The sequence below is a fragment of the Amblyomma mixtum genome, chromosome 2 (genome assembly GCF_055824585.1).
Source record: "Amblyomma mixtum isolate Tamu chromosome 2, ASM5582458v1, whole genome shotgun sequence".
NCBI classification, from domain to species: Eukaryota; Metazoa; Arthropoda; class Arachnida; order Ixodida; family Ixodidae; genus Amblyomma; species Amblyomma mixtum.
Window position 1 is genome coordinate 184,034,464 of NC_143013.1, and position 128,365 is coordinate 184,162,828.

The 128,365-nt window shown below is 45.1% G+C and overlaps 3 protein-coding genes across 7 annotated transcripts; all 3 read left to right on the forward strand.

Annotated features, from left to right (window-relative positions):
• Positions 1 to 4,838: 4,838 nt before the first annotated feature.
• Positions 4,839 to 28,056, forward strand: LOC149361787 (monocarboxylate transporter 12-like). The gene is made up of 5 exons (XM_089568154.1): positions 4,839 to 5,016; positions 20,307 to 20,450; positions 24,790 to 25,097; positions 25,398 to 25,914; positions 27,935 to 28,056. Exons 1-5 carry the CDS (start codon positions 4,839 to 4,841, stop codon positions 28,054 to 28,056), a joined length of 1,269 nt encoding a protein of 422 aa, XP_089424280.1.
• On the forward strand, positions 9,681 to 10,975 carry LOC149361788 (uncharacterized). The gene is made up of 2 exons (XM_089567469.1): positions 9,681 to 10,887; positions 10,965 to 10,975. The coding sequence occupies exons 1-2, from the start codon at positions 9,912 to 9,914 to the stop codon at positions 10,973 to 10,975; spliced, it is 987 nt and encodes a 328-aa protein (XP_089423595.1). The 5' UTR covers positions 9,681 to 9,911.
• A 14,328-nt stretch (positions 28,057 to 42,384) lies between the features above and the next one.
• On the forward strand, positions 42,385 to 109,953 carry LOC149361789 (monocarboxylate transporter 12-like). 5 transcript variants are annotated; one of them, XM_089572822.1, is made up of 7 exons: positions 42,391 to 42,524; positions 90,311 to 90,447; positions 95,499 to 95,693; positions 96,973 to 97,116; positions 99,528 to 99,858; positions 106,007 to 106,533; positions 108,024 to 109,953. In XM_089572822.1, exons 2-7 carry the CDS (start codon positions 90,381 to 90,383, stop codon positions 108,188 to 108,190), a joined length of 1,431 nt encoding a protein of 476 aa, XP_089428948.1. In that variant the 5' UTR covers positions 42,391 to 42,524; positions 90,311 to 90,380; the 3' UTR covers positions 108,191 to 109,953. The 5 variants fall into 5 exon arrangements, with proteins under 5 accessions (XP_089428950.1, XP_089428948.1, XP_089428947.1 ...); XM_089572821.1 differs by lacking the exon at positions 42,391 to 42,524 and adding an exon at positions 52,415 to 52,463; XM_089572820.1 differs by lacking the exon at positions 42,391 to 42,524 and adding an exon at positions 63,513 to 63,663.
• Positions 109,954 to 128,365: the final 18,412 nt, after the last annotated feature.

Here is a 128,365-nt window from a genome sequence, read left to right on the forward strand (position 1 = left end):
GGCTTGGGCAGGTTCGTAATTCATTGCAGCACAGTAATCATACCGCGTGAACAAGGCAGGCGTTCTCGTCCCGTCTCGTCTTTGTCCTGCGTTGTTCCTGTGGTCATATGATTAGTGTTGCAACGAAAGGACGACAGGAAAGGGAGAGTTTGCACTGTTCCCTGAAACGTCATTTCGAGCTCTAGATTGTTGCACGGTAGCTTGATGTGTAATGCAAATATATTTACGCGGACTGCCCATTTGTTAGAATTTAAGTATATCTAGACGGATTACGAAAGTACACTTTAAAAACATTGCCAACACCAAAATGCAATTTCCCCAAACTAGATTTCGATCATTAGGTTGTTCAACGGCAGCTTGAAGTGTGCTGCAAATATGCTAAGGCGAACTGCCAATTTGCTAGAATTGAAGTATTCTTTGGACGAATTAATTGCGTATTTACGGAAGTACACTTCAAATACGTTGACGACATGCAAGTGCCATTTCCCGAAACCCGATTTCGAGCACTCGACTGTTCGACGGCAGCTGGAAGTGTGCGCAAATACGTTTAAAAGGGTTGCCCGTTTGTTAGAATTGAAGCATATTTCAGGTGAATTAATTTCATAATTACGAAACTACAATTTTAATACACTGACAAGATGCTAAAATTGCATACATATACGTTTACAAGGACCGCCCGTTTTGTAGAATTGAAGTATACTTTGGATGAACTAATTTCTTATTTCCGAAAATACACTTTTATACACTGACAAGATGCTAAAACTGCATCATATTTTTTCATGTATATTAAAAGTGCTCGAAGTATGCTTTAAGTGAGGTATTTTTGGCATATTTTAAGAATATATTTTGAATACCGAGCATGAAATTTCAGGAACGTATTTCCTACATATTTTTATAGTGCATTCATGAATACAAAATATGTTTAAAATGCAATCTAAATAGCCCACCGTATATTCCAAACGTATTAGTTTTTGCTAAGGGTCCTTTTGTAGGAAGGGTTCGTTGTTCCAAGAAATAAAAGTATTTTTCAGGTAAAACTGCAAAAGTTCAAGAAAGCCGCTACACGAAACCCCGGCATCATTTTGGAAGGGGACAAAACCGAAGTGGTCGATGCCTTCTTGAGCATATTCTAGTAAAGAAGCATGCGGCCGTGAGTAGTACAAGTCTTTAACATCGATTGAAAAGGCCTGAAGGTTCTTGTCGGGATGGATGAAACATCCCATCCCGACAAGAGCCTTCAGAAGGAGTGAACGATGGGGTGCTAGTTGGTAATCCATGAACTAAGAACGAAAACCACGCAAAGGACGATACACAGGGAAGAAGTAGACAGGACGAGCGCGGACTTGCAACTGTTTATTGAAACACATCTTCCTTCCATCACCAACCCTACGCATGCGCAACAAGCAATCTCTATCTAATCGAGTTCAGGAACTTCAGTTCCTTCTTGTACAGATGGACCGAAGCCTCGCTTACACACTTTTCGGGCCCATATCTATCAATCTGCCAGGTTTCGATGACCTCACGTGTTTTCTGGTCTTTGGTCCTTCCGATTATCTTTGTGCGCTCAAATGTGTATCGTCCCTGTGTATCGTCCTTTTCGTGGTTTTCGTTCTTAGTTCAAGAGCCTTCAGGCCTTTTCATCGAGTATTCATCGAGCACATCGGGCTGTGGCAGATCAGTTGGACAGCCGCAGTCCGTCAAACCGCGGCTGGGTGAAGTAACGAGTCTTGTTTTTGGTTGTCCTTTTATATTGCCCTCATGCTAGATGTTCCTTCTAATCCCCTGCATCCACCATAGCCAGATTTTAGGCAACGCGGTCCAAGACGCCGCATTGGCAACCACCGTGACGGTCGCTTTTTCACGCCAGTGAGATAACTTCTCTGCGGGCACTGCTTCTCTTTCGAAGCTGTCGTATTAGCACTGTCTTCGCAATAAGCTTGATATTCTGTTCAGCAAAACATCTGTAATTTTCTTTTAATTTGGGTCTGCGATACGCAGTTTTTGACAATAATTTCTTTACAATAGTTCAGTCCCGAAGAGGTTCTTAGGAAGACAAATCACAAAAATTATTGTCAGTGATGAAATTTATTTGCGAAAGCAGATTAAATATCTCATTAGCATTCTTCAGAGTGACCTTAGTGAGACGAAAAGTTGCCGTCAGCCGCGATGACTCGACTTGGCCGTCTTGGCATAGAGTCATATAGTGCCGCCACTACGTCTGGACGTCGGCGCACGGCTTCCCATTCCTCTTTGACGGCATGCCAGAGCTGGTCAGCTGTGCCACCACAAAGGCGCCGTGAGGAAAGTTCCTTCTTCATGACTCCCCAGATGTTTTCGATGGGGTTGAGGTCAGCCCCGTTAGCCAGCCACGGGAGCTGACGCACGGCGCAGCGCTCAAGAAGGTCGCTTACAGCACGTGCCATGTGCACGGGGCTGCGGTCGTGCTGGAACACGTAGCAGCCATCCGGGAACGGTCCGTCTAGGACGTAGGGAATCATGTGACCGGTAAGGATCTCGCAGTACCTCGGCCCGATGAAAGTGCCCTCTATCCGCACGTGTGGGCCGAGGCCTTCCCTACTGATGGCGCCCCAGACGCTGACTGAACACCGGGCACTGCTGAGCACCTTGTGGGTGTAGTCAGGGAGATACCTCTGCAAAGAACAGCAAAGATGTTCCAACAAACATTAGCATATGTCGGCTCCCAAAATTAAATCAAGTAGCGCTAACATAACAAATCCAACACTCTGACGAAGTTTCTGTACTTCGTATTCGATACTGAATCTACGTTAAATCAAACAAAAGGGAAAAACGAGGCTCCGCTATATTCTCAATACTACGATGCGTTGCAAAGCATACTTCATCAGCTGTAGGAATGACAGGTCATACCTGCCGTTGAGCGGGCGCCACACACGAGCGGGCGCCACACACGTCCCAGCGCGTGCAGAATGTGGACTCATCCGAGAAAATTCCTTCCCGCCACTCCTCTGGAGACCACTGCTGGAAGGCTCTGGCGAAGCTGAATCTCTCTCCTCTCTGGTTTCTTGTGAGGTGTGGCTTTTGAACTGCAACGCAGTTCATTAGACCTGCTTCTCGCCCCTGGATCTAATGGTGTCGCAGGAGCAGCTCATCCCAAGTTCGTCACGAACCTCCCTGGCGTTCAAAAAGGGGTCTACACCAACTTCAGCAACGATGAACTCATCTTCTTCAAGCGTAGTACTCCTTGGCCGTCCACTGCGCTCAGCATCGGAAATTCTGCCGTGTTGGTCCCTGTATGCTCTAAGAATACGGCTCACCGCTGTTCTTGTCCTTCCGGTACGGCGACAGATTTCACGCTGAGGGACGCCTTCGATGCCCAGTCACACGATCCGCCTTCTTTCTTCGATTGGAATCCTTGGTTCCAATCTTGTGAAGTACCAAAGCGTGGAAGCGTCAGAAAGGGAACTTCGTGAATGTCGGCGCAAGTGCGAGCGCAAGTGACAATGATGGGAATGTTTTTGAGAATCATGCCTATGAAGCGAGCGAAAGCGTCAATTACAACAGGGTCCGGACATGTGAGTAAACGGACATGTGCGTAAACAGCAGGTGTGAGCCCCTGAAGCACAAGCCTCCAGACACAGTAGCTTGGCAAGCCAAAATTTCGCGGCTTCGAGGAAAGTTCAATTCTAACTCGGTTGAACTTACGCATCCAGTCTTACAAAGATGTTGACAGACTGACAGACTGACAAAGATGCTGCGAATTACGTTAGTAGCTGTGCGCTCAAGAGCCACACTAATAGCCACGTGAAAAAGAGGCAGGGTTAAAGACCTATCCTTGCGATGGTACGGGCCTTGCGCGAAGAAGTCACCAGGTTATTAAGGCGCCAACCATCCGGCAGTAGCTGCTTGCGCACAGGGCGGAACACGAGAGCAGGCGTCAGAGCGGATCGCCCAAAAAATTCTCGAAACCACAGTCCTCCCCGCACTCCTTAACCTTCCGTCGCCGCGTCTCTCGAGCAGTGAGACAGACACCACACTCCTCATCTGCACGAGGACAAAGGAAATCGGCAGGCGACGGCCTAACGCTAATCTCACTGTTTCGTTGATGGGGTTTGGCTTTTTTGCACTGACCGCAAAAAAAGAAACAAAAATACCAAAGTTACCCCACGCATTAGCTGTACTTCTCGAAACACAGCAGACAGCAGCCAGAAACCTGAACGGAAAATAAACTCAGCGTTTTTTTTTCCACCTACGAAGCCTGCACCGTATTCCTGCGAGGCCGCGATTTCGTCGGTCCATTGAAAGGGACTTAGGCGTCCGCTAGAGCTCATTGGTGTTCGCATAATTACTGTGTACCCTGAAAGTCCAAATATGCAGTGATCATTCTCGCCGAATTGCTGTTGTTAGCGGCCACTGCATTTTCCCAGATTCATCTCTACTACCTGCTACCGGGCTAAATTGTACATTCCAGGCTGCTGTCTTGGACAGGGTGTTGACCATGAGTTCAGACTAATGGTCACTTGACTGCGCCTTCTTACCTACAATAATTTGTATTCACTGCTTACGTTAATGATGTACAGGCGCGGACAAAAGTAAACGTAGTACACAATTGTTTTCGAATATTTTTAACGCGTCACCTAATCGAAATTTCCAGCAGTGGTACGCGCATGCTGGTAGAGTAGGTTGGTGGGCTTTCTTGTAGACTAACAACGGTTCTTCATTACCAGTGGAGAAAGCGTGATTGCACTTCGAATGCAATAGCGTGCTCCATTTACTTATGGCCGCGCCTGTACTCTGTATGGCAGAAGCTGCTGATGTTTTGTTATTGATATCTGTGCTTTGTCCTCCAGGTGGCTGATGACATGACCATGGACAGCTGCTGGAGCATTCCCATCTTGGCGTCAGCATCTACTCTAATGTTGACGATGCCGTCCAGCTGCTTCGGTCTCCTCTTTGTATACATCATAGAAAATTACGCAACGACCCGCACCGAGGCCGCATGGGTGCAGAGCTTATTTGTTATGACTGGGAACTTCTCAGGTACTTATTGAGACCGAAAAAAGAAAACCAGAACAAAAAGCCTGGGTGTTTGGAAGCAGCAGTCAATAAGCTTCCTGAAAAAAAAAAATGGTCTTGAACACTATAGAACGGTGAAACAAACTTTTACGCTTTCCTGTTTTCACTGGGAATATACAAATGTACTGCTCCATTATGTATGACTTCGTAAAATTGTAGCATGTAGCGCCGCCGCGGTGGCTCAGTGGCTATGGTGCTCGGCTGCTGTCCCGAAAGACGCGGGTTCGATCCCGGCCCTGGCGGTTGAATTTCTTTGGAGGAGAAATTCGAGGCCCGTGTACTGTGCGATGTCAGTGCACGTTAAAGTACCCCAGGTGGTCGAAATTTCCGGAGCCCTCCACTACGGCGTCTCTCATAGCCTTAGTCCCTTTGGGACGTTAAACCCCATAAACCAACCAACCGTAGCATGTAGCTGTAGCGTGCCATCGTGGCCCGGCAGCCGAAGACGACGACTGTCCCAGTACGCCTGCCAAGCACGCGCAGACTGGATTTTCATGGCTGCTTAACTGCAAGGCCGGCGCAGCGCTGTTCCATCCCAGCCTGGCTGAGCGCGTCCAGCCGAATATATTTGTGGAGGCCTGACGATGACTGGTGCCCACGATTCGTCTCTACATAGCCATTGCTTATATGCGTCGATTTGGAGGAATACAGTTTTCAATGCAATAAAAAGTATTCAATCCATGTATGCCTAACACAGATGTATAGATTAGTTGGACTAACAAATCGTTTCGCTTTCCCTCATAAAGACTATATATTGTAGGGGGCGGAAATTTCCTATGAATTTAAAGCTCGGTATATAAGGTGTGTAAGTACCCCAAAACAGTCAGGAACTAAAGTGAAACCGAACAACAGCGTCGCAGACTTTTAACGGGATCAGAACTGAAAAAATGGCGATATGAACTTCGTGCTAGAAGTGACTTTTTCCTTTTTATTTTTTTCAACGTTAATTACGTCAACTTATTTACTGCACATATTTATTGCTTTTTTAGATTTCGCTAAACCACTACAGAATTGGTAGCAATGATTACCGTACGAACATCTCTTTTCTTTTCAAAAGAAATAGAACGTACTGCACATTGATTTGAACTCCTTCCTTCAGTCTTTATTCATCGAAAATAATGCAATTTATTCGGGTTGATTACATGCGCAAAACAGTCTTTATACAGCTTAGAATGAAACATGAAAATATCGACCATTCTACATGCTTTTTCCACAATATGTCCCCCCCCCCCCCGCTTTTCCGAAGTTAATTTGCCGGTGATACAAAGAAAAAGTTTGTTTACGCCAGAAACAAGCTGCGAGAACGAATAATGCTTTGACACAGTGCATTATGATTGGTGGAGGTAGCCTGCGGGCTTTAACGTCCTGAAGCGATGCATTGGTTGTAAAGGAATTCGTATTGAAGGGCTGTTGATTACTTTAAACCACCTGAGGTTTCTGAACTTCTGTTTACATCGCACAGTGCATGGTTGTTCAATTCAATTCAATTCAGTTTATGTACCAGGTTTACTGAACGGTCTTCTGGGCTAAAAACTCGCAGCTTGACTGGGCCCTGGAGCCATTTACAAGGGAGCAGCAGCTATTCATTGCAGAATACGGTAACATCAATTACAACACTCTGTAGTAGAAGGCATCAGAAAATACGGACGTGCTGCATGATTAATCTCAAAAATCGATTCTGCTCATTGAGAAAACTGAGAAATTGAGAAAAGTGTACTCGTAGCTCTTTTTGGAATTTGAAGGCGATTTGTTTCTGTTTATTTAATCAGACCGGCAGATTGTGTTTTAATGATTGCAGTTTGTACAGAGTGCGAAAGTATGGGACTAACCCGGGTTGGGAAATTCGAGTTAAGGAAGGAGTAGCTTTAGGTTGCAGTAATGCCATCGAAGGAAGGAAACTTTCGCTTTGAAGCTGAAAAAAATATATATAAAGCATGTAACAAGCGGTGTTCATAAAGTGATGGTCAAAACTAATAATAGTGTATTCAGCAAAGAGTTGTCTTGTCGTAGACTGACGATTAATATTAGCTACGAGGTCTGTTAGAAAAGTATCCGACTTTATTTTTTTTTGCGAACACCTGATGGATATGAAACAAGCGCGCTTGCATCACGTGACCTTGAACCTTCGTGCGCATGCACGAATTTTTTCCCGCCTGCCGATAGCGTCAGTCGCTGGGACGCAGCATTTGAGTGAGGCGGTGCGCAGTGCTCTCGTCGGTTTTTTATTCAAAGGAAAATGGCGGTGCGACAGGAGCAGCGCTACTGCATCAAATTTTGCCATAAACTGGGCGACAACCAAGTGGAAACCATTCGGAATATTCAGTACGGCTTTCGGTGAAGATGTTATGAGCAGCACACAAATTAAACAGTGGTACAATTGGTTTAAAGACGGCCGCACATCGGGGGAGAGCGAGCCACGCTCCGGTCGGCCATCAACATGCCGAAATGACCAGGTAATTGCCGAAGTGAACGCTGTGGTGATGCGGGACCGTCGCGTGACTATCCGAGAAATTGAGGAAGAGGTGCACATGAGCAATTTTTCCGCACATTCCATTATCACCGAAGATTTGGCCATGGAGAGAGTTGCGGCGAAATTCGTGCCGAAGCTGCTCACGGTGGAGCAAAAGCAGCTTCGTGTTGAAGTCTCACAGGACATGCTGGATTCCGCAGTGACCCCGACTTCATCAACATCATAATAACTGGTGACGAGTCTTGGGTGTACAGGTACGACCCGGAAACCAGGTCTCAGTCGTCACAGTGGAAGCATTCCACGTCACCAAGACTTCAGAAGGCCCGCCAAGTGCGCAGCAAGGTGAAAGTGATGCTGACTGCTTTCTTTGACACCCTCTGTGTGGCAGACCGCGAGTACGCACTCCACAGGGTCAAACAATGACCAAATAGTGCTACAGGGATGTCCTTTGTTGCCTACGTGATGCTGTGCGGAGCAAGAACCGGAGTTCAGGTCAACAGGAAAGTGGCGCATCCATCACGACAATGCTCCTGCACATTTCTCGCACTTGATTCAGACTTTTTTGGCGAAAAACCTGACTCCTGTCGTTCAACAGACTCCTTACTCTCCTGATATGGCCCCTGCGATTTCTGGCTGGTTCCCAAAATCAAAAGGCCGTTGAAAGGAGCGCGATTTCAGACAAGGAAGAACATTATGGCTGCAACGACAGCTGAGCTAAACTCCATTCCGAAAGGGGCCTTTTCGGAATACTTCCCAAAATGGCAGCACTACTGGGAGAAGTGTGTGTAGTCCCAAGTAGCTACTTTGAAGGTGACTAGGTTTGGAACGCTCCAGTTATGCAATTTTTTTTTCTACGGCCAAAGGTCGGATTCTTTTCCAACAGACCTCGTATGTAGCGAATGTACCTATTTTTCCCAACTACTATATTTTCAATATTTGTTCTCGTGGTGCTTGCCCACATCAAACTGCAGTAGTTGCTCATGTGCGGGGCAAAAAATTCGTTGTACAAGTTAAGTTTAACTTTTTCCGGCAGTACATTATGACATCGCGATATAGCTCCAGTCACTGAAGATATTTTTTTTGCAACATAGTTGACATGAGTGTCCCAACTAAAATGGCAAGAAAGATAGATACCGAGAATTTTGTGAGTTTCCACAAGGTCAGTATTTTGATCTTGAATCATTAGAGAATTTTCTAGATTGAATTTCTTATTTCTGGCTCGAAATAAAATGGTTTTTGTTTTCTTGTTGTTTTTTTTATGTGATTTAATTGGGACCAGACAGACAATTTTTCAAGTACATCATTACTATGCAATACAAGGGCTTTGGGATCATTACCAGAAGTAAACACACTGCTGTCATCAGCATATTGGATGAACTGAACATTGTTGTCAATATGAACGATGTCGTTTATGTATAAGTTGAAGAGAAGCGGGCCTAATATACTTCCCTGTGGTATACCACAATATATTTAAAGTACGGATCACTTTCTGCTGTTAATACAGACACACTGGCTTCTATTGCTTAGATACGAGTTAAGGAAGCCATGAGGTTTTCCTCGGATGCCGTATGAAATGAGCATCTTCTCGTATTTAGCCTCCATCGAAATGCACCCGCCATGGCAAGGATTCCATGCTGCGCCCTTCGAATCAGCACACTGATTGTCTGATTGTTTCTGTCTTCTACTTGATTCCATCAGACAGGCATTGGTGATATACGTTTCTCGGGAAGGTAATGTTTACCCGCGTGGACACTGGTCATTTTAGAAGGAGGCTTTTTAACTTTTCCGAAAATTTTCTCAGGACACTGATATGAACTCCAAATGGTGGCAGTGGCGTTTGCAGATTGCTGGATGTGCATGCGTGCGTAATGGCTTGGAGATATTAGTTGAGGCAACTGTGCCTGACGCGTTGTTATATAATTACAACTCATGTGTGACCGCAATGGCGCAATTTGCAGCAGAATGTCGTATGGAAAAAGTCACTACAACAACCTCTAGGTCTCTAAAAACTATGAAGCACTTTAGACCTCCTATGTACAGATATGCAAAAGTTTTAGACTTTGTATATACAGGTATGCGAAAGCTGTGCGCGGTCGGCCATTTTAATTTGCGTCTTGGGGCATTGCTACAGTGTACTAGAATAGAGGCAGTGTGTTCAGGCGGCGGAGCGCGCCACGCACCGTCGTGAAGCCGGCAGCGTAGACAGGTCCCGGATGTATGTGGTGGCGCTGCAGTCGCACCGGCTGTACGGACGCGTTCTCCGTGTGTTGCGGCGGGTTGCAGCGTGCTTCTTGAGCTCCACCTTGCTTGTGAAGAAACGGGGTGTTTCGGCCGCACGGGCAGTGCTAGCAGTGTGATGTTTTGCTGCGGTGTTCGCGAGTGAGAGCCAATGCCTAATCGCCGACGGCAACGTCATTGCTTTGCGCCGGGGTGCGACACCGGCTACAAGTGGGCCCAAGGCGAGCAGCCTTCCCTCTTCGCCGTGCCGAAAGATGAAGGAAAAAGAAAGGTTTGGGAACGAAACCTGCATCGAAAAGATAAGGTCCTTGATGAAAGTTGCTCGGTCTGCGAGCGTCATTTCGATCCTTCTTGTATCCTACGGGATTACGTCCACATTATAGAGGGGAAAGAGGTACGCATTCCGCGAGGAAAGCCAGAGTTGCTGCCGGATGCCGTACCTACGCTCCTACCAAACACGCCGGGCTATTTATCGAAGAAGACGCCGACGCCTCGGGCGCCAAGAAAGCGGAAGAGCCCTACGGTGTGTTCTGCTGATCCCAAGAGGCCTTGTACTGAACAAAACAGTCACAATGACGCTGTAAAGGAACTCGCTTCACTTGACACGCCATATTTGCAAGGCGACGCACTTGAACCGCAGCTGTTTGAGGCAACCTCTGTGTTAGGCCTTCGCTCTCTCGATGTGCCTTCGGTGTACTGGAGTTCACACAACGTGCCGGGCCATAATGGATTTGTATACTGCAAGCTCATAATGTGCAAGTCCGAAGAAGTTGTCTGTGAAAGGGCGGTTATATTTACAGAGCACGACGGGCCTGAAGTCAAGTACACGGCGCATCTCTACGGCAGCATCGTCGAAAAGGGAACCATTCTGAGTCGTGAACAAGCAGCGGACGTTCTTTTTAGAACTGATTCGCATCGTGTCTGCCTTGGTGCCTTGCCAACGAGCCAGATGCCCAAGTCCAACTTAACAGAAGGCCTAGAGCAGCAGGTCACCATCCGTAATGGGGCATACTACAGCAAAAAATGCGCAGGAAAGGAACAATCTGAAGGTATGATTTTTTGTGTTCTGTGCGTAAAGAATATAAATGCACGCAAGCACATGATAATTTACAAAGTCATTCACTATGGTGTGTGCCATACTTTTTATAAAGTCAGACTAATTTCAATTCCCGGAATAAAGTTTTGTTTCACTTGCTCTTTGCAGGACAAGCATGAATCTCCTGCCGGTACACCAGAAAGGCACTTCAGTCACGAAAATCAAGGCTGAAGGGATTGATAAGAAAGCGCACCCGGACCACTGCTGCTAGACTCCGAGCAGCAGCACAAAAAAAATAGGAGACTGTTTTCTCGCTGTGCGCGGTTAAAAGACCGGTTGAAGCAAATGCAGGAGGAGAACTCCCTAAAGCCTGAAGAAGTTTTACAGGAACAGATTGCATCCCTGCCTTTGAAACAGCAAGATTGTGTCCGACAGTGCTTTTCAGCTGCCAAGAAGAAAAGTGCGAAGGGTAATGTGTACTCAAAAGATTGGATCTTAGAATGTATCCTTATGAAGATGAAGAGTGCCAAACTCTACGAGCATTTGCGTAAGCACAATATTCTCTCACTTCCGAGCAAGAGCACACTGAAGCGTTACTTGAAGCTGTACAAGAGTGGCTTTGGCTTCAGCACTAAAATACTGAGACAACTGAAGCAGAAAACAAGACACATGAGCACATTTAGCAGGCGTGGAGGGCTCTTGGTCGATGAACTCAAACTGTCGGAGCACCTGAACGTGACGTCGTCCGGGCATATTGAGGGATTTGTCGACATGGGCTCTTTTACCCAAGGAGGAGAGAGCGTTCCCTGCGACCACGGGATGGTGGTAATGTTCATCCCCTTTACTGGGAAGTGGACGCAAATAATTGGTTGCTTTGCCACTCGAGGAAATGCGAAAGCGGAACTCCTTGCTAAAATAATAATAGAAGCAACAGTACTTGCTGAAGCCAGTGGACTTCTTGTTGATTTTATTACATCTGATGGAGCCTCATGGAACCGTCGCATGTGGAAGATCTTAGGAATTGGTGTGGAGTCAGGAAAGGTGACTTGCAAGTCTGAGCACCCTGTAGATCCTGCTCGTCACCTGCATTTTCTGTCTGACTTTCTCCACTTAATCAAGTGTGTCAGGAATACATTGCTCAGCCACCCACTGAACACTCCGAATGGGATGGTAAGTATTTTGTCTTCATAAGAAGTGTCACTTAAATTCGGTTTGTTCCTGACTATTGCCTTATTAATTGCTATTCGATTTCATGTCGATGGCTTATAATAACCTGCAGATTAATGTTGTTGAGTTGCACTGAGCGAGTGAGTATACATTAAACTCTTACTACTTACAACTATAATTTCAGGTTTCCATCCAACCTTTGAGGCAAGCGTTCAGAATTGACAGCGGGAACATCACTCTCAAGGCGATGCCCGGCCTCACGCTGGTACATCTGCAGCCGAATGGCTTTGAGAAAATGCGAGTGACCCTTGCATTTCAGCTGTTTGGGGACCGTGTTTTGAATGGTCTGAATTTCTACAAAGACACGTTGGAATCGTCGTGGGGGAAGATTGATGCAACGTTATCATTTTTCACGTAAGCAGAAATAACTATTAACGTTTCAGGACAAGTGAGCAGCGAGTACAAGTGAATTTTTTAAAGATGCACTCTACCATTGTGACATTCTGTCTTTGCTTCTTCTTTAATGTGGTCTGTTCATGTTCTCGTCCTTACTTTTCTTCACCGCAATGTTTCTGTCTAAAATAGGAAAACCTTTCAACTTCATGCATAATTATATTCTGTGCTCGTTGCAAAACATTCTTATGCTTGTCGAACCACAGCCCATTACTGAGGATCCCATGTGTTTGTGAATGTCGTTGATTGATTGATGGGGTTATGCACCACGAAGTGGCACAGTGGGCTTTGAGGAGCGCCGTAATCGAAAATTGTGGAATAATTTAGTCCACCTGAGATTCCTAACTGCACACAACAATATAAGCACATAGATGTTTGCAATGTGCCCCCATAAGAATATAACCGCCGCTGGATACCACTTCATGTTGAGCAACAGAAAACTGTAGCCAATGAACCACTGTGGTGGGTGAGCGCTGTTCAGAATTACCGCCTTCAGGAACGAGCATATCAACTGTGTTCCTAGTTTCCCTTACAAGCGTTGCAGATAAATGATAACTTTAGCCTATTTATGAACTTCGCACTGTTTCAGGGCTATCAACAAGCTGATCAAGATCATGACTTCTCGGTTCCCAGCCAAAGCCCTTCGTCCAGGATCCGAAAATGTGAAGACTCTGAAGGAATTCCTCGAGTTTTTGTCTCGCTGGGAATCACATGCAAAAGGAGTTGGCGGCTTCTTGAGCCAGTCGACGGCAGATGGGCTCCGTGTGACACTGTGCAGCACTTTGGCCTTGTTAGAGTATTTGGGGGGAGAGGGTTTTAAATACCTATTAACATCTCGACTAAGTCAAGATAAGTTGGAGAACTTCTTTGGTATTGTGAGGCAGTCGTGTGGATCCAACGACCACCCAACGCCATCTCAATTCTTGATTGTCGTCAACTGCCTGTCTTTCTATAACTTGGCAAAAGCAATGCAAACAGGCAACACTGAGGCCAATGAAGATTTGGTCTCGCTACTTCACTCACCTGATAAATCTGATATGGAAGGGAACGTTGCATCTCTTGATGAGTTAGTTGAAGCTGGAAATCTGACGGTGGTAGAACAAAGGCTAAACAGTACTCCAGCTGAGCACCGGGCTTACGTGGAGGAAAAGAGCGATGACCGCCTCGTTCATTACATGGCAGGGTATGTTGCGCGGAAATTTCTTACTCGCAACAAATGTGAGCACTGCCGCTCTCTTCTTTTGCAGAACTCAAATGTCAGCAGCAGAGTCTCAAAATTCACAGAAATTTGTGATAGGGGAGGCTTGCTGTATCCCTCCAAGTTGCTTTTTGAAGCAGTAAAGAAACTTGAGGGGATATTTACAATCTTCTTCAGCCAAGAGGAGCTCTGCAGCGACAGCATAGTCGATGTCATGATTCTAGTGAACACCAAGTTTGGCTATGCCATAGGGTGCAAATTGCATGCTGATGATTTCACATCAGCAGTTGTGCGCTTTTATGTCTTAACAAGGCTCCACTTTTACGTTAAAGGTCTTAATCAGTCAAGAGAAGCACGACGAAAAAGGAAATTGCACTTGAAAGTTAGCCGTTGTTCTTAGCAGGCTTGTGCAACACATATGCTGACGCTCCTTTGCGTTTTTTTATCTAAATACACGGCTTTTTTTTTGTGCATTCCAAAGCCAATTTTGTAAATATAATTCAAAAATGAATTAAGGAATTCATTTAAGCACATTAATTCCGCTGTAGGTCTCCGTTGTTTGGATTGGAATGTACTCGCTCTTTTTCTGTGTTTAATCCCTTTTACTTGGCCTCTTTCCTACCTGTTTTATTCCTTTCATTCAAATTTGTGATGTTGGTGTGTCTCAGACTCGTACATGAGCCTGACGTTGGGGAGCTCTTCATGACGTAAATAAAAGTCACGAATAAACTGTGCAAATCCAGTCATTGCGGGTAATTCGCGAAACCGGAGGATAGAACGAGGGACAAATGTTTACCATGTTTACCGCGAAAGAAGGTAAATACCAAGCAGGGAAGGCCTTTGGCTTTGGGCCGTGTACAGTTTTGTGTTTTCTACAACAGCGGCTGCATTTTTATGAGTGCGAACTGCGCAAGAAAATGCACCTGGAATCCGAGTTGCTTCAACTCAATCGAAGCCCTTTACTACGGTGCTACTTGAAGCGCGAGTGTTGCTTGCGGATATTAAACCCATTAATCAATGTTTTTTTTACGTTCGAATAACTTCTGGTTACGTTGTAGCGTGGCTCAACAGATTTAACGGCTTTACCCCACTATTTCGGTGTCTCCAAACCCTTTGCTGTCAGGTTTGTTAATAAATCCGTCTAATGAGCGTTGTGATGCGCTAAAGTACACATATAATTAATCTCTGATGTGAACGTCAGTTCCAAGCATGCATCTCCACATCCTCCGAGCATTTGCACGTCTGTTCGAGGCGGAGGATGATTACAACACTTCTAAAAACGCGCAGCGCCAGCGCTGCGCCGTTGGTTCCGTACAGCCCATGCTCCTGTAGCGCCATCTCGTGCTTTCTGCATGAAGCGCCTCAGCGGCAAGCGCTCCTGAACACACTGCCCCTATTCTAGTACACTGTAGCATTGCTAACTGGCCGAGCTGGCGTCCGCTGAGTTACTACGCGCGCGCCATCTGCAGAGCCAGCGTCGTACATCGTTAGGGGGGTTTTCAGTGGGCGCCGCATGATGGCGCTACGACACGCCAAGCAAGCAGTATATTTACCGGAAACGTACTTTTCAACTCGGTCAATTGCGACATCTGCAATTTATCTGCCTATAATTGCCCTTGTACTCCTCAGTACATATCCCGAAGGCACGCTTCGAAGAAAACTCTGCATTCACTGTATCCGCCTTCATTCAGCTGCAAACGTCGAGCCGTCGCGGCACAGTGGAACCGTCGCCGTCTTGCACGCCGCAAGCCCACGTTCGATTCCTGCATAGACGCCAACTTTCTTATTTTATTGTTCGATTATGGATTGTGATTGTAAGATATAGATTGGGGATTAGGGTTTGGTTTGTTTGATTATGCATTTAATTATGAATTTGCTTGATGGATTGCTATGGATTGGATTGTGGATTAACTATGGACTGTTGAAAGCTGGACACATCCTGACCGCACCTCTCATGAGGGAAAAAATGGTTTCGGATTAAAATATCGCACGTGGCCTTGCTCATAGTCTTATGTCGTTATGCGTGGAATTACTGACAGATGAAAGATGTTGCATGGAGTACAGTAACAGTATATTGTGACGAAGACGAAGCTGGCAGTGGCGCTGGACGGAGCGCTCGCGCTAGGCCAGCGGCCATTAAAACATATCTCGTTCATGGTTCACCACGCCTCATTCTTCGGCTGGCCGCCACGTTACATTTGGTGTGAGGTGCGGGGGTCCCTTCATCGCCACCCTGGTTCCGGAGCTTCGGTGTCCTGCGCCTGCCGTGGACGTCGGCCGTGAGTGCCTGGTCCGTGCAGCCCGGCCGTGCACCAGCCCGCCGGACCTGAACCGACCTCGCCGCTCACCCCAGCCCCGTCCCCCGCCCGGACCACAAGACACGACGACACAAGACCCCACCGACCCGAGACCCCACCGACCCGAGACCCCACCGACTCGAGACCCCACCGACCCAAGACCCACACGTGAAGACACCGCCCCCCTGCCCCTGCCGTCCGGTGCTTCCACGGACCTCGGCCGTCAGCTCCTGGCACCCTCCGGCCCGGATGCTTCGTGGACCGGGACTCATTCTCTCATTTCTCATCGTGGCGGCCAGCACTGCACCATTTTCTACAATCTGTTCAACCCCCCACTCAAGACCGTCGCGATTTCGCCGTCTGTTCGTCACCGATTGGGACGATCGCTCGGAGGCCCCGGGTAGTGTGACGAAGACGAAGCTGGCAGTGGCGCGGGACGGAGCGCTCGCGCTAGGCCAGCGGCCATTAAATCATCTCTCGTTCATGGTTCACCACGCCTCATTCTTCGGCTGGCCGCCACGTTACCATATGATTTCAATTTTGTGCGTTCGGCACCGTGGAAGAAAAATATTTGAGGTTTTGGATGTTGCCACTCACCATGAAGTAAAGGTGCTATACCCTAAGCCCTCTGGACATTAATCATTCTCTTCCTAAATTTTCCAACATATCGATACCGAAGCGCCGGCCCCTGTGGCTCAGTGTCTATGTGCTATGTCAGTGCACGTTAAAGATCACCAGGTGGTCGAAATTTCCGAAGCCCTTCATAACGGTGACCCTGATATCCTGATTCGCTTTGGGATGGTAAACCCCTATATACCATAAATCATATCGGTACCGAAGCTAGTGTGCGTACTAAAATCTGTATTTTTATTCATCTAACATTTCGACTTTACTTTTGACCTGTACCTTTCGTTATCTGTGCCGTTGCCCGTGCGACGTAAGAATTATCTCATCAAACTCCTGTCACTGTGACGCGGGTCCCTGTGTTGCTGAAAAGTATGCCTCATTAGTAGCTTAAGCGAGTGTGACAGTGAGTAGAGCAATCAATGTTTTTCAACGCAGTTGCTCTTTGAATAGCTGTGCACCAGTAGTTGCGCTGTGAGTACCCTTTTGTGTTACATTTTTATCTATAACATCTTTTCCTGGATGCGCCTTATCACTCCAATGTTTTTTACACTTTGAAGTAAAACTTATTATAATTTTTTCATTTGAAAATTATGTGTGCCGTGGCTTAGTGATTATGACGGTCTGCTCCAGAGGCCAAGTACTGGAGACGCATCAAGGTGGCGGTGGTTGCCTTTCGATGGAGACGAAATGGAAAGCAAAGAGTGTGTTGTGCGATGTCAGAGCACGCCGTAGAATACCATGAGCTCAAAATTTATCCGCAGCCTTGTACTACGGCCGACATTTACTCCTACATACCGTACAATATAAGCACATAATCTTCAGGGTATCTATGTGGCTTTGTTCCTAACGGATGTATCTACTCAAAATGTTATCCGCCCAGTAAGCAAACTACCACCATGAGAGGGCTCACGACTAAATGTGATGAACTTCAAACATTGCGGATCAAAATTTCCCATCGGAGCGTTCTGACGGATTAGGTGTGTATAATAGAACGTTTAGCGTGGGCTCGGCAGGAGATCCTGTAAGGTTTACCGCGTTCTATCTTTTTGTAGGTAGTGCTATACTTAGCCAGCTCTTCGAGCCTTCAGGGTGGCCCCCTTTCAGCTCCGTGGTGGCGCTGTTCGTCACGTGGTTGGTCACGTTGGTTGGTCACGTGGTGCGGAGCAGCTGCGGATGCCGGCGCCGCGGTGCGCCGGCGAAACTGAGCTGCAACAGTTGTGCGCATGCGCCGGCCCGAGGGGGGGGGAGTTGAGGGTGAGAGGTGTCGCGGCTGTATAAGTAGGCGAAGATGGAGAGCGCAGGAGAGGACGAGCTGAGCTCGGCGGTTCTGATAAGCCAAGGCTCGGCGTTGGAGCGGAACCAAGAGGAGGCGGTGAGCCGAGGACCCGGAGGAAGAGCGTGCGATATGTTTCTATAAGCGGCTTAAGAACGACGCCGTGCGGAAGGCACGCCTAGCCGCTGATAGCGAAACCACTCCAGCTTTGGCGTCCCTCCAGGTGCTAAAGCATAGCTAATTTTCGAGTTTGTGAACACTGCGAAAGCTTCTGTGAGAATTTGAGTCTCATAGGCTTTGTGCGATTTTTTTATAATGAATTTACAAGTATGAGCGGGAAGCTACAGTTCCAAATGCTTGCTTACGGGTCAGAAGAAGTCATGGAGGCATGCGGAATCACGGTGTAAATAAGCCTTGTGTTAAAATTCTAGAAGATATCTATAAAGGCTGCACAGCCGCCACAGTCCCTCGTAAAGTGAGCAATAAAATGCCAACAATGAAGCGTACCAGGCAGAGAAAAAAATCTCGGCAATGCTGATCACCGTCTGATTACAGAAGGTACACAGAAGTCTGGACTGAGAAGATTTCGGGACAAGAGTTAATGGAGAATAACGAATTAATCTAGAATTTGCTGATGACATCGGTTTTTCTAGGTTAGTCAAGAGATAAGCTGCAGAACATAATCAAAATGAGTTAGGCACGCAGAGCAGTGCGGTGGATGTAAGAATTATGTGCAGAAAAACAAATCAAGGGTTAACAGTGTCTGAAGGGAGCAGGAAATTACAATTGCTATAGGGGCTGGAAGTGGTAAGGGAATACATGTACTTAGTGCAGGTAGTTAACTCAGCTCCGGATCACAGGCTTTAAATAAGTAGAAGAATAACAATGCGGTGCAGAGCATTTGGTAGATTCTCTCATATCATAAATGGCAGTTTACAAATATCGCCTGACACTTGCCGGCATTCACTAGGGGGCAGAAACACGGATTATCGCAAGATTTCCCCTTAAATTGAGGACAACGCAGGGAGCTATACAAAGGAAAACGATAAGTGTAACTTGAGAGATAGGAAGGGGGCAGAATGGACCAGGGAACAAACCCGGGTTAATGACGTCGTAGTCGAAATCAAGGATGTTAACTAAGCATGTAAAGTGAATACGAGATAGCTAATGGTTGTAACGGCTAACAGAAAGGATTCTAAGAGAGGGCAAGCGTAGCAAGGGGCAGTAGAAAGTTAATCGTGCTGAGAGATAAGAATTTTTGAGAGATAGGGCTGCCGCCGCAGGCACAGGACAGGGTTAATTTGGTAGATATTGGAGACTTTTACCCTCCAGTGGTAATAGTCAGGCTGGTGATGATGATGGTCATGCATTTATTCCCAATGTGTCAAGATCACTTTTTTATACTTTGCTCCATGCAGAAAAAGGTAATTACAAAATTGCAGTAAATGGCAGGTTTGCCTCCACACATCCCCTGATGACCGCTTCTCGCAATTGTGCTCAGCATGCCGAATTGTAGGGAAAAAAATTGTTGGCCGTAATATTGATAGTATATTTACTTCGTCTGCGATATGACACTGCTCTCTACATGTGGGGCCACTCAAAACGATTAACGTCTGTACGCTGTCCGTTCGACGGGTGATGAGAAAGCGTTGGTAAAAATTACCTGGAGGTTTAGCATTGCCGTGCACAAAAAATTATGCGAAGCAAGTTAATTGCAGGCGTGCACCATCGCCACGCACCTGAAAGCGAGGTTGAGGTGTCCACTTACAAATGGAGCCAGTTGTGCGCGTTTTTTTTTATCGTCAATGCCAATTTGCCCAATGAACGCAGGCGGCCTATGCTCCAATGCAGCGCTTCGGCAGCAATGTTGTCAACGCTAACGCGTATTGTTGTGTTACCATATTTATGCCACAACATTGGCCTCGCCAACGGATGCAGCACACATCTCTTTATCACTGCCGCCAGGTAGCTCAAATTGCGAATATAAGTTTCATGGTAGTATTAGTTTTGGGAAAGACGATGTGCAATGCACAGGATGAGAGAGTGTTGCAGTTTGAAGTGAGCTGTGTTCGGCTTGTGACGATAGCCTACTGCTCTCTCGCAGTGGCTAGCAAATCTGATCTGTGCGCGCCACCCCTGCTTTGAATTCTAATCACTGATATTGATTTTATTAATTCTGATCGCTTTATTTTCTTTGCACAACCCCATAGACATCGCAAGATCTTGATAAAGGATTACCAATTGGAATAGTGCTGTCGCAATAACATGTTTGCGTATATGCCATCATGATTTTAGTCAGATATATTTGAGTGTTGACTAAAATCATTGATGAAGCCGTCTTGTTATCGCAGAATAGCTGTCATCATAACATTTAAACGGCCATGTGTTTCGATGTCACACCTGTAAACTGATACTGAACAGAAAAGTTCGGCACAACGACGCAGGTAGAAATGCGTGTGTTAAGAAAGTTATTATTTGGGAATGTTTTCTTCCAGCTCTTGGTACTGCACTACTTCAACAATATGTTTCGTCTTACCTCATCTTCCTCAGCGCTGCTGCACTCACATGTGCGTCAGTAATTGCAGCGGCCTTTGCCCCAAGCGCAGTGTGGATCAGCATCAGTCTAGGTGCAATACACGGTAAGAATTCACGCTTACACCCATGTTTGGCATATGCCAGCACTTCGCACACTTTGGCGTGCGTTTCAGACACCCTTAGAGGACGTGGGTGTAGCGGTCCTGGTTTTAAAGGAGATGCCCTCGATTCAGCGTAGCAAGCTCAGTCAGAGAACAGCTACGAAGTGACAAGGTGATTCGTCTTTTGCTGGCCAGCTTTCGCCGGTCTTAAGCCAGGGCATGGGTGGTGGCCATAGATTCAAAAACAAAACATAGTTTTTACAGCACAGAGACGCTACAGAGGATTTCACAATTACTAGTAAGAGCACATACAAAGAGCACTAACGTGCAATAACGTTTGTGCACCAAAGTGCACTAACACTAGAGAGAGGCAGCCAAACAAAACACAACAAAACACAATCCGACCAGCTCTCGACAAGGCCGTCTCGAAGGCTGGCGCAAGCTGACTCCTTGGTCCGTGGCTAGGCGAGTGGTCTTGTCCCGGGAGTTGAGCGGGCGCGCTTCTCTGAAGCTTGAACGGCGGCTTGTGCAGAGCGACAGCTGTCAACACCTGTCATATATAGGCAAGCTCCGCGTCTGTTCGTTCTTCGCGCCAAGCCAAGCGCGCACATACACACTGTATCAGCTGTGCGATTTCCTTCTATTTCTTGCGCCGGGAGCGCGTGCCCATTTGTCAGACGCTGAGACTGGCTTCGTGATGCCTCGAGATCTTTCTTGTGTTGCGCCGCCGTCGGCTCGCGAGTAAAGGGCGAGGAGACATCATTTAGCACACTAAAGGCTACTACGCCCTCTCCATCAAAAATGAGCTGAAATTACTCCAGCATTCTGGGAAAATCTACGACGTGAGCGGACGTAATTTTCCTTGGCGCTACGCCGGCGAGCGATGGTGGAGTGAGCAGCAACACAAAGAAGGTTAGGCGCTCTCTGAGGTTTCCTTCTGCCCTGTTCTAGCTGCGTGCGCTGGAGAGATCGCTTCCGCGCGGCGCTCATTTTTTCGAAAATGCGTCGAATTTTGTGACAGCATAGTCGCCGAAGAAATGTTTCTTTAACATAATCATTTGGCTGCTTCTGACAGCTTTCTTAGATTGCTTAGCTATCAGGCCAAGCAAGGATTCGGATGAGAGATATGACCATAGTGGGGAGGTCGTCTCACGGAGTGGGAGCAGAGTGTTTAGTAAAGAACTGCCTCCTGATCTAGCCTAATAAAGTAAGGCATTCTCCGACATTAAAAACGAGTACATTCACCCCTTTGCTAGTATAACTATATAGCCTGAAGGCTTTATGTTTCTCAGGCGTCAGGAGTACTCAAAGCTTTGCTGGCGATTTGCGTATTTAGGCTAAATTAGAATTAGGTGCGCTTGATTCTAGTGTTCAGATGCAGTGTTCACGGATGGTAGTTGTTCGGATTGCGATGATAGGTTATTGTTCATATATGCCGCATTGGTCATTCTCTTCACTCGTATATCCCTGGGAGTCTTCCTAACACTCCTGGCGCAGTGGTCGCGCGATGCGCCCCTGCCCTTATATAGCACGTGCTGCCATCGGTGGGTATTGGGTTGCTTGGGGTATGAGGGGCTCGTTATCTATGTGAGAGAAGCCAACAGCCACACAGACCACTATTGGAAGCAATTTCTTTACGTTTCGACAGCGGAATGACCTTCGTCAGACATTCCGACGAAGGCCGTCAGAATGGCTGAGTGTGTGTGTATATATTGACACATACAACGTCTAAATTCGGGGAATGGCCACCATAAGTGCTAGAGCAGTAATACACTGGTAACGAATGCTTCGAAAGGCACACAAGCTTCAAGTTCTTAAATGGCATAGGTTTTGGCAACCTGACTGTTATAATTCGGTGGGCTGCATGCGATGTGCGAAATTCCGCTCACCGGAGCGCTTGCTTTTGGCATCGAGTGGAAGCCTGGGCGAGCGCTTAAATATAGGACGCCATGGACGCTTTGCGGTAGCCGTTATCCGTGCGTTCCTGACGAATGTCACGAGCCTTCTTCCACGCGAATTCTTCACGAGAAGTAAATTCATAGAATTAGACTCTTTTTTTATACAAATGCCTGAAATTAAAATTGCCCGCTTTCCCTGCTCTCAATATAGCTGTTCGTGGACCTCATTAGCACTCAAAGCCACATAAGTATCATGCGAAATAATGAGCTTTGCATTAAGTAAAGCCCGCACTTGCGAGCTCATTGCTCAATAGCGTGATTTATTTTATTTGCCGGAACGTGTAGTCCATGCCTATTTTGCCTCTTGGAGCAGATAGCATGAAAGCCTGCTTATAATCAATTACAGTATATATTGCGACAGTGATATTAGGCCACTGAAAGCTCACTTGCTTGAGCGACAGCCACTGATCGTGGGTAGCAGTTATACTGAGCTCTTCAGAACGGCAGTTCACTCTAATTTCATGCCCTCTTTCACCTCTTTTCTCACGGCCCAGTTGACGTGCCCACCGAGTGTGCGATATTTCCTGTGTCTTTCTTTTCGGCATAAGGCGTACACATCTTTGCCAGCGATCATTTGGAGATTGTTCCTAGGCTCACGGAACCCTGACAATCGTAAACATGCCGCGCCTGCCTAACACCACTTATCCTAAGCCAAAGCAGTGCTGCTGAATATTAGATGCACATCTAATGCGCAGAAAGGAATGCGATGCCTGTGGTCTAACACGCTGCGAGAAAGGAAGGACCATGTTCAAATCTCATTTCCCCAGCTGTCGAAAGTAGCTGGTTGTAGATTCGATGCTAAATCACAACATTTTCCGTAAAGAGTAGGAGAGGAAATTCAGCCTGCTTGCTATTTAGATTATGTTTTCGGTGATAGTCACGTGCATATTGTGCAAGCACACTACCACCCTGCTGAAAAAAAGTTCTATGATGCAATAACCTCATAGATCATTCATCATAGAATATCATACAATCTGTATGACATATCATACAATCTGTATGATATATCACACAATTCGTATGATATATCATACAGATTGTATATGTCATACAGATTGTATGATATTCTATGATGAATGATCTATGAGGTTATTGCATCATAGAACTTTTTTTCAGCAGGGCAGGCATATGGCAGAGCTTGACAGATGCGAATTTCTTGTCAACCTGAGGTTCTTATGCGTTACCATACTCTAAGAGTATGGTAGTATAATATATTTTTTTTAAATCTATCTGCAATAGCTATCAAAGATAGTCGATTACGCTAAGATTTTACGAGAGCGAGCCCTGTCCCTCCAAAAGGCTTACAAGAAAACCTTACTATCACAAAGGAAGGGGAAATTACTCTTTCAATTACTGAGCGCTGCTACCTAGCGTAGTCTCTGAGTCAGCGTAGCATGATGTAGCAGCTGCTTCGCATATTTCCTGATGCCAAATAACACTTACTAGCGCAGCGCTCCTCCTGACTGTAAGGAATTATTTTCCACCCGTATTTGCTATTTTCCTTACAGTGCAAAAATAGCGAGTACCAGCCTCACTAGTTTGTCAGCGTCTAGGAGCATGTTGCTGTCCCTGATAGAAGCGCACTGTACTCCAGAAATATTAAGTGCGCCTCAATGCCAGCAGATATTCTCGTGAACCTTACGGGCAGCACCCAAACAAACAGTGTAAATGTAGCAACACTACCTGTTTGTAGCTTTGGGTGCTAGCTCATATCTTAGCAGATTAGTTTTAACCTTCTGCTGATTTTTCTGAAATCAATGCGGCACCTGCGAAGTGGTTTGTGTTCCTTTTTACACACACTGAACCCAGAGAAAGATTTTAATTGCAGAAGAATTCTGCGAGCACTTTAGCATGCCATGGTTCTGTTTTAATCGCCATTTTTTTAGCCATCATTACGGAAATATCCGTGTCGTTGCCGATTACGTAAAAGTCCTCTCGCAAACTCATTTTACCACACACGGGATAGAACTCCTGGAAATATTTCGTGCCCATTAGATGGACTACTGCAACAAAGAAAAAGGTAAAATAATAAGAGGAATGTTAACCTTGCAGTCCAAATGGAATCTCTTACGGTGTAAACAATAAAGGTAAATTTAACTCATTTCTTTTATCCAGCTGCATTTTCAAGCAAAAAAGTGTGTGTGGCTGAGCACATTAGTTTTTGTCCAAGCTTATTTTATTCTGATAATTCACAAGCTAATGAACCTTTAGACCTCTCGTCCTTCAGTCATGAAGAGCACAGTTATTCTGCCAGTTAAATTGTAAAATGCGGGTGTCCTACTATGCCTTACGAGTAAGTAGGGCTTCGAAGTTTACTAAACCCTTATGTAGAGGCTCTGCGAGCAGTGACTGCTGGCAACTAAAAATTTGTTCTTCTTCGACAGGTTTCGCCGTCAAGGTGTTCATAACGGCTGTCTCCATATACACACTAAATTTCTTCGACAAATATCGAGCCACAGCGCAAGCATTCATCAGTTCAAGTCAAGGTGCTGCAGGCATCGTAGGCCAGTTCGTTTTTACTTTCCTCGCAAAAACCTACGGGCTGCAAGGAGGTTTACTTCTACTTGCAGGAATTCTCATGCACGCAGTGCCAATTGCTATGCTGCTCAGGACGCCACAACTGATCTCTTTCTGCCTCCAGCCTAGAAAGAAGACATATATTTTGAATTCTAAGCCAAAGAAAACTTCTTTTGTATCCTTTTTAGGCCAGGGAACTGTTCTGAGACAGGTAACGAAGCACAAAAATTCTCTGGTGGTGGAACCCGGCTTGAAATACGCTCTTACATTACCGAGCTGGAAAACTAGCTTCCTTCACTTAGCAATGTTATCACCAAGCTTTCTTGAGAAGCAAAATGCTCGATCTATATATACGATTGATGCACGAAACTGCGGTCACTCTAAAACTACGCTTGATATTGTGGAAGACGAAAGTAGCGGTTCAACTCCTCAAATTGCATCACCTCCAAGCGTTCCTTCTTGCGCTGCTGCTCAGCACTCCAATCACGATGAGAAGCCCGTGTCCCATAGAACCTGCTCCTCGGAAATAGTCCTGTCTTTGTTGAAGCAACCCGCCTTTTATGTTTTAAGCTTCGCCGTTGTATCCGCGGACTACGTTGAAAACGGCTTGCTACCGACAGTCGTAGAATACGGTAGAGACAAAGGAATTAGCTTAGAGCGTGCTGAACAACTAGCTACATTGTCCTTTGCTGGTCAGCTGCTGGGGTCTAGCCTGCTGCCTTTCCTGGTGGACTATCTGCAGAACAGCCGGTCATCGTTCTACGCAGTGAGCTTCGGAATTTCGTTCACGTGCCTGATGGCCATACCCCATGCGTCTTCATTTACCTCGCTTGCTGCATTTCTCGCAATCCAAGGTGCTGCGATGGGTTACATTAGGTGCGTAAGGTGCGTGGTTATTGCCGATCATGTAGGTGTACAACGCACGGCGACTTGCTGGGGCATCAGCGGCCTGGCAATCGTTCCCTTGTCCCTGGCGAACCCATCGATCATTGGTGAGTATGATAAACTGCTTTGTTCTTGCTGAGATTAGTGGCAGCAAGAATTTAAGGAACAGAAATTTGTTATCGGATTCACGGCAGCATAGAAAGCCCCAACCTCAAAAACGGATAACAAGGATGCTGACAGCGCTGTAACTGTCGCAACGAGACGTGCTCGCTGACAAAACGTATCAGACTGTCCCAGGATTTCCCAGAATGGCGCTCTAAGCCGCACCAAAGATGAAGGTAGATACTTCAAAAATACAAAAAAAATCAAGTGCGTTGGGGACTTCCATGCGGTAACGGTTTGCATTTATGGTTCCTTACAATATTCAAAATACGAGACAGAGGTATATGAAACCGTGTTTCGCCTAGATGTTACCTAGATCGGTATTGAATGTTGGCTCATATATATTATTGATTGCTTTATATGAAACAGAGTTACGCCATGTAAACTGAGCTTTCCTAGGAGGGTCTGACAGAAGTTCCAGCTGTTGGCTAAAATTTTAGAGCAGCTCTTTTAGTAGCCAACTGAGGCGCACACGCACAGGTAAATATGGTTATTATGAAGTCCCTCTATAATTTCGAGTCTGGTCGAAGAGCCTGAAGTTTTTCCATGTACAGGCTGTAGTAGTCCCAACATCGACCTTCATTTTAAGCCACGCTTGCTGAGGCGGTTACTGCCATCTTAGTTGGCGGAACATTGACGGATAGTGCCACCTTTTTCTGCCTTCGCTGAATGCCGATTCATGGTAGGAATGAGCTAGCGAAAAGTGAAGGACACTGTTTTTAAAGATGGAACCTTGAAGTTAAGCGCTTTAACTTACCCAAGCGCCGTGCCAACGGAACCGCTGCATCAGCTGCTCTTCAGCTGTGTCGGCGCTGCTTGCGTTAAGCATTACTTGCCGATCACCCTTGGAAGCAAATGCCCCAAGGCTCATTGGACGCTCCCTTGGCTTACCAGGCCGAGTTGCCTCAGCAAACTATGCGTGGTTGTGTACCGTATCAGGTGACTTGCTGCGAAAAGGGCTGGGGATGAGCAGTTCTGTGACGCTGCGCTTATCATCAACATCTTCTTGTTTCATAATAACACTTGCCTTTAACTTTTGTGCAGACTGTGAGCAGAGCGTGGGCATGAATACTGATACATGCATTTTTACAGTGTAATATAGCACCCGCACTTTTTGGCAATTATTGCGCCATGTTAAATGTTAGAGCGAATCAAAGTATTCGCCTATGTCACATTATGTTCGTAATCCTTCTTCAGTTCTGCGGCTTTTTTTTTGTAACAAGAAACCTTTGCTGTGCCACTGATTCTTGAAGGATCTACTATGTTAATATCTTCACGTGGTGGCCTTAGTTATCAGAGGCTCTACTCAGTACCTCTCTCGTTTGGTAAAGAAAAAGCTTCACGTACAAGCAGGGAACGAGCATGAGACACAAAGACGGGTCTCGCACAGGGCCATCGTACTGGGCGCCGTTCGCCGAAGTGACGCCTCTCTCTTGGCCAGAACGAAGAACAGGTAGAGAACAGAAGGACAGAGCACGCTTCAAGGCCGCGCTTGAACAATAACGCCGGCGACGCTAGAGAATGTCTCATCCAAACAGTATGCACTGGAGAGGCGGTTGAAAGTCAGAATTCTGAGCAAAATCTAACACAAGTGGCGGTGTCTTACGCCTTGCCATTCTTCTCATTGTCATCCTCGACAACCAATTCGACTTAAATGGCTCAGTATGAACTCACTTATTTTATTAGATAAAATTTCTGTCGAATGTGAAGAGCCACGTTAGCTCCTGCGCCAGTGAGAAACAGTCCTGTTGCCGGCGATCGATGAAACGCCATGCGCAGCTCTCCAATGAAGACAGCGTGTCTGTGCAGTGTCGACAAACTTCTACTTGTGTGATCGTGGCGTGCGGATGCTAATTGGAAAAACTCGTTTCGTTTTCATACTAAAAGCACGCAGTTTGTTAACTATTGCTTAATTTGTCAAAAACTAAATACGGTGCTACCATTTATGCATCCGCTCATTTCCAGGTTTCTTTCGGGACACAACTGGGTCGTACGACAACTTTTATAGGATGCTTGGAGGGATCAACTTATTGGACTTCACTGTATTCACTCTGCTCATCCTCCGCAAGGAAATGTGGAAACGCTAGTTACCGAAAAAGTTTTGGCGGCGACCAGATCAGAGCATGGCCACTCAATAATAAATTGTAATATAAAGTGTGTGTTATCCGCCCTTCTCGTGTAATACATTATTGCCTTCACTACGTGTACATTTTTCCTAACATGCTGGTTGCTAATCCACTTCGCTTTTCAGTACTGAAGAGTAGCTGTGCAGGCCTCGTGAAGGATGAAACCCAAAATGACAAGTGTAATTTGAACCGCTAAGTGCCTTATTTTCCATCGTGGATAACACTTGCACACAAGGCCAAAAAAAAAGAGTGCCAGTACGCTTCCAAATACTCAACAAATTCAGGGGGCACTTTGCCTGTCTGAAGTGCTACAAGGCGAAAGCTTTTCCTGGCGCACTGTTTGTTTTTATTTATTTTTTAACGTTCATATCTTTCTATTTTGTGTTTTCTATTTGTTTCCTTTCTTATTTTTATTGCTCTTGTTATTTTTTGTTTTCTTATTCCTTTTATTTTATTTATGAAACCCATGCATTCACTAGATGCGCCTTTATTCATGCTCAAACCTTGAGCATGAATAAAGGCACAACTGCCATGAAGGCTCAAGGTTTGATCATGAATAAAGGCGAATCTAGTGAATGCATGGGTTTCATAAATAAAATAAAAGGAATAAGAAAATAAAAAAGGGGAAATGCCAACAATACGAGCTCTTGGTTTAGAAAGAGCTTGTACCGAAAGAAACCACATTAACAAAATAGAATGGAGAGGTGTTTTAACAACGGACATCGATCACATCAAAGCAGCCTTTTTCGAGCATTATCAGGCGCTCTTCGCGTTGCAACCGGCTGATGTTAGCACATTTAAGGAGGTGTTTCTAGCCCACGTACCGCATCTTGACGACGAAACAAAAGACAGATTAAAGCGGGACATAATGCAAGGGGAAGTGGAGCAAGAAATAGACAGTTTAAACCTTCGTAAGTCGCCTGGACCGGAAGGGTTCAGTGCGGCTTTCTATAAAGAATTCAAACATGTTATTTGCCCGGTCTTGAACGTAATCTTTAATGAAGCCTTTAAAGTAAATGCACTGCCTCCGTCATATGGGTCGTCCCATACTGTTCTGGTTCCCAAAACGGAAGACATCGATAGATTACGACAGTGTTTTGGCGCGAAGGTTGCAGACTGTCATTCATTCCTTAGTTGTTCCCCATCAGACCTGAGGGATGAAAGGCCGGTCCATTTTTACCAATATTCACGTAGCGCGCAGTGTCTTAGAATGCTGTGATGGCACTGATGGTCCGGTGGCTATTCTGCAAATTGATTTAGAAAAGGCGTCGCCCATGAACTTTTGTTTGCTGTATTAGGCCACGTTAATGTAGGTTCTGTTATCCGTGAGGGTGTGGTCCTGGCATACCGGAACTGCACGACGAGATTGATTGCTAACAAGAGTTTGGGGGCCCCATTCGCGTGCAGCGTTCGGTGCGCCAGGGCTGTCCCCTCAGCCCCCTGTTATTTTGTATTTACGTCAAGAGCCTTTGTTTGAAAATACTGAAAAACGGGCGTATTAATTGATTCAATTTACAAGCAGCCGAAGTAAAGCTCTTGGCGTACGCAGATGACACTGCTGCGTTTGCGGTGTACGAAGGAGGCATAAGAGAAGCTGTTAAATGTGTACGCGAATTCAGCAAACGTACCGGCAACGGGGATAATTGGTCGAAGTGCCTCGTGCTTTGGCATGGACGGTAGCCATCTACGCCTGAACGGTTCGCCAGTGTGCCTTGAACGACGACAACAGATAAGTACTTGGGCGTTCCGCTCGATGCCTACCGAGACAATGAACACTATTGAAAAGGTTGGGTCAAGGGGATACGGGAGAGAGCGGATAAGAGGGAAGGAACAATCTTGTCCATTTTTGCCAGAGCCGCTGTTTGCAACTTGTTCTTTATCAGCAGGCTCTGGTACGTAATACAGGTGTTGCACTGTTCAAGATTAAACATTCAAAAGCTGCACAGGATTTTCGCCGTCTTCATCTGGTCGTCTGAATGGGAGCGCTGCAGCCGGATCAACCTATTCAGTCGGGTACAGGATGGAGGGCTTCTACTGGGCCATTTGTTTTTGCGGCAGCTGGTGAATCGTTTTTTTTTTTGTTTTTTCGGGACACAAGAGGCACGTTTTTGCGCGCCATATGCCAAGTTGGACGGCGGCGCATGCTGCCGGAGTATGTAGTCTCTACTACTGAGGTTTATTTTAGGATCAGCGGCTTGTACCGGGAAATTGTAGCGAGTGTGTGATTCCTTTCCGCGCGGTTTTCAAATGATTTCCTGTCGACTGTGAAATGGAAGAAACTGTACCGTGCGTTGTGCGATACAGTTTTCCCTGTGCCCTTGTAGAGGGCCTTGTACAGTGGAGGCCCAGGCAGACATATTTTAAAGAAGGTTAAAAAAATGAAGATGCCACCAGGAACAAGAACCTTCTTTTTTTAAGTTGCACACTGGCACCTTACCGGTTAAAAAACTTTTAGAAGGGAAGGAATTTTTTTACCCTGGGGATCTCACTGTTTAATTTGCAGAAAGACGGAAACAACAGACCACGTGTTTTTACACTGTTGGGAAGGGGTTTATTGTTGGGATGTATTGTAGCTAACGATAAAGAAACAATTACCACTAGTCCCGTTTGGCATCCGGTACTTATTTGTAGAAAACGATGATGGGGCACCGTTGGACTTAACAATGCTGATAGGCCTCCACTGTACATGGCGCTCCAGAACGGCAGGCTACCATGGTGGCAAAGACGCATGACCGGCCCGAACTTACTTCCGGGAAAGCATGGACTGGTTTCTGGACATCCAGAGAGCCGCTGCGGAGCCTCCGGGGTGGCTCTCGAGACTAGAGCCGCTGTGCAATTTGCGTGAATTTTAATCTGACGAAGCCAGATTCATGCTGGCTGACCACGACAGTGCCGTGAGTATGTACATAGCGTTTAGTGTGCTTTGTTGATTGTTTGATTTGTTGAATGTTATGTGCCAAAGCCAAGCATTAAAGAAAGAACAGCCTTCATGGCAGAGGCAATAAAGACAAAAAAAGCCTTCATGGCAGAGTGGTAGCGTCTGCGCTTCAAATGGAAAAGGGCCTGGTTCGATTCCCGGCCTCGACGCAGTTTCTTTTTAAGTAGTGACGCTGAAACGCGGAAAAATCTGCCGACACGGCTGCCGACACGGCTGCTAACTACAGCATGAGGCATTAAAGGCTTTAGCCTTAAAAACTGTCACCACTGCAAATATCTGCCTGTCTGGTATTAAACTTCCAAGGTTCATGCTATTATTTGTTTTCCCAGGCAAACTGACATGTTTTCTCGAAATGCAAAACCGAGAGATTGCAATGAAAACTACGGTCCGTATGACACCACCTGCGCTCTTCACTTCCTCAAGTTAACTTGAGCTACAATATCAAATTCTGACATTGTTTTCATTTCCCTCCAAACCCAAGCTCTGTTTTGGTAAATTATTTTTGAGGAAAGAAAATGGCGCAGCATCTGTCTCACCTGTTTCGGTGGACCCCAGAACCGTGCCGTAAGGAAAGAGAGGAAGATGGGAGTGAAAAAATGGCTGAGGCTTAGCTTAGGTTAAGCCTAGTCAGATGCGAAGCATATTGTCGCCGAGTTGCATATCGAGCACGCCGCTTGGCTAGACGTTCTTCACGCTCTTCATCAGTCTCTGTAGCACGCCGCAACTTTTGCTTCTCATTCCAACGAGCAGCCCTATATCCAGGAGGCATCTCTATCCCGTGTACGCCTAGCAGAGGCAGGCGCACCCCCTTGTATACCGCCGCTCCAGCATCACGTGTTCACTACAGCGCACCTAGCGGCAGAAGCAGGAAACACATTGGTCGCGACGCCTCGCGCGACGGCGCGAGCTGGGGCCCCGTTTCTCCTATGTCGTTACGTCACGCATCACGTGGTCCTCCTTGGTCGCGACGCCTCGGGCGACGGCGCGAGCTGGGCCCCCGTTTCTCATCGGCTGTGACGTCACGCACCACGTGGTTATCCTTGGTCACGACGCTTCGCGCGACGGCGCGAGTTGGGCCCCCGTTTTTCATCTGCTGTGACGTCACGCATCACGTGGTATGACATGGAGGTCACGAAAGGTCAATGGTAACGACACCGCCGCGCTCGAGGAGCTGGGTTGGGCTATTTTAGTATGCTTCGCATAAAAAGAAAGAGAGAAAGAGGTGCTGTAGTGGAGGTCTCCGGTATAATTTCCGCCACATGGGGTTCTTTACCGTACAATGACATCGCACAGCACACGGGAGCCTTTTGCGTTCCGCCTCCATCGAAACGCGGCTGCCACGGTCGGGTTCGAACCCGAGTGCTCCGGCTCGGTAGACGAGCACCTTAGCCATAGAGCCACCACGGCGGGTCTTTTTTTCTTCTTGCAGAGCATGTAGTATTGGTAAAGCCATAAATGGCTGCCTACTGTGCTGCGTAAAAAAATGGCGCAGCTGTCTATTGCGATCTGATTCCATATGTTGCAAATTTGCTTACTCTTTTGTAGCTCGAGGACTTGCCTTCTACAGTACATGTTGTGCTGCCGCAGAGCACCAGAATATAGAAGGGTAGAAGGCACGGTGCGCTGGGCTAAGCGCAGTTGTTACGCCTAGTAAACTGTGGAGCCAGTGCGTAGCTCTGGATTCGAAGTTCCATTTCCTTCATTTGTTAAAGAATTCCAACGGCATTTGTCTGTAAGTTTTCCGATTCTTGTTCAGGATCATTTTTAATTTATAAATATTAATTATTGATGTCAACCGCTTCAATTTAGCAACGACAAACGTATGCATGGGCAAACGTATGCGCGACAGGGTAGTGCTGGAGGTGGTGTTAAAATGAAGGCGAAATTGGCCTTAGAATGGCCCGTTAGCCACGGAACCGCGTGACTCGCTGATTTCTATGATTCACCTCTCTACCACTCTTGAGGTCTTGGCCTGGCCTTTCGAGGACCCAATCTAAGGGCACTCGCCAATTGCGGCGAGGGTTCCTTGAAGCTGGGGTATCTCTTGCTAAAGCCAGCTTCTTCGCTTCGGAGGACGCAGTTGTTGAGATGCGGAGCTCTTCTTTCAGTTTTTTCTCTCACATCTCTCTCGAATCGCCTGCCTGCAAGCGAGAGCGATTGTGACTTACCTCGAGCCAGTGGACATGCCCATGCATTTTCCTTTTCAACTTTCCTTCAGTCGCAACAACAAAAAAACACCATAAGCACAGTGTCCTCTAAAAATCCAAGAGGGATTGTGCCACTGATCGCCTCTCATTTCGGAAGCCCTCAGGGTACACGTTGTGATAGACGTCGTCCGAAGGACGTTCAGACTCCTCAGTTTTTCCAGGAGTGTCTCACGTTCGGCACAGAAACGCGGTCACGCTGCAACTAAGTGGTTCACTTCACCCACAACATCACAGCGTACACACACAGGTGAAGTGCCGCGTGAATTTTGCACATCCATATCGATGCATCAGCAGCGTTCATGCACCGTCTATACAAAAGAACAGCTCTGACGCGCCACATTTATCGTGTAACTTAAGGGAGGAGCAAAGGCGGTCGAATGACAGAGGCCTGTTGCACCACTAGGTGCCTTGCAAAGTTTTCATCTGTTCGGAGAGCCACTGAAGATGGATAGCCCCACGCTTCTTGGAAATCAAGGTCTACAGCAATCTTACCAGTTACTTCAACGTGAGATGGTAGCCACTGGAAGAAAACTGTATATCTTTTTTAATTCTAGCTTCTTCGCCCAGGTTAGAGACCAGAGGTAAAATGTCTCGCCGGGTGCCTCCCGTAGTAGCCGCCCTCGCGCAGAGTTGGAGTAATCCATAATTACAATTTTGTGTGGCCTGCATAAACACATACGTTTAAGCAATATTGCGATAGGCTACCTTACGGCTTTCCACTGTCTGGTGTTAAATTTAAATCGGGGACTTGCGTGTATTGTTCACACCGAAAAGAACCACAACTCTCTACCCCGACCCCTTGAGTGGACTTGACCTTTACTGCCGTGGACACTCTGTTCATAGTGAGAGAGGTGCCGACTGCTCTTGCTGGATCACGGAGACGATGTCCTGTGGGTTTTGTTCAAAGCAATGGTGCAAGTTTACAAAACAAAATAACGAACTCAAATTTGCTCTGATTACTTTGTTTTCATCTATATGTCCCTCTTTCACGGCGTACGTACCACATTTACCTTACGTGACGCGACCACGACCGTAACGCGAGCGTCGACTCTGCGGGCACGAGAAGACGAAAAACAAATGGTTGTAACGCGAGGGCGAACTTTTTGGTACGTAAAGCAAAACACGAATAACAGGAATGTAACTTAAGGAATTGTACCGCAGTATGCGGAAAGATGAGTACATGTTTATGAAAAAAAAAAGGGCTTCAGCAAATGGATTCCACGCGCCCTTTTGGTTTCAAGATGGCCCCACAAAAGATTACCAGATAAGACGGCTGCGCAGATAAGTACGAAGTCCCGCCGCGCCATCAGCGCGGTAACGAGGCGCTTTAGATGTCTCGTCGCAAAAACGAAACTTCTCCTAGCCGGCCAACCTACGGCGAGTCATGCCTCGCGGACGCCAATTGCCGTTTTAGGCGAATATTTAAAGCATCAATAGCCTTGCGCGCAGCCGTTGGAGCATTACAGTAGTGTGACGTCGCCGAAATGTGCGCCAGATATGGGACTCAGGAAAGTAGGGAGAACACATTTTCCCGTGCCATAAAAACTTCAAGCTTTCCGTTCACGCGAAACTGATTACTGCGATTAGAGTGCAGTGTTGGCAGCACTGGGAACGTTTGGAGAATCTTCCGAGCATCCTGAGAATCGAATGAAGGGCTTTGCGGCGGCTTCAAGTCACGCTTACTTTATCGCATTTTCTAGGAACGGTGCGTCGAATCTGCGCTCAGTACGCAAGTGCGCCGTCTCCGGCGAAGGTTTTGGCTGTTGCGTCTGAGCTTCGTTATGTGTTGATCGGTGCCTGTGACTCGTAGCTTGACGTGCTCGAAGAATGCTGCTTTCTAAGTTTTTTTCTTCTGTTTCCTCAATTTGAGGGCCGACCTACACAACACATCCACCAATATGCGAGTAAATACAGTACACTGCGCTTTTGTCTCAGAGCAATATCTAGAGGTCGCACCAAAAGTAATGCTGACGTTTACATAATATCTTTGTTACTTGTTCTATATTGTTCCAGTCCTATGCCTTTTTGGAGCAACTGGTGATCTATAGTGATCATTTGTTTTGCTTCGCGGTAACTTCGGGTTTTCTGTAGGTGCGTTCTTTTTTCACTGCATGTAGCTAATATGTTCCAATAATAAGCAGCGAGCTCCCATGTAGTCTTCCACGCAGGAACGATGCTCCCAGTCCGGCATCGAATGAAGGCTACAGAATGTTTACGGACAGAACGCCACTGAAATTGTTAGATGCGTTAAGAAGTTTAAACAAGAAATAATATTGCTGTAGACATAAGATGCCTTCCCGAGATATCATTCTCGTACATTGACCCCAATCGTTAGATGTATTGAAGTAGACAATAATGAGTAGCACATTTGCATATAGAAAGAGTTGCTCTACAAAGCTCTGTAGTTTGAATGACGCACGTCTGTTAAAAAAGTTATCACAACTTTCGGATTATTTCCGGCGCAAAGCGATTTCAACGTGAATATCCGAATATAACGCGAGAAGATTTCTTTTAACTTCGATTTCCGGAAACATATTTACGTATTTAATGTATATTTTATTTATTTATATATTTTATTTGAAATACTGCCAGTCTCTGGTTGAGACCTTAGCAGGTGGGCATTACATGTATAATACAGGGTAAAGGATAAACATTTCAAAAAGCGGCTGTGCAAAGGGTAACAATAATCTAGACAATTCATAGCTCAGGAAAACTGAAAAGAAGTGTGACAGATTTCCACAAGAAATGCAAAGAAAAAAGCGTGCTAGTTCAGAAACACAGACATAATATAAACATGGGAATAACACATCGTATACTCCTTGAAGTTGAAAAAAGCTTTCTAACCACAACTCTAGTTTTAAAACGCGCCTTCTAGTTCGCAACAAAAATATGAAAGTGAATCAGCGTTAGTTATAGATGCGTCTAGACGGTTGCATTCTCTTGTTGCTAGTGGGAAGAAAGAATCTTTGAAAGTGTTACTGTGATAAGGATATGCGGTTAGCGTATACGCATGCTGGTTTCTTAAGGCACGTTTTTGTGACAGTGAAATGTACTTTGATGAATCGATCTTAAATGTGTTGTTAAGAAGCTGTTAAAGGAATTTTAGTCGCGCGCGCTTTGCCCTTGTTGATAGTTTTTCCAGCCCGGAGATTACAGCTAGTTGTGTTGGTGAGTCAGTTTTTTTGCACTTGTGAATAAATCTCACTGCTTTACGTTGAATTTTTTCAAGTCGTGAAATATTGGTTACAGTCTGAGAAAACCAAACAGTGTTAGCATATTAAAAAACAGGTCTGACAAACGTTTCATAAGCTAAAAGTTTAGTCTCTGTAGGCGCAAGACGAAGACACTTTTTTTAGAAAAAACAGCTTTCGTAATGCAGTTGAAGTGCTGTTGTCGATGTGTTTGCCCCATCTAAGATCGTTAGTTAATGTAACTCCTAAGTATTTGTGTTCGTTGACGAAGGCCAGTGGAGTACCATTGATGTTATACAAGAAATTTGATGGTTGTTTTTTTCTAGCTACTGTAATTGCTACAGATTTCTCCTTGCTAATTGACATTTGCCATTCATTACACCAGTCGAAATGTTTTTGCAGTGATCTGTTAAGTATGGCATGATCTTCATGGCTTGAGATTTCTCTGTAAATTATGCAATCGTCTGCGAAGAGTTTGATGTTACAAGTAATGTCGGTGGTAATGTCGTTAATAAATATAAGAAACAACATTGGCCCAAGGACAGAGCCTTGAGGAACTCCGGATGTAACTGGTACCGTTTCAGATTGAATATTGTGACAGAAAACGAGTTGGGAACGTTGCTGCAAGAAATCTTCAATCCAAGCCAAAAGTTCCCCGTCACCGATGTAACCCCGTAGTTTTACGATTAGTTTGGAATGACATACGCAGTCGAAGGCTTTAGCAAAGTCAAGTAATATGATGTCAGTTTGGCTGTTATTGTCTATACCTAAAGCTAGGTCATGCACAACTTCAGTTAATTGAGTAACTGTTGATAAGCCGCGGCGAAATCCATGCTGATGAGGCGATAATAAGTTGTTGTACTCTAGAAACTCTGTTAGGTGCTTTGAAATTTTATGTTCTAGTAGTTTACATGCGGTACTAGTGAGTTATATAGGCCTGAAGTTAGAAACCGAAGAAGTATTGCCTGATTTATGGATCGGTAAACCCTTGGCGATTTTCCAGTCCCCTGGTAGTCTGGAGGATATTACAACCCTTATTGCTTTAGCCTTATCTCGAATAACTTCCGCAGTTTTTTACATATAACTTGCTGCATTTTAATAGATTAGTTGCCGTATTGAAGGGTAACTGATATCTGTATGGCCTACTTTGCTTGTAAATCCAAAAGCTTTATTATTGAAGTGAAAGCTTCACAGCGGAACCTACGGCTCTAACCACGGACCGTGTAAATTTGACCAGCAAAGTTAGAGGTCGAACCGTGAAAAAAATTAATCAGTATCCATGATTGGCAGTGGAACCCACGGCTGCGCTGACGAAATCAAGACAATCACCGCAGCCAACATGCCTACTGTTAAACTGCACCACACTTTCGCGCTGTGAACTGCAGAGCGTCGTCTTCATGAACTTCCATCTGCTCCATTCCGCGGCACTTCCTGCTCGTCGTCGTCTCCTATGTGGCACAAATCTGTGCTTTCGCTCCGATTCGGATGTTGTAAAAATTCTCCGTAGTTTTTTTCGATATGAGGCAGAGGAAAGTGAGGCTATAAGAGAGTAATAAAAACTAAAAAGAAAGACGCAGAGTTCTGCGCGTTCGCAAAATTCCTCGTCAGGCTCTCGACAATGCGTGCACACATTCTTGTTTTCGGACGCCCACCTGTGCGGGCTGTTCGCGCGAGTAAAACAATGACACACAAAACATGACCGTTAAAATGATTTCACTCAAGTCTGCCTACGTGTACGGCTGTGCATTCGACGGAATTGTTTCCAGTGCAAAAGGCCTTGTCTCGTTCGTCCGCGACATGTCGAGCGAGGAGAACTTTCACGCGCCTGCCGCACTCTTCGTGAATGACTCACCGCCACTGAACGTCCAAAGAGTAATCACGGGCATTGTAAGTCAAGCTCGAAAAAGGCATCGCCATTGTATATCCAGTGAAATGTGTCGTTTGTAAAAGATACCGTGACACTAGTACTTAAAGCTCCTGTGCTTACTTCTGGTGCTATTGTTTTCTTATCCCTTTCCTTGACTCTGATCTGCAGGGTCAACTCACACTCTTAAAACAATAGATTGCACCGTTCCAATAAGAAAAAAACGGTATGCCCTGCGGTCCCAATAGTGTCCTCTGTTGCAAAAGCATACAGGAAGATGACGTCAGTGCACTCCCACTTTCGACTGCCAATGCTTGCCCCTGGCGGGCACACAAAGGGTAATGTGTTTTTCGTCTTGTCGTCGGTCGTACTCTTTAGATAATCATGTTGATCAACAGCTGTTTACGCTCCCACGTGCTACTCTGCGTGGCGTCGGCCACTACTGCCGATAAAAGGAATGGCACATGTCCAATCTATCGGTCTCTACTTTTTGCTATGACTTGCGGTGTGTTCGGATCATTGTGGATGCGCGAAAAACGGCGGGAGTGTTCCTCGCTAGCGTTTCGCTGCTAACCTGACGGGGTAGCCGCAAGCACGGAATGCTGCATGATGAGCTCGAAATATTGCCTAATAGGAGTTATAATAAAACCCTTACCATACCACTGACCGAAATTGTTTGCCCATGCTAACTGTTACACTTTCAACACGACAGAATTGATACTCCGACTCTGCAGAAAATCCGCTGTCCGCGGTGCCATCGTTGTGAGTGCGAGGTTGCTCGAGGAGAGCAACCAATGCCTTACGAGCCCCAGCGGCGGCTGCATTGGAAACGGCCGCGGTAGTGGCGCATTGCAGTACAACTGGACCGCTGCATCACTGCGCCACACTATGGCCTGTGAAGCTACACGCATATAGGATATCAGGCAGCTGCAGGAGGCCATACACGCTATCGAGTGATAATCTTAAGACATAGCGCAAGTTCCCCCTTAAGTTTTTATACACGAACAAACAAACAACCTAGGTTATAGCAATATGTATTTCCAAAGTTCATATTGATATACTCGACCTGAGCTGCATTCACCATGTATAAAGCAGTGAAATTAAAATGAGCAAACAACGAGCACTGACGCACGCGAAACATTGACACTACAAAGACATGAACAGATTTTGTCCTGACTATTAGAGCATAGCTTCTACTGAGCTGCCAACGAGAGAGCGCCGTGGTTATATCTGTATTAGAGCCAATGGAAAAAATTTTCTACTGAATATAATCTGCGTGCTTCTACACTAGAGTCACATTTTCAGCAGTTCAGGAAAGAAGCTTGCAAAATACATACTGTGCCTATATTTGCTGTATCTCATCTCCGTTCTTGCATGCTTAATTTAATAGCCCACCATATTCAAGATATTCTGCCCCAGCTTGTCCAAATCACTCTCGCCATCAATGGTAAAACAAGCAGTACACTATAGTCGCTCAATATTCCTGGGCTTTCATCCCCCTTTAGGCTGGCTGATGTACAACGCTGAGGGCGAGTTGCGACATAACATATTATCAGTTATATATTGCTGTTGTACATTACTTTTACATTTTGTTCACACTACTGATTACAACCCTTTTTAGGACTGCTACAGGCTGCTACTCGGAGGACATGAGAAAATATTAATCACTGGCCTCAGTTGGAGTTGTGATGGGAAAGATCTTTTTCCCTGGTGCGGGGTTCATCATCATCATCATCATCATCAGCCTGACTACACCCACTGCAGGGCAAAGGCCTCTCCCATGTCTCTCCAATTAACCCTGTCCTTTGCGGGGTTACGCGGGGTGCGGGGTTAGCGCTCTTATTTCCTTAGGCTTAATGTTGTATGTCTCACAGCGTCCTTCCCACGCGGCTTTTATTTGTTTTTCAGGCACTTGACACGAACGCTTCGTATAAGATAGTTGTGAAAATAATATCGGGTATTTAATTTTTTCTTTTTTTTCTGCGTTTCTAAATAGCCAGGCCGTTGCCGAGCGCCGAAGCACGAGAATTATAAAGCTCGCTTATCCAGTGAGAAGAGTTTAATCAAAGTGCCGAACTGATTTCAATCAGTTTTTGTGCCTTTGTTTGTTGAAATTTACATAGAGAAGGACTTCGTTCTTCTGTCTGAGGTGCGGTGACCAACGACGTCGTGTTTTTGTCAAGCTGTCAGCTGTTCGTTCAGGCACAGTAGTGAGGAGAAAAATTACTGTTCATTATATTCTGCGATAAGATGCCAGAAGATTACGATGTGTTCAAGAATGATTCCACGACGACATGAGGTGTGCATTTTGCACGCATCATGCCATGTCAGTGCTGGGGAGTGGCTTGCACGTGTCCGACGGGTAGGTTGTATTCCGCGAAATTCCGGGGCAGAACTTCGCTTACAGCACGTACAGTCTTTGTGAAATGTAACCAAGCTGCATGGTTTGCTTCTCATTCGTATAGTAGACCCCTCGCGTCTTCTCTAAAATCAAAAACTTCTTTGAAGGTGAGGGCAGGGGTTCTCCTTACCATATAGTGATTTAGAGCTTGAGGGCTGACATAATAACTTTAATATACGACTGAGAAGCAAACCGTGCAGCGTGGTTACTTTTGACAAAGACTGTGCATACGGAATCCCAGCAGTGGCGATGAAAACCTAAACAATGGGAGCGCTCTTTTCAGGACCTGTTTATGTATTCTATTGCTAAAGTGTTTGTATAGCGAGTAGCAGAAGGCTCCAACCACATAATTTTAAGTTCAGCTTGCAATTCGTAATTTTCTTTTCATACTCGCGTCGCACGCGTCTCTAACGACGACACAAGGAATGTTTAGTGAGCAGTCGGGTGATCGATTTGAAGTCTAAGTACTTTTTTTTGTGTGTTGGCTCGCGATATGCATTGAAGGAGAGACCACCGCCATTGCGTTGTACCATGACGTCGAGGAGCGGGAGACGGTCGTGCTGTTCATACTTGGCCGTGAACTCCAGTTTTGGCTCGACTGCAATTTGTTCTGGCAGAAACCGCGACACGTCCTCTTTGCGTAGGATGCAAAAACAATCTTAAAGGTTAAAACCTTGGGTTGCGGTGTGGAACTATAGCGATAAACTGTTTCCATTCATTCATTTGCAATAGTTACGGAGATTGAAGTGCTCAAGGCAGCACGTGTGTCAACGTGTACAACTGGGAGGAATACGTAAAATGCGTATTGCTGAGGCAGAACAGGAATAAAGTAAAGAGATCGGATTCGTAAAATGGCGTACGGATAGCGAGTGCGGTGCCCTTTGTAGAAGCTCTTCGCTCGCAAAGAATCGCCAGATAATTCACCAAAATATTCAAAGAGCATCAACACGATGTCCCAAACCACGAAGTGGCTTCCAATGCGATTGCAGAGCACGCACACGAGGAAGCCTATGCTATCGAGTGGGTCAACGCTGCAATTTTATCCATAGAGCGGAACATGACGAAAGGCCTTTTGCTTGAGACATGATTAATCCCTACAACTTGCGACGCCTTGAACCTGAAGGAAGAGACTTACTGAACGCGTTCTGGTGTGCGTGACTTAGTAACGTGTGCTTGTCATGTGTAATTATGTTACAATAAATAAAAAATAAAATATCAATGGGCTAATTAAGAATTCAAAGGCGGTTTGCAGGTTCTTTATTGTAATAAAATAAATGTCCTCTAGCTTTATGAGCAGTGTAACATATACAATGATTTGAAGTCGATAATTATGATTGGTGATTGGTAGCCGGTAATTTGGTGAATAATTAGAATTGTAGTCTATGACTGTGATAGGTAATGTGATTCTATATAGGTAATCAGTAGCACATGAGAAAGACAAGGAATTAAAAGACACAAAAAGGAGGAGAAGCGCTGTCGCGTTCTGTCTCACGGCATGGTAAAGCGTCCTCCTAATTCTTGCTTTGGTCTTTTCTTGTTAAAAGCGCCGTAAATATAGTTGCGATAGCTGCGTCCTTTCGCTGTCTACTATTCTAAGTGGGGGGGGGGGATCTATTTTCCAGACTAGAGACGAGACCAATGCCATACCTTTGAACCGGCGCACAACAACAGCACAAGTTATCGGGCAGTCGAATCAACGGCAACTCCGTCGGAGATAGTCGACATCCACGTGTATCTGTGCTGCTCGCTTACACTTCACCGGACAGCGGCAGTGTGCGCGCGGATGTTTTCGTGTTTACGGCTGTCATTGACGGAGGCGTCCGCCAAGGTGCGTTATTATTTCCGTTCTTTTCTGTTTACGTTCCTGACTGGAGGCTTTTGTACTCTGGCAGCTTCGTAATAGTGTACTTTGCTTGTACGCTGAAATCATGTTGAAAAGGTTTCACGGCTCAGCACGAGGTTAAATGGCTTCGGGAAAAGCTATTAATGCGACAGCATTACATCCCATAGGCGAAAGAAAACTTGTTGTGGGGGGTTGTCCGCAAAATGTGTCCACAAAATGTGGACAAAGGAACTGGTATCTCTCACATGACCTCACTTTGAAGACAGAAAATTCTCAGCATTGGTGTTTGAACCCAGGCCCTCAGCGTGCCAGGTGGGCATTCAAAGAATATGCCACAAAGGTTCGTCGGTTCAAGCTTGTTAGAGAGCGCATGAAGTGAACACGTTGTAGAGTTTATGATGGTAAAATAGGTAAAGGAAGTGTACTGATGTTATTCAACGAAGACTTGTAAAAAGAAGCTGCTGACATCAGCCAAGGTAACGTACTAAGTGTCGCGTCACAAAGATGAATTGCAAAAAGTTTCTGACGTTAAAACAGAAATGGTTTCGCATTTCTCCTTTGACAAGACTGCAGTGCTCTCCAGGGTTTTGATCACATGGGTTGAAAATACCTGCTCAGCAGGATGCGCTGTTTTAGTTAAGGGGTCCACAATCCTTCCGTCGCCCCGAAATTTACAGCTGGGTTAAGAAACGCCTCAAGTTCCTCGGTGTGAAAAGTTGTACGCATTCGTATTGTGAGTGGGAAGGTGGTACTACTATTTAAAAACTTAGCGTGTCAGCGTGGTTGTGGCTATAAGTTAGCGCGCGGAATGTGCTACAATACAGTGCATAACGATAAATATAGAAATTTCGTACAAAATTTTCCAGCCGTATACCGTGTGGGCAGAAGAAATGAGACCAATTTTTAAAGATTATTGAGTGTCGTAGGTGACTGAAAACAGTCACCTCGCCTAGTCTGCATGAGGTTTTCTTTCTTTATGCAATGTTGGCTATTTAGTCATCGCAATTTGCAACTGTTTAAATACTGGCTTCAGATAAAGTACTTCTGCTCGACAGTTCTAAATAGTGTTGAAAAAATACGAAGCTACACGCTAACTCCAAGTTATGATTTTCGTACATTTTCGCCCATCTAAAAAGTTGGCCCGCTAGCCGGTGAGCAGTCAATTGCGCGTATCTTGCGAGCACTGCAAACGCATGAGCGCCTCCGGTGTAGCGCCCTGATGGCGAGCTGGTTTTTTTCTGAGAGAATGATTTTCAGCTCTTTTATTCCCATTCCTGTCATGGGATAGTTTTTGTAGTTCATGGGCGGTCTTTTTGGGTCAGTGCAAATATAAGCAAATGGCACCTTGTTATAAAGATTTAAAATTCGTGTTTTCCAACCAGATCTACAACGTTTGAATCAGCACTTATTTCCTGAGGCCAATAGTTAACATTTAGCTTTTAATAGCAACAAAAACCTGCATAATAAGCCACATGACTCGGAGCACCACACATTTAGTGTAACATGTCTTGTACCCTCTGCCTTTTTAATAATCATAGTTATGTTTAGCTAGGTCCCTTCGAAAATATGTGTCATTAGTATAATATAGGTTTTTCTTCCTTGCGATTTAATCTGATGAGGATTTTTTTTTCCTTCATGTAACATGAGTCTTGTGTCTATTTTGTTCTCACCGTCATACTAATTTGATGTCCGTTATTTTGAATGTGTTTTTTTTTTGCCTGTGTGCATGTCTGCGCGGTTCCGCTGCCTGTCGGGCTCTGCCGCTCAAGCCCTATGAGGCTTTGGCAGGCCGGATTTCTGTACATTTTTTTAAATATTTGGCGCAATGAAGAATTATTATTATTATTATTATTATTATGCAATGTTCTTATAAAAGGGGGGGGGGGTACACATAATAGTGTGTAGCCAGTCCCGAAGCGCCACGCGGTCGTGTCCTTTTGATGAACTGTGCACTAGCTTGAAACAGTCATGAATGCGCTGAAAGAATCCATTTGCTTCGCTTCCTAGATTTTCATACTGCGATGTACTGCCGTTCTGATCTTGCTTCCCCAACCATGACAGGCGGGAAATTACTGCTACCAACTGCTACAGCTAAGTGACTGCTGTTCCATTTCTGTAGTGTCCCATTATTGTCTTGTTTGGTGTTACAAGTGACCCACAGCCACTACCATAAGTATAGTGCGAGCGTCGCATGGGTGAGAAGATGATGGAGTATTTCAACGGCTATTCGAGGCTTGTCGCCACTCACTGAGTCCACTGCGTATCTAATGCACTTGCAAATCAGGACCATGAAACCGAAACCGAAAGGCTACGCATATCTATTGTCATTTTTCTGCCGCGTTTACATAAGAGTGGAAAAATTGCTACCGCTGCACTCATGGATTTTAAATGTATGGATGTTTTTGTGCGCCCATTTACCACCAGTATAAGTAAACGACAGCTCTCAGAGATATCTCACATTGTTCAGTATAATTGCTGTTGCATAATGAAACAAACGTTTCATATAATATGACCGAGGTTTAAAAAAAATGGAATTTGCAATGTCCCTCCAAGAGAAATGTACAATGGCTGTAACAAATTTGGCGCCCACTCCTTATCACGAATTCGAATGGAAAAGTATACCTGCACTCTGGCTACAGAAAAGCATACCCATATCAAGTTTCATTCTGATGCAACGAGAATAGCTGCAATAATGCCATGCACAAGCAGTGAGGTTGTATGAATATGATAACGGAAGAACACTACCTATCAAGTGATTTAAAGAGGAAGTGGCGATGCAGATTCTGCAGAAATAAAAACGCTTTTTTTTATTTTGTTCAAGCCACTAAACTCCGACGGATCCTTCAGAAACAAGAACGTTTCCTTTCCCTGCATGGAGCAAAACAATTGCGAGAAAGACCGCTACTTAAGTTTTTACTATCGTCAAAGTAGCTGAATTGTGCTCGTTTCCAGTCGCTTGGCGTGTTTACATTGCAGGTTTCTGCAATTTCGTGTCGATATTCAGCATTGCTATTTTTAGGTGTGAAATACAAAGCTTTCATGTACTAAAACAAGGAAAACCAAAACTGGAATTTTTTGAAAAAAAAACGTTTTTTCACCAGCGTATCCCCTTAGTTTTAGGGAGGCTAAAAGCACCACATATGCCTTACGGTTCTTTTTAATGACATGCATATGTTTGCTCCCAGAGTGTGGGGAGGCCTGAGCGTATCCAATGCCGCCTACTGAGAATCTCGACGAGAAGTCTCTCGAGGACTAATGACAATATTAATCTCCATTTGCTGCAGGGAGCAATCCCAAAAGAGTGGAGACATGCGAACACAATCCTTATACCTGCCTGGGAAACAACCGGCATTAACCTATTTGAAACCCATCCCCGTCTACTCCGCACCATGCGATGGGAGCTGTGTGACCATGCCATCTTGGCCAGAGTGCAACCCCCCTTGAAAAGTAGAGAGCATTCCCGCACGCGAAGTTTAGATCATGGCAAAGTCTGGCCCGACAGGACGTCCTACTGTAAATAAAAGAACTAATGAACTACTGAGCACAAATTAGACAACTACCATTCTTGCTTTAAACATTAAAGAGGCATTTGATAAAGTAATTCGTGACACTATTTTAGCTAGCCTTGCGACCATCAAACGCGGCTGAAGGATGCACATATTCATTAGAGCCTTCCTCCAGAATAGGCTGCCAATATCGCCATTTGATGACATCAAATCTTATTGATCCAGTTCCCTTCGCAAAGAAAGGAAAGGTCAGTACTGTCTCCCATGCCGTTCAACATAGTCATGCGACGTTTGCCCCCTATTGATAGATGCTATTCAGGGAATTCCCGTCGCACTTATGTAGATGATAGCACTATCTGGGCCACACACGGCTTGAAGGAGAGATTACAGATGCACTTCAGAAATGGTGCGACTAAACAGCGCTGACGGAAGAAGAGACAGACACATGCGCTGTGTCCGTCAGTGCTGTTCAGTCGTACCATTCAACATGAACCAACCGGCCCGACTCAGCCCTCTCCTTCCACTTCACTTCGAATGATGCAGAACTATGCATGAATAAGAGGCCTAGCGTGCAAGGTTCAAAAGTCTGAATTCTTTATCGTGCAAAGGTGCAGGAGTAGGATCGGATCTGCAGCAAACAGAGAGGTCAGTATCGAGGGAGAACTCGTTAACAAGGTCGATATGCTCCGATTACTTGGACTATATGTGCAGTCGACCGCGAGGGCCACGTACACCAGTGCGCTTCCAATACTAGAGACAAGCCAAATAATTCACATCGTAAAAATAGCAACTAGCCGACACTGTGGTCTTAGAGAAATTGGTGCCCTTCAACTTATCCATGCCCTCATTACCAGCCGTTTTACATACCACGCCCCGTATTATCGCTAACGCAATTTGAATACAAACAACTGGATATTCGCATCCGTACAGCCGAGAATATCGCCCCTGCCTACCCGCCGTTTTACATACTACGCCCAGTATTATCGCTAACGCAAATTGGTTTGGTTTAGTTTATGGGGTTTAACGTCCCAAAGCGATTAAGGCTATGAGAGACGCCGTAGTGGAGGGCTCCGGAAATTTCGACCACCTGGGGTTCTTTAACGTGCACTGACATCACACAGTACACGGGCCTCGAATTTCTCCTCCAAAGAAATTCAGCCGCCGCGGCCGGGACCGAACCCGCGTCTTTCGGGCCAGCAGCCGAGCACCATAGCCACAAATTGAATACAAACAACTGGGTATTCGCATCCGTGCAGCCGAGAAAATCGCCCCTGCCTACCTGTCTACTCCACAACAAGTGAAGCACTGCAATTAGGCACCCACAATACAATTAGTAAGCTTATTTAAGCGCATAAAGTAAATCACCTTAAAAGAATCAAACTCGCCTACACGGGCAGATATTGACTGCAGAAACTCGGGCACCCAGTCGTCAATCATTGTTTCCTCTGAATCTCAATGTATCGTACCAGAATTAAACGGCTACGCCTTCGCCGCTATAATACGTAGAAGCATGCATTCGAAATTCCACGAGGGAAGATCCAAAACGAGGGCAATAGGCAAGCACCGTATCTGTGGTAAAATTGAAGGAACTCTATGCACAGATGATGCAACAGACCCTAGAACAATTATCGCGACTGCGGCGATGCTTAACTCACTGATATGCTCCCAGAAAATAGCAGAGGATGAAGAATTCATCATAGCCCTGCCAGTTTAAGAAGGCCACCGGGTCAGTCAGTTGTCATCACTGATTCTCAAACTGGCTGTCATAGCTGCGCACAGACCCGCAGCTCCTTTATCTCGTTTAGCTCTTCCTATATCGCACCCATAACATCCTGACAACACGCCCCGTCTGGACACGTGGACATGCGTATAACCCTGGCAATGAGTGGGTGCTTATGACAGCCCGAGGACTTATCCTATGAGCGCCAGCGGAAGATCGTCTTAACTCTGAAGAGCCGGAGCCCATACCACTTATCTACTCGCACGTATTCAGAAATTCCCGACCCTTGCGCAGAAAATACTCTCGCCACTTCACAATCATTTCGCGAAGGGGAGCCGGCCTCCTGGCGCAAATTCGAGACTTATGCTTTTCCCTATGCAGCGCTTAAGTACACATTTTACTCAACACTCTGCCGCAAACTGCGCCTTTTATGGCGCACGTCCAAACCTCTAGAATTCCACATCTGAATGCCTCAAGTAGACTACAAAAGAACCCTTTATTGAGCAGCACTGGTAGCCACAGTATATAAGAACGTGCGCGCCAAAGCCACAAGTGGGATGAATGAACGGCGGCGCAACAACAACACTATATATGTATATATATTTGTGTGTGATACAGGCGGAACTGGAACTGTGTGTGATACAGGAAAAAGCAGAACACCAATCGCAAATCACGCGACCGCATAGCCAAACTCACAGAGCAGGCTGCAGCGTATGCTGCCGAACTCTCAGATTCAAATTGGATAGCACGCTGAGACGCCGCAGCTCATCAGATGAGCTCGAAGGGGACGTGGCGTCTCTTTCACAGCCTAATCGACCCCTCCCAAACGAGAAGGGAGACGCAAAAGCAGCTCCGACGGGCTCTGCAAGGGTATCAAGGTACGACGGCGCAACTTGCGGACACTGTGCAACAGATATCTCTGTCGTACGGAGGATCCGCCTGGGCCTGAGTACATGTACTCTGGCAGGCCTAATGAAACACTTGATGCCCCTTTTGAGTTGCACGACCTTAAGGCGGCCTTAGCAAAAATGCGCCGGGGCACGGCTCCGGGACGGGATCACATAACAGTGAACCTGTTGGCGAACCTATCCTACTCAGCCGGCCAATGACACGGCCGTGATGGGCGTCAACTCGTCTTAAGCTCCGGCAGGTACGTTATTCGTCACCGCTAGCTCTTTGGCCGCGAGCAAGTAAGCTGTTTTCTTTTTTATAAGCGCTATAGATATCGTGGCGATAGCAACGCTGTTTCGCCCACTATTGCTTTGAGAAGGGACCTCTCCAGTCACCGCATTACAGATATTAAAATGAGGTCACTGCCGCACTTCTGAACTGGCGCAGCACATCAGCGCAAGTTATCGGTCACTGGAAGCGACGAAAACTGCGTCGAAGAGATAGTGGGCATTGGAACGCATCTCTGCCGCTCGGTTACTCTCCGTTGGTTAGCGGTATTGTGTGCGCGGATGTTTTGAACTCTCCGTCTACCGCTGACGGGGGCGTCGGGCCAAGGTACGTTCCTCCTGTCGCTGCTTTTGAGCTATGTATGTTCTTGATATTAGGTTTCAGTGATGGGCACTCTGGTAGCTTCGTAATATTGTAGCTTGCGCATGCGTAGATATCATTTTGAAACTTTGTCACACACTTGATTAGCTTGGCGAAAAACCTGTTGATCGAAGGGATTGGGAATTTCTGTTGAGCTAAATGCGCAGATTCAGCCCAATGACAACCCCAATAATCCTACCCCTGGGAAAGGTATAGCGGGGTGTCAGAACGCCTTAAGTTCCTTCGTGTGATCAACTGCTCGCATTCATCTCCTAACGGAAGAGGAGGTATTACTGCTTAAAAAGAAACCGTGCAAGCGCGGTTGTTGCTACGACTCAGTGCCCCTACTGCGTTAGAATCCTTTCGAAACTAATATTGCCCGCCGTATACCACGTGTCCCCGGAAAATGAGATCACATTTTTAAAGGCGGCGGATTGTTCATTGGGGAGCGAAATCAACTGAGTGGTGCAGGTAGTCGACTCTGCCTGTCTGCAGCCTTATGCACCCCCCGCCCCCCCACCCCGCCCAAATCTTCTCACCCCTCCCGCGTCTGGCATACAAAACGGGGACTCTTCTGAATCTGAATGGCCCTTGTGCTGGCTTCCTCTGCTACTTGCGGCATTTCACTTGATTAGCGAACAGGGCGCATAGCATAGCTGCAGCTGCAGTCATCTCAGACACGTCTCGCGGATCTCCAAGGTGACTCGCGTGCTCCAAGTTGTGAAGGACGCTCTGCAAGATTCTACGCGCGCACTACGCGGGTAGCATTCATGCAGATGCCCAGCAGGTACAAATCTCGTGGGTTACTCGCGCCTACTCGCATCCGCTGCCTCGCGAATGCGCAGGACGGTACCAGTGCACATGTAGTTCGGACTTTAGCTGCGGGCGCGCCACGGTGCCATCGCAGATGACGTACAGAACGAATACCACAAAATGCGAGTGCTCCGCATACATATATTTCTTGAGACGAATAATTTGTGACTTCGAATTCCAAACACAAGGATCGTATAAAAACTGGGGTGAATTACTATTCCAACAAATATTTTCAATTATCGATATCCGTACAAGACTTAACTAAAAAATTAAAACGTTACAAAGTTTATTGTATACATACAGAGAAAGCCAAGCGTTAAGTAAACAAACAAACACATAACCAAATTTATTTTATACATATATGAAAAGCCAATAGTGAGGTGATCTTATTTGGCAGTCTTTGAAAGACACCATTTTTATATCGATGTGTTTCCTTGCAGGAGTCGTAAATTATATGCAACTTAATTTGTTCTTGTAATGAACATTAATTTCATAGGAAAGTAGGTGGCGTTCGTGTTTTGCTCCCATGCGCTCTTTGTTTTCTGTAAAAACGGACATTACGAAACGCTGTAAACATGGCCTGTTGTCTCTACCTGTGAGCTATTTTTCTGTCGAACCTATTGCTATGTTTTAGAAATGTGATTAATGATATTTAGGTTTATACATCTCACTTTATTCATTTATAATTACTTCATTATTTTTTTTCTCTTCTATGTCTGCCGAATTTTTATGATCTTTTGTCTCTGACTTTCTCACTCAGCTCTGCCTTAATGCTTATCCTTCATCTTATATTTTATTTTTTGCTTTTATCCTGGGAATTCAAAACATGCCTCAAGCACCTTGCTTAGAATGTATATCGCATGTTTTCCTGTTTTTTTTTTTCCTCCGTGCATTGTTTTTTTTTTCTTCATGATAGGCCAGAGTCTGCTATTGCGATAAGGTTGTCTCGATCGTGGCCTTCAGTCGGTGTGTTCTCAGAATGACACTTGGGGGGTTGTTCGAACTGGATGATGCCTTTTTGTTATTGTTTCCCCTCACATCTCGCGTTTCCCCCCAGATCTCGCCTTGCCTCCATTTGTTCTCTTTTTGTTGTTTGCTACTTCATTCCTTCTACGAATTACTGACTCCTCTTTTTTACGTAGGCTGGTCGTCTAAAAGTGAGGTTGAAAGTTTAAATTTTCTATTTTTTTCTGCCTTTTTATCTGGGATTAGCCTTCCAAAGCGACAGGCTATGGGGGACGCCGTAGTGAAGGGCTCCAGAAATTTCGACCGCCTGGGGTTCCTTCACGTGCACTGGCATGGCACAGTACACGGGCCTCTAGAATTTCGGCTCCGTTGAAATTATTGATATGTTCTATCGCTATCACTCTGTTCAAAACAAGCATACACAATTAACTCATCAGTAGACCCGCTGGGTAATTTTTCTGCGAAGTTTATTTCTTAGCAATCGTATAAAGGCAGTTTCAATTGTTATGCTATCAATTCTCTTCGTCTGTAGATAAAAAAGGCTGTTTTGTTACGCGTACAGACGTGAAGGTTTCGAAAGTGGTAAATTCATCTAAAAAATCGGCAGTATTCTTGTATCATCAATCTTTGCACCATCATACAGCTAATATCGTCCGTACCAGACAGTCCCTTCGTTGTCGCGAAACATTGTGTCCTGAATCCGCGGGATGAAAATTGGGTGATATTTGTGAAGCTTCAATTAGAGTATACGTAGGGTTACTGTTTAAAAAAATCGCAGTTTCAAGCTTGACGGATTATTTTTCTAAGAAAAAAGACTATGTTTTACTAGGCCTTGATTATGTCGGAACATAATGTTCCCTACCTTTTACTAATTATTTTTATAGGCAACACTTTTCCTTATAGTAAGCCGTGTCTTGAATGCAAAGTGTTTATAGAAGTTCCAATTTTTCAACAGAAAACAACCGCTAATTTCTCTGCGCTGTCTTCAGGCTTGTGCAGTGCATAAATGCATTCTATTGAAGGCGTATTTGTGGTTATTAATAGGGTTTAGCTCAATTTTTAACAAAGTTGCTTGGTGTGCAAGAAAGCGAAACACCACATGTAACCCGAAAAAGAAAGACCTTGCCTAGAGGAATGTCCATTCGCTTTGTATATCAGCTCACATTTTTAAAAATTTGGCTGAGACACTTAGGATTGCTTGCGCGTGCGAACGAAGAGCATTATGGCTCCTGGGTGTGTTGTTTACTCAAAGTGTTTCCGTGGAATAAAGCTCTTTCTTACGAGTTTATTCGTTCGAGCTTTGGTTTTCCAGGAGACTTCAAACGTTCGGACCCTGTCCCTGCATGCCATGAGGTCGGCCAGAACGTCGTGGACTCTAGAGTAAATGTTTGGTTTTTTGACACGCCCACTAACATACGCGTGCGTGTGCCACCACAGGAAGCGGTTTAAGATGAAAGGTTGCGTCACAATTTTGATACGAAAAACAGGGTGAAGGTGCACATATCGTCGGCTCGAATCCCTGTCACAAGCTAGCCTGCGCCTTAACTAGTATATGTAAGCAGTAAGCAACGACACGTTGTGTGACAGCACTCGGGACGCTGTACTGCAAACGGATGCGTCACAAGCTTGTTACGAATGTCGATAAAACTGACGCCACATGGAGCTTGGTCAGTGGAGTGAATGAGTCAACGTATATTGAAGAGGATGGTGTAAATGCTGCTGCTCTGCTTGTTGTGCGCATCATACGGCCGCTTGATGACGTCACTCTAATTTTTTTTTGCTGTTGCTGGAATTTTCTGTATCAATTCCGAGTGCACACATTAACACATGCTGTCGGCTTTGTTCATCATGGGTCTAGTAACGCTTTCGAATAAAAGCCAAGGTTTTCGTTTTGATTCAGGTGACCTTATCTAAGGCCAATTTGCCTCCCTGCCGGTTTTCACTGTCTTCCATTCCTTCCCCCACGGTGCACTTGAGGTTATCAGTTTAAAAAAGAATGAGAGAAGCAATATTATTAGCAGAGCTGTTGTTACTATTGCTCGTAGTAGTAATAATAGAAGCAGTTATAGTAGGAAGCTTAAGTAAGCAACACAACCCTGTATTAGGCTGTACAATTCCCTAGTGTTGTCTTTACTGCAATATTGTAACCTCGTTTGGGGCATAAGTGGTGTCACAAACTTGTCTAATCTGCACTTACTTCAGAAAAGAGCCTTGAGATGTATAGCAAATGTTCCTTACCGTTATCCTTCCCGTGATCTCTTTTTGCGATATGACATTGCTTCCATTTTTAGAATGTATAGTAAAAGATTACTGGTATGCTTCAAGACATCTGTTAAAAATAACGATAACATCTTAGCGGAGATCGCGAAGCTGGAAATAAACGAGTCTTGTCACCGCACCCATCATAGTGAAATGTGGAATGTGCCTACACCACGAGCAAACTACTGCAAAGAATCTTTGTCATACACGCTCCCCTCTTTGTTAAATCGGTTGGAGCATGAGTCGTTCGGTCTTTTTTCTAACCTGAATTCTAAGATTAAGTCATTTCTATCGTCTGTATCTATGTGAAGTGTGTAGCATCTTTTTAGTCGTTCCTAATTAATGTCTTTTGATGACTACTGTATATGTCGATTCGCATTCGTTTTCTAAACTTGCTGTGTGTTGAGTGACTGCTGGAAGGTTGCGAATACTTGTGTGTTCCTTTATTTATTTTGTTTTTCTTGACCGGTCAAACACTTGTGCCACAAAGGTATCTGTGTGTCTGCCAATTTGTAAGGGGGCAGGACCTGCGTCAAGCCGTTGCCACGGATTTTTGTCCTGTCTCCTCCTCTGAAAAAGGAAATAAAAGGAATTGAATTGAATTGAATATGGCGAACGACAGCGCTTGCGCCTCGTGAATGGCAGCTTCGGGGCTGGATCTGCAGTGCCGTCGAGTTCCTATCGATTATCCATATGGTTCCCGCTTTCCGTTGGCCCGATGCTCGGCTTCTTGGGGCGACGCATCCCAGAATCGAGAATTTGTGCTGTCGATTTGAATTATAAGCCAGTCAGTCAATAAACCTAACATAATAACATGACTTTGAATGAGAGCAACGCCACGAGATAAATCACTACTGGTCGATACGAGCAAAGTGTCATTAGTGTAGAGACGTCTTCTGCGCAAGCACATAAATCGTGGACTTATGAGTGGAAGAGCACCTTTCTTAGAAACCCCATCCCCCGCGTCTCCTCGTCCTAGTGGTAGGCTATCCTGTCTAGCACGTACCTGGACGATCAGCCTTACCTGATCGGCCAGGTTACGCACAGAGCTGCGCAAAATGGGGCTGCGCACTAATGGCTTCTCTCTTAGATGCCTGCCTCCAGTCTTTGCTGCCAGTTTAGTATGAGAAATCTTTCTACAGCCCATTTAACGCTGCACTTCAAATACACAGTTATGACTACATAGGCTTGCAGAAGCTGTGCATCTCCAGCATTCTTGTACAATAGTTTTGAAAATCAAAATATTGTAAGATACGCTAATCTAAGTAGTGAAGGTACTGGTCCATTCTTCTGCTATGTAGCAAAAGTTCTCTTTTAAAACGTTTCCGTTGGTCACTTCGAACAGTTAAGGCTGCCTTAGGATACCAGTGGGGAACACTTTTGGCGATAGCAAAAAATGTTAATAGAGAAAGAAATGCGAGACTTCCGTATGTTGTTCTGGTGATATATTGATTGCTATAGTCAAACCTTGCGTTATATGAAAACATTGTGTTCATAAAATGTTTCCTGCTCAAAATATATTTTGTCCGGAATTGTTGGGTATGAATTGTGAAGTTCTATACATCAATACTCTTTTTTTTTTGCCCTCAGCAGTAAGTTAGCCCTGAAATTAGAAGTGCGGATGCAACTCAGTATTTCGAGTGCCCTAAAATTGGCACTCCATTACACAGAGGGCAGGCAGATAACGCGGTGGCAGCGCAAAAAATGGGAGGCACAGAGACGAGAGGACAAGGAAGGCGCTAAACTCCCAACTGCTTTTATCGTGAATGTTTCCACTCATATATACATTGTGTTCGAGCCGTGATCTTCGTCAAAGCTTGCGCAAATAGATCAGCTGTTTGTCGGAGAGGGTGATAAAGGCGGCATGAACACAGGCTTCCGCAAGATTACTTATCTGTTCCGATACCAGACTTTCTCGTGTGACACGTTCTTCGCTCTTCCTAATAATAATGGTGCTCTCAAGATCAGAGGAACCGCGCTTGCAAGTCAAATAGAGGTTAGCCGAGAAACCTTCAAATTATTTTCTTTCACGACCATTTTTTTTACGTTGTTTGCATGCCCTCGTAACCGCTTATAATATGTACGAACTCGCCTAACCTTTCACATTAATCAGGTCTACTGAAATTCAGAAAGTAAACAAGGGACGGGAAAGCCTCACAATGGTTGCCACCATTTCGACAAGAGGGCTTGTCTTAGTCTGGGCAATACATGCATCATTGGTGGAGCTTAAATAGGGTCTTCACGCCGAGGAGGAAGGCGCGGTGAAGGGGAAAAGTAGGAAGGGCGTTATAACGGGGAGGGTGAATCTTGTGCAGGCATGATGGCTGCTAAAGGGGATTTACCGGCTGTCCTGCAAACTGTGAAAAGAAAAAGTCCAGCTGAGCAGAAAGGAATGCGGGGATGTGGAACATGGCTAGGTAGTTACTGTCGGCTTGAAGGGCTCTCTGTCCACCTCGAGAGGCGGCTTGGTTGGATTGGCTGGCTGCATTTACCTGTGAATCTCGGATAAATTAATTAAGCAGCGTGGCAGAGGGAAATACCGATGACCGTGTGTGTGTGGGGGGGGGGGGGGGGGGGTCAGAGAAAGCGCGAAAGGAAGGGGGGAAATAATCTGGAAGCCATGGGCTCCAGCGAAATGATAGCAGGATGAGCAGGGCATCAGGCAAAATTAGAACGATAAGTTGAAGAGAGAAAGAAAGGAAAGAAGAGGAGAAAGGCGATTGAGAGAGGAAAAAACGGGTCGGGGTGGATGGGTATCGTGAAAGAAAACGTAAGCTGGTGCTATGAAGTACTGGCAAATGCTGTGACCACAAGCAAGACTTTTTTTTTAAAGCATGGCAGTGTCAAGCGTTGGTCCGGAAGAAAAAGCTCTTACACGGGTAAGAATATTTGTGGGCGCGTTCATGTTTGCTGCGTTCAAGCAAGCACTGTCTCCTATACACCCATCTCCTGACTTACTTTTGACATAAGCAGTTTGGGGCCGCTTTTATACATACAAAAGTTTGTGCGCTCTGGAAAGCCAAAACACAACAATCTTAAACGCATTATCAGCGGTAGTGCTTTCAGTGGACCTTGAGACAGGCTTCAGCAAGGGGTACTCATTCTGCCCGCAACTTTGTAAGTAGGTGAAGTAAGATAACTGCTGGTACTTAAGGGTGACGGATTGGATTCCAAGAGAAGGCAAACGTAGCGGGGGAGGCAGAAAGTTAGGTGGGCGGATGAGAAAAAGAAGTCGCAAGTGGCAAAGGAGAGGGTTAATTGGAGAGACTTGGGAGAAATCTTTGCCGTGCGGTGGACGTAGTCAGGCTGATGATGATGATGATCATTTATACAATAGAATCACACAGTTGAAGGAGTACAAACATGTACAGTGCGCACTTCACATGTCCTATGTGATTCCTCTTCGTTCGTGCCTTCATAGCATAAATGCCTACTTTTAAGACAGAAAGAACTCTTCCAAAGAAGTTATTTAAAATTGAAAATTAATTTTTGGGGAAGGAAACTGCGCAGTATCTGGCTCCCATATCGGTGGACATCTGAACCGCGCCGTTTGCCAAGTGATAAAGGAGGGAGTGAAAGATGAAAGGAAGAAGGAGGTGCGTAGTGGAGGGCTCCGGAATAATTTCGGCCACCTGGGGATCTTTAACGTGCACCGACATCGCAAAGCACACTGGCGCCTTTTGTGTCTCGCCCCCATCGCTAACGCTTATCGCAACAAGTTGGGCTCGAGGCTATCTGCCACGTGCTTCCGTGTTCGAGCCCATATATTTCATGACTGTACGAGCTCGAGCTAGCAATAGACTACGCTGGTGCACCTTTTTGTTTCAATTCTTGGCTTTGCCCCCATGGTGAAGTAAGTTTCAGGCGCGAATTTGTTTTTGGCGCCGAAAGGCACACGCGCCTCTTTGGCATTGTGAAACAAAGCATAAGCTCTGTAATGTTGCAGGCATATGGGGCTACCGCACAACAGCTGAGCCGGCTTATGAAGCAGTACATTCACTGTAACATTTTGTGACATTTGTTTTTGTAGTGAGAGCTCTACTCCTCGTGGTACAACTTCAGATTTCGATGTGGATGAGACAATGCCCTTCAACGCCTCACGAGGTCAAACCGAACTTAACTGCGTAGTCGCATGTCCCAAGATATGGTTGTATGACTACGCGATCGTATGACTATGATCATTGGGAGCCTTACCTTGACCTTTGAGCTTTACCATCGGCCTTGGCCTTGACGTTTCGTTTGATACAATGGAGACTATGTTAAACACAACTTTCTCTCGTATAACTAGGTTCAGGCCGCGTGAACAGCGGTCATTTTTTTCGACAGTTTCCTAATGCTTCAAGAACCTTGTCTCCAAGACATCTGAACTATTGGCAACAGTTCCCTTAGTAAAGGCCAGATTTAATTTCTTTTTACCCACGGCCAGTAACACGGCTCGTGATGGGCTTCTAATCATCTCAAGCGCCGGCAGGTACGTTATTCGTCATCCTAGCTATCTGGCTGTGAGCAAGTACGTTGTTTTTCTGTTATATAAGCGCTGTAGATATCGTTGAGATAGTGACGCTCTTTCGCCCACTACTGATTTGAGAGGGGGCCTCTCCAGTCGCCGCATTACTGATTTTAAAATGAGGCCACTGCTGCATATCTGAACTGGCGCCGCACAGCAGCGCAAGTTATCGGTCGGTTGAAGCGACGGAACTGCGTCGAAGATAGGGAACAACCGAACGCATCTCGTCCGCTCGGTTACTGTCGGTCGGATACCGGTATTATGTGCGCAGATGTTTTCCCCTTTCACGCTGTAATTGACAGGGACGTCGGACCAAGGTACGTTCTTCTTGTCGCTGCTTTTGCTTTACATTCCTGACATATTGTTTCAGTTGTGGACACTATGCGAGCTTTGTAATATTGTAGTTTGCGCATGCTTAGAAATCAATTTGAAAAGTTTGAGCACGGAGTTGATTAGCTTTTGGGAAAGACCTGTTGACCACACGGACTAAGGAATTTTCGTTGAGCTCAATGCACAGGTTCAGCCCAATCCCTCTCCAGTAATCCGACCGGTGGGAAAGGTACAGCTGGGTTAAAGAATGACCTAAGTTCCTCCGTGTGATCAACTGATCGCAGACATCCTGCGATTCAGTGCGCTTACTCCGTTAGAATGCTTTCGAAACTACTATTACTCGCCGTGTACCATGCCGCCCTGGTAAATGCGGCCGAGAAGAAGACGAAGATTTGGAGGGCGGATACGAGGACATCATCATCATCATCATCATCATCATGTGTCCGCTTCTAGCTCTGTGTTTTCCCCTTGTTTTGCCTGTTTTCTCGAGTCTTGTGTGGGTGGGACAGTGCCCTCCGTGAGAACGAATGCCGAAGACGCCCCTGTGGAGAGACTCCCGGCCAGGTGGGCGGACTCTGAAGTGAAAAAACCGAGCCGGAACCCCAAGGCGCAAGCTGGGATTAGCTCTGCGCTGCCGAGCGAGGCTGCGCTACACACCTGCATGGATTCTGCGTCGTTGACGACAACTACGCGGGCGCCCGCTGTGTTGCCACCTGACGCAGCCTCCACGCCTACGTTATCTTCAGCGCCTACGGACCTCCAACCTGCTCTGTCCCCCGATGCCACGACACTGCTCTGTGCCATGGACTGCTCCAGCGCCTCCGTGGCTGTGGCACTCCCTCAAGAAACAGTGCCCGTCACACCTGTCAGCACTTCCATCAAGGGTCGACACTAGCGTCTCCACTGATGCCTCCCGTGAGCCAAGCCTCGCTTCCACCTGCTGCTCACTCTTTCCGCCTTCCCATCAAGCCCACATTGCGCTTTGATATGACAGCAATCCCTAACCGGTATGTTCAAGCCAGAATTGACCACGCTCTTGGCTCTTCGAACTACTGTGGATTTGTCGTTCTTCGCCCGTCTAACACTATCACGGTAAACTTGCCATCCTTAGTGGACGCCCAGAAAATGTGCGCAGTAACTCACATCCCTCTGGACAATAGCAAGCATGTCCCGGTGCAAATATATTTTGCATCCAGCCCTGACACTCTCCGCTGCATAGTTTATGATGTCGACAGCACAAGTCCTCCGGAGCAGGTACGGCCAAACATACGCTGTAAATCTCACGTGGTACTGCAAGCACGGCCTATGGGACGCCGGGGCTCATACTTGCTCGTTCTGCAAGTCCCTTTGACTCTGCCGGAGTACCTTACTTACTACGGTGCGATTATGAAACCACAGCTCTTCCGACCACGTCGTATTTTTTCCTATCACTGCCACAAAGAAGGCCATATAAAAACCACCTGCCGTAATCCTGCAGCTGTCGTCGACATGAATGAACCATCAGTTCTTTGCGCCTTATGCAAATTGTCGGACCATGATATACGCTCTCCCGCTTGTCCAAAGACAAAGCGAGCGAAGAAGCTGAACAAGCCCTCTGTTGAACAGAATATGCGTACATTAATCGCTCTGCTGCCCTCAAATGTGATGACAACGACTTCCCTGAACTTCCTTTATACTGACCCCGCTGCTCACCACCCGTCTTCCCAGCACCCGTCTTCTAGGCTGCGTTCATACGAATAAGTGGCTCACTTTCGTGGATCAAATGATACACCAACACGACCAGTACATCCCTCACATGTGGATTCCACAGATGAAGACGCGGCTTCAGAAAACGCCATCGCTGGGGCTCGCCGTCGACCAGACGAACTCACCCAGCGCCGGGAACAGCGTCGTTCTCACTCATCTCGAAAAATACCAATCACTGGGGAGCAGTGTTCACAGGAATCATCTCCAATAACCACTCGGCCACAATCATGTGCCGACCACCCATTAACCGTGACTGCATCGACAGTGGATAAAATATTGGCGCTCATGAAGCAGTTGACCTTCCTCATCATAGAACCTCTTCGGCCTCGCCATAGATAGTGCATCATCTCTGGTGGTGCAGTTGAACTGCCGTGGCTTTGCTAATAAGTCATCGGAAGTGAACATCCGCCTGCTTGACGGCACACTCAAGGCCTGGATGTTCCTTCTTCAAGAGCACCATTCCCTTCCTCGCCTCTCTGGTTTCTACGCGTCCCATTCTCCTTCCAACCCTGATCGTCGCTGCTCCCCATACACCGATCGATCTTTCATGGTGGTGCAACACTCGCCAGAAGGTCAATGGCCTTATAGCAAAACTTACACATACATTACTGATACTTGTATCTTTTTACGGTCGTGCAGGAACAGTATCTCCCAACCAAGGTTGGATTTGTTTCCTCCGTAATAACTACTGAGACAACCCTGTTTTAGTTTCCGAGATTTAATCGCCGCTCACACTTCGTGGGGCTACCCTTTGGATTCCTCCCGGGCTGCTGACATTCATGGCACCTTTCTAGATCATTCATTTAAACTCATAAATCAACCGCAAACTTCAACGCGCCAACGGGATGGTCGGTATTCGCCTGATTTGTCTTGGTGGTTAGGCCCCGGCAACCGTCGTCGGACTGTTGAACCAGACATTTGGGGCAGTGATCACAGCCTTATTTTAATCTCTATCACAACTTCGCATCTACGGAAAATACACTGCAGCGTGCGCTTTACACCATGTGATACCGTACGCCCAGATAATCGGTTGTCTACACTGAATCCATCTAATGTTCTGTCTACCCTCTCAGCTGTTTTGTCGACTTATACATTCTCCACTACTGTACATGAGGATGATCCGAACCCTGACATGCATCTTCTTAATCTCTGGGCTCTTCGTCGCAGGGTGGATTATTATGCTTCTCGTAATCCCGATGACTCTTCAGCTCTCCCAGCTCTTCATCGAGCTGCTGCACGTGCGCGGCACTAGTCAAAGCGACTTAGCAGACAACGCTCGGCTGCATGGTGTGCCCATCGCTCTGCACATGGTAACTGACATCTTTGGCGGGTATTTCACGCCATGGAACGCACTTCTCAAGTAGTGGATTATACCAAAACCACCCGCTTGGCTCTGAGTTTGGATGAAGTTTGATTTGCACAACAGGCAGCCCGTCAGTTTTTCCCACAGGATGACTGCGTTCCTACTCCTCCTCCCATATTATCGATTTCTGAGTCCCCTGAGGAGGTCACTGCAGATTTTAATATGGCATAATTGCTGGCCTTCATAGATAGCCTCAAAACAAGCACTGCTCCCTTACACAATGGCATACCTTACTCGTTGTTTCGCCTTTTTGAAGGACCTGCTCTACAGTCCCTCCTTGATACATTCAATAAGGTGTGTGGCATTCTGGTGTTATTCCAGCAGAGTGGAAACATTCTAACGTTGTCCCAATTCCCAAATCAGGCCAGCCGCCCGTTTCTGTTTCGAACCTGCGCCCTTTTTCACTAACGCCTACTATCTGCAAGCTTTATGGACACATTCTAACAGCTCGCTTATCATGGTGGCCGGAATCGAATGATTGCTATCCAGAATCTCAAATTGGGTTCCGCCCTCAAAATGGAACAGAGGACGGTCTTGCTGTTTTGGCTGCGGACTTACTTAACCATTCTCCCCATAGTCATCTTGTTCGTACGGTGATCGCTACTGACATCACAAAGGCCTATGGCGACGTCCTTCACTCCGCAATGCTTGGCACCTTTCAAGATCTCGGTCTCCCCGATCGCTTTCTCCTTTCAATTCACATATTTTTAATAAACAGAACCTTCAGTGTACGTGTCCATGACCTTTTGGTCACTTTACCTCCAACTGCGGTGTACCCCAGGGCTGCATCCTCGCCCCCACGTTATTTAACGTAACTTTTGTCTCTCTTGCCCGAGCGCTAGAGAAAATTCCTTCTGTACGCGTCATTGCGTTTGCCGACTACATAATCATGTGTTCTTGTCATCCAGATGCGTCTGTGCAGCTGTCGGTGCGCCAGCAATCGCTGGATGCCTTAACATCACGCCTACCCCCTTTGGTTCTGACCCTCTCATGTAATAGTTCCTGTTTCATTCGCATTGGAAACAGAAGTGGCTTACGGAAAGCAGCCCCTTTTACATTCACGGTAGATAACTCTCAAATTCCTCAAGTAGAAAGTGTGCGTGTACTAGGTCTTCTACTTCAGACATCTGAGACTTGTACTCCGTGGCTAAACGCGACCCGAAAATCGGCTCACGCTACTCTCGGTCTGATCCGACGCATAGCTATGCGCTCTGGCGGAGCCCGTTTTGATACTGCCCGTCAGCTCGTGCGCTCCATCCTACAGCCGCAGATAGTGTACCAGGCACAATTACATCGCCTCACCCGTCGACAGTGGGACTCCCTTGAATCAATCAATCGGGAGGCTATGCGTGCCATAACTTATCTTCCTCGTATCACACCCATACCCATTCTGCAAGAGTACGCTCAACTTAATACATTAAGCGAAATCATCGACCAGTGTCAGGAAAACAGAGCACGCAAGATGTGGTTCAGCTTCATCGTTTATAGAATCTTCCTCCATGGCCTACGGTCAACTCACAGACAATCGCTCCTCTGCTTCGACGCCGATATCAGCCGCGAATCTTCCTTCAGGGTGCATAATACACTGATGCATCACACACAGCACTGCAGGGAGTTACCGCAGTTAACAGTCCCTCCCATCCTCATCTTAACTCCCGCGCTACATATAGCACGGATACCTGCTCCTCCCTTGCCTTGGAGCTTCAAGCGAAACACAGTACCATTGCTTCCCTTCCACTCATAGCCACTTTCGATATTGTTCACATTTACACCGACTCCCTTGCCGCCATTAAGCAGCTGGAGGCTGTCCGGCGCACATTCCAAGTTACACAATCCATTCAACTTTGCAAAAAATACCCCTGTCCTGGGCGTATGCACTGGATTCGCGGCCATGCCCAGGATCCCCATAATATTAATGTGGATGAAATGACACAGATCGGTGATTTGATTGTAAATTATTAATCAGTAGCAAGCGAGAAAGAGAAGGAATTAGAAAAGAGGAAAAGAAGGAGAAGGAGAAGCGCTATCGCAGTACTCTTAAGGCGAAGGTAAAGCGTCCTTCTAATTTTTCCTTTGGTGTTCTCTTGTTAAAAGCGACGTAGAAATAGTTGCGATAGCGGTGCCCTTTCGGCGTCTACTGCTACGATAGGGGTCTCTCTACTTCGCATAATAAATACGAGGCCAATGCCGCACCTTTGAACCGGCGCTCAACAACAGCACATGTTATCGGTCAGGCGAAGCAACGGCAACCACGTCCGAGATAGTCGACATCCAAGTGTATCTGTGCTGCTCGCTTACACTACACCAGACAGCGGCAGTGCGTGCGCGGATGTTTCCGTCTTTCCGGCTGTCATAAACGGAGGCGTTCGACCAAGGTGCGTTATTATTTCCGTTCTTTTCTATTTACGTTCCTGACTGTAGGTTTTTGTACTGGCAAGCACGTAGCACTATGGCAGCTTCGTAATGGTGTGCTTTGCTTGTACGCTGAAATCATGTTAAAAAGGTTGGACGATTCAGCACGAGGTGCTAAATAGTTTTAGGAAAAGTTGTTGATGCGAAAGCAGTTCATCCCTCTGGCTAATTGAAACGTGTTACGGAACGTTGTCCACAAAATATGAACACAGGAAGTGGTATCTCTCACATGACCTCAGTACGATGAAATTCCTCGGCATTGGTGTTTGAACCAGGCCCTCAGCGCGCCGGGCGGGCACGCAAAGCATGTGCCACCACGCGTCGTCGGATCAAACGTGTTAGAGAGCGCATGAAGTGAACGCGTTGTGGAGTTTATGATGGTAAAGTGGGTAAAGGAAGTTTACTGATGTTATTCAACGATGACTTGTAAAAAGAAGCTGCTGAGATCAGCCAAGGTCACGTACTAAGTGTCGCGTGACAAAGATGACTTGCAAAAAGGTTTTTGACGTTAAACTGAAATTGTTTCACATTTCTCCTTTGACCAGACTGCAGTGCCCTACAGGGTTTTGATCACCAGGGTTGAAAATACCTGTTCAGCAGGATGCGAAGTTTTAGTTACTGGCCCAAAGCTTCCCCTTGTTGAACCTGTCCTGTTCTCGTTCTTCCGTCTTGTCCAAGTTCGCGGTTATTCCTTCTCTCGAACATTTAGTTAAGAGGTCCACAGAGTTTCCGTCGCTTGGAAATTTACAGCTGGGCTACGAAACGCCTCATGTTCCTCCGTGTGAAACCTTATACCCATTCGTCTTATGAGTGCAAGGTGGTGCTGTTATTTAAGAACATAGTATGTCAGTATGGTTGTGCCTATAAGTGAGCGCGTTGAATGCGCTACAACACAGTGCATAACGATAAATTTCTAATACACTTTTCCAACTGTATACCGGATGGCCCAGGAAAACCAGACCAATCTTTAAATACAATATATTGAATCTCGTAGGTGACTGAAATCAATTCAGTGCGTTGCCAGTCGAGTCGCCAAGTCGGCATGAGGTTTTCTTTCTTTATGCAATGTTGGTTAATTAGTCATAAAAGTTCGCCAACTTTTTAAATACTGGCTTCAGATCAACTGCTTCTGGTCGATAGTTTTAGACAGTGTTGAAAAGTACCAGGCTACACGCTTACTCCAAGTTATGATTTTCACACATTTTTTTACCCATTTGAAAAGTGGGCCCCCTAGCCGGTTAGCAGTTCATGCGCGTATCTTGCGACTACTGCAAACGCATGAGCGCGTCCGATGCAGCGCCCTGATGGCGAGCCGATTTTGTTCCGAGAGAGCGATTCTCGGCCGTTTTCTACCCACTTCTGTGATGGGGTAGTTTTTGTAGTTAATGGGCGTTCTTTTTATGCAAGTGGAAATATATACGGCCTTTAAAAAAGAAATCACCAACCAGCAAACTGATAAAAGACTACAAAAGGGCTGATTTTGATGCTATGAACAATGATCTTGCAAAATTTTTCGACAACTTTCGTTGCACTTATCTAAATCGCACACCTAACTCAAACTGGAATTTGTACAAAGACACCCTACTACATTTGGAAAGTAAGCACGTTCCAACACTACTTATTAAATCAGATACCAAGAATCCATGGTTTAACAAACGCCTGAAGTCTCTCCTTGGCAAAAAGAAGCGCCTGTATCGAACTGCAAAGCTTCAAAATAGTCATTTAGCATGGGAAAAATATCGCTTGTGCGCCCAACAGTATACCACAGAACTGACAAGTGCTAGAGATAAATTTTACTCTCAAGATTTACTATCAATCCTTCACTCTAACCCCAACAAATTCTGGCGCATGCTATCTAATAAACCACAAGATCGCCATGTACAACTCCTAGATGCTGATGGAGAACCAATCAAAAGCGATCACTGTGCGACCGCGCTCAACAATTACTTTAGGTCAGTTTTTTCCGCTGCTAACATTACTGCTAATGAGCACATTCCAGAAATCTTACTCTCAGAAATGCCTAAAATCGAAATTAACCCTGATGGTGTATCAAAGCTTATTGCCTCACTGAAAATATCTACATCTGCCGGCTGCGATCAAATTAACAGTAAGCTACTAAAAAATACCATTTCATTGTCTAGCCAGGTACTGCATCTAATTTTTGCGCAATCCTTAGATACCGGGGTTGTCCCCTACGATTGGAAAAAAGCTCAAATTACACCCATATTTAAAGCGGATGACCGCACGTGCCCTAACAACTATCGTCCCATTTCCCTCACTAGTATACCGTCTAAACTACTTGAGCACATTATTTTTTCCATTCTTATGACCCACCTAGAATCAATGAACTTTTTCTATCCGAATCAACACGGCTTCCGCAAGCAGCTGTCATGTGAGACCCAGCTCGCCGAATTCACCCACGACATTCTACAATACTTAGATAACCTTGTCCAGATCGACGCTATCTTTCTCGACTTTTCAAAAGCATTTGATCGTGTTTCCCATAATCTTCTTCTTTTTAAGTTGTCATCGCTCGGCATTCCACAAACTTTGCTCTCCTGGCTAGAGCACTTCCTTAAAGGACGTAAGCAGTTCACCTGTGTTAATAACTGTCGCTCAGCTTTTACCGACGTAACATCCGGCGTACCTCAAGGTGCAGGCTTATCACCTATTTTATTCCTCATCTACATCAATGACCTACCGATTAACATAAAATCCACGCTACGTTTATTCGCAGATGACTGCGTAATTTACAGCCCCATCCACGGCGCTAGCGCCATTACCGCTATCTCAGCGTGGTGTGACAAATGGCACATGCCTCTTAATCTAAATAAATGCCAATCCATATCATTCTCCCGCAAAAACACACTTATTGATAGCACTTACAACATAAAATCGGTCGCCGTCACCAGAACATCATCTTATAAATACCTAGGAGTACACAGCACATCATCGCTGTCATGGACAACACACATTCAGACCATCTGTTCCAAAGCATCACGCACACTTGGTTTTCTCCGGCGCAATCTAAAATCTGCATCACCTGAAGTAAAAAAGTTGAAGTAAAAAAGCTGAAGTGAAGTATATAACATTCGTACGTCCTAAACTGGAGTACGCGTCATCTGTCTGGCATCCATCACAATCGTATCTCATCTCAGACCTTGAAGCCATTCAAAATCGCGCCGCCCGTTTCATTACATCGCAGTACTCAAGAAATACCAGCGTAACATTACTAAAACGATCCCTCGGCCTTCAAACACTAGCAACTCGCCGTGTTATTTCCCGTCTATGCCTCTTTCACTCTTTCTTTTATCGCTCACCAAGACATTTGTTGCTGCAGCCACCCCCACGTACGTCATCCCGCCTAAACCACAGTAACCCAATCGTACGCATTAAAATCCGCACCTCCGCAATGAGCCGTTCATTTTTTCCCGACTCCATAGTGCTCTGGAATGGCCTTCCCGACAACATAATAACATGCACCGATCGCCGCCTTTTCCGCGAGAAACTGGCTAATTACTTCTCATAAACATATTCATACTGCGACACCGAAGTGCCAACTGTTCCTTGTTTTCTTTTTGTATGTTTATTTCTTGCTTTTAGTTTGTATATTATTGTACTCTTTTTGTACCCCGTGTATTTTTCCCCCTTTCTTTTTTTTTTGTGTGTTCTCTGCCACTGCCCCCCAACCTGTATGTACGCCCCCCCTTATGTAATGCCTTCGGGCCTTTAAGGGACAAATAAATGAAATGAAATGAAATGAAATCGCACCTAGTTGTAAACATTACAAATTGCCGTTTTCGAACCAGATTTGCACCGTTCCAAACAACACTTATCTCCAGAGGCTAATATTTAACATTTAGCTGATAAGCCACTTTTTTTTTTCTAACATTTAAGAACAAGAAAAATCCTGCGTAATCAGCCACACGACTCTGATCACCAGACTTTTAGTGTAGCATGCTTAGGACGCCCAGCCTTTTTAACAATCATGGTTACATTTCTCTATACACTTCGTAAATATGCGTTATTTGTATCCTATTCAATGTTCTGACAGAAGGGTGGGGGTGGCATACATATTTGCCATTGCGCAGCCAGTCACGAACTACCACCCGGCAGTGCCCTTCTGGTGAACTGTACACTAGCTTGGAACAGTCATGAAAGCACTGAGAGGTTCAAATAGCTTCGCTGGCTAGATTTTCATAGTACAATGTGCTGGCGCTCTGATCTTACTTCCCCATCCATGGAACGCGGGAAATGACTGCTATTAACTGCTACAGCTGACTGCTGTTCTATTTTTGTAGTGTTGTATTATTGTCGTGTTTAGTGTTACAAGTGACCCACATCCGCTACCACAGGTTCAGTACGAGCGCCGCATGGGTGGGATGATGATGGCATGTTTCCAAGGCTGTACCAGAATGTCGCCACTAATTGAGCAAAGTGATTAACTAATGCACTTGCAAATCAGGACCATGAAACCAAAAGGCTACACATATCCATTGTCACCTTTTTGCTGCGTAGAGATAACAGCGAAAAACTTGCTACCGCTGCACTCACGCATTTGTAATGTGGGGATATTTTTGTGTGCGCGTTAGTCGCCAGTATAAGTAAACGCCAGCTATCAGAAATATCTTGCATTGCTCAATATGATTCCTTTTATTGAATAAAACAAAAGTTTGTCATATAATATGATGGAGGTTTAAAAAAAATGTGATTTACAATGTCCCTTCAAGAGAGGTGTACAACGGCTGTAACAAATTTGGTTCTCCCTCCCTACCACAAATTCCAATATAAATGTACACCCATACTCTGCATACAGAAAAGCATATCCATATAAAGTTTTATTCTGATGCAATGAGAACAACGGCAATAAGGCCATGCAAAAGCAGTGAGGTTGTGTGATATTACAAACGAATAAAACTACGTACCAAGTTATTTAAAGAGGCGGTGGCGATGCAGAATACGCAGAAATAGAAAACGCGAGTTTTGAAGTTGTGTTCAAGCCACTAAACTCCCGAAGAATGCGTCTGAAACAAGAACGCTCCCTTTCCGAGCCGCTACTTGAATTTTCCCTATAGTGAAAGTAGCTGAATTGTGATCATTTCCGGTCACTTGGCGTGTTTACATTGCGGGTTTCAGGAATTTTGACTTAATATTCAGCACCGGTATTGTTAGACGTGAAATACAAAGGCTTCACGTAATAAAAAAAGCAAAAATTAAATTAAAGTTCTCGAAAAGAATTCTTATTTTTTCACCCGCGTGTCCCCTTAGGTTTAGAAAGGCTAAATGCACCACATATGGCTTGCGGTTCCTTTCAATTAAACGCATATGATTGTTCCCATAATGTGGGGAGGCTAAAGCGTATCCAATTCCGCCTGCTCAACATCTTGACAAATCTATTGAGGACTAATAAACTTCTTAATCTCCTGTGACTGTACGAAACAAATCCAAAGGAGTGGAGACCTGCCAACATAAACCTCATAACCACCTTGAAAACAATCGACATTAACCTATTTGAGACTCATCTCCCTCACATCGCGCAAATGGAAGCTGTTTGACCATGATATCCTGGCCAGAGTGCAGCCCCCTTGGATCATGACAACATCAAGCCGCACAGGACGTCCTTCTGAGAGGCATTTTAGAAAGTAATTTTAAGCAAAGTAATTTTTTAAAAGTAATTTGAAGTCATCTTGCGACCACCAAATGCGGCCGAAGAACGAACACTTACATTAGAGCCTTCCTCCAGATTAGAACTATCACTATCGGCATTTGATGACACCAAACCTGGTTGATGCAGTTCTCTTCGCAGAAAAGGGAACACTACAAGTGTGAGTTTTATCTCGCACGCTGTTCAACATCGTCATGAGAAATTTGCTCCCATTGCGAAATGCTATTCTGGGAATTCCCGTCGCACTTATGTAGACGATAGCACAATCTGGGCCACACACGGCTGTATGAAGAGATTACAGATGCACTTCAGAGAGCTTCGAATACTGCAGAAGTATGCATGACTAAGAGGCCTAGCCTGCAAGGTCCAAAAGTCAGAATTCCTTATCGTGCAAAGATGCAGGAGGAGTGCCGGTCAGAGAAGTCAGGCAGAGAAGTCGGTATCGAGGGAGAATCTGTTAACAGGGTCAAGATGCTCCGATTACTCGGACTATATATGCAAGCGAACGCGAGAGCTACATACACCCTTGCGCTTCCAAGACGAGAGACAAACCAAATAATTCACATGGTAAGAAGAGAAACTAACCGCCATTGTGGGCTTAGAGAAATGGCTGCCCTTCATATTATCTACGCCCTCATTACCAGCTGTCTTACATACCACGCCCCTTACTATCGCTAACGCAAACTGTGTCCAAAGAACTGGGTATTCCCATCCGTACAGCCGTGAAAATTGCCCCTAACTACTCGTCTACTCCACAACAAGTAAAGCGCTACAACTAGGCACCCCAAAATACATTTAGTAAGCTTATTGACATCCATAAAATAAACCACCTTCAAAGACTCAAACGTGCCTCCACGGGCAGAAATCGATTGCGGCAACTCAGGTACCGAACCACCAATCATTGCTTCCTCTGAATCTAAGTGCATCGTCCCGGAATTAAGCGTCTACGCCTTCGGTGCTCTAATACATAGGAGCATGCATTCGGAATTGCACGAGGGAAGACGCAAAGCGAGGGCAATAGCCAAGCACCTTATATGTGGTAACAAAGAACGAACTCTATACACAGGCGACACAACAATCCCTAGAGTAATTATGGCGATAGCGGTGATGCTTTACTAAAAGGGTGGCAATCAGCACAGTCACAGTGCGCACTAAAAATAGCATAGAGTCTGAAGAGTTCACCATAGACCTGGCAGTACAAAGAAGGCCACCGGGTCAATCAGTTATCATCAGAAATTCGCAAACTGGCTGTTATAGCTGCGCACAGACCCGCAGCTCCATTACCTCGTTTACGTTCCTACATCGCACCCATAGCATCCTGAAAACCCGCCTCGTCTGGACACGTGGACATGCACATATCCCTGGCAATGAGCGGGTACTTATAACAGCCCGAGAACTTATCCTGCCGCTGCCAGTGGAAGATTATCCTAGCTCAGAACAGGCGGAGCCCATCCCACCTACTTACTCGTATATAGTCAGAAATTACCGACTCTTGCATAGAACATACTCGCCACTTCACCAACATCTCGGCGAAGAGGAGGCGGCCTCCTGGGCCAAGTCGAGACTAAAACTTTTCCCTACGCAGTGTTTAAGTGCACATTTTACTGCACACTCTGCCGCAAATTTCCTCTTTTATGGCGCCTGTCCAAAGCTCTACCATTACACACGGGAATGCCCCAAGTAGAATACAATGGAATACTTCATTGAGCTGCATTGGTAGCCACCTATTATAAGTACGCGTGCGACAAAGCCACAAGTGGGATTGTGTGCAACCACCCGGCAGCCGGGGCTATCTTTGAGAAACATCAATTGCACTTTGACAAAAAAAAATAAAGCAGATTAAGATAAACCTGACAAGTTTTCAATGAGGATTGCAGTTGCACTTTTCCTTTTACGTTATCACAGCAGCTCTAAGCCTTATCCTGCAAACTAAATACACCTATTGTCCGGCAATTCAATAAAGATAAAAGGGACACAATATGGCCTTAAGGATTTGCCATCATGAGTGGGTAACATATCACTCTTGCTGTAACCTAACGGCGAATGCCTCTCAGCGGTACAGGGTTCATAATTTTGTGTCTATATGCAGTTTTCTTGCTCACAAAGAAACATGTGAGCTGATGATGATACTAGCCCAAAGCTCTTCAAATATCAATGGCGCTTAGTTTTAAAAGTTTCGCAAGTGCTCAAGACGTGTGTCCCGCCTGGTTTTGATAAGGCAGCACGCCATGCGAGTCATTCCACTCACTGTTTGATAAAGTGATTGTGCAGGTGACGCGCAAGCTTTTGATGCTACCCTTTTTCCTAGGGTTAACAAGGGTGGAAGTACCAGCGGATTGGTTGTTTACTAAAATGAAAAATGACAACTAAAAGTTTAGGCGATGAAAACCTTTCTCTGAACGCTCGCAACAAAAGTAAGACAACGGTGGTCCTTTATCTACACGGCTTTTTCCATCAAATAAAGAAAATAGGCAATCAGCAACAGGTCAGTCTTATTGTCCGCTTCTGAAGAACTTATGAGAATGGTCTTGCGTGCAAATTTGGAAAGATTACCGGAGGCTCATAAAAATGCTTACCTCACCTATCATCGAAACTCTTTGGTCCCATGTTCAAAACAAGTCATTTTTCTGTTTCCCTCACGTGGCGCGGATTTTTGTCGGCCTGATTGGTAGCTGCTTGAATGCACGTCTACTAAAACACAAAACCAAAGCAGACATAGTACAGCCGTATCTGGAAATCTGGTGGCCTAGTGTCGAGCCAGCAGCAAAAGAGAATGTCAACAGAGATACCAAGCCTGACAAACTACGGAGAAGGGCGAATCCTGGATAAATAAGGAGATTGTAGAAGCTTATCCCACCGCAAACCACCATGCTCCATGTGTCATATGTATCAGCAGCGCAAAAACAAGACTGAAAGAAGAAGGAGAAGGTAGTACAGAGCGCTTGATCTTCCAACTTTTATTCAAACAAAACTCAACCCGCACATATATACCCACACCAGGTACAAGCTGGTGTATATATAAGTGCGGCTGTAGTTTGCTTTCAAATAAAGTTTGGAAGTCAGAGCTCTGCATTATCTTCTTCTCCCAGTTTTGTGTTCGCTGTGCTGATACTTATGGATCGCAACCAACTAACCCGACAATTGGCGTTATTCCATGTGTCAGTGGCCCATCTGCTTCGTTGAGAACTAAATAAATCGAATATATATCTCATGAAATATAAATCCAACCTGTTCATTCACGTTGTCTCTTTTTTTCCCTGTGTGCCATGCTTTGTTTTCCTTATGTACTGCCCATCTCCTAGAATACACGCATAAATTCATAGCACTGTGTGTGTCCTGTTCTCCGTTTTGTGACGTTCTCGTGCTCTTACCACATTTCCTGGAGCAACTGCTTGCAGGAAAAACAGGCCCTCTTAAAACAAGAAGTGTTTTGGGGCTGAATCGCAGTTTTGCAAAAACAAAAAACCTTCGACAATATCGTCTACATCAGCCATCCCAAAAATAATTTAGCATGATAGTCTGCTTCAATAGGTTCTCATATGAAGACAAACCGACTGCTTCGACTACACTGATAAGCCTCTTTGGCTGAGGCACTTAAAGAACATTTTTGCAATTTTTTTTAGAAACCTGTTAATTATACTTTTTTATGTGCCGGAACTATTGAAGAAGCAACGCACAACATGTCTAAGCGCACTATACCTCAACGCCTGGGCGGCTTATTATCTCATAGAGAAAATCCAAAATGATTATGAGAAGGCATGCAACACTTCTGGGCGTTTTGCGCAAGCGTGTCCAGTGTGTGTTTAATGAGAAATTTTAGTCAATAAATAGGAAAAGGTAATTGCCAGTCTGCCCTCCAGTTATAGGGACGCAACAACATCCTAAACAGTTGCTAGCACGGGAAAATATTGATCATTTGTTTGATGCATTCTTATGTCAGCTGAGGAAACAACTGCATATTGTGTGCCGTTGAGTAGAATTAGAAACCAGTCAGTCAGTAACCTTATTGGTCAGTAAAATTCGCTATTGGTCGTCACGAGAAAGTGTCATCAGCGTAAAGATATATTGTGGCCAATTTTACATGATCCCATAAATCATTGACATATATGTGTGAAAACATCTCCCTCAGAAACCCCATACCCCCGTCTCGCCGGGCCAATTGGAGGCTATCCTCTCTAGCACAGACCTGGACGACCAGCGCTACCTGATCGCCTGGGTTACCCACATAGTTGCTCAAAATTGCGCTGCTGATTAATGGCTCCACACTTAGATGTCTCCCTCGAACCTTTGCGGCCAATTCAGTATGAGAGATCTTTCTGCACCACATTTCCTGTTGCCCTTCAAATACCCGCTTATAACTAAATAGGCTTGCAGAAGCTGCACATGCCCAACACTGCAGGACAAACAATTTTAAAATCGGAAAATAGTAAGATACGCTTATAAAAGTATTGAAGTTATTGGGCCATTTTTGTGCTATGTAGCAAAATCTTTCTTTTAAAATGTGCGCATCGATTGCATCGAACAGTTATGACTGCCTTAGAGAATAGCAATGGGGAACACTTTTCACGATAGCAAAAATTTATTAGAGAAAGAAATGTGACACTGATCTCGTTCGATCTTCGGATATGTTGACTGTTAGAGTAAAATAAGGCATCATAGGGGAAAAATGCACCCATAAAAGGTTTCCCGCTCAAAAATGCTTTTCTCCAGAATTGTTGCGTATGATTAGCGCAGCTGTGTAGTACATAAATACTGTTTCTTTTTTTTGCCCTCAGCAGCAAGTAGACTTGCAATTGTAAGTGCGGATGCAGCTCACTATTTCGAGTGCCCTAAAACTGACGGTCTAATATATATATATATATATATATATATATATATATATATATATATATATATATATATATATATATATATATATGAGAAAAGCCAACAGCCACAGAAACCAAAGGGCACAGGCGATTTTTTTTAATTTTTTATTTGTGTATTTTGTGGTGTTGATAAATTTATAATGTTACTGAACATGTTATCGCTTAAAGCTAATTGATTAGAAAAGCAGAATATATATATATACACATATATATTCTTCGAGCCGTGGTCTTCGTCAAAGCATGCGCATATGGGTCCTTTGTTTGATGAAGAGGGCGATACAGGCGCAACTGGCACAGACTTCCCAAAGCTACATATCTGTTCCTATGCCGCTATTCCTGGTGTGACACGTTCTTTGCTCTTCCTTCTAGTAAAGGAGTTGTCAAGATGAGTGGAACATTTTTTGGAATTCATAAGGCGGCTAACCAGGAAGCCTTCCTATGCTTTTTCTTCTCGTGCATATTTTACATCGCTTGCATGCTCTCTTAATGAAATGAAATTTATTTCAGCAGAATCGGGGTACATATACTTGGAAATTTTTGGTTTTTATATCTTCTGAGGTTCAAGAGTTAAAAGGCGTCCATATGGCGCCTGACGGGGCCTCGTGACCTTCACGCACGCTGTGCGGCGGACAGTGGCAGTATTTGCTGAAGGAGACCTTGTGCATTAGAGAAATCACATCACATTCAAGCGCAGTCTTTTTCAATTCAAAGCAAAAAGAAATAAACATAAGTAATAAACGCGAAAACAGAGCATCGACACGAAAAAGCCAACAAGACAATCAAAACAAAAGAAAGAAATATACATAAGTAATAAAAGCAAAAACAGAGTATCGACAAGAAAAAGCTAACAGCACAAAACAGTTTCACACATTCTTTGGTGACGTCTCAGGTAACATCAGGTTGGAAACGTTATCAGGGTATAACTCGCCAACAACCACGATTGAAGGCCAGTCCCGGTTCTGAGTTAACATTCAATATGAGCCAGCTCGTATTAGTTGCCTTTTTGTTTTTTATTTCAGGTTTTTCTCTTAAGGTCACGATAAAATCAAAATATTATCACGACATTTGATAATAATCTGCAACCTTTAGCAGTAGTGCTTCTTTCACTTGTTTTTTAAAAGAATAGCGTGTTTTAGAATCATTTGCGATGGAATGCAGTTCTCTATCTTATAGCATGTAGCAACTCGTTAAATTTCTCGCAGTAATCAGGAGGCAGATGGTTTATTGTTATTCAAAAAGTGAACAAGGGAGGGGAAAGCCTCAGGATGCTTGCCATCGTTTCGACAACAAGACTTGTGTTCGTCTGGCCAAAGAGTCCACCAATGGGAGGTTTTAGTACGGTCTACACCCACAGGAGGAACGCCCGGCGAGGGGGAGGAGGCTGGGCATGGGGAAGGGTGTTAGGATAGAGAAAGTGAACGTTGTCGTAGCATGATGGCTGCTAAAGGGAATTAAACGGCTGGCCTGCAAACTTTGAAAAGGAAAAGGACAACTCAACAGAAAAGACTGCGGGGGAGCGGAGCGCAGAGACTGTGGGCTTGAAAGGCTCTGTGCCCACCTCGAAAGGTCGCTTGGTATGACTGCCTGCGTTTGCCTGAAAATATCAGATAACGAAAGTAAGCAGCGTGGCAGAACGAAATATCAAGATGGAGGGGAAAGGTGGAGCGAAACAGGAAACTGAACGAAAAAATGGCTGAGGCTTAACTTGGTTAACCCTGGTCAGATGCGAAGCATATTGATGGCTAGTCTTGTTAATGCATAGCTTTCCTTGGTTGAATACTTGATCATTTTAATACAACCACTAGAAGCCTTCGTCGTGGGGGAAGACAACGGCATGGCTACAGCGGAACGCCGACTAACCCCGAGACGCGCGTTGGGTGGGCGCCTGGATAGCCACGGAAGCCGCGTCCGCCTGCCCGGTGGAGCGAGCGTTTCACCTACACCGAGTGTGAACGCGCGTTCGAAATGCGCGGGAATGCCGCTCGAGGACAGTCCGGTGTCTGGGCGATGGCATCGTTCTCCCTCTCCCAGCGCGTGACGGCGATCTTTCGTGACGTCATGTATCACGTGGTATGTCACGTGGTGTGTCGTCACTGTACCACGTGGTCTGCACGGCGTGCAACCACAGCGACGGCGCGAGGTGGACCCTCATCTTCCTCTGTCGTGACGTCATGTGTCACGTGGTGTGCACGGCGCGTAACCACGGCGAAGGGCTGTAGTGTACCTCTAGTAATATGCTTCGCATAAAAAAATCGTGGCGACTTCGGAGAAAGTGCGAAAGGAAGGGTGGGGAGGAATGTTGAAGCCATGAGCTCCAGATTAATTATAGCAGGAGGTGAAGTTCATAACGCAAAAGTAGAATGAAAAATTGAACAGAGAAAAAAAGGAAAGAAGATGAGAAGGACAATTTTTTTGGGAAAGCATGGGTCGTGGTGAAGGGGTACGGTGAAAAAAAACGATAAGATGGCGCTATGAAGTACTGGGAAATGCTCTGTGTGAAGCGTCAAGGCAGTGTGAAGCTTCGGTGCGGATGAAAAAGCTCTAGCACAATTAAGGATCTTTGTCGGAGCGGTCATGTTCGCTGCTGTCCAAGCAAGTACAATCTGCTTTACACCCATCTCCTGTCTTACTTTTGACATCAGCAGCTCTCTGGCGTTTTTAAACCTACTAACATTTGTGCGCCTCTGGAAAGGAAAAACGCAACAAACTGGAACGGCCTTTCAACTGCAATGCTTTCAGTGGACCTTCAGAGAGGCTTAAGCAAATTGTGCGCATTGTGCCCAAAACATTAGAAGTAGGCATTTGCGTAATAGAAGCAGAGAGTTCAAGGTGTACAAACATGTGCAGGGCGCACACTACATGTCCTATGTGGGTTTCTTGTTCCTGCTTATCATCATGGCATAAATGTCTACTTATAAGACAGAACGAAGTCTCTCAATCAAAGTCATTAGTTGAACATTAATCTTCATCTTTCTCCTATCATTTTTACGCATTTCTCTACAAACCAAGACTTCAAGTTCAATTTGTTCCTCTCTATCCTCTTTGGACGGAGACCTTTTAACGCAGCTATTGTTTCTCTCCAGAGTTCAGCGTTGATGAAACCGCACAATTATGGCGCATTCTCATCTGTATGACTCCGCTACCTTCCACATCTACTTCTTGAGGTGTCTTATAAAACGTCTCCTAGGCGCTAGGTCTCCTGTAAAATCTATAAAACGAAATGCGGTTCATTTTAACGGCACGGAATTTATGAGGGAGAACACGGCAGCTCATGCCCGATAGCCTCGAACACTTCATGTGTTGATACGCGGCGGCCGCCTTCATAAACAAAGTGGAACGGGAGGTGTGTCATTTGGCTTGCTGCAAGCAGGCAAGACGGTGTAACAATTTCTACCACGTAGTGAAAAGCAGCCGCCTCGTATTTCAACGAGTAGGGCTCGAGGCTATCTGCCACGCGCTCCCGTGTTCACGCTAATAAATTTCATGGTCGTACAAGCACGCATGAGACTTCGTGAGCGGCTCTTCCTAGTTCAGTTCTTTGCTTCACCCTCATGGTGAACTAAGTTTCAGGCGCGAATGTGTCTTTGGAGCCAAAAGGTATACGCGCATCTCCGGCATTGTGAAACTAAGCATAACCACTGTAATGCTGCATGTATACGGGGCTATCGCCCAGCAACTCAGCCGGCTTATGAAGCAATATATTCATTGTAACATTTTGTGACGTTTGTTTTTTATAGCGAGAGCTCTACTCCTAGGCGTATAACTTCCGATTTCGATGTGGATGAGACAATGTCCTTCAATGACTTACAAGATCAAACTGAACACAACAGCTTGATGGTATGGCTCAAGCTATGGTTGTATGACCACGTGACCTTATGACCATGACCATTGGTTACCTGACCTTCACCATTAGCCCTCACCTTTGGCACTGACCTTGACATTTGATTTGAGGCAATGGAGACCATGCTTAACAGAGCTTTCGCTCGTATAACTACAGCCAAGAAACGTTGAACCCCAGCCACTTTTTTCTCGACATTTTTCTTATGCTTCAATAATTTTTTTTTCTGCAGCCCACCTGAACTATTGGCAACAACTCCCTTAGTAAATGACAGATAATTTCTTCGTACCCACGGCCAGTGACACGACCGCAATGGGCGTCAACTCATCTTAAGCTCCGGCAGGTACGTTATTCGTCACCGCTAGCTCTTTGGCCGTGAGCAAGTAAGCTGTTTTTCTTTTATATAAGCGCTATAGATAGCGCTGCGATAGCGACGCTGTTTCGCCCACTATTGCTTTGAAGGGGGACCTCTCCAGTCACCGCATTGCAGATATTAAAATGAGGTCAGTACCGCACTTCTGAACTGGCGTGGCACGGCAGCGCAAATTATCGGTCACTGGAAGCGACGGAAACTGCGTCGAAGATAGTGGGCATCCGAACGCATCTCTGCCGCTCGGTTACTCTCCGCTGGTTAGCCGTATTGTGTGCGCGGATGTTTTGAACTCTCCCTCTGGCACTGACGGGGGCGTCGGGCCAAGGTAGGTTCCTCCTGTCGCTGCTTTTGAGCTATGTATGTTCTTGACATTAGGTTTCAGTTGTGGACACTCTGCGAGCTTCGTAATATTGTAGCTTGCGCATGCGTAGAAATCATTTTGAAAACTTTGCCACGCATTTGATTAGCTTTGCGAAAAACCTGTTGATCACAGGTATTGGGAACTTCTCTTGAGATAAATGCGCAGATTCAGCCCAATGACAACCCTAATAATCCGACCGCTGGAAAAGGTATAGCTGGGTTAAAGAGCGCCTTAAGTCGCTCGGTGTGATCAGCTGATCGCACTCGTCTCCTAATGGAAGAGGTGGTGTTACTGCTTAAAAAGAAACCGTGCTAGCGCAGTTATTGCTACGACTGAGTGCGCCTACTGCGTTAGAATCCTTTCGAAACTAATATTACTCGCCGTGTACCACATCGCCCAGGAAAATGCGAACACGCTTTTAAAGGCGACGGATTTTTCATTGACCAGCGAAATCAACTGAGTGGTGCAGGTAGTCGGCTTTACCTGTCTGCACCCTTCATGCCTCTACCTCCCCCATCCTATCACTACTCCCGCCTCTGGCATAAAAAAGGGGGACCCTTCTGAATCTCAATGGCCCTTGTGCTGGCTACCTCTCCTACTCGCAACGTTTCACTTCATTAGCGGACAGCGTGCATAGTAGAGCTGCAGCTGCAGTGAGCTCAAAAACGTCTCGTAGATGTCAAGGGTGCCGCGCGTCCTCCAAGTCGTGTAGGACGCTCTGCCGGATTCTACGCGCGCGCTATTCTGGTAGCATTGGTGCCGATGCCCGGCAGGTACAGCCTTTATCAAAAGTAACCAGGCTGCACGGTTTGCTTCTCGTTCGTATAACAGAGCCTGCATGGCTTCCCTAAAGATCAAGAAGTGCTCTGAACGTGAGAATAGAGGTTCTTCTTACCATACAGAGATTTAGAACTTGAGGGCTGGCATAATAGCTTTAATATACGACTGAAAAGAAAAACGTGCAACCTGGTTACTTTTGACAAAGACTGTACATACCTCGTGGGTTACTCGCGCCTACTCACATCCGCTGCCTCGCGAATGCGCAGGACGGTACCACTGCACATGTAGTTCGGAGTTTTGCTGCGGGCGCGCAACGGTGCCATCACGGATGCGTTATGGGCATGTTGAACCGATGCCACAAAATGCGCGTGTTCCGAATACATTTTTTGCTTGAAGCGAATAATTTGGGGCTTTGTATTCCAAACATTCGGATGCAATAATATCTGGGATGAACTACCATTCAAACAAATATTTACAATTATCGAATATCCGTACAAGCCATAAGTAAAAAATTAAAACGTAACAAAGTTTATTGTATACATATATAGGAAGCCAAGCCTTAAGTGAAAAAACACATAACAAGTTTATTTTATTCGTATATAAGAAGCAAACATTAAACTTTGCTTACTTCACAGTGTGTGAAAGACAGCATTTTTATAGATATGTGTTTCCTTTTACGCGTCGGGAATTATAAACAGGTTATTTTATTTCTAATGAACATTCATTTCATACGGAAATGGGTGGCGTTGGTTTTTACTCCCATGCGGTCACTGCATTCATGAAAAACGTGCTTTATGAAACGTTGTAAACTTGGCCTGTGGCCTCTGGCTTTGAGCTAAAGCTGTGCGCTCTTTTTTCAGTCAAACCTATTTTCCTATCCTTTAGAAATGTAATTGACGATATTTTAGGTGGTATATTTTATTTTCATGTATAAACACGCACGCACGCACGCACGCACGCACGCACGCACGCACGCACACACACACACACACACACACACACACACACACACACACACACACACACACACACACACACACACACACACACACACACACACACACACACACACACACATATATATATCAAAAATTATTTCTAGGCAGCTGATTGATTAATATATGATTAAGTCACCAGAACTTGAAAACCGAAGTGTCGTGAATTAAATCTTGTTATGTTTTTCAAGTTCTGCTGACTTTATCTTATATATATATATATATATATATATATAGGTTGCGAAAGCATGGAGTACTTGACTGCTTACAAGAGTATAACGAGTACAAGTTACTCCAGGATCTAGATAACTTTTCGCGAACTCTCAGATTACGGGAATATTTCTTCGACAAACCGAACACAAATAATGTTCGGTACCCCCAACCTCAAGAACAGTGGACACCCAAAACTGGTAGGGACAAACCTCTAGACCTATATATAAAAGCGGTACAAAAGGACATTCTTCAAGCTTTTGGGACACGAAAATGTGGGCCACCAAACCTCACAAAAAAAGAGCGTGACGCCCTAGGCTCCCTTAGCAAACGGACCGACATTGTCATTAAGCCCGCCGACAAAGGTGGAGGCATAGTTATTCTAGACAGAGATAACTACATTCAGGAGGGCAACCGCCAGCTCAACAACCCAAAATTCTATACTAAACTCCCATCAGACCCGACCGCTGAGCAAAAGAACATCGTAGAAAAAACTATCAAAAAACTAACAGATGAAGGTGAATTACCACCGCGAGTAGGTAAGGCGCTCACGCCACGAAACTCCGCCGCTGGGCGCTTCTACATGCTCCCGAAAATACACAAACAGAATCATCCAGGGAGACCAATTGTTTCTGGAGTTGGCACAATAACAGAACCGATCTCAGAGTATATCGATTCGCTCATCAAACATATACCTCCGAAACATCCATCTTACATACGCGACACTAATCACTTCCTGAAAGAATTATCCACTGTCACTTTCCCTCAAGGCGCTTTCCTAGTTACCCTGGACGTGGTATCACTTTGCACTAACATCCCACATGACGACGGAATTCGGGCAATGGTCGGATCATATAAAGAATACAAAACTCTAGACACCCCTAGTCCAAGTGCCGTCGAGACACTTGCAAATTTGGTCCTTAAACTTAACATTTTTGAGTTCAACAACTCATATTATCTTCAAACTAGCGGTACAGCTATGGGCACAAAAATGGCTCCAAATTACGCCAACATATTTATGAACAAAATTGAATCAGACTTTCTCTCCTCATATCCAACAAAACCAGCTTTTTACAAACGCTTTCTGGATGACATATTCATAGTTTGGACAGAAACCGAGGACGAACTCATCCATTTTATCGCCTCATTCAACAAAATCCATCCCAATATCTCTTTCACACACACCTACTCAACCAATGAAATTAACTTCCTGGATGTTCCGGTTCGAATAGAAGGAAGTACATTAATCACTAGTGTATATAAAAAACCCACAGACAGACAACAGTATCTTCATTTCAACAGCTGCCACCCACGCCACTGCAAAACTTCAATCCCATACTCACAAGCCATCAGATTCAAACGAATTTGCTCACGATCGGAAGATTTTCACGAAGATGCTAATCGCATGCGAGACACCCTAAACAAACAACATTACTCGTCTTCTATAATCAACGATGCCATTAAAAAGGCAGAAGCAACCAATAATAATCATGTCATTAAGGAATCTCAGCCAACATCACAGCGCTGTAATCTCATACTAACCTTCACAAATAATCTCCCGAACATTAACAACATTCTGAAAAAACACTTTAATATCATAGAACAGAGTGACCGACTTTCAAACGTTTTCACAACGGTCCCCCAAGTAACATATAGAAGACCAAAAAATCTGCAAAACCATGTTGTCCATTCGACAGTCAATAAACCGAGAGCTGCGGGTTGCACACCATGCGAAAAAAGCCGACGCCAAGTCTGCAAACACATGGAAACCACGGCACTGGCAAAAAGCACCCATTCAAATTTTAAGCATTCTATCCGGGAAGATCTAAACTGCGATTCCAGCAACGTGGTTTACATGCTCGAGTGTGGCGACTGTCGAATGCAATACACAGGCCAAACAGACAATTCCTTCCGATTCAGATTTACTAAACACCGCTCACATACCCAATCCCTCCCCAACCTCCCCCTTTCGAAACACCTCCGCGAGAAAGGCCACGAGTTTGACAAACTTAAAGTAACAATACTACAGAGTGGCTTCAAAAACACTCGTGAGCGCGAGCAACGAGAATCATATTTTATTTTTAAATTTAACACAGTGCAAAATGGCATTAATGAAACTTACGGCACCCTCACCTCTCTTCCGAGGTCAGAGTCCTACGAAATTAAACAAAGCAACACTGACCCTGTCGTCTGAGGTCATACCCCTTTCTGCATGCCACATGTGTGCCTTGCCTTCTTCCCTCCTGGGTCTGCTCACTTTGTGGTCCCGCGAACGCCACATTATATTATTTTTTTCTTTCACAATATTTTTTTCTTTCACAATGTAAGCTTACATTTTTTACATTCCTTTCGATACTTCCGGGCATGGGTGCATTATTCCTGGGTGGGAAGAAAAAGCACTGCTTCAAAGGTTTTCTTTTCCCTCTTTTTTTTTCTCCTAAGTTTCTCTTTAAGGGTCAGATTTTTATTTTTTATTTTTTTTCTGCCCTCGAGTTGCTGCACGGCCACGCACCTGCCGAGCATATCCGAGTGGGACACGCCTGTCAACAAGCAAGCCTGTTTTGCTTAACAAAGCAGAGGCCGCATCTGGACGTTGTATTTTCTCCCTGTTCCTCACACTCGCCCCCCCCCCCCCCCCCTGTTCTTTTTTTTTGTGTGGGTCGCGCTGCCTGAAATAATTTTTTATGTGTATTTTCCTGCTATGTGATTTGTGTTTCTCACTTACCTGCTCTGTACCCACCCCTATAAAAGGGGATGCATTAACAATGTAAAATCACTCCTGAAGAAGGTCAGTCTTCCGATCGAAACGGCGAGTAGAATAAATATGTTTCCTTTAACGAAGCGTATACTTCGCTATATATATATATATATATATATATATAGCAAACAAGGAAAGGGGAATGAGGGGCTCGTTATAAATATGAAAGAAGCTAACAACCACAGAAACCAAGGGGACAGGGGATTTTTAATTTATTTATTTTGTGGTGTTGATCAATTTAGAATATTACTGAATATGTTATCGCTTAAAGATAATTGATTAGAAAAGCAGAAGAAAAAACAACCACATGCCGTCGGTGGGGTCCGAACCCACGACCTCCGAATTACGCGTCCGGTGCTCTACCTCTGAGCTACGGCGACGGCTGTCAAATCTTCTGCTTTCGGGGGTATTTATGTTTACAAGTAAACTAACCTTGAGAGTGTTCATCAGCGCCACCCACGCTCATAAGCGGCGGACGTAGAACGTCCTGAGTTACCGCAGGTGTGACGTAGAATGTCATCGAACGGAGAGGGTGGAAGCTGCGTGAGAACCCTCTTATGCTTCCTATGTCGTCAAGGCTGCCAGAACCGAGGCCCTCGATAAGCAATTAAGCAAACAAGGGAAGGGGTGTGAGGGGCTCGTTATAAATATGAAAGAAGCTAACAGCCACAGAAACCAAGGGCACAGGGGATTTTTAATTTATTTATTTTGTGGTGTTGATCAATTTAGAATATTACTGAATATGTTATCGCTTAAATATAATTGATTAGAAAAGCAGAAGAAAAAACAACCACATGCCGCCGGTGGGATCCGAACCCACGACCTCCGAATTATGCGTCCGGTGCGCTACCTTTGAGCTACGGCGACGGCTGTCAAATCTGCTTTCGGGGGTATTTATGTTTACAAGTAAACTAACTTTGAGAGTGTTCATCAGCGCCACCCACGTTCATAAGCGGCGGACGTAGAACGTCCTGAGTTACCGCAGGTGTGACGTAGAATGTCATCGAACGGAGAGGGTGGAAGCTGCGTGAGAACCCTCTTATGCTTCCTGTGGCGTCAAGGCTGCCAGAACCGAGGCCCTCGATAAGCAATTAAGGAAACAAGGGAAGGGAAATGAGGGGCTCGTTATAAATTTGAAAGAAGCTAACAGCCACAGAAACCAAGGGCACAGGGGATTTTTAATTTATTTATGTCGTGGTGTTGATCAATTTAGAATATTACTGAATATGTTATCGCTTAAAGATAATTGATTAAAAAAGCAGAAGAAAAAACAACCACATGCCGCCGGTGGGATCCGAACCCACGACCTCCGAATTCTTCTGCTTTTCTAATCAATTATCTTTAAGCGATAACATATTCAGTAATATCCTAAATTGATCAACACCACAAAATAAATAAATTAAATATCCCCTGTGCCCTTAGTTTCTGTGGCTGTTAGCTTCTTTCATATTTATAACGAGCCCCTCATTCGCCTTCCCATGTTTGCTTAATTGCTTATCGAGGGCCTCGGTTCTGGCAGCCTCGACGCCATAGGAAGCATAAGAGGGTTCTCACGCAGCTTCCACCCTCTCCGTTCGATGACATTCTACGTCACACCTGCGGTAACTCAGGACGTTCTGCGTCCGCCGCTTATGAACGTGGGTGGCGTTGATGAACACTCTCAAGGTTAGTTTACTTGTAAACATAAATACCCCCGAAAGCAGATGATTTGACAGCCGTCGCCGTAGCTCAGAGGTAGAGCACCGGACGCGTAATTCGGACGTCGTGGGTTCGGATCCCACCGGCGGCATGTGGTTGTTTTTTCTTCTGCTTTTCTAATCAATTATCTTTAAGCGATGACATATTCAGTAATATTGTAAATTGATCAACACCACTAAATAAATAAATTAAAAATCCCCTGTGCCCTTCGTTTCTGTGGCTGTTAGCTTCTTTCATATATATATATATATATATATATATATATATATATATATATATATATATATATATATATATATATATATATATATATATATATATATATATATATATATATATATATATACACACAAGGTCTGTTCTGAAAGTAGTAGGACTGGTTTTTTCCTGGGCGAACGGGCGGACGAGAGGTTGCCTGCGCGTGCGGCACAGTTGAAGGGGGATATTGGGAATGCTGGGGAAAATCAGCAGTCGGCTCTTGGCCGTTCAGGAGAGGAGGTCGCTTGTACTGTGAACCCCTGTCGAAACGTCTCGTCACGCAGAATAGTCGAGCGTTTACTGGATCAGCGATACGCGATCAAATTTTGAATAAATCTTGGTAAAACGGGCAAAGAGACTCACAACATGATTAAGGAGGCCTACGGTGAGGCTTCCATGGGTAGATCAGGTGTTTTTTGAGTGGCACAAGCTGTTCTGAGAAGGTAAGGAAAAAGTGGAGGAAGACGACCGCTCCAGACGCCCTTCGACCAGCAAGACCAACGAAAATGTGCAGCGAGTGAAACGTTTACTTAACAGTGATCGTAGAATGAGTATCAGAATGATTGCTGATGACTTGAGCATTCCTCAAACCCAAGTTTTTGAGATCGTGACAGAAAACTTATCCATGAGGAAAGCGCGCGGGAAGTTGGTGCCGGGAGTGTTGTCAGAGGAGGAAAAGGCCAACCGGTAGGACCATCTTCAGTATATGAATGAGGACCCCGATTTTTTGCCCAGCACAAGGCGGCAACGCTGCCTCAGGCCCCCTACAGCCTCAACTTCGGCCTGCCATACTTTTTCTATCCCCAAGAATAAAATCGACGCTCGAGGGCAAACATCACGGATCCGTATAGGAGGTTCAACAGGCCGTGACGAGGGAGCTAAACAGCACTCCGGTCCAGGCGTTCCTGGAGGCGTACGAAAACTATAAAACTCATTGGCAGCAGCGTGTAGGTGCGGAAGGGTGCTATACCTTGAAAAATTGTAATCGTTTGTACTATTCTCTTGAATATATTTTGTTTAAAAAAATGAGTCCTACTACTTTCAGAACAGACCATGTAATAAGCACTTATCTATTTGTTATTGCTCTTCGATGTGTGCCGAATTTTTATTGACTGTCGTCGCTGGCTTTCTGACTCGGCTCTGCCTTCATGCTCATCTTTCTTCGAACATTATCCTTCTTGTTTTTGTCGTGGGAAATCTACACTTCCCTCAATTACCGTGTTTATGGTATTTATCGCATTCCTTCCTGTTTGGCTTTTCCTCTGTGCACTGTTTTCTTTTCATGATAGACTAAGGTCTGCTATTGCGATAATGTAGTCTAGATCCAGGCTTTATGTGGGTATGTTCTCAGATTGACACTTCGGGGTTTGTTCCAATTGGATGACGTGTGCGCAAAAACAGACGAGACACATAGGAAGGTAACAGGAGGAAGCGCCAACTTCCAACTGATTTTATTGCATGCACGAAACGTACTTATAAAGCTAGTCGTCACATGCGCGGGCGGGTCACCTAAAGCTCAAGAACGACATGATAAGGCGCGCTCCGGGAATTTATTTTCACAGTTAAAAAATACAACTGATGTGTCGCTTACGCACATGTCGCCTTTCTTTTTGATAAAAAACGCTTCTATCAATTCCCTAGCAGTAGTGTCATTGCTAAAACCTATTTAATTATGAACCAAACTAACTAGCCGAGCAGCAAGTGCTCTTAGGTTTTTATGTAGGCTAGCTGTCTGAAAATGGGGCTGAAAGTTTCATATTCTTTAATTTTTTGTCCTTTTTTCATGTTCACATGTGCTATCGCTGTAGCTCTTATTGAAAAGCCGCATACACAATAAAGACATTAGTAGAGCCTGTGTGTAGCGTTTCTGCCAAGTTTGTTTCTTAGCAGTCGCACCTGGCCACAGCGTAAAAACAGCTTGAATAAACAGCGCGAACGAAGACGAGCACAAAAGACAAGAAAATGGACGACACAGCGCTGTGTCGTCCATTTTCTTGTCTTTTGTGCTCGTCTTCGTTCGCGCTGTTTATTCAAGATGCTTAACCAACTAGCCCGCCAAAACGTGTAAAAACAGCGTTAATGTTTTATGAAATCCGTTCTCTTCGTCTGTAGATAAAAAAGGCTAATATTTTGTTGTGCCTTCAGACGTGAAGCTTTGATAAAGGGGAAATTAATCCTAAACGTTCTTAATATGATTGCATTTTCTATCGATCACTGCACCATAATATAGCTTAGTACAAAAAGGTGCCTTCTTTCTTGCGATTTATTTTTTCCTGAATTAGCGGGGCGAATATCAGATGATATTTGGTAGCTTCAATAGGAGTAGACCTAGGCTTACTATAAAAAAAATCGCAATTTCGATCTTTACGGATAATGTTCTACTAGATCTGGATTATGCCGAGGCATAAATATTTACTCCATTTTCCTCCTTATTTTCTTAGACGATACTTACCCTCATAGAAAGGTGTGTCATTATTCCAAACCGTTATGAAAGTTTCAATTTATCAATCAGCAGAAAACAAAGCTAATGTCCTTGCGCTGTCATCAGCTTTGCGCAGTGGAAAGCTACATTCAATTGAAGGCATATTTTATGTTATAAATCGAGTGTAGCTTGATTTTTGACGTAACTGCGAAGGGTGTATGAATGGGAAACACCTGATTTTACCCGAAAACGAAGGGGCTTGAAGAATACATAGCAGAGGAATGTCCATTTGCTTTGGAATATCCTAATTTTTGAAAAAATTGGCTGATGCGCTGTAGGCTGGTTACGTGAGGGAATGAAAAGCGTTATTTCCCCTTTCTGCTTTGTGTACGTATCATGTGTGTCTCTGCATTAAAGTCCTTTCTTACAACTTTATTTGTTTGAGCATTGGTTGCGAAGCAGACCGCAAACAATCGGACCCTCGGCCGCCGCGGTGGCTTAGTGATTATGGTGCTCGGCTGCTGACCCAAAAGACGCGGGTTCGATCCCTGCCGCGGCGGTTGAATTTCTTTGGAGGAGAAATTCTAGAGGCCCGTGTACTGTGCGACGTCAGTGCACGTTAAAGAACCCAAGGTGGTCGGAATTTCCTGAGCCCTCCACTACGGCGTCTCTCATAGCCTTAGTCGCTTTGGGACGTTAAACCCCATAAACCAAACCAAACCAATCGGACCCTCTCCCTGCACGTCGATGAGGTCAGTCAAGTTGAGGTCGGCCGTATGAAACTCAGTCTATGTGCTGAAAGCATGAGCTGCTTCAACTTCCGCCCTGCTTTTACTAGTATTATTCCGTGCACCGCTTGCTCGTTCAATGCTTGAGTAATTAGAGGATTCCTGAGCAAGTACTCAGTTTACGGGAACAAAAGCAGATACTAATAAGCTGTAATCTACATGTGCTTACTGTCTTATCGCGTACTTTCGTTTCAGTAGTGGCTATAGATCAGCTTTTCGCAACCAGCGCAAAAGACGGGAAGTAAAAGAAAGAAGGTTGTTGGAAAGGGGAGGGGGGGGGGACAAAAAGTTTCAGTAAGGCCTCGTTATTCCATGAGCTCTTCGGATGTTTCGCGACGAAGTGCGGGTATTCGCCTCCTGCTCCGCGCACCGGGTGCAATGGCCTAGAAGTTGGAGACGAATTGAGTTCTATTGGAATCGAGTAAAACGTTTCAGAAGCGTAACAAGGGTTGGTAACAAGGAAAACATGTTTCGCAGGACACGCGTAAGACGGAACTGGATCTCTTTTTGCTGCTTAATGCGCACCCATGAGAAGCACAAACCGTAACGGCAGCTTTTAGAAAAGCGCTGAGGGCTCGGTTATGGAGCCGCGTCGTCGTTGCGGGCTATAGGTCATTTGAGACCAGCAGCGGCTTCACTTCCGTCACTGTTCCAGCGCTATCGCGGTGCAGCCCAAAAGCAGTTTTTTTATTTTGTCTTTATTTATTCTCAGAAACAGTACACAAACTGTTGGTTGGACCCATAGCCTTTACGGCTACTGAGGGGTGCAAATACAAAACAAGCACAATATTACTGCAGACCGTGTAAAATAAAAAACTTCAAGATTAGCACACACTATTGAATCCATTCCTACATTTCCATGGAAATTAAATAGTGTTTTAAAGATGCCGAAAAGTTATTTTTTTCTTTAACTTCATTCGGGATTTCATTCCACACATGGGCTCCGCTGTATTCTAGGAGTCTCCGGCCATACATATTGTAGCAAGGTGGTAAATTAAATACATTGTTAGTTGCAGCTCTTATTTGTTTCACTGGTAATCTAAATAAACTAAGGGGCAGGGGGTTGTTAGATTTTATTACATTGTTTACTATTTCAGCTATCTTCAGTTTATATGCCATTGATAGGGGTAAGATACGAAGCTGCTGAAAGAGTGGCCTGCTGGGGTATGTATTATTTGAATAAGTTATCATGCGAATAGCTCGTTTTTGAAGGCGAGAAAGAGGATCTAGGTATGTTTTATATGTACCACCCCATGCTTCCAGGCAATAAGATAATTGACTGTGCACAAAGGCGAAATACAGAATGCGTAGAATTGGAAGATCAAAGCAGTCCCTGGCCTTTAGTAAAACATGACAACCATAGGCTAATTTGGAGCAAATATTATTAATTTGTTCTTTCCAGTGCATATCAGACGCACGTAGTTGAGATGCACAACCAGCTAGTGAGAGTTATTCAGCTCGCAGAGCACACTGTTACCTCTGAGATGGTACTGTACTAGCAAAATGCAAACTCTTTATTTGCCCTTTGTGTACAAATAGCAAGGTGTTGTACGTAATATAATATATATCGTTTTTAATAACTGCCTTTTGATTTAGGTGCCTTCAGGTACAGCGGGTACCCCCAACTGCGGCTAATCACTTCGCTGGACCAAAATACTCCGCAGAAATGCCGAGTGGCGGTGAGCCAGAATGGAAATCAGAAAATGGCTCCTGCGAACCTCCTCACCGATCAGGTAACCAACAAAATGACGAAAGAAGAGTTTCTTTCCGTACATTTTGAACCGTTGTTTTGGGGAAGCAAGAAGTAAATGACAAAACTATACAAGTTCTCTTTTCCATCAAACCTTAGATCATCTTTATTGGGTCTGGAATAAAAGAGGACCTGTCAAGAACTTTTCCCTTACAGTTCTCAGTTGGTGGACGATACTGCCTATTACCTCAGTTTATTAGTTAATGTCCAAGAGCCCTCTGCTTTCTCCCCCAAAACAATTTTTATGTATTGGTGTCTGTTTATGAGTAGTTTCAACAAAAGTAATAATAATACATGCCTGTTGACGCACAGGAAGAAATTGTAACAACCCCTGTAATCTTTCACATTATGTGCGCGATTAGCCTTTTGTTTTCATCACTAGCACCAATACCCTGGTGTATCACTGCGATGAAAACAGTTTGCGTCAGGTGCGAGAAACTTGTTTGCTCAAGTCCAGTGTGCTGATATGCCTTTTTTATCAGCTTTGGCCTTGTTTGATTGCTGCTTTTCATGGACGGTTGTGTAATTTAGAGCTGCCGGAAAAGCGTTCAGAAGCTCAGAAGAAACGTGCGCAAACAACTTCACAAAGATGGGCTTATTTTTTAATGCACACGAAATACATAGTAGCATAGTAGGACGTCCCCATATGGAAGTAAATGAAATGGTACACTGGGTAACGTGTGAACAATACTGAGTCAGTAATATGCTCAGGTATCGAACCCATAAATGAAGACAACACACCTGCCTCACTGGCTCAGGGGCCTTCGATTTACTACAACCGAAAGCTGAGTGAGATAGTGAACGTTTAGCATATTTAAACAACGCGAAGAAACGAAGAATAAACAAGAAACACGCGCAGACACGAAGCGCTGATATCAAATGAATTTTTCATTAGGAAAGACTCATGGTTATATAGCGTTCAAACCCAGTGGCGCAGGCGCACAAGCCATAAAAAGGACAAAAACCAAATACAACTCAAAGGACACGCGTGCAATAACGTCACGAGGTTACAATACTTCCGGTAAGATAATCCAACTCGATCGGGTGTAAGGCCACCGAAAGGCTGGCAACACACAGGATGCGCGATTTGGCGATGAGATGTGACCCTGCTACTTATCTCCTACAGAGCTGATATCTGTGCCTGTGGACAATGTCGGTGCCTCTTAACTCCGCTGAACATATTGTATTAGTATATTTGCCACAGTCGCGGCAATGGATGACAAGATAGGAAGAAGCGGACAAAGCCCCTAGCGACCGCTCCTGCTATGACACTAACGCTGAGGCACCTCCCCCTCTGCCCCGAATACACTTTTCTACACGAGAGCGCTACTTCGTACACAACCCCTGTGTTGCGTGGAACGTATCTGCTGGCGTGTTTGACAGCGCACCTTCCTGCATTAGGCGTCGACTCTTCCAGTTCGTTTCTGAGCGCAGCACGTATTTTGCCGACCTTGCAGCAATGTAGGAAGGTCCAGTGTAAAACACGCGAACAGATACGTGCCGTGCAACACGGGAGTTGTGCATGCAAAGCACCGCTGTTGTGTGGAAAAGTGTATTATGGGCAGCAGAGGGGGAGGTACCTCAACGTTCATCTCAGACAGTACGAGCAGACGCGGAGAGCCCTTGTCCGCTTCTTCCAATCTTGTCATTCATTTCCGGGACTGTGGCAAAGAAAATAATACAGTACGTCCACAGCAGTAGGGGGTACCGATTTTTTCGACAGGCACAGAAAACAGCTGTGTCGGGAGATCCTAGAGGCATTTCTCATCGCCACATCGCACACCCTCGTGTCGCCAAACCTTCGGTGTTGTTACACCTGGTCTAGCTGGATTATCTTGCCGAAACAATTGCAACTTCATGACGTTACTGTACACGTGTCCTTTGAGCTTTTGTTGCTTTGTTTGCGTGTTTTTTTATGCCTTGTTCGCCTGCCCGCACTGGGTTTTAAGCCTTTATGACCGTCAGTCCTTCCGAATAAAAAATTTAGTTCAAAGTCAGCACTTCGTTTTTGTACCTGTTTCTTGCCTAGTCTTCGTTTCTGCGTGCAGTTCATATAAGCTTTCAGTTTGAGCTGCTGATCTTAAGTCGTACGTTCCATTCGACTCGACACAGGGGTCGTACTTCAGTAGAGGAGAAATAGATAAAACAAAGAACACTGTGTGCGGTGCGATGCATGCAAGCGCCCGTTGGAAAACCCCATTTAGTCTGAATTTACCCGGAGTCCTCCACCATAGCGTTCCTCATTTCCTCATAGCCTCATTCATTACGCGACATTGAAACCGTACCGGCCTTTCAATGTAGATGCGAGAACGGAAGAAAAAAGGTAGTAGTAGCAGTTCTTAACTCCTCTACTCCGGGTGCTCCGAATACTCTTCATATGAAACGCACGCCTTGTTCTGATGTCTGCGTGAAGCTTTAAATAAGTCACAGCGTTGTAAGCAATTTCAAAGGCTCATGTAACGACACTGTGACTGCGGTATGAGGAAGATATGTGAAGGAGAATATGGAGAAAACGTGCAACTTCTAGCCATTGTTTAATGAACCTTCGTTCCTTCATTTATGACAGCCGCTGCAGGACCAGCATGAACATTATGCGGAATAGAACAGTTAGTTACAATCTCTGGAACTGTAAAGGTCACCAATGATGTTATGAGACCCCGAAATGCTTGTCTTTTGCGAATAACCCTGATGTTAGGTTCGCAGCGACTGCGCGTCTATGGGCATTTCCGCCTCTCTCTAGCTTTTATAGAAACTGCATTGCAACTTGCTACTCTGCAGATTGTTAGTGCTCTTGCTTCAACATAGTTACAATTATCATGGGGCAAAATGCTGGCGGTGAGTGTTTCAAACGAAAACCTCCGTGAAGAAGTCAAAGGAGGAAACGAAGACTGAGGGAGCAGGAAAAATACTTACCATACTTTTAGTTTTGATTAACTTTTGATTCACTTTTGAGATCAGCTTTGAGATTAGCTTTGATTCACGCTGCTGTATACTATTCCGCTGTGGCCGCAGCCTCTTGGCCCACGTGTTTAAATGGCAACCTCTGGCGCTGCGCTATGGGTATTGTGCTCTTCATAAGTTTTGATCAGTTTGTTTTGCGCTGAGTATGTTTGCAAAGGTCGCTGAGTAAATCGGTTTCAAGAAAATCAAAGCCGTAGAAACTTACATTCGACGCACTTCTCTTAGCAGCCCGACGCGCTCGGCGAGTAGACGAACAGCGACTTCGACTCCGAAGCCAATCATCGCATGCTAAAGCGAGAAATCGGGAGAGTGCATTGGAAGAGCAGCAGATGTGAGAAGAGAAGTAGAAATAAAGTGATGATTTTGGCTAGGGGATGCCTAAGGCTGACGCAAACTTACCGCATCACATTGCAAGGTTGCCTGTCAATTTCTTTTTCACCCGTATTGCGTGCATACCACTTGTTGCGATTACCGTTTGTAAAAGTGCACAGGTTTCGCTAGAAAATACGGCGATAACTACTGCTCGAGACACAAAGCTGAGCAAAGAGGCGGAAGAGAGCAACCTCAGTTGGATAATCCAGTGACCCTTGCACACCTGTGAGGAATCATTCAAGCAAACGTTTGTCAGCCTGCCACGCTATTCTTCTAGAACACCTTTCCATATCCCTGAACCGACTCTGTCCTTTAGTCTCCGTATGTAGGGCTCTATGAACTCCCGCCAAGGGGGACCGCCATTGGAGGAAAGACGTTCGTTTGGCTGGCAGACTGACGATTCCCTCTCCGTCTAGGTGCTAATGCTTGAGCATCAAGAACTACTTTCCTTCCTTTTTATTAGTTTTGTCCCCTACAAGAGTGGACGCGACGATGAGCACACAGATTGCACGTTCGACTTAGCAACCCATCGTCGAATTCCAGCCGTAGTAGCAATAAAGAGCAAAGGGCGCTAAAAAAAGAGAACGAAAGTCTTTTGCGTCAAAAATAAAGAAAGAGGTAGTGAAGTCGAGCAAAGCTGACAGCACTGAAAAAAAAAAAACTTTTCATTGCCACACAACAGGGAGAACGTGACTACTGTAATGCCATATAGATTAGCGTAGTTTAAATTTCAAACAGTGTCTGTCTTTGGCCAAGAGCAACAATTCGTGCAGTCTTCATTCCGTGTACCCACTTCGTTTCGAGCGAATATGCCACTTAGATCCCAATAGTTGTGCAAAATGGGCGATATGCCCAGTGTCAAGAATTCACCCAACACATATTTGAAAAATTTCACCAACGCTAACGTGTTTCGCAACTTAGTTTTTCAGGTAGATGAGTTCAAATATTCTGAGAATTTCGATTTTTCTTCGTACTTTGATTGCTAGAGTGTAAAATTACCAAAATGACTAATGTCGAAGTATAGTAGAAAAAAAGATTTTTAGGGTGTTTAGATGGATGGCTTTCCATTTTACAGCCAAAGCTATTATATCGTTGATTTTGCCTTATAGTCTCGCATGTACCGCTTAGTAGACTGATTATTAAAACCTAAGTATTTGAATCTGATTTGTCGATTTTAATTTCATTTCATTCAATTCAAGTCAATGGCCATCCCCTGCCAACCGTATCATGCTGCGGCAACACGTCACGAAGGGAAGGTGGCAAACTTGGGAGAGGGAGGTCTTCCTCTTTACTTTTAGGGTTGAAGAGGAAGAGGAAAGTGCGAGAGGGCAGAGAGAGAGGCTGGGAGGTGAGGGGTGGCCTAGTGGCCTCAGAGGTTATGATGAGAGAGCAGGAATTGGCAACCGGAAAAACCGCAAGGGAAAAACACAAACAGTGGCTACTAGGAAAGGTGTAGGTAATCGGAGTAAGGCCCTCCCTGAGGTTGGTTCAAACGCAGAATGCAGAGCTATATATCTAAAGGAGTCTAAAAAAGCTTTTGCTAATTCACGTGTTAAGCCAGTAAACCTACCTCTACAGTTTTTTCTCACTGATCTGCGCGGTTTAATGGCGTTATGGCTTTCTTCTTGAACAGAGAGCTTCCCGAAAAGCGGCTTAGCTGTTCTTGTGTGTTTTCTACTTCTACGAACTCCCTGAACGCAGGCCGAGAGGACAAACCGATCCCATTAGACACGTGTTGGATTGTGCCTGTTGCAATGGCCGGTGCTTCTTTCCTGGTGACCATGCCTTGGTCCTGGTTTGGCCTGCTTTTCGTCCTGTTCCTGGAAAAGTTCGGAATCACAAGGGAAGAAGCTTCCTGGCCAAAAAGCATCGGCATCATGCTCAGCCACCTTTCAGGTGCGAGAAATGACGGACACAGCTGTGCGGTGTTTTTTGTGGTGTGTTTCTGCTTGCGTCTAATGTAGTTTGGAAGACTGCTCATGTTTGTTTTTTTGCGATAAGCACAAGGATGGAGGAGAGGTTTCATCGCAGAAGAGGGCGAGAGAACGAGGGCGAGACGCGAATATAACTCGCCAGCGTTCACTTTAAAATGACGTTTTATTAGACACATTTTGTTTCAGCGAACGCTTCTCCTTTCATTACCGATCGATGAGATAGTACAAGACTTCTTTGTAGTATATCACATGTACAGAGCCGGATCTGCGTGCATAAATGGATGCTCATTACCGGTGATGAGTCGTGAATGGTGAGAAGAGCTAGTAATAGAAATTTTCAAATAGCGAACTGAATGTACTGCTATTTGAGTCTTTAAAACACATCAAACAGGAATTGTATGAATTAATGCTCATAATCTTATGCATTTTCATGTGCGCGATAGTTTCAGAATAACTGGAACAAGCAAAGCATCGTGGTATCATTTGTTTATTGATTGATTGATTGATTGATTGATTGACTGATTGATTGATTGATTGATTGATTGATTGATTGATTGATTGATTGATTGATTGATTGATTGATTGATCGTACCCTCAAGGCATGAGGCATTGCAGATGGCGATGGGCACAACACAGAAAATAAGAATGGGGTATGGGCAAGTCGAATTCGTAGATATATAATGTTAGCTAACGTGGCTTGAAATCGATTGTTGATGTTGGTCTCGAATGGCACCAAGCAGTCCGGGAAGGTGGTGCACGCCCCTGGACATTTGGAGAATGAAGGCGCGCTTCACGTTTTGTTATGCCTGACGCTATTCCAAACCTTGTGCGCGTCGTCCAGTCGTGGAGTGATGGACCAAGACGGAAGAATGTGTTCGCTACGAACATTGGAGCATATGTGAAACGTTCAAACGACTAAGAAACGCGAAAAAGTTTCCTTGAAAGGCAGTGAAGGTGGGATTAACATGCTTTTCATTGATAATATGCTGGCTGTTCATTGAAAATATGAATTGCAGATAGTTTTTCTAGTACGTCCTAGGGCGTCAGTTTGGTCAGTACAATTTGGGTCCTAAATGGATGCCTCATTTATGGAATTTAGTTCGCTACGAAGATAACTTTTACAAAACGAACTGTTCTGCATTACAAGTGCCTTGCAAAATTTAGTAAGCATATATTAAGTGCATGTCTGACGCCAGCTGCTCTCATTCTGCGCATAACATTGCACACTGAACTCCTTGCAGGGTTGGCTGTCTACTTACTCCAACGACAGATAAAGACATACTATGTCGTTCTCCTCAGCACCATTCTCACCTCGGCAGCGTTTGTTTTCTCAGCGTTAGCGCAGGATATCTTTTGGATGACTATGACCTTCGGCGTGATGCATGGTAAGTGCTCTTGCTATTCAGGCCCGATGCATCTGATGAAATTTCTGGCTGTCACCTACACAAGTACGCATGCAACCAGAATTTTCGCTGGCCTCTAAGCAGCACGGTGTACTGACCACTGTTTTAACCCTCAACCTCTGACCAATGTGTCTTAAGGCGTTAGGCACAATTTATACTTTGATATCCTTCCCCGAAAATTACGGCCCAAAACTGTAAACCTATGCACTTCCCAGTCACCATCTCAAGTAACGCATCCTTGCCGTTCCATGGAGCTCCTTGAAATGCGCGTAGAAGAAGTTATGATTAATACGCTGGAAATGTATTAGGCCACATACCTGTCGCCGGTGTTCCTACTAGTCTGTCACATTCAGGGCTGCCTCATTTGACAAAATCAGAAGCTACTCAAGAAGAACTCTAGTTTGAGCTAGTTGGTTCATGACTCACAAAGAAAACGGCGAGAAATACGGGGTCAAAGCAAACATACACGCTGGTCCTGTCGTGTATGTTTCTCTTTTGTCCCCGTATTTCGCAGTGTTTCCTTTGTTAATCGGAAGCTACCCAGCTTATTTTCTCGAAAAACTCTGCCGCCAGTTTCGTGGGTAACTGCTATAACTTACACTCCAGTAAGGGTGACAGGCTGTGCCACATATCCTTTCATTGGGACCCATAGAGGTAGCCCTAGCAAGATATCTGGTCTTCTTTTGCTATCCTTAGTTAAGGCAATGTTTTGTAGCTGTGTTCACTGGCAGGTCGTAGGGCCGAGTGAAATCTCCGAATTAACCGAAGGGCGTCTTATCGGAAGAGCCAAAATCTATGCTAATGGGTCCCACATCGACATAGCTTCAATTATTTATTCTGCAACCCTTCATCTCTTCGGATAAGATATTGGCGTGGCAAGAACTTCTTTCTCACTTCTACCATATGATGCAATAACCGCAATAACCGCAAAATTGGACACGTAAATCTCGTCTCTGGGACATGTTTATGACCTAAACCCAAACGCACATAAGCGGGCGTGCGTGCCTACGCTGCGTAACTCAAAGCAGACGCTGCAAATAGCTACTTTGCGCAATGTGGACCTTTTCCTTCTATCGTGTCGGTTTTTAAGAGTATTTTATTATGGATTGTCGTGAAAAGTGCAATGATTCCGGTGTCGGCACTGACCACTTGGTGGAGCGTAAAAGGCCGAAGAGAAAAGCTCCTGCGTACAGTCGAAGTAGTGCAGATCACATCTACCGGATTTGTCTTTAAACGCCGCTCATCCGGCTGTCCGCTCCTCGTTGTCTCACGCGCCAGTGAGGCAACGGAATGCAGGGTGATTTCGCGGTTGAGCACCTCTTCTGAGGGCAGCTTGACAGAAAATAGGACATAGAATAGGGCTGAGCAGCTCAAAAGTTCAAAGAAAACAATGAACCTTGAAACAAAAAACTAAAGAGGTGTGCGTACTACTTTGTGTTTTGTTATTTTTACAACTATCATCAAAATAAACTCAAGCACGAAAAGAAAAAGACGCTTATAGCAGAAACTGTAACCACAGCCTCCGCGTGCCATCAGCAGTGCTCAGACCTCGTCTACGAGTTGATCTCATTAAACCCGAACATACACCGGGCTGATTAAGGAAGAGTTTTGAATACTCGCCTAATATCAGCCCTTACACAATAACAACATAGCCAGAAAAATTTCAGTTCACATGCCCTATTAAAACGAAAATAAACTTAGCAGAAAGTATTTCAGAGGTACGCTAATATGTGGCCTGTTCTAAAGCAGAACGATTTTCTAATCGACTGCCATATTTACGTGTGATTTTACCTTACCGATGCCCTCCAGACACATGTCTCTATTGCTAGCGCACAGCTACTTACTAAATCTTTCAACTAGTTTATTATTTGCGTATTTTGCGTGCGAAAATTAATGTTTGCGCGCTGAAAGTCATTCTTAAGTAAATCATCACAAATCGCCACTCCTTCACGTCATACAGCTACCGTCACGCAGTGACGGCAGTGCTAATACCGGCGCTCCTCTATTTCAATTCAACTTTCCTTGCAATCCTGGCCTTAAGCCCAGACCTTAAGTTCGGGGCTGTTTGTTTCACAGTGATTATAGCATAAATTAACAGACAATGCTGCGATAGTGTAATGCAGCTAAAACAACTTCGAGTGCGTACAAAGAAAACAAAGAATATGTGAACAAAGAAAAAGCCACATGGCGATTATGAGAACAGATACAAGCGCAGCGAACCACAGCGCAGCGTGGTAAAAACTTTTCCTTTTTTTGTACTCTCTGTGCTGTTTGGTTTTAATAGAGGAGATTAAGCGAGAAATCAAGACCAAATATAAGAGTAGACTCGGCAAGCACGTTTGGTTTGGCTGAACTGCTGGTAACTCACTCGAAGTTCCTGCCCTGTCGCCCAGGTTTGGGACACGGAATCTTCCTCACTTCATCCGCCATCTACACGTTGCTTCACTTCGACAGATATCGATCTGTGGCGACCTCCTCCATCTTCATCGCCTATGGCATATCTGCAGTAGTCAGTCAGTTCGTACTTGCTCAGCTCGTGGACACTTACGCTCTCGACGGAGCACTTCTTGTGTACGGAGGGATCCTCATGAACTCCACTGTGGTCGTCCTGCTGGCTAGGAACCCTGCGCCGACAAGACTCTGGTGGCAACGAAGCAAGCAGGACTGTTTGCAGAAGGGGTGCTCCAAACCAGTGTGTTATAACGCAATTACGGACTCAAAAAAGTGAGAGAGCTTCGTTATTACCTCTTTATATACTTTCAGCTGTTCTGCTATGCGGAGTATTTAAGTGGAGAATAGATTTGTGGCGCTCAGTAATTAAAATCAAATACATATTTATAGCGTTTAACGTCCCAAGGCAACTCTGGCTGTGAGGGACGGCCTAGTTTAGGCGTCCCGATAATTTCGATAATTTAACGCCCACAAACTTCACACAATATACGGATCTCTAGCATTTTGACTCATCGAAATGCGACCGCCGCCTCCAGGATCGAACCAGCGCCTTCCGGCTCAGTAGCCGAGCACCATACTACTGAGTCATCATGGTGGCTTTAAATTAAATATATAAAGTTTTTAGAGGCATCAGTAATATGTGTTTTTCAATGTTTGACTGCCGCGCCACGCCGCACGCTTCAGTGCCGCAGTTGTCTTGAGCTTCCAGTAAGGACTCAACTTAAGACAGCAATATTTGCTGAGCTTAATATTTGTTCTTCGCCATCATTATCAGCCTACGTCCGCTGCAAGACATAGGCTTCACCCATAGGTTTCTCCCATAGGCTTCATATTAAAACCAGTCTGCGCTAGCTGCGGCCACCAAAATCCTACATACTGAATTATGTTATGCACCCACGTCACACTGTCCCGTCCCCTGCTTAGAAACTGGTTCTTTGTCATATGCCCATTTTTTCTTTATTGTAATATATGTTGTAAGATAAGATATTGTAAGATAATTATATATGTAAGATAGCTGGATAGACGGTCCTCAATTTCATTTCAATCTCTTTTCATCCCCTCTATTTTGTCCCTCGTGGGTCAGCACTGTCGACTAAACACTATCATGTGCTTTGCTGCTGAGGAATACCGGTAACCAGACCGTCATCATCATCTCCATCATCACCAGTCTGATACGGCCACGGCAGGGCAAAGGCCTGCCCTATGTCTCTCGAATTAACCCAGTCCTTTGCCAGCTTCGGCCAACGTATCCCCGCAAGCTTCTTAATCTCATCCCCCGTCTAACTTGCTGCCGCCCTCTGCTACGGTTGCGTTCTCTTGGAAACCCCTCCGCTACCCTTAAGGCACGGCGTTTATCTTGCCTTCGCGTTACATGCCCTGCCCAAGCCCACTTCTTCCTCTTGATTTCGACTAGGATGTTATCAAGCCGCGTTTGTGTCCTCACCAACTTTGCCCGTTCATGACCAAAGAGTACATGCCAAACGCGCTCAGCTCCAGTTTTATTCTCCTAGATGTTTGATTCTCAAATTTCACTGCTAGCTCCACCTCAGCTGACTGACTCGGAATAGCCAGCCAGACCTGGGCGGTGAAATAATTATTTTTTTTCTCAACTTAGCTCTTCGGATCTGCAGTATCTGCCACAGTTATATTTATTCGCTTCTAATTTCGAATGCTTCGCTGCCTATCTTAATATTTCACTTGCCTCCTTGGCTCTTGTGCTCTGCTTAAGCTTTTTGTTCAAATTATATTTAGACCCATTATTCTGCTCTGCCTGCTTAATTTCTCAGTAATACTTTGCTGTTCATCCACTGAGTAACTTATTAAAGCAATGTAACCAGCAAATGAAAAATCACTCAAGTGTTCTTCATTAACTTTTATTCCCTTCACTTCCCTTTCTATTTATCTCACTACCTCCTGTAAACCCGTGGTGAATTCTTGTGCAGAGATCATGTTATACCTCTGCACTGGAATTTTGTCCGTTTTCCTGTGAATGAATGTAGTAGCTCAGCAGTAAGTATACGTAATTCATAGCGTCTTTATAGGTATGTGCCTCATGTACCCCGTGGCTACGCAATGCCTGTATTACAGGTCATTATTCGACTGAACCAAGCGATTCCCGTAATTTTTTATAAGTTATACAAGGTGCTCCAACTAAAAATAACGAAGTTTTTCAAAGCAACTCTGCGTCGAAGACGAGTGAAAACAAATGAAGGCTCCTTAGAGCTATCTGACCTCATCTTTAGCATTTCTTGGTCTCCGAAATTGGTTCAGTAGTAAAGAGTTTCATTGAATCTGGTAAATATAAGATTAATAGAATAAATTTATTTATTTATTTATTCAAATACCCTAAAGGCCCTCTGCAAGAGGGTATTACATAGGGGGGGGGGGGGGGGGGCACACGAAACACACTAATAAAAATATGCGAGAAACAAAATAGTAAGACTAAACAATTTCAGCAAACATAGCAAGAAAACCACAAAATACGCAAACACCAATATTAGAAGTGGATTAAAGTTCAAATAAAGATAAGATAAAAGTGTGAAAATTGAAACACCGGGGGTTCAAGGATAACACAAAAAGAAAAAACTACAATACGATATCGTACAGAGACGTCAAATTCTGATATGAGTCCACAGCATTTGATGAAATTGAACGGTGTTAACTTCAGTGGCAATATCTGACGGTAGATTATTCCAGTCAGCTATGGCTTTAGGGATGAATGATTGTACGTAATGGGCCGAGTGTCTAAAAAAGGTCTAAAAAAGAATTCCGCACAATACAAACACTGTCACGAGAGAATGGCGTTACTTAGGCGCCCCAAAACATGCTCTCTGAGAGTGAAATCTTCTCAGCCCCGGAGGGCTCTCCCCAACGTGGATTCGCGTTTACAGTGGCTGAAAGATATGGGCGAGCTGATGCTAACCCTCTGCCAATCTTTCATTTCAGGCCGCTAAAATATCTATGGAAATGGTACCTTGTTCTAAATATTTCAGTATGCTCTTTTTCAAAATGATCTACAACGTCCTAAACAACTTTTTCTTTCTCTAAGCCAGTATACAAATCGTTACCTGATTAGTCACGACTAAGTAACTACCTTTGGAGAAAAAAACACTACCAACTAGGCCCATAGGACTCTCAGCAGCACTCATTTAGCTTCACTCACCTAGGACAGTCCTTGCACTTTTTTAACACCTGGCTAGATTTAGCGGGTACACCCGGTGCATGGGGCGATTAAATTCAGCGCATTTCTCTTCCAGATGAGTGATGGTGTGAATATGTTATAATCTCCTGTACCCTATCCTTAAGCCAGAGCACTCATTTCATTGACTCAAGTGTAAGGCTGCTATAACTCTATAAGACATGACCTTAGCAAACACCTTTTGAGCAGCAAACATCTTGTGAGCGTCTGGTCAGTGTGTGGGTTTTAAAGTTTCTGACATCCTGTTTCTTGTGGATGCCCCTGAAGACACCATTAAGCTACAAAATGATATAGACACAATTGCATCATGGTGTGAAAAATGGCACATGCCACTTAACCTAGACACATGATACTCACGTACTTCTCTCGTAAACAAACCTAAATTAACTGCGCATACCATATCGATTCAACTCCCATTGCCTGTACTTCCCTTTCCAAATACCTTGGTGTTCACCTGACATCATCCTTATCACGGGTCACTCATATTAATTCAAATTGCTCCCAGGCCTCAGGCACTTTCGGTTATCTGCGACGGAACCTAACATCAGCACCACCTGAAATCAGACAACTAGCTTATCAGACATACGTACGCCCAAAGCTCGAATACGCCTCATCCACCTGGCACCCCTCGCAAGCATACCTTACAAATGAATTAGAAGCCGTTCAAAATCGCGCTGCGCGGTTTATCATGTCACAGTACTCGCGTGATAGTAGTGTCACTGCACTAAAACGAGCCCTTTCCCTCCCAAGTCTCCAGTCATGTCGCATCGTATCACGCCTATGCCTCCTTCATTCCTTTTTCTACCGCCCTATTAACAGGCACTCTTTGCTACAACCACCATCAAGAATATCCCTTCGCGTAAACCACAGTCGTCCCATAGCTCCCATGAAAGGCCGCACGTCCGCGATGAATGATTCATTCTTTCCAGATGTAATAGCGCGATGGAATTCCCTGCCTGATAATATTGCTTCTTGCATAGATCGAGAAATTTTCCGCACTATTTTAGCGAGTCATCTGTGTCTTACTTGATGTATTCGGCTTTACCTAATAATCTGATCCTGTGTTACTGCCTCCTTTCATGATTTTTTTGCTTTGTTTCGTTCCTTTGCTTTTTGTTTTTGTTGAGCTGGTATCATGTGTTGCTACACACTGTTCTTGCCCCCGCCTTATGTAATGCCCACGGGCCCTTAAGGCTTCAATAAATAAAATGAAATGAAAAACTAGCATTCTGCCAAGCTAGTGGTGCACTAGAAGCCCTAAGGCGATGCGTCTGCTTGGTGGTAAGTTTTCCTTCCACCAAATCGCAACAGTCCTTCAACAGACCTGCCATTCCTTGACCCTCATCTCCATCTTTTCCCGTTGTGCGTTGCTGCTAAGGATTTCTTTTTCGCCACTTTCATCCCCGGCGGTATATTCCGTTCGTCAGCATAAACAGTCTCTCTTAAACCTCATGTTTATTTCGGGTATTCGACAAATCTTTGAAGAATTCCTCAGTCACTCTCATTGCCTTCCCTCTCTGGGAAATGACATTGTGCACGTTTTCTCTCTAGTTACCTTTTACCATGTTTAGACTGCGTCTCTACCTTACAGCATACTGTATTATACTTCCTTTCTTGTTTTAGGTTATAACTGTTATGAATGTTGTACTTATTGATGTCGCTTACGTCACGCTTATTTATGACTTAATTTATTTGTTATTGTACTCTCCGTGCCGAAGATATTACAGAGGCGAGTGGGCAACTCTGAATAAAAAATAATGAATTCCATAGAGTGGATATTTCATAGAGTGGAATTCCATAGAGTGGAATACAAATTAAACTTTCCCAGAATAAACCAAGTTAGCTAATGCGTCGAGAAAGCTACATTGTGTTCAATCACTGCAGTATCGGGGGCAAGCAGTTCTACTCGACAGAAGTCGAGGGAAGGTGAGATTGAAAAAAAAAATTGTGCAGCATTTTGCAGTGCCGACCTTGTTGACCAAGGGAAATGTATTCTTGTGGTGAAACGAAATAGCCGTGCAGCTTGAAGTGGTAATATGCCTTGTGGACCCAAGTTAAGCGACCGATTTCCCTGCGAGATAAAAAGCGTGAAAGGGAAAAGCGAGCTTCAGCGGCTGTGATACTTCAGGTATGGTTATAATTTGAAAGGATGAAGCGAACAGATTTTTGGTAAGTTCCAGAAAATTTGTATGGTTGTCATGCGTAGGTTTCCACAATGATGCTGCCTATTCAAGTTTAAGACGTGTTGGTATTTTAGAAAGGAGAAATTTCATTGACGATGGAGCGCCGGAGAAGTTGCGAAGTGAATACCCTAACACGCAGTTACCGCTAGTAGTGAACTATTTGAAATGGTTGCACAAAGTTAACTTCGAGTAATTTACACTCCAAGATACTTACCTGCTGCGTTAAAAATATCGCGCGTGTCGTGTCGCTTTCTAACCCGTTATGGTTTGGCGCTGTTTCAGCAGGTATATTTAATTCCATGTTTCATGGCCTGCACAGGTTAGATGCAAAATTAATATAGCAAAGTGTGAATATCGTGGACACAAGTGATTTCTTAAAAAATTACGCAGTCATCTGCAAAAATATGGATGACGCAAGGTAGATAGAAGGAGGGTGATTATACGAATTAAAATAAGAAGAGGTCCAAGGATGGGTTCTTGTGGTACACCGAATAGCATGGTAGCAATTCATATCATCGTGTGTAAACCACAACTATCGACAAAATGCGTAGGAGATACTGTGAAATGCGACGTGTCGATGACTTGGCGCTGACTCTGAGGAGGACTGGAGAGGGAAGGCCTGAGGCAATCGATCAATCCATGACTTCAAGACTTACTTACACAGCGTTTGTACTAGACACCACCAAGAGCTCTATTTATTATAATAAAAGATACTAATTTTTAAGAAACCTGGTGGTTTGCGTGTAAGCCGATACGGGTGCTTCGTATACTTATATATAAACTAATATAAATTATGAGAAGGTTGGCCGTTTTCCTATTTTTGGGTGGTTTGGACCAAGGGCCACTGAAGCTCCGGTTCAAGGAGCTTTCTTTCGCCGTCATCACGACATTGGAGTTAAAAGTCGCAGATTTATTATCAGCTCTGCACCGTGAATGCCTTTTATGCAAATTAATTGTGATATGTACATATTACTTTGCTCATAAGCACGTATTTGTTCAATTTTCGTTGTTTTCTTCTCGTTTCATTTTGGAAGCTCAGAGTGACGGAAAGCTGTCGGCCTAAAGAAAAGACGCGTCAGCGTGAGAGTGCCTCCTTGAGACATGTCCTGGAGCTGTTCTCTACGCCAGCATTCTACGTACTCGTGGCAGCCGTCGTAGTCGGAGACTACACGGCTGGAGAGTACTCCACGACCATCGTCGATTACGGCATCGACAAAGGCATTCCACTGGACAGCGCAAAGCACCTCGTAACATCCGCTTCGATGGGCCAGCTCGCCGGTCGTGTTGTGGTGCCTGTGCTGGCAGACTGCATGCCATTCAGCCGACGACCCCTCTACGTGCTCAGCTTCCTTTGCATCTTTGCGTGCTTGGTGGCGATGCCGCACGTGTTCAGCTTCGGTGCTATATTTGTGCTGGCAGCCGTGACTGGAGTTGCCCAGGGCTACATATTGTGCATCAGGTACGTGCTCATTGCCGAGTTCTTGGGAGTCCAGCGGACGGCGGTCAGCTCTGGCATCGTCGGTGTCGTCATGGTGCCGGTCTCCTTGGTGAGCCCATCCATAATCGGCAAGTAAAAGGACGCTTCCTTCCTCTTACAGTTCATTACGCCAAAAAACTAAGAAAACGCGACTTGCTTACTTGGCATATTTAAATGCTCTCAGGTCTGTTTACGTGACACAAATCTCCAAAACACTTTAAGCTATAAAGCCAGTTTTGTAAACTCAATATTTCTGAAAAAAATAATAATCTTTCACACTTTGATTCTTCAAAATTACCAATAACTATTACTCTTCAAGCATAACAGAACATTGTTCTCTGTATTAACATTTGATTGTGTGTCTGTTATTAAAAATACTTCCCAGAAACTGGCCTCGCAACCTAAAATACGCAGTCTGATACTTTCACTAAGACAACAGGAACTTTGAGTACTATTACACTCAGTTCAGTTGGTCAGTATATTCAATACCATCTTTGGTATCATTGTCATATGGCGATGTTCAACACAGGCGCTTACGGTGGAGTGCTTCGTGTCATTGCGGGTAGGTATACATAATTTCTTCTCAATGCCCACCCGCCTTTCCACTCAACCCCATCTGTCTACAACAGGCTAATGTCAATGCTAAAACAGAAGGCGGGAGTGCGATTAGAGTACAGATTTAGGTATCTGCTGCAAAGAGCCTCGATGGTGTTTGACACGAACGGCCCCTAGTGCGCAGCATGCGCTCCATCTTGACTGTGTCGAAGACACTATTTTTTTCCCCATAGAAAAAGAGCCCGGGTAGCTCATGGCAGGGGACACACCGGAGTGCCTCACTGTTTTTACAAGAATAAATAATGGGTGCTTGTTTTCAGGCATCCGAAACAAATTCAATTCCCCGCCCTCTAATTTCGAAGCACAGCTCAGTTCAAATTGCATGCGCTATCAGAAAGTGCTTCGCATTAGAGTAAATAGGGTGCTGCCTGAAAACGGGCTTCTTAGGAGGCGGAAGCCAATGGGCAAAGGAAGGAGGAGCAAGTGAAGCACTGGCATTGAGGACACAGCGTTTCATTAACGACCCTGTCCTATTGTCATTTTTAAAGACATGTTGCAGTAACCAAGGGGAGAGCTAATATCAAAAGGTTAACTTTCTTAACAGCAAAATTAGAGAGGACTCCTACCCCCCGCCTTCCTCCCCATCGCCCTGCAGCTGGCGTAAAAATGCACAACAATCCTACCACAATGTTCCGTCACGTTGAGTGCGGGTCATCACATGCAGTGTCCGCATTCCTTACTGCCGTTCTCGGAGCACATACAAAATATTTCCAAGACTGAGCGAAAGGAAATGGGTCAGTTCTCGAGATTTATATGTGGAGCGAAAATGAAAAGACGTGCTTGACACTATGCGCACACGGATCACATGGGAACCTGAGCTGAAGCTTTTTATAAAATGTCCGCAAACTATGTTCAATGCATCTTTGTAGCTTTTATAAAATTTAACAGACAATTTTAATACGGTGCTTGCTTTGCTATATCTGTGTTTCTTGTTTTCATTTTTTTGTTCTTTTTTTTCTTGCAGGTCAGTTTCGTGACGCAACAGGTTCCTACGACGGCTACTATCGAATGCTCGGAGCCATGTGCCTCGGGGCCGCAGTTTTGTTCGGAGCCTACGACTTGTGCACGCGACGGAAAGCTGAACGGACTCGTCACGTCAAAGAGCAGAATCTCGAGGACAACAGTGCTTAGTTGAATATGCGCAGTTTTTTCTTCGCCTTGAGAGCCTCGTTTTTCTATTACGAGCTTGAGAAAATTCGTCTACATCAATATTTCGATGCCCGTAAAGCTACAGCGTTTTACTACGCGCATGCGCTTCCAGCGCGGAGAAATACATCGATCTCAAGTTTTTTGTGCATCACTTGTGCCGTGACCGTTTTCTTAGGCACGAGGCCCACAAGGATGTCGGCCGTTTCTTTGAAAGGTAGGATAAATAGAACCCTAATTTAGGAATCAGCAGCCAATCATCCATTTCAAAATTATCATAGTCCTGAATAATATATATCAAGGTAGGTTTCTCGAAAAAATTATTGGTAACCTTCACCTGACCCAGTTTCTTTGTTGCGCCGTAAGTACGGCCACCACATGGCTACACAACAGTATTAGAAGCAGGAATAAAAACTTCCGCTTTTAATTTCATTTCGCACCCTCGCTCCTCCGCCCATAAGCAAAGCGAACAACATATATCGCATCCGTCATTTCCAATAAAACTTATTGCAAATATTATTGTGCTGGTAAAATAAGCTTATTGTGCTCGAAAAAGAAAGACAGCAGGCTGGATTGCTTTGTACATCGAACAAAAATGGTCATCTCAGAGGCTGTACTGCAAAAAAGTGAATGGAGAAGGTGCTTCACAAAAATTAACAGCTTTCCCGTCGTTCTTCGCGCAGCAGAAGCAGTACAGAGACTTTGCCGCATGGCTTCGAATCCACCCAGTCTAAAACCACGTGTCTTCCGCGTCCACACAGATCATATTCTTTTGAAAAGCAGATTCTCAACCCTGAAAGCGCTTACGGTCCTTGCCTACACGCAAAATGTGTTCGGTCAGTGCGTGCGCGCTGAAGGTTTGGCCTGGGCGTATTGGTAAGACGACAATTTTTATAAGAAAGGATAAGCATGCAATTCAGTGGTGCCCCAGCTGAAATCAAGAAAGTGAAATAATTACATAATCTCATGGCAAGATAAACTATGTTCCGTTAGGCTAATAGAGTGGATTCGTTCGCCCTATGAGGCTAAAGGTAATCGGTGGCCGCATTAGCTTCGAAAGTCTGGAAGCTTAGTGACGCCGCAGCTGGCAGATACTAGAGTTAATTGGAGGTAACTCAGAAAAATTTGTCAGGCTGCGGATGTAGTGAGGCTGATGATGATTATAAACTCAGGGCATCAGTGATATGCGACCTGACGTCAGTGATGGCAGAAGCTAGTTTCACCTTTCTCTTCATGTTTCCTTCGTGTCTTTATTGTTTAAACCGTTTTCCTTTAATATATCGCAATGTAAATGTATTTGGTATCTGGAAACTTGAACGTCGTCCACCAGCTGCCCGATAAGCGTGTTCCGCAGTTTGACTTCAGCAATAAGGGGTATGTCGAAAGTGTGGGGAGGCTCTCAACAATAAGATTTCGTATCGGTTTTACCCAAACGGCAGCCAGAGTGGAAATTCTGATGGCTGGTGATTCGCATTCGCTCCTTCATCCCGTCAAAGGTCCAAATTTGGAAGGCTTTTTTTTCTTTTCCACATATTTCAAGCCGGCATGACAGGCTTTTTTCAAGTTTTAACTAATCTGAAATGTGGCGCAGTCTATTTGACTGCGCTTATCCGTTTGGAGTTGGCCAATAACTGTATTACAACATGGTAAGGCATCGCCGCTTTCGGTTTAACTACCATCAGCGTTACGCATTTTGGTGCACTTTTTGCCACGGTGAAACTAGCCGAATAAACCCTGTTTTTAGAGTATTCGTTTCTTCTCGTCTTCTTAACACTCCAGTTGACAGTAGTTTAGGTAACCTTTCCCACGCAAACTTCTGCAATTAATGCTAAATTTTTGACAATGAATGTGCCAAAATGGTTGGTTGGTTTCTGGGGTTTAACGTCCCAAAGCGACTAAGGCTATGAGAGACGCCGTAGTGGAGGGCTCCGGAAATTTGGACCACCTGGGGTTCTTTAACGTGCACTGACATCGCACAGTACACGGGCCTCTAGAATTTCTCCTCCAAAGAAATTCTAGCCACCGCGGCCGGGATGGAACCCGCGTCTTTCGGGACAGCAGCCGAGCACCGTAACCGCTGAGCCACCGCGGCGGCTTGTGTGCCAAAATGATTTAATACTGAATTGCACTGGGCCGCAAGGAACAAAGTAACAAAATGAGCACGAATCCAACATTTCTGTGCATGAAAGCGCTTTTTCCGAATACCGTGACTGCCACCACCTATTGATCTTATGCTCTCATGCCTCGCACAGGATGTAGTTCCAAGGCAAAGCACTGTAATTCCACAGCGTTTAGATTAACGCGTAGTATAATAATTATGTTCTGTTGAATAAATAAAGCACAATACTTTTCTTGTAGCTAAAGGAAAGCATCCACAGGAAGGATCAAACTTTAAAATCTCTTGGGGTTGGGGATTAGCAGTTCGCAGCGGGAACAGAGGAACTTGCCAGACTATCGTGATATTTTACGGCTGATGTTAAATCTTACATTTTTAACGCACGCTAGGAAGCTCTTTATCCGCAAAACAACATTCAGTCCAGACATTCCATGCATTTCATTGCCGAATTTTAGATTTGCCACGTGGTAGCAACAATGTCATTAACAATAAACGAGGAAAGTTGCGTAGAATTCATTCTCTTTACTAGGCTGGCGGGTGCCGACAAAAAAAGCTGGACAGCACAGCGGCGGTGGTGGCAACAAGCGCGCTGAGTGGTCGCCGAAGAGAATCACCGGCGCCCTCAGCCGCACTCAGTATAAAGCGTACTTTGAAGGCACGGTGCAAAAGACAACTATCTGGAACCATGTAGAAGGAGTTGGGCGCGTGGCTGCAGTCATTGCGAAAAATTCTCATCCATCTCGCGTCACAAACAAAATAATGAAGCCGCGTGGCGATGCCAGTGACCGTGAAAAAAGAAACAGTACAAAAATTCACGGTACTAGTTCCCTCTGAAGAAAACATTGGCCTGGCAGTTTAAAACAAGAGTGTTCAGAATAAACACGTAGAATAGAAAAATAGACTTTAAAATGGGAATGAGGAAACCTAAAATTTTGTAAAAACCGATGCTGTTGAGTAGACCAGTGTTTATGAGCGCCACTAAAAGCTTCATCAGCTTTGTTTTTGTTGTGCTGGCCCTTCATCGTCGGTGCTGGCCCTTCATCGTCGGTGCTGGCCGCTGGTGTCTGAAGCGCCAACTGTCTCTCTTGCAATACCCCCGGGTGTAAAGGAGCCGTCCTGGCGGCCTAAGGGCGCAAGACGATAGCAGGGTCGTAGTAGGGTTTCAGGCGGTCCAAGTGTACAATATCATGGCTGCGGCAACGGTGATGAGGGGAAGGCGTGAGCGGCTCGACGAGATAATTGACCGCGGACGTTTTCTGAAGAATGCGATAGGGGCCCTGGTATTTGCTCAGCAGTTTTGTAGACTAGACAGGGCTGCAGGTGGCCATCCACATCGAAACCAATGAGTCGGGACAATAAGAAGGCGGCAGAGAGGCAGCAGTGGAGCTTGTTCTCTTTTGACTGTGCTGCATAGGTTGCGATGTGAACGAACGGGCAGGTTGGCGGCAATCTTCGGCAAGAGTAGCGGCTTGAAAGGAGGAATCAAATTCGGATGACTCTGGTCGGTAAGGCAGTGCGATGTCCATGATGGAGGAAGGTTCTCGGCCGTAGAGAAGAAAGTGCGGGCAACACGCAATAGTTGCCTGGGTTGCAGAGTTGTAAGCCTAGGTAACAAAGGGTGCAATACGGTCCTAGTTTCAGTGATGGCTGGCACGAAGACGTTGTGCAGTGAACGATATGACATTCCTGAACAAGGGCTACCGCGATACCAGATAATAAGACCTGAAACCGATGGCTGAGCAACTTCTGAGGCGCACCGTGGCGCAAAATATGTTCTGATTTATGAAACTAGTGACGTACACGCTACCGCAGCTGTATCAGGGCAATGTCCGCATCCGCATAGCGCGTGAGATGATCAATGACGACAATGATTCAGCGGCCCCCTGCGGAAGTGCTGGTAAGAGCACCATAATGGTCGACCCAAACGCGGTCGATTGCGTGGACTGGACAATGTAAAGGCCGCAGAGGAGCAGGTGACTGCGGTGGTGGGTTCCTGCGAGGCTAACGTTTTTTTTTTATTATTATTTATTTGGTCATACTGTTAACCCTCAAATGAGGGTCGTTACAGGGAGGGAACAAAAACAAATACATAAATGATCAATCATGAGTCAGAGTTCAAAATTTGTACACCATTTCTCAAAAATGTATCAACACCTAGCTCAAATTGTTGCACGTTCATACTCTCCACAACATCACTTGGCAATTTGTTCCACATTTCAATTACGTCAGGGAAGAAAGAATACCGGTACACATCCGTACGTGTGTTAATAGGCTGTAGTACCCTGCTGTGGTTTTTCCGGGAACCACGTTTTAGAGGCGCTTTCACATAATGTTCTTTATTTATTTTTAATGTCCCTTGCATTATCTGGAAAAAAAGTTTGAGTCTATGTTTTATTCTTCTAATTTCCAGCGTTTCCAATTCACACTGCTGCATCATCTTTGTAACCGAGTCAGTACGGCGATACTTTGAACATATAAAACGTGCTGAAATCCGCTGTACTCTTTCTACCTTCTTTTTTAAGCATTTTTGGTGAGGGCTCCACACAGCATTCGCATATTCCAGAACTGGTCGTATAAACGTTTTGTAGGCGACTAACTTAATTTCTCTAGTTGCGTTTGGAAGTTTTCTCCTAAGAAAGCAAAGCTTCTGGTACGCTTTTGAATTGATATTCTCAATATGAATACGCCAGTCTAGACGTTCGAGACAAGATCGAGACGTAGTAGCAGAGAAAACGATATATTCATGGCCAGCAGAACCAGAGAAGCAGGGGGATAAGTGTTTTCAGCAGGCCGCCGTGGGCGCTTTGCGGGTCGTCGTGATTACCGTGAAGACGGAGCGGAGATGTCATGGAAACACGCGCAGCCATTTGCGACCATGCGCTACGGCTAACGACGATACAGGAACTGCTCACGCACGACAAAGTGATTGGCTTCATGACAGAGAGCAGTAGAAGGGAGGCGCGCTGATCGGTTGGCTAAGAATGCCAGAACTGAAGCTGTCGAGTGATTCTTGCGCTGCTCAAAATCCATATCAGTAGTGTCAAATGAAGAAGGTGCGAGGCCGGAGATAGTCAATGGAGATAGAGAGTTGATAGAAAATAGAGACTAGAGGGCACAGAGTAGCATGAGAGGGCGTGAGCAAGTCAGTGCTTAAGACCAAACTGATAAACGACCCTAATGTCATGTTCATTTAAACGGAGAGCCCAAAGAGCGGGTCGCCTGGACGGATCATTGACTGAAGACAGCTAGCAAAACGCTCAGTTATCTGTGATAATTCTACGCACAAAAGTTAGCGCAACACACGAGACAATCACACGAAAGGTGGACAGGACAACGCGCTACTGATAATTGATTCTTTATTGAAAGAAACAAGTAATATATAGGCATATCGTCACACCACCTATCAGCTAAAGCAAACGTCACAAGCATGTAAAGGGTCACAAAAACGACAAAAGACACAAAGACTAAAAACACGACGTAGCTAAAAACGATAAAAGTGGCGGAAGAACGTTAAAAATCATGAAACGTGGTGTATAGAGCCAAAGAAATATGACAGAATGGAATCCAATTGAATGATAAGAAAACATATTGCATAAAAACCTAATAAGTGCAGAAAAAATTCACGTGAAGAAAGAAATTCCTAATGAGAGAGGCCTGTGCACTGAACAATTTAGATCACATCGGCAAAAAGAAAACCCGTGTACACGTGCTCGTACGCAGGAAAACCTTTCTAAAAAGCCTTCTTCAGTTTTGTACAAGAACATAGACGCATCGCTAACAGCATTTACGCCATTTTTCTGATAAAACAAGCTTTTTTTAATTCCCGGGACACTGGATCATGGCCTCTACTTAAAACAACGGATTTCTCAAATAAGGCCCAGCAGAAGTTTAGTTCACAGTCCTTACAATGAACAGGCAGATTCGAACCTCTTCCAGTCGCCATCGAACGTTCATGCTCCCTCAACATTTCATTCAGGCACGTCCCGTTTGTCCAATATACACTTTTCCACATGTGAGTGGGATGTGATATATAACCCTTTCACTGCATTCCACGTACCTGCGGGTATGTCTGGTTCCACACGATTTTTCTCTTTTTTTCAGAGTTGACACGAGGACACAATGAGGCCAGCTTACAGGAAGCAGAGAATACTACTAGAACCTTAAATTTAGATGCAACTTTCTTTAGGTTATGGGCAACGCGGTGGGAGTAGCGAACCACTTCTGGCTTAATCACTTGATGAACAGGATTAGGCTGCTTCCTTTCCACGCCTTTTATGATATGAGAAAGGGACTCCACCACACTTGTCAGGACAGGCTGTGGGAAGCCTGCATCCTGAAACCTTACCATCTGAAACTGGAAGCTTCTTTCTATGGTATGGCAACAGGACTTCGCAATGGCGGCCTTTAAACCTGACATGGCAATGGCTCGCTTCACTGTCTTAGGGTGCACCGATATATAAGACAAAAATCTTTTCTGGTCACGAGGGGGCGGTACATCCAACACATCCACTCATTGGTAACGAAACGTTGCAGGTATAAAAACTGTAATTTATCACTTTCTGGTTGCTCCTCTGTAAATACCAACCATCCTCCGTTCTCGCTAAAACTTCTTAGAATTTCGTTGCCTGTGCCTAAGTAGGACTGTGTGTCCCGTTCATTTAGAACGAATAAAAACTCACCTAACTGCCTGAAAACCTTCAATACCCTTTCTTTATTTAACTGCTGATTCACACTTTGATCGATCACTGAAAGGAAAGTATTGCTCAGAACCGGCGCAACACAAGAGCCAATACAAATCCCTTTATTTTTGTATAAACAATTCACTGTCAATGTCTACAACTGCAGCATTAAGGTAAAATTCTAACAAAGTCATAAAATTCCCCAGTGACACACCAGGTGCGTTTTGAAAGGACGTAACCCCACTTTCCTCAATGCATCCTTAACTATGGGGCTGGAGTAGAATAGATCTTTCGCATCATCAGAAAAGAAATACCCAATTTGCTGACTATCTTGAAGAAGTTTAATTTTATCCAAATTTTTTTTTTCTGCTGAAGGATCAGTGACCACAAGCGGCTTAAGATGCTTCAAGAGGAACTGACTCACAAGGCGTTGCCAAGATCACCGTTCGCTTACAATGCAACGTCCTGCAACGCTTAAAATGCAACATCCTCTCATTACCAATGAGAGGATGTGCTGGAGGTACCACCCTCGTGCCCAAAAAGGATTTTTGTCTCATAAATCGGCGCTTTCTAAGACAGTGAAGCGAGCCATTGCCCTGACAGGTTTAAAGGCAGCTATTGCGAAGTCCTGTTGCCATAGAAACAAGCTTGCAGTTTCAGATGGTAAGGCTTCAGTATGCAGGCTTCCCACAGTCTGTACTGACAAGTGTGGTGGAGTCCCTTTTTCATAGCATAAAAGGCGTGGAACGAAATCAGCCTAATCCTGTTCATGAAAGGATTAAGCCAGAAGTGGTTCGCTACTCAGATCGCATTGCCCATAACGTAAAGAAGGTTGCATCTAAATTTAAGGTTCCAGTAGTATTCTCTGCTTCCTGTAATCTGGCCTCATTGTGTCCTCGTGTGAACTCTCAAAAAAGAGAGAAATCCTGTGGAACCAGACATATCCGTAGGTACGTGGATTGTAGTGAAAGGGTTATATATCAGATCACACTCATATGTGGAATAGTGTATATTGGACAAACGGGACGTTGCCTGAATGAAAGGTTGAGGAAGCAGGAACGCTCAATAGGGACTGGAACAGCTTCGAATCTGCCTCTTCATTGCAAGGACTGTGAATAAACTCCTGCTGGCCCATTCTTGAGAAAACTGTGGTTTTAGGTAGAGGCAATGATCGAGTGTCCCGGGAATTAAAAGAAGCTTGTTTGATCAGAAAAAAGGGCGTAAATGTTGTTAGCGATGCATCTGTCTTCTAGTACAAAACAAAAGAAGGTTTTTAATAAGGTTTTCCTGAGTACGAGCACGTGTACACGTGTTTTTTTCCCCAATGTAATCTAAAGTGTTCAGTGCACAAGCCTTTTCATAAGGGTTTCTTGCCTCTTATGTTTTTTCTGCATTTGTTAGGTTTTTCTGCAATATCGTTTTGTTATCATCCTGTTCGATTCCATTCAATCATGGTTCTTTCGCCCTATACACCACGTGTCATGCTTTTTAATTTTCTTGTGGCGCTTTTACCGCGTTTAACTATGTCGTGTTTTTAGACTTTGTGTCTTTAATCTCTCTTATGACCCTTACCGTCATTCTGACGATTGCCGCAGCTGATAGGTGGTGTGAAAGTGTGTCTATATATTACGTCTTTATTTCAATAAAGAATCAGTTGCCAGTAGCGCGTTGGCCTGTCCACCTTTCTTTTGATGGTCTCGTGTATTGCGCTAATTTTTGTACGTAGAACTATGCACTGACTAGCCCAGGAACAAGTGTTACTGAGTATCTGTGATAACATCGAACGGGCGCCCACACAAGGGCGAAATTTTGTGGAAGTGAATATGATGACCGCCCCTTTGTTTTGTCTGAGTAATTAGTAGAGATACAGCGATGGTGTAGAGGTAGAGTATTCGTCTCACGTGCAAGAGGACCGTGGTTTGAGCCGCAGGGCCGCCAAATTCTCTACCAGGAATAAAAACAAACTCCCCGTGTCGATGCAATTGTATTACGAGGCCAGTGGTGCGGCCTGTTCTCGGTGGCCAGAACCGACAACACACTCCCTCACCAGAACAGGATGCGGCCATACTGGTGTAGGGTTGGGCCGCAACCTTCTATGAAGAAACCTATTACGAAACTAAAATGAAATAGCATCGTAGAGGATATTGAGGTCCTCGGAAAGGTACGTTGTAGCGAGCACAGAATTGTACGGTCTCGTAGTAGCTTAAATTTGAAGCGGAAATAAAGGAAACTAGTGAAGTGGAAGCCCGTTAACAAGGTAGCGGCAAGAGGGAAAGTAGGGATATTCAGAATTCCGCTTTAACTGCGGAAGAAGAGCGTAATGTTGAAACAAAGAACGATAACCTCACAGCCATCATTACAGAGTGCGCCGTAAAAGTAGGCAGTAGGATGGTTCGACAGGATACCGGCAAGCTATCTCAGCAGTCGAAAGATCTAACTAAAAAACGCCAAAGCATCCGGGCGTCTAACTGCACAGACGGAATAAAAGTAGCAAAGCTTGGCTTGGTTTGGTTTATTGGGGGTTTAACGTCCCGAAGCAACTTAGGCTATGAGAGACGCCGTAATGAAGAGCTCCGGAAGTTTCGACCACCTGGGATTCTTTAACGTGCACTGACATCGCACAGCACACTGACCTCTAGAATTTCGCCTTCATCAAAATTCGGCCGCCGCGGCCGGGATCGAACCCACGTCTTTCAGGTCAGCAGCCGAGCACCGTAACCACTGAGCCACCACGGCGGGGTACTGGCAAAGCTATCAAAGTTAATAAATAAGCGCAAGGTAGCCGACATAAAGATTTTGATATGGAGAAAATCGATTATGATCTAAAGAATGGAGGTAGCCCTTTCAAGTTCTTTGTACGCAATTGTGTAAGCGGCAAAATTACAGCTGTTTCTCAAAAACTCGAGCACGCAACAGTGATTTCATTATTGCAGTCAAATTGAGCACCCTTCTTGTTGAAAATAAGTTGCTTTTTGTACCATGTCGCGAATGCAGTAAGTAGTATTTCACATAAGAGTGTGCTAGGTAGCACTTTGTGCGCCGTTTTTGTGCAGACAGGTTTAGCCGCGAGTGAAAACATCGATTGTTTTTGCTTAATTTCGAGCGTAATATGCATCTTCGAAACCCAAGCGATTCCACGATACCTAAGGTTTTTACCTGACACACGAGAACCTTTCTATGTTATTATTTCTAACAAATCTGACACTTTGTACGGAATTCTCCACATCGTTGTAAGAACTCACCTGCTGGTCTTTCACGCTCGAAAACTAACAAATTCCTTTTCTTGAGGCTTGAATATACTATTTAGATGAAAAAAGAATTGATTTCAGTGAAAACAAAAAGTGGCGCCTGAAAGGGGTAGACTAAGTGCTGTGAAGAAGACACTGGTAAAAAAAAGTTGTATGCGTTTAGAGACAAAGTGGGCAATGGCATTAGCAATATGGATAATATATTCAAAATAACCGAAGAGTTCAAGACAAATCTATACATTAGCCGATGCAATCAGAGCGTTAATGAGAGAGACAGTAGTGCGACGCAGTGGGACATCCCGCCAGTCACGAAAAAGACAGTAAAGTGTTAGAAGCATTTCAAAGGGGGAAAGCAGCTGGTGAGGATCAGGTAGCAGCAGATTTGTTGAAGGACGGAGGGGAGATTGTGCTAGAAAAACCAGGTATCCTAAATACGCTATGCCTTGTGACCTCGAGTGTACCAGATGCTGGGAAGAACGTTATTATTACCTTAATTCATAAGAAAGGAGACGTCAATTACACGAAAATTGTAGACCCACCAGCTTACTGCCCGTTGCCTACAAGGTATTCACTAAGGTAATCGCTAATAGAGTCAGAACAACCTTAGACTTCAATCAAACAAAGGAGCAGACAGGCTTTCGTAAAAGAAACTCGACAATAGAACATATTCACACTATCAATCACGTGGTACAAAAAGGCGCAGAATATAACCAACCCCTATATAGAGCCTTCATTGATTACAAGAAAAAATTCACTATAAACCTCAGCTGTCATGCAGACATTGCGCAATCAGGGCGTCGAAGAGCATTATGCGCAAATACTAGTCTGTAGCGACTTCATAGCTACCATAGTCCTCCATAAATTCAGCAATAAATTTTCAATAAGGAAGGGTGTCAGGTAGGGAGACATGATGTCCCCAGTGCTATTCAACGCTTCTTAACAGGCGGTATTCCGAGGCCTTAAGCGGGAACAGTCGGGGATAAGAGTTAATAGAGAATACGAAAGTGATCTGTGATTCGGTGATGACATTGCCTTGCTAAGCCACTAAGGATATGAACTGCAAAGCATGATCAATGAGTTAGACATACAGGACATAAGCGCAGAACTAAAGATTAACATGCAGAAAACGAAAGTAATGTTCAGCAGCCTAGCAAGGGAATAGCAGTTCGCAATTGGTAGCTAGGTATTTTAAGTAGTAAGAGAATATGTCTACTTAGAGCAGGTAGTGACCGCTGATCCGGATCATGAGAGGGAAACACTAGAAGTATAAGAATGGGGTGGAGCTCATATGACAGGTTCTCTCAGATCATGAATGGCAGTTACCGATATTCCTCAAGAGATTAGTATAGAACAGCTGTATCTTACCGGTACTCACCTATGGAGCGGAAACGTTGATGCTAACGAAGTGGGTTAAGCTTAAGTTAAGGACAACGCAGCGAGCTATGGAAAGAAAAATGATAGGTGTAACGTTAAGAGATCGGAAGCGGGCGGAGTGAGTGAGGGAACAAACGCTGGTTAATGGCATCCTAGTCGAAATCAAAAGGAAGGAATGGACTTGGGCTGGGCATGCAATTCGAAGGCAAGATAACTGCTGATATACTGAGTGGATACCGAGTGAAGGTCAGCGCACTAGTGGTCGGCAAAAAGTTAGATGGGCGAATGAGATTAACGTGTTTGCGGGGACACCGTGGCAGCAAGTGCGAAAGGATAGGATTAATTGGAGAGACATGGGAGAGGTCTTTGCCCTGCATCGGGCGTAGTCAGGCTGATGCTGAGGATTTAGAGGTGCACGGCTGGCGTAAGGAACGACGTAACCATTAAACCCAGACTTCTTCTGACCCAGAAGGGCACCCAAATCGGTGACGCTGGTGTTGCTGTGGAGTGTTGTAGGGGCTGTAGAGTCGAACGGATGCAAGATCGGAGCAGTGATGACAAGATGGCGCAGCATTGTAAAAACTTCGTCGTGCACATGACACCACGCCGAGAGGTCCTGGCTGCCGACAAAAATTTCAGTCAATCAGGCAATAATTGCAGCAAAATTCATGATGGAACGGCGGAACTACGAGCAATGACCAATAAAGTCTGTGACTTAGATATGGGTTTCAGAAAATCAGTCACTTCGTGAAGCTAGGCACGGTCCGCGAGGGTGTTGTCCTTGGGTACAACGTAGCCCACGATGATCATCTGTCGTACGCCAAAGCGACATTTATTTTAGTTTAGCTGCAGGCTGGCATCCCTGAGCCATCGAAGAACGCTACAGAGGCTAAATAGATGACACAGAAAATCCAGCGAAAAGATGACAACATCATCCATGTCGCAGAGGCACGTCTACTATTTCAGCTCGCGGAGGGTGTTGTCCATCATGCGCTCGTGAACTGGCAGGAGCGTTGCAGAGACTAGAGGGCATCACATTAAATTGATGCAGCCAGACAGGCGTGATAAATGCTGCTTTCGGGGGATAAGCTTCGGCCATCGGCCATAAAGGACTGTAGCGTCAGAGAGAGCAGCACAAGTTATTGGCACGAGAACAGGGAAGAAAGGCGGCACGTCGATGTCGTTGGCGGCGAAAATATGACCAGTAGTAATAGGGGATGCATTCACGAGAGCGCCACAAAGAGGCAACAAATCAATGTGAGCACATACACAGTCGACGATGGCGTGAAGCGTGGACAGAACATCTCACCCAAGGATGATGTGAGATGAACGACCGAGAAAGGCGGACTCATTGGCGTGGGAGAGGTCTCGCATGATGAGGAGGGCGGTGCACGCTGCGTGAGGCCGAATGTCGTCAGCATTGGCGGTTTGAACCTAAATGGCACAAAGTGGCGCCGTCACTTTTTTTTAGTTTCAGGCTGAAGTTGAGTGTAATGACGGATAATGACGGATGATGACGGATGTAATGTAATGACGGAGCACCAGTCTCAATAAAAGCATCAACAGGAATACCTTCAACGCATCAAGAGGAACGCATCAACAAGAATTCGGCACATACTCCTCTAGACGCAGGTTGTAGTCCATTCTCGCGGCGTTTGCCGGACTTTGGCCATGTTGCGTCCATGGAAAAACTTACTGACTGATTGACTACGAGACGAAATACATACCGGAGTTCAGAATTGTTTTTGTTAAAGCAGTTTTTACGGGCCCTCCGGAAACCTGCAAATTTATGGCTAGGAAATAAAATATTCGCAAAGTAAGGCCGCAGGACTGTTTTGTGTCTCATTAAAATCTGTATATTACATCGGAATGAGGTACATAAACCCACCCGGACCACGCGGACATACCTTTCTTCTGTAATTTTCTGCTACGCCTGGACCCCGCACGCTTTAACTTACCTGCCCACGAGTGGACATAACATTGTAATTATTGGCAGCTGGGCGCCGCTTACTCAGTAGCACCATGGCCGAAGGTTGACCGTCAGGGCGAAAGATGGAGCGAGCGCGACGCATAAGAAATGGCGGTCATTAGCCTTCTTCTAGTTGGGTCCCGCTGCCGCCCCACAGTGGAAACGCCAAGAGCTTCTGGTGCAGCGGAAACTTCCGAACATGCGACGGATAAACAAAATCCGCGGAATTTTTTTTTTCAGCATTCATGCCGGTTCTATTGCGCTCCTTTCCTATCGCATGCACCTCCGTCCACCACTTCCCAGCGGTTCCAACATGGGCGTCACAACATGCAGCGCAGACGTGGTTATCCGGGCGGCTCGGTTTGCGAAAATATGGCGGTTTCAACTGCTCCCTCTCCTTTGTGCATATAAGCATTCACAGAGGTAGTGATATGAGCAAACTGTGCCTGGCTGGGGTGGGGGAAATGAGGATTAAAAGATAAAAGGGGACAGGCGAACAAAATATTTATAAACAGAATTGATTTTTGAGGACATTAACCGCACAAAACTGTCTTAGTTCTCTGTGGACACCTCAGCCGCTCACGGAGGGAAAGGAGGAAGGTGGGAGTGAAATGAAGCGGAGTGAAAGAGGTTCCGTTGTGGTGGGCTCCGGAGTAATTTCGACCACTTGGGACATTTAAAAGGGCTCTCAAAGGGACTGAATAAAGTTTCAGTCTGCCTGGGTTGCAGAGCTACGCCGCTTCAAGAATATTGGCCAGCAAAAAAAACGTTAATTCGCTTTGTAGAAGCTTAGTTATCTGTAGTTAAAATCTTAATTACAGGATCATCGCGCCTCCACCTGTGCTGTCGTCACTTTTTGCACGCTGGAAGGTCGGTGCTCCTCCGCCGGCCTCACCTACGGGAATGAAGCTTCCTGACCTGCCGGGGCTACGCGGCTGGCTACGCGGCTTAAGAGCCGCGGCCATGGTGGCTGCCTGACGTCTGAAGAATGTAGCCAATAGCCATCTCTCAACTTGTATACGCAGGAGATAGCGACGGAGGAGGGTGCCAGCATAAAAAAGTCGCCTTGAAGGGCTCGCCTACTTTCGCGCGTTATTGTGGGTTCTCTGCTGCGTGTAGAAATGTATTACTTAGCTCAGGTGTTCATCACCGCTCAGTGCTTTGACTGAGAGAGTTGATGATGCTTCAGAGCCCCTTTAACAACGCACGGACATCGCACAGCAGACGGGCGCCTTTTGCCTGAAAATTTTACCTACATCGAGCCACAATACATGCGCTTCCAAAACGCTTGTAGACGAAGGCACCAATCCAGTGCGCGTAACTCGTAGAAATAGCGAAAATTTTGTTGGGCCACAGCTCGGACGGTAACTGCGTTTTCGGAACTCTAAAAGTTTATGCAAATATTACTTAACGTGGGCTACAAGCCTCTCAATGATTAAGGAGAGTGACTCTTCAATATTATTCATCTAACTAGTATCACACGCGTTAGCTGTATTCTTATGTGCTTCACCACTGACAATGCTAGGCTGAAAAAGCGCTCTTCTAATTTAAAATTCTATATCTTAAACTGTAGAATAAATTGTGTGGAATACCAGGTATTGCCACCGGGCATTGACTCTTTTTTATCCTCAAAGCCGTCGGCACGTGGCTTTATCATTTTGTTTGTCACGCGAGGTGCGACCAGCTTTATCTGGAATGATCATAGCCACGTGCAACCACTTCTAGGTGGTTCGATATTGTTGTGGCTGTTCTTAGTGCGTTATCTTGAAAGGTATTTGTGAGCTTCAAAGAGAGAACGGCTGAAAGCAGCAATGATTTGTGCCTCGATAACCACCGGGCACACAAGTTACTATCTCCGCCACCGATTTGCTCTGTTGTTTTCAGGCTGCAGTGAGCCCAATAAATTGTGAATTTAGTAAACCCTTCAGTCGTATCGTCCATGATTTAGAGCGTTGTCTCCACCACGTGATATTATTATATAGAGAGGTTGTGTGTAGCGGTTGCAATGCTTAGATTTGCGCCAGGCTACAATAATCCTTCTCACAAAAGTGAAGCATCGAGCAGAACAGCGTCCTTCAATGGACGATCCGCCGCACTCATGGAATGATTAGAGGAAGAGGCAGTAGAAAGTGATTTGCTTAATGTGGTTCTTTGTATGGTACGGTTGGTATTAGATAATTTTTCTCCGGCTGGCAATTTATTATACACCACGCAACCCCCGTCTTCTTGCAACCCATAGTTGTACCACACGACACCATGCCATACCTGGTACGGGAGAGGCTTTCCTTAGACCTCACACTGCTACCCACCTACAATAATATCCTATACCATGCCAAACAATGTTCACGTCAAGGGGCAGATGATATACCAGTGTGCTGTCCGCGATGCGAGTGTCCAGTAAATAACAGTCGACGCTGTACATGTGAGTAGCGTGCCACTGAGCTAGCTGTGTAACAGTCCTTGCTCAAGCAGCTATGCGCGCCGACACGCAGAGTGCCGCGTAAATATTTGCGGGCCACCGTGCATGCTGCAGCCTTTAAACCAATCACGAGACAAAGAATAAAAATGAGGCGCTGCCATGCAGAGAACACGGCTCAGGTGCTTTCTCCACTAACATTTCCAGCATTGCCAGGCACTGCCATGCACAGAACACGGCTCAGGTGCTTTCTCCACTAACATTTCCAGCATTGCCAGGCACTACCATGCACAGAACACGGCTCAGGTGCTTTCTCCACTAACATTTCCAGCATTGCCAGGCACTGCCATGCACAGAACACGGCTCAGGTGCTTTCTCCACTAACATTTCCAGCATTGCCAGGCACTGCCATGCACAGAACACGGCTCAGGTGCTTCCTCCACTAACATTTCCTGCATTGCCAGGCCCTGCTCTGGTGCACACGAGCATATTGCGGAATCCAAGAATAACAAATCCCACGTATTACCCAATCGATGAGCCTTTCCGTCGTTCGCTGCATGCTCAAGATGTAACGCAAAAGCTGTGGATGAAAGCTACGCTTCATCTGATCTGCCTAGAAGCTTAGGGTCATGTGTAATGAACCGCTATGATCGTCCTGCCCCTTCCAGCTAACTGTATTATATGCTGCAAGTGGGGCAAACACTAGTTAAAAGGATGGCTCTTTTGAAACACTGTTTGTACCTTTTGAAACAATAGAATTTTTCACGAGGCATGATTCTCGTTTCGTCCGATATTAGTTTGATTCATAGGCACAGTTTGATTAATTTATTTCAGACTACCCTACTGGCCAAGCTGAGAGCGGGTGGGGGGGGGGGGGGGGGGTGGAGACTGAAAAAAAAATCATTGATCCTAGGGACCAAAAAAGCCGAACAAAGGTGCGCAGCATTTAGTTGAGAAACAAGTTAACAAATACCGCACACCTAAACAAAAAAATTCAGAAAAGCACACAATATATAAGCAACCGATTTTAGTGCGGGCACTGAGCACAGAAAAGAAAAAAACGCAATAAACACAAAATATTATAAAGTGTCATGGGTGCAAAAAAGTAAGTAATGCAGACTGAAAATGCGTCAATTTTGGCATTGTCACATTGCTGGATGGCAATGAATTCCACTCGATTATGGCCATAACGAGACATGCTTTTTAGTACTTTAGAGCACAGCTCTTTGGCGCCCATTTCTTGATTCTGCGTCGTAGCCATCGGCATAGCTGTTGACTTAACCGGTTGTCAAAGCAGCAGAGCGAGACGCCACCTGGAAAGCGGTACCCACGGGAAGATCCTCGAGGCTGGCTAGAAGCCTAACGCACCGCTTGCCAGCCTTGAAGAGCTGCGCTTGAATTTTGCATTACCGGCGATAGTAACCTTTTGGCTGCTTCTTTGAGCGCGCAAAGACTGGATATACCTTAAGGGCATGATCTAGGCGAGGGTAAACATTAGGAGGCTGGTCTGATATTCGCTTTGGAAAAGAGAAGGTTATTATGATAAAAGGTAAAAAATTGCAATTCAGCATGTTTTCTGCTCGTGGCTAGTGTTTGAACCTCGAGAGAACGATTCAGTACCGATAGGCTTGGATGACTTCAGTAGGATGAGGTGATAAACCTTTCTGCTTTGTTTTGGACTCATTCGAGAAGATCAGTAAAACTATCGTCCTTAAGGTACTATATCAGTGAAATGTATCTACGTGATGTTCTGATAAGAGTTATGCACGAGGGATGTCTAACATCTTTGTTTGATGAACGAAATGTTGTTTCTGGAGACGAAGTTTCTAAAATTCTTTATTAGTTACGGGCTCTATGTGCACTTTACAGGATAGGTTTCAATGCAGATACACAACAAGGTACTTCAATTTTTAAACTGCTTGAATCCGGTAATTATTGATTGTGTACATATTAAGCGGTGGTTACACTCTAGCTGAAAATCTTAAATGCATAGTTTAAACGATATTAATCTGCATCCGCCATGTGTGGCACCATTCAGTGGATTTATTAAAATCGGACTGAAGACATTAATAGAAATACGAATGCTACATGCGTCAGCGCACCATCAATCTCACTGACTTCCAAGGATGTTTCCAGGTGCGGCCACCTGATATGGGTATTTTCGTTGGAATGACGGACTCAAGGAAGGTGTATGCACCATGCATTTGTGTCACTAAGAGATTGGTTTAACGTGAGCGCTTGTGTTGTCTGCGTCTTTCTGTGTCCTCGTTTGTGTGCATGCTTACGTGGGCTGCAGTAAATCATTCGGACTGTTTATATTGAGAAGGGAGTGAAAAACAGTTCATTACATATCAAGTGATGAACAATACCGGCCCAGTTCAGCGTTCAAACTTCGCAACTTCCTACATCCCCTCTGCCAGGTAACCCTGTTTGGATGACAGAGAGGTATGAATGTCAGATTTACAGTGAGTGAGTGAGTGAGTGAGTGAGTGAGTGAGTGAGTGAGTGAGTGAGTGAGTGAGTGAGTGAGTGAGTGAGTGAGTGAGTGAGTGAGTGAGTGAGTGAGTGAGTGAGTGAGTGAGTGAGTGAGAGAGAGAGTGATTGAGTGAGTGAATTGGCTCTCGAGAGCCTCCGACGTCGACTTCAGTGGGCAGGCTAAGGCTACAGCGGCCTTGCCTGCAGCGCATCTTTGGTCGATTAACCGGAACTGATTGTCCAGGTCCGCAGGAGATTACTGTCTCCCGCTGCTATGGTGCTGGATTCACTATTTTTGTGACTGCTGGGGTTGTGTGAAACCTCAAAGCATCGGAAAGAACAAGTACCACTCACTGTAAAAATGGCGTTATATATCGAACAAATCTCTCAGGTGTGCATTACTGGAAGTTGCGCGTGAATGTTCATAACTAACCCTTTGCATGTAAGTGTGTATGTCTGAACGCATTTTAGACAACGAAAGCTCTTCGCCCCGCTCGATAAAGATCCCAGGCCGTGCGCCTGTTGTATGCGGGCGTTTTTCGTTCTTTTCAGCCATGTTTTCTCTCTTGCAGAACAATGGCTGGGAGTTTATCTGAGCCGTTTGCAAACGATGGGAGGGTATGTTTGTGCACCTCAGGCTTAGTGGGGCTTTGTCCTTTTGTCCAAGTGACGTTGGTCACGAGTGGTGTTATGCCAGACAAGGCTTGTAAAAGAACTATTACAGAGCTTCCTCGTGCAATGTCCCACTCACAGCTATCACCCTAACATTTGGCAGGAATAAAAGCACATAATCGTCTGCATTTGGAAAGTGTTAAACAAGCCTGGACAAAAGCCCTGCCATTGAACCCAGCTCTGAGGCTGCCCGCTAACAATTTTTTAACATATTTCCTAATGCCATCGCACTTTCCTCTGTTGTGCTGCCTTCCGCCAGGTCGACTTAGATCTCCTCAAGTTCATATCTATTCTGATACTCTAAGAGCGGTGCTGTTACCTCTTTAAGCCCAACATGCGTACAAGTTTTCATACAGTCCTAATACTGCTTTTATTTTTTTATAGAATACGATTACAGCGCAATTGTTCGGTAACCGACACTGTTCATTTTGCCAAGCGAGGTTAAAGATATTGCGATTTTTCTTGCTTATTGTACCCTCATGATTCGCACTGTAAATCCGCGGGCAGCTCTTCATTTCCCGGTTTTGCTCTAATGGCAACATATTCGGCAGAAGACAATTTTGAAACTAGGAGCAATTCCAGACAAAAATGCAACGCACAAAAATAAGCCACGAAAAACGCGAGCTTTGGTGACGTAGCCAAGGAGGGCAATTGATACTGATCAGATTCTGACCAGATAAAGTCTTCATTCTGATTACTATCTCTCCCCGACAGGAAAAAACTGCACTGTAGATGGTTTCAAATTCACATCATAATTCCCTCCCCGTTGCTTTACACAGAAACATGTGTTGAGCTCCAATGTCCTCTGAACGGTGGTACTTGTTGAAAATATATGAACGTATTAAAACACAACCTCGACTGGTTCATCCAGAAAATGATCTCAGCTAAAAAAAATCAGTATAATTTTTGTTTTATCGACCTTACACACAGTCCAAAACTTGCATAATTGCCCGCTTATAGCCACGACTAATCGCCAAGCCTTATTTAGCCAAACTACATAGCATGAACGTCTTGGCCCTTGTGACCAGAAGACAAAATGATCATGTTGGCAACATTAGCACATATAACATACGCTGGAAAAGCGACTACTTCGCTTATCAAAGTTAAGTTATTACCGCATAAACAATTAGCTTGCAGGTTAGGGAAGCGTATTATCAATCGTGCGGGTGATAACGGTCGCGTTTGTGCAGCTGCATTGTTTTTGCAACATT

What these genes read in the sequence shown, in the direction of transcription:
- LOC149361788 (XM_089567469.1), top strand. Translation starts at nt 9,912, where the DNA reads ATGCCTAATCGCCGACGGCAACGTCATTGCTTTGCGCCGGGGTGCGAC.
- LOC149361787 (XM_089568154.1), top strand. Translation starts at nt 4,839, where the DNA reads ATGACCATGGACAGCTGCTGGAGCATTCCCATCTTGGCGTCAGCATCT. An exon ending in CAGTCTAGGTGCAATACACG is followed by an intron (nt 20,451 to 24,789) that starts GTAAGAATTCAC and finishes CTTCTTCGACAG; the next exon opens with GTTTCGCCGTCAAGGTGTTC. An exon ending in AGCCAAAGAAAACTTCTTTT is followed by an intron (nt 25,098 to 25,397) that starts GTATCCTTTTTA and finishes GCTGCTGCTCAG; the next exon opens with CACTCCAATCACGATGAGAA.
- LOC149361789 (XM_089572821.1), top strand. Translation starts at nt 52,432, where the DNA reads ATGAGGTCGGCCAGAACGTCGTGGACTCTAGA. An exon ending in AGAACGTCGTGGACTCTAGA is followed by an intron (nt 52,464 to 90,310) that starts GTAAATGTTTGG and finishes CTTTTGATTTAG; the next exon opens with GTGCCTTCAGGTACAGCGGG. An exon ending in CGAACCTCCTCACCGATCAG is followed by an intron (nt 90,448 to 95,498) that starts GTAACCAACAAA and finishes CCCTGAACGCAG; the next exon opens with GCCGAGAGGACAAACCGATC.